Raw genomic sequence first — 144,179 nt, forward strand, 5'->3', positions numbered from 1 at the left:
TCAAATCATGTTGAAAACAGCATCGGACACCCGGCGGGGATGATAGCATCGTGCTGTGAGGATGATAGAGGAGATACAGGAGCTGGCAAAGGTTAACGGGAGGATGGACCGAGCTGGAAAAACCTAGTAAAGGCCGCAGAAGACTTTACAATTGATCTACTCTGCAAAGGTTTAGACTAAACAGTATTTCTTTATTATTAGGGGGTAGGAGTTAATAAGTTTTCACTTCTTCCTACCCCATTTTGAGCATGATATGTTAATTGAAACAAATATCTGTATTTTTTTTTCTCTTCTTTTTTTATGCACTTCTTGTTCATGTTCGAATAAATTTCAATCCATTATTAACAGTGGCAACATCTGGAAACTATGCTTCACCTAATCGTTCCATCCAACCAATTGAACTCTAGTTGTTTCGCAAAGAAACTGGGCAAAAATCTCAGTCTTTGGGTGTGAAAACTTTTTGAGACAGAGCCCAAAACACCAGAAGTTCTAGTTGCAGTGAAAGGTCCTTCATGAGGATTGGCACCATTTCTGCTGTTTAACAAAAATGGGAGAAAGGTGTGAATACTTTTGTAAAGCTTTTCATGTGGCAGTCACTCTGACAGACCATCATTCTTTTTCATAAAACCTCCTTCTTCTGCTTTGTTGAAATTATCTGGTGTAATCTGTGAAAGACATTCCCTCATGTTAATCTTACTCAGCACTCTGTTCACTTCATCACGTATTTCTGATGCTTATCTGTGCGGACCAAGGTGCTTACAGCAAAGGGAGGGTGAATGCTCACATTACCACTATCTCTACCCTTCCTGTTTACACTGCTGGACCAGTGGCCACAGGCACTAAGCCTGAGCCAGACAAAAGCAAATAAAGAGGTGTTAAAGTGAGAAAGTGACTCAAGATTGGATAAAGTTGTTTTTTCTTCTCTTCCCCCGTTGTCCAATGCTCCTATTTCTTCACTATTATAGCTGCAAAACTACCATGATGTAAAAACGCAACGATTGTAAGTTTGCAACAGCTGCTAATAGTTGGCTGGGAGACAATGTTTTTTAATTTTTTAATTTTTATTTATTGTTTATTTGAAAGAGGACAGTGTACATTAATCAACATTAAAACAATGTAAATATACCCAAGTTAGCTAAGGAGTGCTAATTTTCATCGGTAGTCCCCCAGCCAGGTATAAAAAAGGCAACCTTAAAAATAAACACAAGTATAAAATCACAAGATAAAATTACTAGGGATGCACGATATTGGGATTTTGGCCGATATCCGATATGCCGATATTTTCAAACTCATGTAGCCGATAACCGATATCGATACCGATGTTAAAGCTGGACAAAAATAAGTAGTCATTGAAAATAGCAGTTTTGTTATCCATTTCTGACACTTTGAAAAATAATATACTCAAATATATTTTCATATGCTGATATCAAATTGATTTTTAAAAACGCGGTATCGATCTATACCGCGTTTACACTTTCAAAAATCTCGTGAAATTTCATCGTTCTGTTACAAACTCTCGTGATATTTTGCAAATTCTTGTGAGATTTTGTTAGTAAAATAGATCGATACCGCGTCATTATATCAACATATAAAAATATGGCAAAATTTTGTGAATTTTCGGGAGATTTCTTAGCATATATAACTATATATATATAACTATTTCATTAGTAAAAGAGATTGATATGGTGTTTTTAAATGGCAATATTTCAGCATATGAAGATATTGTGATATTTTAATAAATCAATATTTTTTCCCTCGTCTTTAGAAGTTTTAAGTCTGTAAAAAAGAAGTTTTTGAGGAAAAAGAAGAAGTAGTATTTTTTATTTTTTTTAGACTTTAGAAACTCAGAAGCTGATCAAATATCGGGTTAAATATCGGTGGGGTGGCCGTTGTCCGATATTCAGTTTTAAGGCTGATACAGGCCGATACCGATAGGGGGCCGATTATATCGTGCATTCCTAAAAATTACAATACCAATTACATAAAAATCATTATAGTTAAGAATTACAATTAATGTAAAATAATTATAAATTATTTAAATACACACAGAAAACCTTAGTGCCCACAAATTTGACTCTCTACAAGCCATTTTCTTTTTGAATTTTGAGGAAGAAATAAATGGTTTGTAAAGTGTGTGACCATTAAAAGCAGGTGGAAAAGAATGATCCTTTTGAGCTTTAAATGTTAAATAATAGTTACACGCATTTTATAAACAACTAATCAAATGTTAAAGTAGTTAAAAACAAAAAAACTTTATAATATCAAATAAAATAAAATAAAAAATAATTGGCTAGAGAACTCCTAAGTGGAAAATGCGCAGATAAAAAAAAAACGAACTGCAAAAATTTACATATAAAATTTATAAATGATTTATGAATAAATCGGGTGAACTAAAAAAAGAAAAATCTTAAGAGTATCTGCCAGAGAGACCGGATCAGAGAGAGTTTGATGAATCCACACGTCGTCAGCGTAGCGGCTGACCTGGACTTGGTGACGTCGTTGGTAGATCGTAGATGCCTGACTGTTTACGAGTTGGTTTAAAGAGATTTGGGAAACAAAAGGTGTTTCAGAAAATATTTTATGAATCTTCACAGCCTGAAAAAAAAAGCCACCAAATTCTTCCACAGTGGTGCACCGAAACATGTCATCACCAATATTCCATCTGTGGCGTTCCCAGTTTTTAAATACCTAAAACAACTATTTCCTTCTCTTAGAGCACCTAAAAAGTCCCAAAAGTCTGTGACATAGTGAATATATTAATAAAAAAATCTGGTAGACTATTAAAATAAAAGTTAATCCAATTATTGAGGTTTATAAACCACCAAATGAACCCTTTATCCAGCTCTGTCTGATTAATTTGGCATATTCCCAATTCTTCATTTGCAGAGAACCAGTTGTTCTGAGCAAAAATGCTCCCACAGAACATCAAACACTGATCTAGTTTAGATGTCTGTACAATCTAGGTAAACAGATCTAACAAATGTAACGTTTTAGGTCATGGAAAAAACCAACTTGCCTCCAAATGTAAAATCAGTTTCTAGTTAAAATTACACAATCTTTTGGATACTTTTCAGTTGATATTCATCAGAGATCAAATTATCCGTAGAAGAAAACATTTTAATCCTGGAGAACTTTTTACCCAAACGTGTGTTTGGGTATTTAACTTCCTGTTTCAAATTTATCAAAGAGAAAATCACATCCACCAGTGGATTCTGTTTCACATGCTCATTTTAATAATCACATAGAAAACATTTGTTCAGCACAACATACACCATTGTTGTTGTTTTTTTTAACCAATATACTGTGAGGAAAACACTGAAAAAATACATTTTAAAACAATGCTAAACATTTCAGCAAAGATTCCTCCAGCTGTACAATGACCCGTCACCGTACACAATAAGCCGCTGTAAACGTCCAGCCTTCATATCCATACCCAGAAACGAAGACCCCGAAAAAGCTGCTGTCAGGAACCAACGACCGTTTCAGGCTGGAGCCTCAAAGCAAACGCACTTTTCAGGACTTCAAGAGGAGGTCTAATAGCAAAATATCTCACTAAATACAGACATATTCAGTCAAATTGTCATCTGACGTATTGTAGTGCTTATAAATATATGTAAATATTAGCAACCGTTATTAATTATATACAAGGGAAAGGTAATAAATACGCCGTTACTGTCGGCACTACACAGCTCCGTGCGACAATGTTTGTGCGGTTCTGTGACCATTGAAGTTACACGCTCCACATGTGCACAAATTCACAGAAGAATGTCATGTTATGACTACAAACTGATCTCCCCTCATCATATGTCGTGGTACCTTTTAGGAAGTTTCTAGCAGCTCTGCAACCAGCTGCAGAGTTGCTGGTATTTTCAAGGTGCTGCGGTGAAAAAAAAACGACAAAAAAAAAAACAATACAAATTTTACAAATGTTTTGTTCCTTTCAGCTTTGCACAGCCTCTCAGTCATCTAAAAGTTTTCAATGACTCACAATGGAAAGTGGATTGAGGGGAATGGAGTATACCTTAGAGCAATAGGTTGGAGTTGTTGAATTCAAAGAGTGATCTGAGGTTGAACTTTATGTTTTCCTTTAATAAAATGTGGCAGTGAACGCATCAAAGTGCTCTTTTGTTTGTTGGAGGATCTTTGGATGTATTCTCCCTTTTCCCTCTATCTCTATCTAAAGGTTAGAACCTGGCTGACATGATGAATTAGAGGTAAAATATATATATTTGGGTTGCTTGAATGACATTATTTGGCTTCACTTGTACGCAAAGTGCAAAATTGTGCCAGGAAGTCAACAGATTTTCCACATTCATCCACCTGTGAGAAAAAGTTTAGACTATTGCCAGAACATTAGGAAGACTAAGAGACAATGATGTCCTCTCATAGAAAAGTGGACATGTTTTACAGCTACACAAATGTGTTCAATAAATAATAAAAAAAAAACTTTTACAAAAAGAGACAATTGTAGAATAAAACAAAAAAAGGCACTTTTTTTTAACTTTTTTTTTTTTTTAAACAAGTGTTAAGAAAAAAAACGACGATAGACCAGTAGGTTTGGTTGTGTTATTAGGTCCCGAAACTTTGTAAATATTCTACATGAAGATAAAAAAAAATGTCCTGAAGTGCAAGTTTGGAAGTTTTTTCCTTTAAACCCAGTTCGTAGATTCATACCATTGGATCCGCACGGTCGGTCCGTTAAAAACCCCGATCCAGCCGTGCCTCGGCACTCTCTGCTTTAAACAAACACTCTCAGCTCCTTCTGCTGGGGCGCATAAACATGCTGCAGCAGGGTTTCTGAGCCTCGTTTGCAGGGGCGCCCAGCGTTCACACAGGCTTTCTTTGCCAGACAGCTCCCTAAAAAGCCTCATTGCAGGATGCCTCCACTGCAATTAAACAAACTCAGCGTAAAAAGCGTCCCTTTTCTGGGACCGTCTCTCGGTTCGGCTATGTTTCTGCGGGAGAGATGTCACGCGTTGTCATTTCTACTCCTTTAAGTTCAACCGGATTGTCTCTGTTCAGGCGGTCGCTTGTAGCAGGCGTGTCCTCTGTGTGTCTCTCCTGGCTGTCCATGGCCAAATCGAAGGGGAATTTACTCGCTTCAGAACCCCCTTCACCATCCCCATGTTGGCCTCCTTCTCCGTCGCTGGTGTAGAAAGGAGGAGAGGGGCTCTGGGGGATCATGCTTTGGTACCAGTTCCTGTTGTCCTCCAGCGTGTCCAGGATGTCCTGGGCGTCAGGATGGACCAGATCGGCCCACGTCTCCCACAGAGGGTGGACGATAAAGTCTATGAAGCCAACCTGGAACAGATGAGCAGGGCTGCCGTCAGTAAAAGAACATAAATATTCTCATCAAACCTTTTTATCTGGGCCATCTCTACCTGAGTTCTCTCCACTGAAGCCGTGTGCTTGTCACACATGGGGCTGATCTCCATCCCCTTCTCCCGCTCCCTGTCTCCCTGGTGGAAGAACTCCTCCATGATCCTGTCAGTCCACTGCCGGTACAGATCCAAAGGCTTGGTGGGGTTGCTCAGGTCAGCACAGTGAACCATGTTGCACAGCACCTGCAGACAGGACGGATCTTAGCCTTTTTCTGGTGGTGTTTTATTTTAAAAGACGAATGAGTATGAATGAGCTCCTTACCTGCATCCTATCAGTGTAATTATCCAGCAGCAGGACACCAGAGCTGGTCACCTTCTTGGTTTCCACCATGGTTTTCAAATTCGCCAAGAGATTCATGTGTTTGGACATATCGGTGGCCAGAACCTAAAAAACGTGGAAGGAAAATGTAAGAACTCTTTGCTGCATTTAGAAGTGGTGAGCAGAATCTGACTGGTTAAATAAAACATGCTGGTCTGGCTGTTAACTTTCTAATTGTTATGTGTCCTCACAATGTCTATGACCATCCTTCGTAGCGTCTGCCTCTGCTTCTTGGTTAGGTTTTGGAAGATGTCGCAGTTGTCTTCCTGCAGAAGTTTGAAGCCCACAGCCAGGTGGTGATTCTCCAGCACTGACTCATCGTTGTACATCAGAGCCAGCTCAGAGTCTGAGTAGAGAGGAGAGGGGTGGGAGGGAGGAAGAAATTAAATAAAGCTCTGACTTTACATGTTGTCTTTGGACATGTGAGCTAAATCATAACTTTTAAGGGTTTTAAGACTTACTGGTGTTGATGAGAAACTGGTTGGTCACTCCTGGGTGGTCCACATCATGAATAGCTGCAGCGAAGATGACTGCCAAGATCTCCAGGTCTTTAAAGACAGCCTGAATGCGAGAGAGAGAGAGAAAAAAAGGAGGAAAATGAGCCTTGGCTGTCAATGAACCGGCCAAACAAGTTAAACCAACAGACAATTGGAGCACGATCCTTTCATTTGTCAGCCTCTGAGGCATTCGCCGGGCGCTGACGTCACACAAGTCGCCACATTAAACCGAAACAGCTTTAGAAAGGGGCGTTGGTGATGGAGTCATTAGCTAAACCACATGACTCGAATGAATGAATATACTGCAATTCCGTGGAAGGCTTTAGATTTCAGCCACTTACATCCAGAGCGGGCGTGGACAGGAGGATGTGCGTGGACTGCGCTACGTCGGCGGCGTGCAGGCTGTTGTGGTAGGCCACGTCCGAGTGGTAGTGGTCCTCCAGGGTCAGCATGAAGGTCACGAAGGTGTCGGTTGGAATCTTGAACGTACGCATCAGGTCTCGCTCCTTGGGAGTGGCAAAGATACGCATCGTTAGGAAAATAAACTTTACAGGCATTGATATTCAAAAAATAAAAATAAATAAATAAAAAAAGTTTAGAAAGTACCTGAAAGATTCTGTACATGACGCAGGTGAGCGGTCGGTTGTGAGAATGCTCAGCCACTTTGAAGATATTCAGCCCCCATCTGTTGATGTCCTCCAGGTCCTATTAATAAATAAGCCAGAATTTCAAACGTTAAGCATCATCTTTTTTTAAATGAATTTCATGCTATTTTGAAGAGACCAAGTGTGCATCACTAACTTTTGAGAGAAGCTCCTCCTGGTCCGTCTTCACCCCGAAGCGGTTTCCGCTATTCCCCGATATGCTGGACGTATGGTTGACCTTCTTCACCCCACTGATCTGTGTCATCATCCCAACCTGCTGGTGCTGCTGCTGGCCCTGCTTCCTCTTCCTCTCCCTCACCTTCTGAACCGGACAGGGAAGCTCCAACTCATTCTGCCTATCTGTAGGAAACACAATAAGAATCAGAAAAGATTATTAAACAGAACACAATTATTAAAAAAAGGGGCTTAGCAGTTTAGCTGAGAGGCTTTTTGCACAAGCCTCCTACAGTAGCTGCTAGGTGACCTCTAACACCCAAGTGGCAAGGCTGAAGCAGTAGAGACAGTTGCTTAATTAAAACAATCCCTCATGTTCTCTCTCTACTAAAAATAAACCCACTGACTGCAGTAAAAAATAAATAAAAGCAGGAAAACAATCAAGCACCCCCTAAAGACACTTCCCTCCAACTGTGTCTCGATTAAATAAAAATCCCTGTCACTTTCTAATGAGCTGTTGTGCCACAATATTCCAGCGGTGCGTGCGTTCTGCGAAACTGAACCCGGATGCAACAAACAATTCAGAGAAAAGTGGAAAAAGGGCTGATCCTGAGCTGAAATGTTCAGAAATGAGACATGTAAATATGCGGGAGCGAAAGTCAGCGTGTGTGATTCAGTGTTTCTGTCTGCTGGGTGACAGCTTCGTGCTGTTTGCGTGTGTGTGTGTGTGCGCATGTGAAACTGCTTTTTTGATCATCATACGCACCTCGGCGAAAAAAAACAAAACAAAAATAAAAGTCTTATTATATCCTCTGCAAAACCCAGGAGGACAATCTTAGCTCTACCTGACGGGTGTTTGATGCAATGCAGATAGAGAGACCCGCTAAGCTTCCCAGAAAAACAGCTCTATTGTTTCCTCTGACTGTAAACCTTAAAATGCACCAAAAACTCAGCTGACGGTCGACAGCTGGTCGTCTAAAATATGTTAATCTCTCTCCAGACTGTAAAACTGACATTTGTTTTACATAGAATCCCAGTTTCTCCTCCAGTTAATTTTGCTTTTCCCCTCAGATTATTTTCAGTTTATGAACTTGTTTACAACCAACAGTGACCTATAGGAGGCTGTGAGTCATGAAATGCAGCAATGCTTTTTAAGACCAGGAAATACTGGAGTCCTCCATTTGAATAATGCAGCGTCTGGATGCAGCTGATAGCATCTGTCCTAACTCCCCCTCGTCTCGCTGCTCCTGATCTCTCTAGAGGGAAGCCTTCCCTGAGCAGAACACCCTCCCTCCTCCCTTTGCATGTCTCTGCAGTCAGAGCGAGGAGCGCTGGGGGGGCTCGTTCCTCTTCCCGACCAGATCAGACTAGTTTAAAAGCAGCAATCCACACCAAAGGTGAATGTTTCAGGAGCTAACGCCAAGCTTTATGTACCCTTATAACTCAAAAAGCTCTGATGCTGCAGTTGTTTTGCAATGCTGCAGAGAGCGTGGGCTGCACTGCTTACCTAGGAAGGTGTTGGAGATGTACTCTGACACTTGGTTGCCTGAGCGGCTCATCTCTGACAGGTGGCTTAGTTCCCTGTTTAGCATCCTCTTGAACTGGAAGAAACATAAACAAAACAGAATATGAAGTTATTTAACTGCTGGATTTGAACAGACTAAAGCATCTTGTTATTCTTCTACTTTTGTGCACCACATGAGGTTAAGTCTTTTTGGTATATATAAAAAAAAAGGATCTCCAAGCTCTCTGCATGGAGAAACATGCAATCAACTCATATTTATGCATCTTTGTTCCTGCCGCAGTCGTCTAAACAGATGCAAACCAGCAGCAGCGTCATGACCAAACATATTCAGACAAAACCTGCATCTCAAATGCGGCAAAATCGACAACGAATATTCATCTCTGTAGCTCCGCAAACGCACACATACAGGTTCTGATACCTTAATGTATCCCCAGGACACAGAGAACAGGTAGTTGGCCTCAGGCATGGTGCTGAGCTGTTCTGAGCCCCTGGTGCTCCCCAGCAGAAGCAGTGAATGCTCCTCTCTGAGTGGATCTCCAAGGCTGAGTGAAGCCCCGCAGCCGCGATGCTGAGACGCAGCACGCCGAAATAAAACGCCTCGCCTGCCGACTCTGGAGGAGGGCTGTGGTGGGAGCCTCTACATCCCCCTGTCAAACCAGATGCACCTCCTCCCAGCCTCTTCCATTGTTTCCAAGGATGGCACAGAGAAGGGAGAGAGTGTGATGGAATCTCCCCCTCCTCCCCCAAAAGATGTGATCAATATTCCTCTTCTTTCTCCTCTTCCAGCTGCCGTCATCCGTCAGCCTTCCTCCGAATCGATGCAAATATTATCCGATGTCAAGTAGCCTATTTTTCCAAGCACAGGATGGAATGAGGCGAGGTGGAGGATGAGGGTGGGACGGTCGATCTGCAGAGTCCCTTGAGTCAGAGTGTGGAGTATCTCGCCATCTTTGCCTCCCACCCTCACTTAAGACGAGGCAATGAAGAGAAGTGCAGAAAATGAGAGTCTGGAGAATCCCCCCCTTCATCCCCTGCATCTCCTCCTCTCTCTCTTTCCGCTCGCCCTCCACATGATTCCTCTGCTCTGTAATGCAGAACAGCTGCAATGCATGCTGCACCGAGCCAGGCGCACCGAGCAGCACGGAGGAAATTAGATTAATTACTTCTAATGAATCAAATCATTCAAGTAGATTTCATTGGTTTTCTACCAGCACTGTGAGACGATAGATCCGGATAAGAGTTATAAGATTTCAGCCCACTCAGTACCACAGACCCCATGGATGCCTGAATGCCATAGCAACAGAGTCACATGGTCCCCCCCTCCATCATTCCCACAGTGGTCCCCTCTCTAAATATACAGCACATCATATCTGAACGCACAAAATCTGCAGCAGAGGAGCAGGAGAGATATGGGACATTTAAGAGATTCTATGAGGACGATTTCAGTTCTGGTTTTTAAAGGGAAATAGGACCACATTAAAAGCCCCTAAGAAAAAAAACTAAAGATATTGGTCCTGGTGGGTTTTCCCTACAATAGTGAATGTATTATTACTATTTTTTTTCCATGAAACATGGGGAAACATTAAACCTTTAATAAGTTTAATAATAAGAAACAAAGTTTAGGGAGATGCGTCTAAGCAAAAATATGTGTTCAATTTGTATCTCCTTCTTTTTTAAACGACAAGATGTATCAAATATTTCTGCACATTATTATATTTTGAAGTTCTTGGGGGGGAAAAAATGTAATCGCTGAAGATTGTGACTGAAGGTCAGCCTGCAAAGAAAGGCAGGAATCTGCCAGGAAAAACTGATCTGATCGGTGCATCTCCTATAACTGCATTCACAACGACTTCCTGAATAATTAAAGCTACCTTGGCCTGATTTAAGAGGGGGAAAAAAATCTTGCGCCTGGGTTTTTTCATACAAAATCAGTAGATCTGGTTTTCCAAGCTGTCTGAAAGGTGATATCTTCCTGATAGAAAAAACTTGATCAGGGCTGTCAAGATTTTTTTTCTTCTTCCCATTTGATCATCAGGGACCTGCTCATTTCCATCAAAACAAACAAGTAGGCATCTTTCTGAAAGTGGTGAAAAAATTGGGTATAAAGTAGAAAACTGTCATCAACTTTTCACTTTTTCAAAGTGGAGGAAAGGGGCAACTTTGAGGCAAATGCAGGGGGAATAAACGCCGGGCCAAATGCCGGTAAATCATTGTCATGTAGTTCAGTTTGAGCAACACAGCAGGGGACACGGATTGCATGACGATATGTCTTGCCTAATAAATTGCACAAATGCATCCTTTTACGTTAGCAGGGAGTTCCCGCATAAGTGCAAAAATGCAAAAAACAAAACAAAAAGAACAACAAAATAAAATAATCTGAAATATTTCCTCTTTACATATTTGCGTTAGTTATTCCACAGCATCATGTCTACAAAACTTTGACCCAAATCCTCAGTTTTTGAATGAAGTTTCTCAAAGTTTTTTCTTTTCATTGTTTGTAATACTCAAGCGGCAGCGAAAAAAAAAACAAAAATAAAAAAACAAAACTCACCTTTGTCCAACTTGTGAACATCTCAAAGTTTTTCTTCTGCTTTTCAGAACAACATAGTCCCATTGTAACTTAAGAAATCCAAAAGCTGACACGAAAGAAATAGTCCAAGAGCGACAGAGTTTTGAATCCAGTTGAGATTGTGGCTGCTTCCACCCTCTAAGTCTCTATTCTGATGTGGCGTCAGGCAGGAAGCATAAAGTGCTAGAGGACCGACTGAGCCCCACAGTCTTAGAGGCCCTGGCTCCTCCCTCCGACACAGGCCCGAGCATGTGCCCCCACCTACTTCCTTTTTACTTAACAGAGTAATTCACTGAAGTCATTCACATCCTGCTTCCCAGCATGGCCTCAGGCAAACAGGCTGTCTACTTACATACCTGAGCACGCAACACAAAAGTCCCTCAGAACAAGTTTAGCAAAAAGTCATGAAGTTGGGGGAAAATCACAAGTGAGTCAGAAGTGCTCCTTAGGGAAGACTTAAACTGTTTAACGCAGGAGAACGCTGGACTGAACACGACGGGTTTGCATGGGAAGTATTGCAAAAACACAGCTGCGCAATCTAACAAAGACCAGAGTGAGCCAACATGGCCTCTGTCCCCCATGCAGCTGTTGACGGTGTCAACACCAAATGAACGATGTGCAGCCAGGTTTCACAGTTCAGCAACAGCAAAAAGGACACATTTCCTAGAAGGAGATGTTTGGAGCTACTGCAGAAGTTACACTAAGAAACATGTTTTTTGGTTTTAACGCCCTTATTTTGTGTTTTTTTTTTTTCCTCATACAGATTGGAGGTTTTATATCTATATATACATTTTAATTCGTATTAGCTCATCCCACCACCCTAACAGAAATGCAGAACTATAATTTACTGGCCATTACGTCTCCTTTAGCTCCAGACCTGCTGCTAACTGAACGGTGGTACTTCAAAGCCGGAGTGACCACACGTGAGTTAAAGTTTCCGACCCGCTTCGTCTTTCCCCTCGGGGTCCCACTGGCACGCTAACCCACAGGGCACTAAAACTCCTCTAAGTGAATTCACATGGCGGTGTTTGCCCAAGGCCGTCACCGCCATCGGCATGGGAGTGCGGCGGAGCTAATGATAGTGAGAGGCAGGGAAAAACGGCTCCCTCTTTCCTAGGTCACCCTGACCAGGCGGGCGGTTAGCCGGGTGTGTGGTCCTGTAACCCCCCCGGATACACCTGCGCCCTTGAACATCGACAAAGAAACCCAAAAAAAACTGAGACACCCTGGCTCTGATTATGAAAGAAACAGGCTCTTTGTCAAAGCTCATGGCTGAAGCCCGGCGTCCTCCAACTGGGTGTCAATTCTGGTGACATGAATCCATCTAATTCCTGGAGTTACTGTAGGATTGATTATTGGGTAAATGACCTGGTTAGTGTGCAGAAGTCACAATTAATCGGTTTGATAAGCAGCTAATGTTTTTATCTTCATCATATGACACCTCAAATCTCTGTGTTACTCCCTTGTATTTTTTTTTTTTTTTCCTATTTTTAATTTGCTTTTCATTGTGTGTGATACATGTACACTTGCACCTTAATCCTTATTTATCTTGATATACTGTATGGGGATGCACGATATTGGGATTTTGCCCGATATCCGATATGCCGATATTTTAAAACTCATGTAGCCGATAACCGATATCGATACTGACGTTAAAGCTGGACAAAAATAAGTAGTCATTGAAAATAGCAGTTTTGTTATCCATTTCTGACACTTTGACAAATAATAAACTCAAATATATTTTCATATGCTGATATCAAATTGATTTTTAAAAACGCGGTATCAATCTGTTTTACTTTCAAAATCTCGTGAAATTTCATCGTTATGTTACAAACTCTCGTGATATTTTGCAAATTCTTGTGAGATTTTGTTAGTAAAATAGATCGATACCGCGTCAATATATCAACATATAAAAATAGGGCAAAATTTCGTGAATTTTCGGGGGATTTCGTAGCATATCGATGACATATAGCAATTTTCATTAGTAAAGAGATTGATATGGTGTTTTTAAATGGCAATATATCAGCATATGAAGATATTGGGATATTTTAATGTATAAATTTTTTCCCCCTCGTCTTGAGAAGTTTTTAAGTCTGTAAAAAAGACGTTTTTGTGGAAGAAGAAGAAGTAGTATTTTTTTTTTTTTTAGACTTTAGAAGCTGATCAAATGTCGGGTTAAATATCGGTGGGGTGGCCGATGTCCGATATTCAGTTTTAAGGCCGATACAGGCCGATACCGATAGGGGGCGGATTATATCGTGCATCCCTAATACTGTATACTGTATATATATTGTTTATTCTTTTTCCTCCTTTGTTTGCACCTTCTTTAATTACTGTGCCAATATGTGACCAGTGAATTTCTCCGTTTATCCATCACATCCATAACGCTCATCTAGTCTAATCTAATATAATCTAATCTAAAAGTAAGAGTTGGACAAACAGTATTCACACTCCTGTCGGATTTAGGTTTAAGTCAAAGATAAGGTTCTTTAGCCTCGTGAGACCATCCTGATCTCACAAGCTTTCAAGATTTCACTCGCTAATCAGTCTGGAGACTCTCTGTTGAAAATTTGGAGCCGTTCACCAAACGAACGTCCAATCAGCGTTGGCTTTGAGGCGGGTTGAGGTGTGACGCAACGAGAAGCGCGACAGTTCAATCTAAAGAACATGGCGGATTCAGCCGATGAAACTAGCGTTAGCGTGGCTATCGAGCAAGTTTTATCGGAATTACAGAGTATTTCTTCACTGAAAGAAGAGCAAAACACTGCTCTGGGGGCTTTTCTCAGAGGAAAAGATGTTTCTGCTCTTCTCCCGACTGGTTTCGACAAGAGTAGCCTGGCTGTTAGTACGTCATATGCTTCGTTGATCTGATTGGTTTATTTGGCCTGTCTATCACCAACATAGGCCAATCAGCTAACCAGTATTTTCGCCCCTTCCCGAAATTACTTTAATGGAAGGTTTCCAGATGGATATGCAGAGCAAATCCATCTGGCGAAGTCAGGTTAAAGGTTCTTAGCATTAAAAAGAAATTGTGTGAACTCCGGCTAAAACTCATCAAGGTTTGAATACTTTTTTTACATAAAAAAAAAGAATCATATTTCCCATTCATACTGACGCCTCTTTTACATTCTGAATGTGGAAGGTTTGGTCTTTATAATCCCACTGATTAAGGAACTTGTAAAATATATCATATTTGCTAGACGCAAGAGATTTTCCACATTTTAAAACTTATAGGATCTCTGCAATACCTTAATCAAACTTTATGTTTTAAAAATTCTCTGTATCATCCTCCAAACCTTTAAAGAACAAAGAGACATTCATGACCCACATTCCCCTTGTCTGTATTTCCTCCGTGAGAGCATTTGTATAAATGTAGGGAGAAGTTTCAAAAATATTCATGCAAACTATCCTGGCTTAAAGGAATAAACTGTGTGGCGTTTCTCCAGTCTTTCATAACCATGCAACAAATGTAGGGCAGTGATGAAAGGAAAGAATAGCATGATAAACTGTTGACCTGCGCACGGGTCAATAATGGTACAGTGCCTGACGGGGGGAAGCCATGCTGCAGCGGGCTTCAACGACCTTCTGGTCATTGTCTTGCCAGCTCTAATGACGCGGTAGCCTTTAAAGACCCCACCTGAGTGTGAGCGCCGTTATTGTAGTCTGTTAAAGCAGAGGAGGCAGTAGGGGGGGGATGAGGGGGTGGGGGTTGCAGAGGAAATAAAAGGAGACAGGAAAAAGGTGTCACGGTCACAGTCACCCATCATGTGGTCTGACAACATCCCTCCCAAACCTAATCCTCCTTTTGACCACTTTGGCCGAGAAAAAAAGAAAGAAAAAAAAAACAGACAATACCACACCAAGTGTTTATATTCTGATGTCGCCATAGTGTCTGCACTGTTAGATGGGAGGGTGACTAATAATCTGCACAGCACTATAATTTTGTTGAACTTTGTATGAATTAAGCAGACTTGTGTGCATCAAAGCGAAGGGAAGTAATTAGGTCTGAGCGGCTTCTTTGTTGAGTCTACACGAACACCAGGGTTTTCATTGAGTTCCACTTTATTGTTATAACAACTTTAATACACTGGATTTACTCACCTGTCGCAGCAAAATATCTGGGTCGATTTTAAGCGTTTTGAATCATTCTAGCAGTGATTTTTTTTCCCATGTTTCTATAAAAACATAACTTCTCAATGTGCTCTCTGATGTTGTTTGTTGAAACCAATTACAAACTATGGATTCCAGTTACACTGATGATTTCATAACTTCTAATGAGACAAAACAGGCAGTTTAAATTTTAGCCATAAACACCAATTGTCTCTTAATTAAATGGAAACTTGTGATTTTCAGACTTATGTATTTATTTATTTTTGGCCCATTTCCACTTCCTGCATCCGTTTTGCTTTCGAGTGACTGGACCAATTGGAACACAACGAAAACTGATGAAAGAAACCTAAGTAAAAATATCTTAAAGTAAAAGGATTTGCCTTTTTCTGAACACGTGAATAATATGATCTGCCGATTAATTTAGTGTTTTTGCCCTTAAAACAAGATAATTAAATGTTGGCGATGTGGAATCAGATAATAGATTTTTTTTCTTATTTAAATTAAAATTTCTCTTTTAAAAAAAAAACAAGGAAATGACACTTTTTTTAACAACAACTGAGAAAAGAGGGAAATCTAATGGAAGACCTATTACGCCTATCTTTGGAAGTAAAGTCCAAATATGTTGCGTTCTTGGTCAATGTTTAGTTTATACCTTAGAAATAAATAAAGAGGGATTCAAACATTTAGTGTGCGAAGTTAGCATCTGTATGCTTTAGGGATTGAACGGTTTATGAAAACCGTCTGAACCGTTCGGTTCGACTGTCTCGGTTCAGTTTGCGTGTGTTGCGTTCGGTTCATGCGCTGCTCCTTTTTCTCATAGGCGAAGCGTTTACACTCCAGAGCAGAAGGTGGCGGTACTGCCACCAAAGCCAACCACCAGTAGTAAACAAGAAGAAGCGAAGCAGCGTAGCCGGGTGTAGTAGAAAAAAATCAGTTCTTGTGGAGAATTGTGTGGGTATGGCGAGTGGGAAAGAACAGGAGTTGGAAGACGCGCCAGCAGCACTTTATAGGTCTGCTGTATGGGACCACTTTTCATTTAGAGTGACCTACGATGATGGCGGAAAGAAAGTTGTGGATAAAAACAGTGCGCAAGCATTGTGCAACACGTTTTGTTTATGCTAACAGCAACACGACCAACATGTCAGGCTAACAATCAACACATACCGAACCGAACCGTGGATTTTGTGAACCGTTCCACCCCAGTATGCTTATATGAGCGCACAGATTACAGGATTTATATCATTTTATAAAAAAGAAGACTGTTCCGATGACTCCTCTAGATCCTCTGGAAATTATTTTACAGAGACTCAACTTTATAAAGGAACTCTGAGCATCCCTTTATTGGACAGGGTGTCTTCAGTCAGAGGCTACTCTACACCCACTGTAAGACGGACCACTACAGGAGATCTGTCCTTCCTACATCTTGATAAACTGCTATCATATGAGTTGCAACAAAATTAAATTCATTTGGCATCAATCAAGTAATTTTGAGTTGAACTGAATGATAGAAGCCAACTATGAGTCTGATCTTTGGTAGACTACTAGTTCCAAAACCATCTTACCACACTGCTTAAACTTCTGATATCAAGAAACCAGAGGAAGTGCTGCGGTAACCGGAGATTTCTCAGTTTTTTTGTTTTGAGAATGATCCCCACAGTCGGCACTCGAGGTTCTCTGAGCAAGACCCTTAACCCCACACTGCTCCCCAGGCGCTGCATAGTAGCGACCCACTGCTCCTAAAGGAGCCCCATCTATAACTCTTGATAGAAAAAAAAAAAAGATCTACAACTATGATCAGCGATGTTTGAGGGAGAAGTTATTTTAGCAGCTGATTGCAGGGCTGCCACTGAGCAGATACACTATATTGCCAAAAGTATTTGCTCACCTGCCTTGACTCACATATGAGCTTAAGTGACATCCCGTTCCTAATCCATAGGGTTCAATATGACGTCGGTCCACCCTTTGCAGCTAGAACAGCTTCAACTCTTCTGGGAAGGCTGTCCACAAGGTTTAGGAGTGTGTTTATGGGAATTTTTGACCATTCTTCCAGAAGCGCATTTGTGAGGTCGCACACTGATGTTGGACGAGAAGGCCTGGCTCTCAGTCTCCGCTCTAATTCATCCCAAAGGTGTTCTATCGGGTTGAGGTCAGGACTCTGTGCAGGCCAGTCAAGTTCATCCACACCAGACTCTGTCATCCATGTCTTTATGGACCTTGCTTTGTGCACTGGTGCACAGTCATGTTGGAAGAGGAAGGGGCCAGCTCCAAACTGTTCCCACAAAGTTGGGAGCATGGAATTGTCCAAAATGTCTTGGTATGCTGAAGCATTCAGAGTTCCTTTCACTGGAACTAAGGGGCCAAGCCCAGCTCCTGAAAAACAACCTCACACCATAATCCCCCCTCCACCAAACTTTACACTTGGCACAATGCAGTCAGACAAGTACCGTTCTCCTGGCAACCGCCAAACCCAGACCCGTCCATCAGATTGCCAGATGGAGAAGCGCGATTCGTCACTCCAGAGAACGCGTCTCCACTGCTCTAGAGTCCAGTGGCGGCGTGCTTTACACCACCGCATCCGACGCTTTGCATTGCACTTGGTGATGTATGGCTTGGATGCAGCTGCTCGACCATGGAAACCCATTCCATGAAGCTCTCTGCGCACTGTTCTTGAGCTAATCTGAAGGCCACATGAAGTTTGGAGGTCTGTAGTGATTGACTCTGCAGAAAGTTGGCGACCTCTTCGCACTATGCGCGTCAGCATCCGCTGACCCCGCTCCGTCAGTTTACGTGGCCTACCACTTCGTGGCTGAGTTGCTGTCGTTCCCAAACACTTCCATTTTCTTATAATACAGCTGACAGTTGACTGTGGAATATTTAGGAGCGAGGAAATTTCACGACTGGATTTGTTGCACAGGTGGCATCCTATCACAGTTCCACGCTGGAATTCACTGAGCTCCTGAGAGCGACCCATTCTTTCACAAATGTTTGTAAAAACAGTCTGCATGCCTAGGTGCTTGAATTTATACACCTGTGGCCATGGAAGTGATTGGAACACCTGATTCCAATAATTTGGATGGGTGAGCAAATACTTTTGGCAATATAGTGTAGCTTGACTAATTAACCAGCATTTATACTGTTCCTTGGTTTTCTGTATATATTTAATTTCTTAAATTTATGAGTAATTTTTCTGTGTTTAATTTCATGTTATGTCACTATTTTGTACTTTTTTATAATAAAAAAAACAAAAACAAAAAACCCAGCATTTTTTATACTGGTATTATGATATAACAACTTTCTTTAAAAAAAAAAAACACTTAGTAGGTAACAGATCTTTGTTCTATACATCTACGTCTGCAGGAGAAACAACTGCTAACTTTTAAAGTTAAATCAAAACATAAAATATTCTAAGGTTTGATTGAAAGTTTTTGTATTTATACATTTATGTGAAACTAATACTAGGTAAACTACTTCTACAACAGGAAAACCTGTTGAAAAGAGAAGCTAGGGTTATTAAAGCTGCATAGATTAAACGTCTGTAGTAATACAAAAAAACAAAGAGCAATGAGAAAAAAATTTAATTAAGTTATTAAATGTCCCATATTTCTATCCCTCTGGTTGTTTTACATAAAGCAGTTAAAATCTCTTAGTGAATGCATGGCCTCTGAAACATCATAGACCTCAACTCATCCCCTCCAAGCTTTACTTTGCTATTATACAAATTTAAAATTGATAAAGACAGTTTTTTTTCTGCTGCTTTACATTAAAAAGCCTTGTTTATCTCACACTGGTTTACTGATTTTAAGGCCTACTTTATAAAAAGCTGCCATAGTGTCTGTGTTTGCTTTGACCTTAAATGTTAGCTATACGTTCTAGAGAATTAGTATTTTTTTCCCCTTTGGGATTAATAAAGTATTTTTTTATCTGAATTTCAACTTGGAGAGTAAAGTTGTTATTAAAGTAGATTAATAAACATCCCATGTCAAAATGATTGATGCTTCCGGTTATTTCTAATCAAGCCCCTTTACAGCGAGCTGCTAAAACATATTTGCAAACAACCTACATCCATTTCCATAAGGCAGGAGTCAAAGACCCAGAGAGATAACAGGAACTTTGTTGTCTTTATGTAAAACATGCTACTCACACTTCTCTTTTTTTATGTAAGACATCCCTAAAGCAATTTGCAAGTGCGTCAATGTGGTGACAAACATTTTGCATACTGCGTGCATATGAATAAACAAGCTGCAGATAGAGCAGTTATGGAGAAGTGTGGAGGAGAGGAATCAAATCGGTCCAGAGTCCAACTGTTGTTCTGCAGGTTCATCAACATCTACTGTGAAAAAATTATTGTTCTATTGTGTTCCTGAGTGAAGATATTAAAAAATTAAACCACAGAAGGACAAATTAAATTTAATCTAATTATTTTGTTCTTGAAAAAATTAAAAAAGAAGCTTTCCAAACACACAGGGTTTCAGTGTGATCACATTTCTGCTTTCAGAGACCGGAACCCAAAGCTCGGACAGAAAGCTCCAGCCTACCTTGTTTGAGGCCATGTCGCTGACGGACCGGTAGGTCTGAATGGTCTCCAGCTGGTCCAGACACCAGTCCAGCTCCTCCATCGTCTCCATGGCCAGCTTCTGGTAGGACTCATCTGCCAACAGACACACGGACACGTAATTAGGTCCCAGCGGATCCATGGCCACGGCTGAGCCTGTCGACATCGCGCGCGGCGCCCCGAGGGTCCCAGAGTGCCCTGATCGCATGGGGGGCTGGCATGAAGGACATCCGGAAGACGTAGAGGAAGAGGGGGAGGGGTGCACACAGAGCTCCTTCATCTTTGTAACGCTCTCAGAAAGTTCAGGGAAGTTGGTATTAGAGACAGACTGAGCGTAGAGGTTTCAATGTGCAGCCTCATTCTCAGCGTACCCCTTCTTTCCCCCTCGCGCTAGTGAACTCTGCAGACCCCCCTCCCACTCTGTCTGGTTCCCCCACCCCTTCTCAGGCAGTCTCTCTTTAACTTCTTCCCTTTTCACTCCTATTCGTCTAAACAAGTGGCGTGAAAGTTAAGGAGACCACTGCCTCCTACTGCCAGTGCGTAAGAGACCCCCCACCATCTAACCACATAGGACAGTGACCCTGTGTATCTTTCCTCTCCAAAGGAGGGGCTTTACATTAAAGAAACACTTTCACTTCTTTTTAACTCCAACTATGTGGTCTCTTGTGTTTTGTTCTTTACACCATTGTGGGTGATAAGTGTAGTAGTGCCTTGCTGCTCTGCTTCAAAGTAAAATGACCCTGTTTCTCCGTCTCTCTTCCCTTCTGAAACACGAGGTTGTACTGTTAACTGGCTCAGCTGCAGCCCACGCCACCATGCCTCATAAATGGTCTCTCTCCTCTCAAATGCTCTGAAAGGAAGGAAAAAATTTATATCAAACGCTAACAGTTGTTTGCACAAGCAACATGAGAGGCACTTTTTCGCTCCCCAAACTGGGGGAAGTCAGGCCAGAGTCTTACTCCTGCCAAAGAAACCAAAGCACTTCCTCTTTGGCTCTGAACCTTTGCAAAACATGGAGCAGATCTGCTAATGAAAACCCAGGATCGATGTTGTTCGAGTTAACAGCCGTGCCTTTTTCTTTACCACTGATGACTCACATCTGCTGGGAGCGTGGGTATTTAGAGGGAAAAGACCGGTTTAGAAGAAATAAGATGTGCACATATGAGGAAACAAAGAGGAGACAATTTTTCCTCTGAAATACGGAGGATTTCTGCCAGCAGGGAGGGGCTATTGAATGCATCTGGATCTCCCCACCTTCCCCCCCTTTTTTTATGGAAAAGACTGATCTCTGCTTCATAGGGCTTCACACATGGAAGAAATTTAGGCCATATGCTTAACCTAACAAGACAGCCAGCGTGCTGCTCTCCAATTTACGTCAATATAGCAGATCAAAGCCCTTCAAACAGTGATGGCGTACAGATTTCTAACCGCCTCTTTTTAACAAAGAAGGGTAAAAAAGCCTCAGACATGCAAGCCGCAGCTGAGGATACCGCCCACTTTTAACTGTGATCAGAACCAGATGATGAGAATAATTTCTCTAAACAATACAGAAAGGGAAATTTCAGCTGTTTAAGGTCATCCGTAGGTTTCTAAAAAATCATGCCACAGTTATAACTAACTTCAGAACGCTTGCTTTGGTTTTTCTCAGAGGCCTCAGAGAACCTGAAAACTCGTTTACAAGGGGAAGCCAAGTTTTGTGGTTCAAAGTAGTCGGAGGAACCACTGGTTCATTGAGCCGAAACCTTTAGACACAGAATAGAAAGTGACAGCTTTTACACCAGCTTCCTACTTTGCCCCTCATCTTGGTTTTAAGCTGCTTGTACTAAAGAAGAGTCGATTGTTCTTTCTAAATTGTCAGCGAGCTTCAGGCATGGTTATTAATTCTCTGTGTGTCTATGTTGAATAGACAGCATGTCTAGGGTGCACTCCAACTATTGATGGCTGTTGAGTTGAACGATCGAGCCAAAAACAAGCATAGAAGTTGCTCTTTTTAACCCTCTGCTTTGTAGCCGTGATGTCATTGTAACCCCTTGGGTTAAAAATCAAACTCAGTAAGCATAGCGAAGCTGAGAGCCAACCATACTGGGTCACATTTACACATGGTTTATCAAAATGATTTAAAATGAGATATATTTCACACAGGAGTGTAGAAAGGACAGTTTTAAGTGGGTCAACTGGCTGAGAAACAGAACAGAATCAAAGCCATTATGGCCATGCTGTTTGTTCACTTTGAACACCCTGTTATGGAATAGCGACCTGGCAGGGTGTACCCTGCCTCTCGCCCAGTAACCGATGGAGATAGGCATCAGCCCAGTGACTCTGCTTTCATAAGCAGGGATGATGGATGGTAGCCTCGTGAGACCATCCTGATCTCGCAAGCTTTCAAGGTTTCACTCGCAGATCAGTCTGGCTACTTTCCGTTAAAGAAAATTTGGAGCCGTTCACCAAACGAACGTCCAATCAGCATTGGCTTTGAGGCGGGTTGAGGTGTGACGCAACGAGAAGAGCGACAGTTCAGTCTAAAGAACATGGCGGCTTCAGCCGATGAAACTAGTGTTAGCGTGGCTATCGAGCAAGTTTTATCAGAATTACAGAGTATTTCTTCACACAAAGAAGAGCAAACCACTGCTCTGGAGGCTTTTCTCAGAGGAAAAGATGTTTTTGCTCTTCTCCCGACTGGTTTCGCAAGAGTTTGATCTATCAATTGGCTCCTCTTTGTCGTCGCCCTGTTAGCACGTCATATGCTTCGTTGATCTGATTAGTTTATTTGGCCCGTCTATCACCAACATAGGCCAATCAGCTAACCAGTATTTTCGCCCCTTCCCAAAATTATTCTACAGAAGGTTTCCAGATGGATATGTGGAGCAAATCCATCTGGCGGAGTCAGGTTAGATGGATGGATGATTGATGGATGATCTCTTTGAACCCAGTTCTGAAGTTATAGTGCAAGGAAAACGGTGTTGTGTAGCTTCAACCAAAAAAATAAAAATAAAAAATAAGACCCTGTACATTTTTGTTAGGTGTCTAGATCCTTACTTATGGAATTGGCTCCAAAACTTTAAAAAGAAACAAATTTTTATGGAAAAAGAAAAGGTTTGACAATAACTTTGCTGTTTTCTCGGATTGCATTGTTTTGCTGTTCTATTTTTTTTTATTCTTTTCTAATTTCTACATGTATTGTTTTTTTATTTTATTTGTTTTATTAATATTTTCCAAATAAAATTTAAATCGACTGAGGGGGTCTTGTGTGTCATCAATGTGCGTTGTAAGAGTGAGCGCTTGTATCGGGTTTGAAATTAAGAGAATATGATCTGTAAAACGCGATTAAAAAAAATGAACTTAAGAAAATAAATCGTAACAAACAATAAAATCAGCAAACTTACTCTAAAAAATTATGTTTTTTTTTTAAAGTTTCATTTCTGCATTGCGTTGTTTTCGAATTTCAATTTACACAATGTGTTTTTTGCTTTCAATAACAATGGAACAACTTACTCCATACTCCAGACTGACAATTGATGGCCATTTTAAAGGTTAAGACTAAAACTAAAAATAATACTTTCTAATTAAAAAGCACATCTTAACATTAAAAAGACAAGCTGTTTATTATGGATGTTGCAGGGATGATTCCACAGTTAGGAGGATTGAAGAGGATGGTGGACGATGAAGACCTAAGGGAGCTGGAGGATGTATGAAGGTGGAGGAGCTGTGACAGGTGGGGTAATGTTAGGTTGTTGGCGGCCTTGAAAGTAATGAGGACTTTAAACTGAATTCTGGGTTTGATGGGAATCCCCATTAGCTGTTTTAGAGTGTGAATAATGCGGTGGGTGGAGGGCTTCTAGTGATAAAACAGGCGGTAAAGTCTAGACCGTTAAAAGCATATGGGGGTCATTTTCAGGGAGACTGTAAAGGAGACAGGCTCTGAATGAGGACGGTAGTGGAGAAGACCTGAGGGATGGACAAAGGTGGTTTATGGAGCAAAAATTGGAAACAAGTACAACAGATAAGAGGGTACTGTCGCAGATAACTCCCATACCCTGGATAATCCTTGACATAGAATCCCATATTCTGGTTTGTGGACCTTTGATATAAAGATTGGCATATAAATAAGCCATCTGATATTTTGGGCTATATTTAGCATGTATTTCTTGTATCTGTATCAACAGGAATGTGCATGCATTGACTGATTCATTAGTACATTTAGCAGCCATGCCTTCAGGTGAGGCACATGCTTTGCCGATCCCTCCAATTTCTATCATTAATGTTGTGCTTCATTTGCCAATAAATGTAAATTTTTTTGTGTAAAAAGTGGCGTGCAGGTGGCGCAGTAGTTAGTGCACACGACCCATGCATGGAGTCCTCGTTGCGGGTGACCCAGGTTCTAAACTGGCCTCTGGTCCTTTGCTAAATGTCTTTCCCCCTCTCATACCACCTTTCCTGTCAGCCTACTGTCAGAAAAACAAGCCACTAGTGCTGTACAAACTAAAAAAAAAAGAGATTTGTGTGACATTTTGTGTCATTGTTGCAACATAAATGGAGAAGGAAAAACCGTATCAGTTTACAAAAATCAGCAGCAAATATTTCAATCAGTTAGACTGATGTTAAAATATAACCTGACTCCGCCAGATGGATTTGCTCCGCATATCCATCTGGAAACCTTCCGTTGAAGTAATTTTGGGAAGGGGCGAAAATACTGGTTAGCTGATTGGTCTATGTTGGTGATAGACGGGCCAAATAAACCAATCAGATCAACGAAGCATATGACGTACTAACAGAGCGACGACGAAGAGGAGCCAATTGATAGATCAAACTCTTGCCAAAACCAGTCGGGAGAAGAGCAAAAACATATTTTTCTCTGAGAAAAGCCTACAGAGCAGTGTTTTGCTCTTCTTTCAGTGAAGAAATACTCTGTAATTCCGATAAAACTTGCTCGATAGCCACGCTAACGCTAGTTTCACCGGCTGAAGCCGCCATGTTCTTTAGACTCAACTATTGCGCTTGTCGTTGCGTCACACCTCAACCCGCCTCAAAGCCAACGCTGATTGGACGTTCGTTTGGTGAACGGCTCCAAATTTTCTTGAAACCTTGAAAGCTCGCGAGATCAGGATGGTCTCACGAGGCTAGTTAAAATAAGCCTTAAAACCCAATATCAGTCCATCTGCTACCTACCTCTTTAAAAACACCTATATTCCATCTTTCTCATATAAAAGGCCAGTAGAGTCTCCCCAAATAGACTTTCACAGGATGAATTATTAATAGAAAAATGGTAAAGTATTATCTTGATCAAGTTTATGACTCATCCATGACTGTGTGTAAGATAGCGGGGCAATAAAATGGGAAGGCTGGTTTAGTGTCTGGCATCAATCCAATAAGCTTAGAAGATTGCAGAGAAGAAGTTTAAACAATGTGTTTTCCCTCCATACCTGAAGCAAACATTCTCTAACATGAATTGTGTAATAATTATAGGGTAAGTCTGAGTTGAAATTCTAAAGTAAGAGCATATAAATCCAAGTCACACCCCCCCACACACACACAAACATAACGTGCACACGTGTAGCAAGTAGTGAATAGAGCTGAACCAATCGTATCCTTTGCTTGATCATAAAGACAAAGCTAAATAGACTGACATTTAACAGAATCTCCAGTCAACGGCGGCGTGACGCACGTTAAGTTTGACAAACCTGCTTCCAGACAGGTACTTTTCCAGCCTTTTTTTTTTCAAATTCAGTGGAAGTCATTTTTTTTTTTCCTTGGGAGAGCAGTAATGTTTTAGCCACATGCTGAAACCTGCAGAGAGGACAGTAGACCTCAGTGTGTCGACAGACCCCGTCTGCGTCGGCTCTCTCCTCTGCTCCCTCCTACCACAGAACGGCTTCTGTAAGAGTCATCAACTACACTAACGACCAGGGCTGGGTCCAGGCCTTCAATCCCACCAAGACACCTTTCCCTTACATCCGTCTCACTGTCCAAGTTTCAAAACCTCTCTCACCCAGAGCCTAGTTAGTAAGAGCGCACTCCAAAAGCATTTAGACATTTATATAAAATCAGGATTCCTACAGCATAAGGCAAGTTAAATTCAAGACTTTTTAAGACTTTTTAATGCCACTTGAAATAAAAATTTAAGACCAAATTCACAAGAAACACAAGAAAAATTAGCTTGCGACAACTTAACCCAAAGGTTTATTTTAACATAAACCACTGCACTAATGTTTCAAATTTAGTTTTTTTTTTCCTGTATGGAAAACTTTCCAAAACACACAAATGACAGAAATATTTTAACAATTACTTAACTGAATTCATAACCAGTGCTAAGTCTTTTTTGCAGCTATTTTTCTTTGTATCGTTTTCTTAGTATGTTTGATTTGGTGATAAGTGGAGGCATTGCAGAGACAAGGGTGGAACTAAACTGAGAAATACCGACTGTTTCTCGGTAACTCGATTTTGACGCTTTGTGTTTCGCGCTTCGCATGTGTGACTCCACTGCCTTAATTCCCATTGTTCTGAGCTTGAATCGCTTCTTGCACAAAATCCAGCCATGGAGAAAACTCTTGGCTGGAGACAATTTTTGTTACATTTACACTTGCTCATATTTTCCAGACAAAAAGTTAATGGCGCATCTCCCAAATGTCCCGGCCGCAACAACGCTTTTATTGGTTCCGCTATCGGGACGGAACCAATAATGGCGAGCCGTTATTTTATTTTTATTTAAAAAAAAATTGTCAATTTTAATGTTTTATTTAGATTACAAAAAAAAAAAATCGTAAAAAGATGATCCTATTTATGATGTTTTAAAAATTAAGACCTACGAAAGACTGATTTAAGACATTTTAATACCAATTAAGGCCTTAGTTTTATTTTGAAGAATTCAATGCCTTTTAAGACTTTTTAAGGACCCGCAGGAACCCTGAAAATACATTCATTGACTATTTGCTTTAGAATAGGAAACGCCTACTTAGGAGAAAGATAACTATTTTAATTCTAAGGTCTCACATATTGGTTTATAATTGAAAACTAAACCTAACTGGAATTATAGAAAAACAATGTGATACAGGAGCTCACTCTTTTCAACATATTTTTTTATTGGTATTATCAAACCTTTAGAAATGTTTGTTTGTTTCTTTTTTGCTTGATATCAGTCTGCTTATGTTGCTGTATGGCTATAAAAGTATTTCTGCTGCCTAAACCCTTTTGGTCTCTTAACTAAAAGCTGCTTGCAGTGCATTGTATTGAGACATGTTTTGATTTTTTTTTTCTGATGACCCCAAAAAAAAAGAAAAAAAAAGAACTGAAACTATCTGCTTCATTGCTTATAGGAGTCAGTTTGGGTCACGCTTCATTAATAGGACATATGCCTGAATCTGATCCTTGATTACTTTGATAAACAGGTAAGTTTATGATTGAGGCCCAGGCTGCAGGACACCAATCATCATCCTGCCACCACTGTGCTTGACCTTTAATGTGATCCAACATGTTGCTTTTGTTTTCTTCAAACAAATAATGTCTGAATAGATCTACTGTAGTCAAAAGGACACTGTCCCTGACATCAGATGCAACTTTGCAAACCTAGTTACACATTTCCTTTAGCAATGAGGGAAATCTGTCCATCTCTTCCAAATAAACCTCAGTTGCATTTTTTAATTCTTGTCACAAGAAATTAAATAATTCAAGGAGGGTGTTGTAAACCCAGAGTTGGGAATTTCTCTTCTGGAACACCTGGCTTCGCTGTGGTTACATATCACATATCACAGATCTGAACATCAGCAATTGTTCTTAACACTTTCCTCTTATGGGGAATCATTTCTTATCGTATGATGCTGGAAATGTTTTTTTTTTTTTCAGAGTGAAGCATAAACATAGCTTTAGAAGTCATCGTTTGCTACTCTTTCCCAAAAAGTAATGCTTGCAGTCACATTTACTGATAATTAAGTGTCTCTGATTAGAGGGACTCAGTGGCTGCTTTTTATATTTTACAGAAACAAACATATTTTGTATTTATCTGAACTAAATAATCGAACGGCTAGAAAAATCCTTGATTAAGAATTTACTTTTTTACCATGAATCCCACGTCATCAATTTCAGTTAATCAGGTAAGGCAAGTTCATTTAAATAACACAATTCAGTAACAAAAAAAAAATTCAAAGTGCCGTAAACGCAAAAAAAGGAGAAATAATAGGAAAACTATATTGCAATAATATAAAGGGAATTTAATTATTTATGAAGCTGAATTATCAAATAGACAAATTGATAATTAAAATATAAGAAAAAGAAAAAAAAGTTGGAGCCCAAATTTAACTAATAATGTTTTGGTAGTAATGAACCTGTACAGTGGCCTTTTTCTAGATAGTATACAGGTACATCACAGCACTCTAGTCCTAGCCGTCTTGCTCTCAGTCCCTGTCCAATTCAGAATTTATTTAATGATCCTGTGATTGTATTTAAGAACAGACGCATTGGAAATAGTAAACGAACTAAAATGGGACACCTGGACAATACAGCACCCATGAGCACCACCCGTGCACGGTGTTCATTCCTTTGACACAACGTCAAAATCGGATTAATATGGATTAAATCAAAGCTCTTCCACAGGGGTCCGCGACCCCTAGGGGGTCCACGGAGGTACTGCATGTGGGTCGACAAAATGTTTTTTTTTTTTTACTTTTTATATATATATATATATATATATATATATATATATATATATATATATACACTATATTGCCAAAAGTATTTGCTCACCCATCCAAATTATTGGAATCAGGTGTTCCAATCACTTCCATGGCCACAGGTGTATAAATTCAAGCACCTAGGCATGCAGACTGTTTTTACAAACATTTGTGAAAGAATGGGTCGCTCTCAGGAGCTCAGTGAATTCCAGCGTGGAACTGTGATAGGATGCCACCTGTGCAACAAATCCAGTCGTGAAATTTCCTCGCTCCTAAATATTCCACAGTCAACTGTCAGCTGTATTATAAGAAAATGGAAGTGTTTGGGAACGACAGCAACTCAGCCACGAAGAGGTAGGCCACGTAAACTGACGGAGCGGGGTCAGCGGATGCTGACGCGCATAGTGCGAAGAGGTCGCCAACTTTCTGCAGAGTCAATCACTACAGACCTCCAAACTTCATGTGGCCTTCAGATTAGCTCAAGAACAGTGCGCAGAGAGCTTCATGGAATGGGTTTCCATGGTCGAGCAGCTGCATCCAAGCCATACATCACCAAGTGCAATGCAAAGCGTCGGATGCGGTGGTGTAAAGCACGCCGCCACTGGACTCTAGAGCAGTGGAGACGCGTTCTCTGGAGTGACGAATCGCGCTTCTCCATCTGGCAATCTGATGGACGGGTCTGGGTTTGGCGGTTGCCAGGAGAACGGTACTTGTCTGACTGCATTGTGCCAAGTGTAAAGTTTGGTGGAGGGGGGATTATGGTGTGAGGTTGTTTTTCAGGAGCTGGGCTTGGCCCCTTAGTTCCAGTGAAAGGAACTCTGAATGCTTCAGCATACCAAGACATTTTGGACAATTCCATGCTCCCAACTTTGTGGGAACAGTTTGGAGCTGGCCCCTTCCTCTTCCAACATGACTGTGCACCAGTGCACAAAGCAAGGTCCATAAAGACATGGATGACAGAGTCTGGTGTGGATGAACTTGACTGGCCTGCACAGAGTCCTGACCTCAACCCGATAGAACACCTTTGGGATGAATTAGAGCGGAGACTGAGAGCCAGGCCTTCTCGTCCAACATCAGTGTGCGACCTCACAAATGCGCTTCTGGAAGAATGGTCAAAAATTCCCATAAACACACTCCTAAACCTTGTGGACAGCCTTCCCAGAAGAGTTGAAGCTGTTCTAGCTGCAAAGGGTGGACCGACGTCATATTGAACCCTATGGATTAGGAACGGGATGTCACTTAAGCTCATATGTGAGTCAAGGCAGGTGAGCAAATACTTTTGGCAATATAGTGTATATATATATATATATATATTCCCCCCTGCAATTTTTTCCACTAATTAAAATGTCTTTAAATACACATAAACATGAATTCAACATGAATTCATAATTTCATTCACACCTGTCCAATCAACGAGGAATACGAATCAGAAATACTTTAATAATCCCAGGGCGAAATTACTTTGGTTACATTACTCCATCTGTAATAGAGTGACTATAGGAACAGTTTGATATAACACAATTTCAAACAATATATATAATTAGGGGGTCCCCGCTTCATCTCGCCATCAGTTTGGGGGTCCTTAGCCTTGAAAACGTTGAAGACACCTGGATTAAATCGTTTTTATTGAAGGTTTATTGAAAGCTAATTTGTTATCACTAAAGACCCTTTTTATTCTGGAATTAAATAGCAAAATAAGTTAGACTAAATTAATTACACAATACAACACATTGTAAGGTACGGAAGAGGATTAGGGCCACTTGAAAAAAAAAGTTAACTGATTTTTGTATTTTATTTCAGTATAGTATGGGAAAAAAGTCAGAATTTTGACTTTTTTGACCTTTTTTATTGTCAGAATTCTGAGATTAAAGTCAGAATTCCGAATTTGTTCCCATACTAAACTGAAATAAAATCTAAAAATCTGTTAACTTTTTTTTTTTTTTCCACTGGCCCTAATCCTCTTTCGTAGTAAGGCCTGATTAGGAAGTTCTTTTTTTTTTCAAAGGAAAGCAAATACACATTGATGATGCAGGTCTGAAAAAACTCAAATCAGCTTTTACATTTTTCATTACAGGGTTTAAAAACAAGGGCTCTTTTGTTAGTAAACGGAGTCATTTTTGGCAAATAACTGACACAAGCAGCTTAAATAAGGCTTGACGTAAATCTAAAGTTGTATTAGTTTTGACTCGGTGACTTACACTTGACTAATATGGATTAAGCTGTTTTTATTGACAGCCAGGCTTGGCCGAAACCTTGTCTGTCAGCTACAAGACCAGGCTCAAACTATTAGGACTGAAAGAAGCTTTCATGGATTTTGTTATCGCACGTCCATACAAACTGGTAGTGGACTTGGCCCAGAATGTGGCGCCCAATCACTTATGGTGAATGTAAAGACCACCAGCATTGAGTCACCTTCCTGTGATTAAATACAAATACCTATAAGCTATCAGCATGCATGCAAACAGTCTCGTTCTCCATTATTGTCAGAATTCAGACTTTAATCTCAGAATTCTGATTGGATTTTGACAATAAAAAAAGTCAGAATTCTGACTTTTTTCCCATACTAAACAGAAATAAAATTTAATCCTCTTTCGTAGTAAGGCCTGATTAGGAAGTTCTTTTTTTTTTTCAAAGGAAAGCAAATACACATTGATGATGTAGGTCTGAAAAAACTCAAATCAGCTTTTACATTTTGCATTACAGGGTTTAAAAACAAGGGCTCTTTTGTTAGTAAACTGAGTCATTTTTGGCAAATAACTGACACAAGCAGCTTAAATAAGGCTTGACGTAAATCTAAAGTTGTATTAGGTTTGACTCGGTGACTTACACTTGACTAATATGGATTAAGCTGTTTTTATTGACAGCCAGGCTTAATCGAAACCTTGTCTGTCAGCTACAAGACCAGGCTCAAACTATTAGGACTGAAAGAAACTTTCATGGATTTTGTTATCGCACGTCCATACAAACTGGTAGTGGACTTGGCCCAGAATGTGGCGCCCAATCACTTATGGTGAATGTAAAGACCACCAGCATTGAGTCACCTTCCTGTGATTAAATACAAATACCTCTAAGCTATCAGCATGCATGCAAACAGTCTCGTTCTCCATTATTGTCAGAATTCAGACTTTAATCTCAGAATTCTGATTGGATTTTGACAATAAAAAAAGTCAGAATTCTGACTTTTTTCCCATACTAAACAGAAATAAAATGTAATCCTCTTCCGTAGTAAGGCCTGATTAGGAAGTTCTTTTTTTTTTTCAAAGGAAAGCAAATACACATTGATGATGTAGGTCTGAAAAAACTCAAATCAGCTTTTACATTTTGCATTACAGGGTTTAAAAACAAGGGCTCTTTTGTTAGTAAACTGAGTCATTTTTGGCAAATAACTGACACAAGCAGCTTAAATAAGGCTTGACGTAAATCTAAAGTTGTATTAGGTTTGACTCGGTGACTTACACTTGACTAATATGGATTAAGCTGTTTTTATTGACAGCCAGGCTTAATCGAAACCTTGTCTGTCAGCTACAAGACCAGGCTCAAACTATTAGGACTGAAAGAAACTTTCATGGATTTTGTTATCGCACGTCCATACAAACTGGTAGTGGACTTGGCCCAGAATGTGGCGCCCAATCACTTATGGTGAATGTAAAGACCACCAGCATTGAGTCACCTTCCTGTGGTTAAATATAAATACCACTAAGCTATCAGCATGCATGCAAACAGTCTCCTTCTCCATTATTGTCAGAATTCAGACTTTAATCTCAGAATTCTGATTGAATTTTGACAATAAAAAAAGTCAGAATTCTGACTTTTTTCCCATACTAAACTGAAATCAAATTTAATCCTCTTTCGTAGTAAGGCCTGATTAGGAAGTTCTTTTTTTTTTTCAAAGGAAAGCAAATACACATTGATGATGTAGGTCTGAAAAAACTCAAATCAGCTTTTACATTTTGCATTACAGGGTTTAAAAACAAGGGCTCTTTTGTTAGTAAACTTAGTCATTTTTGGCAAATAACTGACACAAGCAGCTTAAATAAGGCTTGATGTAAATCTAAAGTTGCTAATTAGGTTTGACTCGGTGACTTACACTTGACTAATATGGATTAAGCCGTTTTTATTGACAGCCAGGCTTAGTCGAAACCTTGTCTGTCAGCTACCCTTTGACGACAATGCATGCACGCTTTCACTTTGTTATGACTTTGCAGAACTGGAGCCGATACGAAGGAGTCTGTGTGTGTGTTAAGGGGAGGTGTTGGGGTGGTATAATGATTCACCGTTATACAATGATTCACAGCCGTATCACCCCTCATCTACGTCAGTATATCCACACGTGTCAGAGGGGAAAAATAGGCTTTCAAAAAGGAACTGATTTCTTCAAAGTGAATTGAGCAAAAAGTCTGCTCTGAGCACGCATGTTAGGAGAGAAGAGGCATAAAAAAAATCAGGCGTAAAAGATCTTGAATCTGATTGCTAACTCGCCTACAGCAAAGCTGCATGCGTTTAACAAAGCTTGTGTCAATCATTTCCTTTGCGCTTTAGTTCCAGAAAACGAACTCATTTGGCCTCTTTAAACAGAACCCTTTATTGGTCTGGAATCCATCATAACTTTAAATGGTATATTGTTATATGCACAGTTAAAATGTAAAAAAAGATTTTAGTTTTATTTCAACTATTTAAATTAAGCTAAATACACATAAAACTTTTAGTATATTTTAACCCCCCATTTTGTATTTTTGAATCTCTAAAACAAAATTTAGAAAAATGTTTTTCATAGATTTTAATGAGGTCGTTGTCCCTTTTAATCTCTCCTTCCTTAAGAACCAAGGGTGTGCATTAAAAATAGGTTCAACCCTGAAACCACTGTCAATCTTTTCTTTACAAACAGCTGTCACTGATTAAGTTTTGCATAATTTACAACTGAAGCCTGATCTCCTCACCTGTCAAAACAAAACAGGAAAAAAAAAAGCTTTAAACACACACACGCACCCCATCAGGACCTGTCTGACTGCTCCTTCACAATGCTCTATGGAGCAGACTTGGCACGGGGAGGTTTGAGGGATGGGTCGCACCGAAGTTTATGACTCTGTTGACGTCAATGGCATAATTCAAATACTTAAGCAGGCTGCTTGCTCCCAGCCAACCAGATCCTTTCCTTTGGCTCTGACTCAGGAAAATGTGAACTGGATTTCTGCTCCGGAGCAGAGTGGCTGCTGCAGGCAGGCCTCTGCCCAGACTGAAAATGATGGATCAGCTTTGTTCTGACCGTCAGCGTGTCATAAAGCGGCCGTCCAGCTGTCTACACATCAAACAACACATTTATCCATCGTTAAAGAAAGCCCATTTACAGAAACTTCTTGTATTTGTTTTATTTGGAAATGGCATGAACTGAATCAAAGAATGCGGCTGCTTTCCTTTTCCTGTAATGAGAAAATCCAAACCTTTTTTCAGTATTATATAAACCTGAACTTAGAAATGCACCAGTCTTGGTTGTGTGACCCACTTCAGCACGTAACAAGGTGGACATATCCAGCTCGGCAGCGATAAGCATCAGCCTTTTTCAAAGCTGCCTCAGGTAGCAGATTATAAAGATACGTTTAGCTTAAAAACTACTTTCCCTCTTGAATAATTGTAGTTTTGCTTTTTGTCACAGATAAACAGATCAGGAGAGTTTTATTATAAGAATTATAACCTGAGTATCTCTATGACTTAACTAAATAATATAATTTATAATGGAAAAAGGTCATATAATCTGTCCCTGTGTGTAAAATAAATTGTTATTTTTTTAAATAATGGGCACAGTTTAGATGAACCACATCAAAGCCTTATTTCAGTTTGACCCTTCCATTGAAGAAACAGCTTAAACAGCACCCATGTGCCAACATGAAATAGGCAAAAAGACATTAGCAGTTCTTGACAGGAACCAGTATTCTTAAATAACTCGTCCTGGTCCCTGTTATTAAAACAAAAAAAATATATATATTTTTTTACTTGTACTGTTTTACTTTAACAGTAATTTAAAAATGAAGGTGTTAGCTTTTAGCTTTAGCCATTTTGGGACAGAATCACACCATTCATCTGCTATATTAGCGGCTAAGCAGATGCCACAGGTAGCATAGTGGCTGACTTTATATATGAAACGATGAACTAAAGCCCTTTTTTTTATTTTGTTATTCAATTTGCTCTGTGCCTCCATGGAAAAATGATTGGCTCCACCTTTTCCCACCTGGTAAACTGGGTCCGGAACAGCCCCTGTCAACAGATTTCAAAAAGAAAGAACTTGAACAAAAGTCATCAGTTGTGTTTCCTTTTAGAAATGTGCAGAAAACATAAGGCAGGAAGGTCCAGCTGCAGATTATGTGACTTTTGTGATGCGAAAAAAGTGTCTCAATGGCAATTTAGGGAAAATTTAATTTTGATGAAACTGAAAAACCACCAAATGGAAGCATAAAATTTACATTTTGCTTTTTGTTTTTAAATTACAATTTAAAGTTAGGTCTGATAAAAGCTAGCAAGTCTTTTCTAAGGCTTTGGTTTTGCAAGGAAAATGAATAAACAATGAATCAATGAAACCCTTCTGTTTTTTGTTTGACAGATACCCCATTTACACTACCCTTCAAAAACGGAAAGCTTGGATCAGTTAACCAGGCCGAGCTTGGTTCTGATGACCGTTTACACATCACGCTATCTCAGTTCCTCGACTCCTCGCCTCCTTGTGACGATCTGCGGTATTACTGCCAGTATTGAAGGAGGAAATCAAGCAGTTGGTGGCGGTAATGCACCAAAAGTTGTTTGCCAACCGCCATAAAACACAACAAGAAGAAGACGAAGAAGGAGGGAATCAAGCAAATCAAGATGGCGGCGCCCGTCACATTCAGAAAGTTATGCTTATTATTGCTGTACTACTACGCCAACTACTGGAATGGAGTGTGAATCGGGATGTGCGGCCAGACGGAGATGACGCGTTCTGCTCATGCGCTCTTGTTATCAGAGAACTGAGCCAGGGAAAAACCGAGCCGAGCCCACCTCTGGAACTGGTCTGCAGTTAGCGCGGTTCGGTTGTGTCTAGCTCGGTTCAGTTCAGTTTGCTTTCCATTTACACATAAGTTATCTCAGTTACTGAGCTCGGATCGGTCTCGGCACGGTTTTTCAAGGGTAGTGTAAATGGGGTAAGAGTATCTTGTAAAATATCAGAAAAAAATTTAGAAATGTGTAAAGCTTCAAACACACAAGCACTTTTTTAAAAATCAAGCTGCTCTACTTCATCCATTGTTCAAACGTTTATGAATAAACATCAGTGAGGGAGATATAAGGGTTTATGCAGGAATGAGTAACTCTGATTTAATGCTTTTTAATGCTCTTAGAAATAATCTTAAATCTTAATGCCATCAACAAGTACCCATGACTATTATATATATATATATAAATAATAATATATAAAACACAGCAAAATCCTTGTCATCTCCACCATCGACGGCCTGCACCCATGTCCCAAATTCCTCGTTTTCCAACCAACTTTGTTGAAATTTGCATTTTTCCATTCTCTAGCCTTTTCCCTGCCTCAAGCTTCTTTCCCGAACATACGGCTTTACGATCAACTGGAAGCAGTTCCGCGCAAACACGCGGAACCAGTTATATCTGATGTAATATATCTGAAGAAAAATGTTTTTATAAATGTTTTTTTTTTTAAATAAAGCATTTTAAATGCAACTATAGTCACAATAAATGAATTGTAATGCCAATTAAGGCCTTAATTAAAAAGAATATATAATTTAATGATTTTTAATGACACGCAGAATTCCTGGATATAAATACGCCTGTATAAAGCAAACTGCAGGGTGTATACTACTGGTGGCATAAAGGTTGAATCCAACTTGTTTTTTTTTTTTTTTTTTGCGAGAGACCCTGGTAGTTTTCAAACGTGTTTACTTAAATTGATTACAAAAACGCCTCTAAAACTGATTCCAAATCCATTTCCAGTATATATCCAGAGCTGTTAACTGTTTGCAGTGGAATTAAGCTAATCACAGAGGTGAACAAGGGTGGGACTAAAATATTAGAAATAATTTCAAATATTCCTTTGTTGGTTCTCTTATACTGTAGAGCTGGGCACTGACTTAAAAATCTAATCTCATCTTTATTCCTTCCATATCAGATTAAAATTTTTTCTCATTTAGGTTTCAGAATAAAAATGAGGAATGTCATGTGCTGCTTTCAAAATCTAACTTTGATTTCAATCATTCCCTCTGGAAGGTTAAATTAATGTAAAGGCTAATGAAATTCAGAATGTGAAACAAGCTTTAAAATTATCATATTTCAAAACAATGCAAAATATGACAAACTGAATGTTTGCAGCTGGTATCACTAAGCTAGCTAGTTTTAGCCTCGTGAGACCATCCTGATCTCGCGAGCTTTCAAGATTTCCCTCGCTAATCAGTCTGGAGACTCTCCGTTGAAGAAAATTTGGAGCCGTTCACCAAACGAACGTCCAATCAGCGTTGGCTTTGAGGCGGGTTGAGGTGTGACGCAACAAGAAGCGCGACAGTTCAGTCTAAAGAACATGGTGGCTTCAGCCGATGAAACTAGCGTTAGCGTGGCTATCAAGCAAGTTTTATCGGAATTACAGAGTACAGGTGCTGGTCATAAAATTAGAATATCATGAAAAAGTAGATTGATTTCAGTAATTCCATTTAAAAAGTGAAACTTGTATATTATATTCATACATTACATACAAACTCATATATTTCAGATGTTTATTTGGTTTAATTTTGATGATTACAAATGACAACAAATGAAAATCTCAAATTCATCATATCAGAAAATTAGAATATTACTGAAGACCAATAAAAACAAAGGATTTATAGAAATGTTGGCCAACTGAAAAGTATGAACATGAAAAGTATGAGCATGTACAGCACTCAGTATTTAGTTGGGCCTCCTTTGGCCTGTATTACTGCAGCAATGCGGCGTGGCATGGAGTCGATCAGTCTGTGGCACTGCTCAGGTGTTATGATAGCCCAGGTTGCTCTAATAGTGGCTTTTAGCTCTTCTGAATTGTTGGGTCTGGTGTATTGCATCTTCTTCTTCACAATACCCCATAGATTTTCTATGGGGTTAAGGTCAGGAGAGTTTGCTGGCCAATTAAGAACAGGGATACCATGGTCCTTCAACCAGGTACTGGTAGCTTTGGCACTGTGTGCAGGTGCCAAGTCCTGTTGGAAAATGAAATCTGCATCTCCAAAAAGTTGGTCAGCTGCAGGAAGCATGAAGTGCTCTAAAACTTCCTGGTATGTGGCTGCGTTGACCCTGGACCTCAGAAAACACAATGGACCAACACCAGCAGATGACATGGCACCCCAAACCATCACTGACTGTGGAAACTTTACACTGGACTTCAAGCAACGTGGATGAAGTGCCTCTCTTCTTTTCCTCCAGACTCTGGGACCTTGATTTCCAAAGGAAATGCAAAATTTACTTTCATCAGAGAACATGACTTTGGACCACTCACCAGCAGTCCAGTCCTGTTTCTCTTTAGCCCAGGCAAGACGCTTCTGACGCTGTCTGTGGTTCAAGAGTGGCTTGACACAAGGAATGCGACAGCAGAAACCAATGTCTTTCATACGTCTGTGTGTGGTGGTTCTTGAAGCACTCACTCCAGCTGCAGTCCACTCTTTGTGAATCTCCCCCACATTTTTGAATGGGTTTTGTTTCACAATCCTCTCCAGGGTGCGGTTATCTCTCTTGCTTGTACACTTTTTTCGACCACATCTTTTCCTTCCCTTCGCCTCTCTATTAATGTGCTTGGACACTGAGCTCTGTGAACAGCCAGCCTCTTTAGCGATGACCTTTTGTGTCTTGCCCTCCTTGTGCAAGGTGTCGATGGTCGTCTTTTGGACAACTGTCAAGTCAGCAGTCTTCCCCATGATTGTGTAGCCTATAGAACTAGACTGAAAGACCATTTAAAGGCTTTTGCAGGTGGTTTGAGTTAATTAGCTGATTAGAGTGTGGCACCAGGGGCCATCAATTTTGAACCTTTTCACAATATTCTAATTTTCTGATATGATGAATTTGAGATTTTCATTTGTTGTCATTTGTAATCATCAAAATTAAACCAAATAAACATCTGAAATATATGAGTTTGTATGTAATGTATGAATATAATATACAAGTTTCACTTTTTAAATGGAATTACTGAAATCAATCTACTTTTTCATGATATTCTAATTTTATGACCAGCACCTGTATTTCTTCACTGAAAGAAGAGCAAAACACTGCTCTGGAGGCTTTTCTCAGAGGAAAAGATGTTTTTGCTCTTCTCCCGACTGGTTTCGGCAAGAGTGGCGTGGCTGTTAGTACGTCATATGCTTCGTTGATCTGATTGGTTTATTTGGCCCGTCTATCACCAACATAGGCCAATCAGCTAGCCAGTATTTTCGCCCCTTCCCAAAATTACTTCAACCGAAGGTTTCCAGATGGATATGCGGAGCAAATCCATCTGGCGGAGTCAGGTTAAGCTAGTTTATCAATCTCTTCTTAAGACCCATTTCTTTTTCTTGGCTTTTAACATATGAGATTGTTTCTTTTATTATTTTATCGCTGCTTTTTATTTTATTACTACTTTAATATACCACTTTATTTATTGTTTTTATGATTGATTATTTGTTTCTTATGATTGTGTGTAGCACTTTGGCCCTGTTTGTTGTTGAAAGTGCTTTATAAATAAATTTGGTATGGTATCAGTTATAAATTCACATCCAAGAACAAAAAATATGAAATTATGTAGGTAATCTATGGAAGCCCAAGAAGTAGATTGGTGTAAAAAAAACAAAAACAAATTTTGTATAAATAAAATGTTCATAATCAAAAAACTTAATCGATAAACTCGACTAATTACTCATCCCTACTCTCTTGTTTAAAAAAAAAAAAAAGAAATGAACAGCTAACAATTATGTCTTGGGATCAAATAAAGGGGGACAATTTCTTCCTAATTTACAACATATATCTGCAGTTCTTCAGAATTTACTTCTCCTCTAATGCAGCTGTAAATACCAAGTCCTTGTTTTTTCCAGTATTATCAAATTTATTAAGCAAACTCTGCATTCTGATGTCAAATTTGCAAATATTCTTGATTACTGAGAACTTAAACTTTTAATAAAAGAATAAAATTAGTTAATTTGCTTTAAAGATTTGAACTCCATCTCTTGTGGAGTTGAAACTAACATCTGTTTTATGTTCTTAAAATGTAATTCACTGTATCTATTTAATGCACGACCTGAAAAACCACAACATAGCAGCTCTGTTCTGTCTGACTATTGCTAAATATTTTGTCATCTGCAGATTTGCATTGAAATAACACTAGAACATCTCACACTGTCCTGATTTGCACATGTCATTCATTACTTGCTTAAGAGCTTGTTTACAAGAAGACACAAAAAGTTAATGAGTAATAGCAATGGTGTACGGCCCACGCCTTGGACAGTTTACGCACGAAGTCCAGTATCGGCTTTAATACCTTTGTTTACCTCCGTATAAAAGTTACTGTCAGCTGGATTAAATCAGTCGGCTTTATTGATGAATGAAATGACAAATAAATCTGTCTAAGTTATTCTTGATCAAAAAGTAAGAGAAAACATGATCTAAAGGGGCTATCCAAATGTCTTAAAGAGTTACTCTCTTTTCCTTTATTGTGTTACATCACGACGTGATGGTTGATTTTTATTTTCCTTTCCAGTCTTCTTTCAATACTAAAACAACATACTGTAGAAGCTAGAGATGCGGTTAGTTATAAAACAAAAAAACAAAAAAAACAATTAGGAACCGGTTGGGTTTTTTTTTTTTTTTTTTTTGTCACACTGAAAGCTGTCTCAATGCCAAATCATTACGTCACCATATACGCGTTTTCCAGTAAATGTTCCTCCTTCTGTTGTATTCTTGGTATTTAAAAAGTATACAATTAAACTAGGAATGTATTTCAACACAATCACTGTATTTACCACATCTGTTGGCTCCTGCTCAGAGATTTCTTGACATCACCTTCATTGTTTAAAGTGCAGAATGAAGCAACATGTCATTCATGTAGAAATTAGAAAAATGTCTATATGAATCTACAAACAGGAGGTCTAAGCCCCATTTTTAGATGCACTAGGAACTGAAAATGACATCCAGGGGCCAGTGTTTTGCTTTTAGAAGGTGGTGGGATTAATTCCAGCTTCTCCCTTCCAGTGGACAATTTAACTAGAAAAGCGCAGTTCTATCAGTGAACACCTATATATAAATAAAGTATTGCACTATCTAAAGATCTGTAATGCTCTCTCTCTAGTCTTTAGAGTGCTGCTTCCTTTCTCAATCTAGGGGCGACCAGATGTAGGACAAAATGCCGGATAGATTCAGCTTCTTTTGTGACTAATTTTACATTGTTTGTTTTGCATCACTCCCCTCTTTATCAAATTGAAAAATAACTCCAGTAATCCTTGTGAAAATCTCCCCTCTCACTGGCTTCACCCAGTTGTGTTGTTCCGCAGTCTTTTTTCTGTTATAAGAGCATCGTCTGCAAGTTGGTCGTGACATGCGACACCGCCCTAGCTCTGCTTCAACGACTGCCACTCTGCTTTCTTTGCATTTAGAAAAAGCCTCTGAATATTTTTTTTTTCATTTTTTTGACTATTTTTTATTTGACCCAGTCCAATGCAGGACATTGTTTCCGGGACACTACTGATAATATGCAGCCCTAGCTGCGCTTTCATTACAAATGTACGTAAAACTATGTCCACATGCAGCTAAATACGAAAATACAGGTTCAGCATTTGCTGTATTTCCATTGGATTGCAAATACAATTTAAATTGCATGTGAAAATGTTTGTTCACGCAACAACTCTGTAAATAACATGGCAGCTGTGGATGTGAACACATTATATAAATCCATATATATAAAATATGAGACATATATCCATGGCTCTAGTGGGTGCAATGATCCTCCTACTACTTCTGGTCTTCTTCTCCTTATACTCTCCATATACTTCTTCTCCTTATAGTGAGGTCAAGCAGCAAATCACATGACACCTGTGATGCGAAGTGTTTCATTTGCAGTTTTGTGAAAGAAAACAATTCAAATATAACCCCCCAAAAAAACCCTGTTTAAGGCGTAAAACCTTTTTATTGTAAAATCTAGTCACCCCAATGGCAGCTTTATAGGCGATTTGTTGTCAAGTTTAAACTCTTTTTTTTTTTTTACTGTAAATAGGCTCAGTTATGGCTAAACTTTTATCAGGCTAAACATTCAACACAACTTGTTGATTTGGTCATTTTCTTTAAATTCAATGGTTTTAAGAATCTTGTTGAATGTTTAATCAATGGAAAGAGCAATGGACGTGGTTAAAGGTATAGTGGAGGATTTTCACAAAATGCAAATTGACAACCCTATACCTGTTCCAGAGAGGGAACGCCTATTTAATGGGTGCAAGAGAATGCACAAGCCCATGTCTCCTCGTGCACGCTCTATTTAAAAGTTGCTGTTTGCATCATTCATGCAAGCTTACTTTCCAAAAGAAGATTTGCTATTTTTCCACTATGTCAGACTGACCACCGGTAAGTGAAAATGGGGACGAGAACGAAGGACGGCCTTACATAAACATATCACTAAAATGATAGTTAGTAGGACCACTTATTTTGATGATGCACCCGTAAAAAGAACATCCTCCACCGTACCTTTAAGGGTTAGGGTTGCTCTCTCTCAGTAAAAACATCATGATTCTGATAAGGACCGGACTAAGTAAAGAGGAGTAAACAAATTGTGGATAAAAGATGCAGCACATTATTTCTGAACATCTCCTGTTTAATATAATCTTATCTTTCCAGATGACATTTCTTCAGGATTGGTATGTCTTGTTCAGAGGGAAGATAAGCAGCACTGTGCTTTTCTACGAACAAACTGTATTTTACACCATTTAGCTTTAAGATGCCTTTTAACATACAAACAAAACACTTATCTGAACTGAAGCTCTTGATTTAGAACCCTGAACACTCTGGTTTTTAGGGTGAGTTATGACAAAAAAATGCCATTATGAAATACTTTTGACCAAACTTTATTTGCCTTGTTATAAAGGTACGGGGAAGGAATGTGAGATTTCTAAAATTATTGCTGATTGAAAACAATCTGATAATTGAAGGAAGCAGGCCTACTTTCTCTTTCCCTTCAATGTAATCAGGTTAGTAACCTGGATTTAGGTTATACAGCATTGCAAAACATATCAATCCAACCAAGTCTTGGAATCTTATATTTAGTTGTTTTGATCTTGTTTTGAGATTGATATAAGTGTAGGTGTAATAATCGGCCAGAGCCATAAGACAGTTGTACTCGGCAAGACTTCTTGATAGAAATGTAGTGATCCAGTTACTTGATTTATTGATATTAGGAACTGAAAGATCAATATCATATCGGAAATCAAGATATAGTGCCAAATTAATTTTTTCCCACAGCCCTACTTAGGAGTGTACTTATTATAATATTTAGGAATCATTTTGTGAAAAAAAAATCCTTTTCAAATTGCTGACTCCTACTATTAAATTAAAAAAAGAAAGCTTCTATGAGTATCAACTCAGATTTTTAAAAATCTACAGAAACTAAACAAGGGGGCACCGATCTACCGATCAGTGTCCCTTTTCCTTAATGTTAGTTCTGCCACCACAAAGGTCTAAAAATCATCCTCATGTCAATGCTCTAAACTTTTCGTTTAAACAGTGGAGAGCAATACCCAATTTGAGGCTAAAGTTGAAATTTTTTTTATTTAACCTTTATTTAACCAGGAAAACAAAAATCCCATTGAGATGAAAAACCTCTTTTTCAAGGGAGTCCTGCCCAAGAGGCAGCAAAGTTACAGAGATACATTAAATGAAAAGACAGGTACATAAAAAAACATATCAAGTAAAACAATTACAGATAATTGAGGCTGCTTCAATTTCTTTCACTTTCAACTTAAAAGCATTTAAAGATAAAAACTCAGTCAACTTCCAGTTTCTTTGTAAAAACATTCCCTACTTCTGTGTGGGCAGAAGGAACAGTGAGCAACAGTTGATCGTTGGACCTCAGGGCATAAGAGGCCATGCTTTTCTGTGTAAGTAAGGTACTAATGTAAGAGGGCAGTAATCCAAGAAGGGCCTTGGAAATAAAAGTGTACCAATCACACTGCCTTCTCGTAGCGAGGGAAGGCCAGCCCACCTGAGAGTAGAGGTCACAGTGATGTGTCATGGCTCTACAGTTTGTGATGAACCTTAATGAAGCATGGTAAACAGTCCAACATTTGAAGACATGAAGAAGTAGCATTCTTATAAAAAAGGTCACCATAATCTAAGACCGATAAAAACGTGGCAGAGACAAGGAGCTTTTTTTACTCCAAAAGAAAAACATGTCTTATTACGGAAGAGGAAGCCCAGTTTAACTTTTAATTTCTTCACAAGTTTATCAATGAAAGGTTTGAAGGTGAGGGAGTCATCAATTCTAATTCCAATGTATTTATATTCCTGTACCACCTTAATGACATTCCCCTCCAGAGTGGACACTACTGGCAGGGTTTAAGGCACCTTCCTATGATTTGAAAACAACATTAACTTTGTTTTGTCAGCATGTGGCTGTATGTCTTTTCCCTTTTTTCTCTCACAGGGTGGCAGGCTAATTGAGTCCAGCTGGGTTCTATTCCCTCGATCAGTGGTGGCCTTTAAGAAGGAGCAGTCTCCCTCAATCAGACGGCAGATGGTTGTTGTACTCAGAGTGGTAACAAGCCAACTTAAGAGAAATCTAAGTATTGTGTTTTTTCCCCTCCTGTTGGATCTTCTCTGTTTAAGACCTTATTGTCCTTCTCTGTTTCAGGATCCCCTTTGGAAAAGACTCCTGTTGGATCTTAGCCTCGTGAGACCATCCTGAGCTTTCAAGGTTTCACTCGCAGATCAGTCCGGAGACTCTCCGTTAAAGAAAATTTGGAGCCGTTCACCAAACGAACGTTCAATCAGCGTTGGCTTTGAGGCGGGTTGAGGTGTGACGCAACAAGAAGCGCGACAGTTCAGTCTAAAGAACATGGCGGCTTCAGCCGATGAAACTAGCGTTAGCGTGGCTATCGAGCAAGTTTTATCGGAATTACACAGTATTTCTTCACTGAAAGAAGAGCAAAACACTGCTCTGGAGGCTTTTCTCAGACGAAAAGATATTTTTGCTCTTCTCCCGACTGGTTTCAGCAAGAGCAGCAAGAGTATTTTCGCCCCTTCCCAAAAGTTCTTCAACTGAAGGTTTCCAGATGGATATGCGGAGCAAATCCATCTGGCGGAGTCAGGTTAGTTGGATCTACCTCCCCCAAGGCTTCCGTTCTGCTCCTTCCTCAGGCTCACCAACTTGGCCTTCAGAACCCCTGGCTCAAACCTGTCCACCCTCATCTCCAAACAAACTGAAAGACCAGTGTCTCCTCTCTCAACCCCCAACATCTACTTTCAACCAGCAAGACCGGGCTTCATGGACTCCTACTCAATTGCCTGCTCCCACCCCCTGCTCCCTCAGTTTTTTCCAGACTCAGTTGTCATCGCATTATCCTGAAAATAAACTGTTTAAATCTGCTTCTTTCTGTGCGTGTGCCTACTTAAGAGTCCAAGAGCTAGCATTATGAAAACAGAGGCTTTCTGTAGGGAATTAATAGCCTGTTCAAGAGATGATCCAAAGCAATAAATAATGGTATCATCAGCATAAAAATGCATATTAGCATCAGATAAATTTTGTTCAACATTGTTGATGTACAACATAAATAAGAGGGGGCCAAAAACAGATCCTTGTGGCACACCCTTGTGAACAGTAACAAATTCAGAAAAAAGCCCCTCACATTTTATACACTGGGAACTGCTTTCTAGATAATTTGAATAAAAAAAGCAACCGCATGCTCTGATAGTCCAATGAGAAGTAGCCTGTGTTTTCAAATAGCATGTCTATAGTAGTACGGTGTCAAAAGCTTTTAAAAGACCAATAAAGAGTGAAGCACAGTACTGTTTTTATCAAGTGCTACAATTATATCATTTATCACCTTCATAGTAGAAGTAATAGTGCTGTTTTTCATTTTTTTCGGAAACCTGATTGATATTTAGAAAGGATTTTCAATTGATCACAAACAAGAGACTCCAGAATTTTAGATGAAACATACATTTGAAATTGGCCTATAATTGGTAAGAACTATTGAATCACCTCCTTTTACTAAAGGAAGAACAGAAGCAGACTTCCAAATCTTCCAATTCTGCGGAGGATGAGGAGAGCCCGCCTGCCCCCGCCCATCCTCACAACCTTCTACAGAAGCACCATAGAGAGCGTTCTGACCAGCTGTCTCTCTCTGTGGTGTGGAGGCTGCAGAGCTTCTGACTGGAAGAATGTGAGGAGGGTGGTGAGGACAGCGGAAGGAATCATTGGGGCTCCTCTTCCCTCCATTAAGGACATTTCATCACAGCGCTGTGTGTCCCGAGCCCGTAATATCATCAAAGACCCCTCACACCCCCACCATGGACTGTTCTCCCTGCTGCCCTCTGGAAAGAGGTTCCGCAGCATCCGCTGCAGATCCACCAGGTTGTGCAACAGCTTCTTCCCCACTGCCATCAGACTGTTGAACCTTTGATCCACAATCCGAACTCTGCACCTATTGCACATTATCGGGCATCAAATGCTGCTGAACTTTTAACTTTTAGCCCTTTAAATTGTTCATCTCATTGTATTTTTCAATAACGCATTTTTTGCACAAATGCCATTTTGCACTGAACCACTGCAACTTGCACACTGTCTCTTATCCTCTGCACTGTTCACACTTTGACCACTGCTGCACTTTTTGTATTTTTCTATAACTCGTGCCATTGTGAAATATCAATGCAACGTTCATAAGCTGTATGTAACGCAATTTCGTTCTGTATGCACCCTGTGCATACAAAATGACAAATAAAGAAGTCTAAGTCTAAGTCTAAAATAGATGGGATGTCCTTGTTTTCAAAGGAAAGATTAAAAAGAATGGGCAGTGGCTCTGCTATGAAATCAGCTGCCAGTTTTAGGAAGTAAGGCTCCATCAAACATAGAAGGTGTATTTCGACATTATAACATAAAATTATCAGTCATTGAAATAATATTGGTATTCACTATTAGAAACACGTACGGGTCAAAATCAGAATAGCAGGTTAGGCTTTTTATTTATTTTGTTTTAAGCAATCAGTACATCCCTATATTAAACATTTATCCAGCTGAAGCTGGGTGGTTCTGACAATAGTTAGCTCATACCGTTACCATTTAATTCAGTTCTGATGGTTAAAGACGTCAAAGTCGAGTTTCTTTAGGTATAATTTCAAGTAAAACCTATAATCAGAATCAGGCAGGGAAGACTGAGCGCTTTGTTGGCTTCCAGCTCACCAGTCTGTGTGTGACAGAGGCCTGTTTGTCGTTTTTTTGAAGCAGGAATGGCAAACTAAAATGCAATCACTAAAACCCCCTTAAGTTACAGTGATAAAATGCTTAACAAGGTAAAAGCGCAGCAGTGACGCATCTGCAGCTGAACTAAGTTTTTATTTTAACCCCTGCTTCTTGTTTGAAGTCAGTTTCCCTACTGGTCAAGGTCATGAAACCACTTCTGTTGATAATTTCATTTAAGTCAACCTCTTATGCTGTGTCTGACTGGTTCAAAACTTAACATTTTGGATGTCCTTTATTTGGATGGAATCAACGAATGTGGGGTGACTTTATCTCTTCGATTTTGCTCTAATTTTCCTTTCAGGCTTCCGTAATGAAAAAAATCTTAATTTAAGGGTCCCCACTCTCATATATTTAGATCATACCCACAAAAGCATTGTAACAATTGTTTTCCCTTTTCAGTTTTTAAAAGTGTGAGATTGTTAAATGTGAAAGTTTGGAAAACATAAGTCTTACAGATTTCATCATGTGGATATTTTGCTCTTCTATCACCCCCAGTGCGTCACAAACCAGTCTAATGAGACGGTCTCATTCGTCAGTGATAGCTTACAGAAGGTCAAGGTTTGTGAGGAGTGCGGAGGAAGGACGGTAAGAGATTTGCAGTTGTCTTCTGTTATTTTTTATTTTTTTTCCTGATGTGGGACACTTTTTCTCAGGCCATCTGTGCTGATAGGAAGTTTAGAGCACCCATGTGCAGGCAATTGCTGACGTCAATTGGGCTTGAAGAACCAGTACAGCAGGAACCAATATCTATTTTAGCGTCCCTCCCTAACCTTTGTTGCTCTTCTTTCCCGTCTATTACATAGAGCTGTTTGACACTGAAACCGATAACTACTCTGCATTTCTCATCCACATACTTTCCTTTTCTTCAGATGAAAAGCCAGTGCATGAAATGCATTTTCTTGTCTTTGAGCCATTGGTTATTGAATTTATTCAGATTTATTTGCAAACATCAGAAAAAAGACCCTCAAACATGGGACAGGTTTTGCATGCGCTGTTCTTTTATTAACTAAGACAAGAATGAGAGGTTTCTGCAAACCCAGAGGCTTTCAAATGCAGTGCATTGATGAACAAGTAAAAAAAAAAATCTAGTTTAATGCAAGAGCATTGTTGTTGAAACAGAGTGCAGATTTTTTTTTGTTTTAAATTTTAAAGTAATTCAAACATTAACAAACTTCAAATCCAGATGGAAGTTTGCATCTAATTTATCTACTTGTTGGTAGAAGTCTGGCTGGATATTTGACTAGTCCTTTTTGGCAAAGGTGGTTGGTCACCTTTCACAGATCTGTCCTTTATGCAAAGCAAACAGTTATTTTAGTAATCCATCAGATACTTTCTGGTTCTCATCAGATAAGTTTTAGTTCCCACCAGATAAGTTCTGTTTCCTGGTTCTAATCAGATACGTTCTGGTTCCCACCAGACACTTTCTTGAGCATATCAGATACTTAACCATGTGTAACAGTCACTTTCCTCATTAAAAAATAATCAAATAACTAATATACAAAGCTTATTTGACTTGTGAAGGAATGGGAGTTTGCTAAGGACACTTGAATGGGTGCAAAAAGACAACCATCAGAAAGTGTTGAGATTTAGGGCAAGGAAAAGTGTTTTAATTAATCATGATGTAAATTCTGCTTCTTTAAATGAAGACATCAAATGCCTGATCACATTGAAGTTTTTTTTAAGGAAGAAATTTTTCTACATGTGTCTCTTAAATAATCTCAAGGAAGAAATTACAGATGAGAGAGGCAGTTTTAGTAATTATCAAATCCCCAAACTTACTGAGAAAGTGTTTGGTTGTGTTTAACAAAGGGTGAACTTACCCGAGAGACAGACTTTAGTGGCTGAGGGTTGATTTGCAGCAGGGGATCTTCTGGAACAAGCAAACAAGTAAAAAAAATATGCAGTTAGAATAAGATATGCAAACATGAGGTGTGGTTTTTTTTCCCTGTAATTAATAGGGGTGTAAATCACATCCATCATGGCGATTCGATTCAGTATCGATTTCCTGACCCAACGATTCGATTATTTTCGATACTCAAGAATACACCACGATACGATTTGATTTATTGGTTCATTTATTTTTTTTTTAACCTTACAAACTAGACAATGTTCGTACAATTTGTAATGAGAGCAATGCAAAGTGCAAAACTCATGAAGTTTGACCCGCTAGAAGAGCGAGGTGCGCGAGAACACTGGGACCCTTTTTCCACCTGGCTCTCCGCTCTTTTTGGCCCTCATGTCCCTCCGTTGTCAGACTAAACTCGCCCCCACTTCCTCACCGCCTCTGCCGTATCTAGACCCACAGCGTGTAGCGAAGACCACGCTTCAATATTGAGCATAATTTAAAAATATCTGCGTCAAGCTCACTGCAACACACAGCTGTAAGAGTATAACCAGGAAGCGAGGTAGGAGGGCAAAATAGGTTTAGCGCCACCGCAGCACGGGAGGGAGAATTACGCCCAGGAGCAAATGGATAAAAATAGATGGGAGGAAAAAAAACACATGAATCGATACTCTTGCGGACGTGTCGATGCATCGGATCGTCGGCTGTTGGATCGATGCATCGATACAAAACCATTATTATTTTCTAGCAGAAAAGCAGAAAGCAGACTTAAGAAAGCTGCAGTTCAGCACAAAATGATTGGTACACCTGGCAGATCTAGGTTTGCAGTAATATATAAAAAAATGTTTTTATCAATGTTGTACTGATCAAACAACTCTTACACTGACTCTTGAAAAGGATATAGACATATTTTAAATGCCTTAAAAAAAAAGTAAGAAAATGTTAATTATTATGCTATTTTTTATGTTTTTAATCATTTCACATTGTTTTTTTGTCAGACTGTGGTACTTGTAGTTGGACCACGATGCAGAGGGCAGGCTGCAGCAGATCAATGAGCTGAAAATGTAACTGTTATTGAGGTAACAGATGCTGGCATAGATAAAGCATAGCAAAGGCAAACTTTGCAGGAGCAAAACAATAAACTGGCAAGACAAGAATTCTGCAGCTGGGGAGTAATACTGAAATACTGATTGGTGTGACGCAGGTGGACTGAATGCAGCTGGTTGTGGTGGAGGGGTGGAGTTAAAAAATTTAATTAAACGTGAATGGACAGTAAAAAAAAAAAAAAACTCCAACAAAGACAAAGCAAGAGGAAATAGGAACAATGGAATAAACGAGGAAGTTTAAAGAATGACCTAACAAGGGAAAAAACTACTTTTAAAGCCATCCTAAATCAAGGTTTAAGGTCCAAATAAAGTCCAAAACAACACAAAAAAACAAAATCTAAAACTTGATTAATCCTACTTTCTTACATGTCCAACTCATTTCATATCAAAACCAAACTTAGTCAAATAAAAATAATCAGTTTAACTGATTAGTACTGTAATACTAGTACTGTATTACAGTACTGGATTTCAGCCTTGTAATTTTATTTAGACGCATTAATGTCATTTAGACCCAAAGCTAGAGTGTTTGTATTTATACTGTCTTAAGTTCTAAAGATTTTTCCCTTTGAACTGGTGTTTCACAGACACAACAGCCCAGATGGAGGCTGTTTGCTTTTTTTCCCCCCTCTTGAGGCAGTTTACCTAAATATCACCCATACTATCAAGGAAGTTTTTTGAAACTCTTATTTTGGGGTCAATGATGTGCACAGTATGAGCCTGCAGGTTGTGCAAAATGCTACAGCATGTTCTCTAACTAAAGAAAAATAAACAAAGCATCACCTGGAACCTCGTCTCAAACTCTCTGAACCACATAATCCCACCTTCTCTGCCAACCAGCAGCTCCTTGTGCCTCAAACCAAGCCTACGTTTAATGGGACCGTGTTGTTGCTGTAGCTGCCCACAACCTGTGGAAGGATCTGCCTTTGTGTGTCAGCCAGGCCTCTTTTCTTTCTTTTACTTCAGGAAATCTTCATTGAACATATTCATTTGCACATCTTAATAGGTTGACTATAATTGCATCTATTTTTGCATCTGTTTTTTTAAATGCTCAACTTTATTTTCTTAAATTGCTCATACCAATTACAAGTTGCATTTCCCAAAATGATCTGGATGTGAAAAGGAAGATTTCAAATTAAATATAATAATACATACAGGTTTAACAACCTGTGCAGTTCCTCCACAATCCACCAGGGTACAAGGGTCAAACTCAAGTCCATCACACCATTTATCCATCCCTCTAGAGCCAAATGTTCCTTTAAAGGGGATAAAACTTTGTAAATGAAATAAAAAGTGTATTTTAAACATCTTAAACTGGTCCTATTAAAGACTTTATGAGAAAGAAGTGAGCCAATGTAGAAAATGAGTTTGACTTCTCTGCACTGGGAGATCATGACCATTGAACACCTCTGAGCTAAAGAAACTTTTGAATCTGAATAGTGTGGATTCATACATATTTTCTAGGGGTGGAACGGTTCACAAAATCCACGGTTCGGTTCGGTTCACGGTTTCGTGGTCATGGTTTTCGGTTCGGTATATGTTGATTGTTAGCCTGACATGTTGGTCGTGTTGCTGTTCGCATAAACAAAACGTGTTGCACAATGCTTGCACACTGTTGCACTTTTATCCACAACTTTCTTTCCGCCGTCATCGTAGGTCACTCTAAATGCAAAGTGGTCCCATACAGCAGACCTAGAAAGTGCTGCTGGCGCGTCTTCCAACTCCTGTTCTTTCCCACTCGCCATACCCACACAATTCTCCACAGCACCTGATGTTTTCTGCTACACCCGGCTAAGCTGCTTCGCTTCTTCTTCTTCTTGTATACTACTGGTGGTTGGCTTTGGTCGCAGTACCGCCACCTTCTGCTCTGGAGTGTACACGCTTCGCCTATGAGAAAAAGGAGCAGCGCATGAACCGAAAGAAACACACGCGAATCGAACAGAGACAGTCGAACCGAACGGTTCGGACGGTTTTCATAAACCTTTCCATCCCTGATATTTTTTAGAGAAACATCGAGAACGGGATGAAGAGGAAGAGCTAGATGCTTCATCAACCGCTGTGGAAAGCCGACCCCTCCTCTACTCGATTTCAGGAGGGCTTGGATTAGCTCGCTCCAAAATAATCCAACTTCCAGTGAGAATTTGAGCTAAATAAACTAGGCTTGTCCCGATCCCAACCACGTATCGGATCAGGACGCCGATATTGGCAAAAAAATGCGTATCGGCAAAGCATGTAAAATGCCGATCCAGACTGCCGATCCAGTATTTCCCAGTTTCGCCGATTAAAACGATCCATTCCACTATTTTGCGCCAGTGTTCCCCTGTTTTGCATTTTTATTAAAACTTACAGTAATACTTGCATCTTTAACTGTTTACGGTTTTACTGTTCACTGTGCAATTTCAGATTGCTATTCATAATTTTGTCCAGTTTGTGTTTATCTCTTAATAAACAGGTAAGTTTGTTGTTACCAAGCATTGTGTTTTATTCAATCTCACCTAATTCAGCTGGCTAGATATTATCAAGAGTACTAAAACCCTTTTCAACATGAGTCTTACAACTAAGGCTAAATACTTTAACTTAAACTTAAATACATGCTCGGATAGGGTGGTATCGGCCAGTATCGGTATCGGATCGGAAGTCCAAAAACAATATCGGTATCGGATCGGAAGTGCAAAAACCTGGATCAGGACATCTCTAAAATAAACCTAATCTCAATATGGGCAAAAACCCAATTTAAGGTCCAATATCAAAAACTACACAAGATGATTCCTCCTGAAAGTTCCACACAGCAAAAACACTCTGACTATATTCCTAAGATCAACTCCAAGGGACGGCTGCATGGAGTACAGTTTAGATGCAGACATAAAGGCTGCAACATGAACTGGGTATATTGCTGTCAAACTGTTCACTATGAGAGTAAACAGACTGGGAAGCACTAGAGGAGGGTCAGTGTGAGGAATCTGTGGGAGCAGAATGTTACTACAGGAATGTTAAAGTCTTAGAAGCTGCTAAGTCTTCATATCTTCATCTGCTCTTGAAGCAGATTTAGTCTACATCAGCTCCATGAGACAGCCCTGTAATAATACAAACTCCAATCCGTATCAGTGGGTGGTCAGCGTGATCTGATGACACAGGATCTCTGGCTATTAAAAACACCCTGATGTTGGAAGTTTGATCCACTTACTGTCAGCATGACTTTGTCTAGTCCAAATCCAGGGATATAGGGGGTCAGTGGTTTAAGGTTTGGAACTCTGTGTCTATGTTTGAGTGTCTTATTTTAGCCCTTTAGTTGCCCGTTTCATAGACAGAGTCATCTTATAAAGACCGCTGGTCAGGGTGGCTGAAAACACTCGGTCAACAACAGTCTGGAAGCCCTGTGGGATTACCATGACTGGCTGACAGTCAGACACAAACAATGCTGCACTTATCACCTGATTTTCAGGTTCGTATTAATGCCATATTGAAAAGCTCTTTTCCTTTCTCTGATGGATCTGAGCTGCTTGATCATCTCTAGGTCAGAATAGTTGGACAGATTAAATATGAACCTGATTATTTTAAGATGAAAACACACTTTTGATGTTTGTTCTATTTGTATAAATATAAAAAAGGATGATTTTAATCTTTTTGTTGTTTTTCTTTCATCCAGACATCTTTAGAATAGAGGATGCAGGAAATTCTCCACATAAAGACTGATTATAGCAGACAAAGCACCTAAGAGTGGTTCTTCAAAACATTTTTTTTTATTTAGGAAACCTTTACTGTAATTTTAAAAACAACAAATATTTTAGGATTTTTTTTTACTTTCTCCATTATCCTGCTGGAACCTTTGCTTTCTTCTTCCTTTTCTTTAAATATTTTCCCCATTATATGGGATATATATTTATATTAATTATACTTCTAAGTACAATAGAGCAAGATTGAATATAATAATTAAGTCAAATGAGTTAAATTAAAACCCACGTAGTAAAATGACACCCTTCCTATACAAACAGTGTAAAATAAGATATAAGAATAAAGTAAAATAATGATCTCAGAATATACAATCAGCAGTATTTACAACTTACAATGCTGCTTTTCTTGTTCTTATAAGCCCAGTGATGCATATTTAATGTGTATTGAGAAAAATTCATTACATTAATGGCCCATCACTAAGCTGTTTGTGGAATCATTCACCCTTATTTTCTACAATGGGTAGCAGAGCATTAAAAAGCTGAATCATGTTGACATCCATCCTCACTGTGCTGCTTGCTTCCTCGAAGTCGAACCAAAACATATACTTGGTAACCTAATTATTTTAAGGGAAGTCTCTCTAACTTACCGTATAATGAACCTGCAGTGACGGGGTGAAAGTCGATCAATTATAAACGGTCAGTATTAATGCAGCGGGTGAATCTAAGACATATCGACTGAGGACATTTTTAAAATGTTCAGATTTGCAAAGGATATAGTGGTGTAGCTTTTTTTCCCTTCTTCAGGACTCATTAGTTGTATAAATATGCATTTAAAAATGTGCCTACTCGCTGAAAACACGTAGAAAAAATGTATTTACGGGTAAAGAAAAAGGTGTTGTTTCCTTCCTTTGTGTTTACTTGCTTTCAGCTGTGTTGTTTGTTGTCAAAGCAGAAACACTAAACTGCCTCCATCTAGATTCTCTGAACCCAACCACAGTCCTATAGTGACCCTTCCCTTTGAGGTCACATTGACACAGCGTCCACCTCCGGTCAGCCTAATAACTGCAGATACTGACCCCAATGGGAGATTAGATTTAAGCCATCGGGCAAGAAAAGTGAGGAAAAAAACTCCTATACATAAAAAAGTGAAATGAAACCCAGTGGTTTGTGGGGAAATCATTCTGCAGATCCCTGATGATGGGCATGCTTTGAAACAAGTAATTTTCTAACTGGACTTAAGCAGCTGTTTTATTCATGAGACTTTGGCGCCCCCTGGTGGAACAAACTGTCCTGCTGAGGTTTCCAAAAAAACCAAACATGTCCAACAGCTGCATTTATCATCATCCTATTACACTCCTGCAGCTTAGCTTACTTACTTATTAGACAGACATTGGACATTTGTCAAGGTGGTGAAGTTGTTCCTAACAGTCCGTAAGCTTGCCAGAACCTAAAAACAAGCAAACACAAATAATTATAAAGATACGTATGGGGACATGAACTAATCTGGAGAAAAAAGGCAGTTTTGATTCAGTTTTAGGATTGAAAATACTTTATATACAAAAAATAAGTAGGGAATACAAGCTAATAAGTGACATAAAACAATTGTTCAGCTTATCCAAAGCAGATTTCACTGGAAGAAGAAAAAAAAATCCATGGTTTGGCTTTTGGCCTTGTTATACTACTTCACCTCCACCAGGGGGCAGTAAGGTTAATCTTAAAGAAGTTGGATGTCTTCTGCATCAACCAGCCCTCAGAACTGGAATGCTTGAACATTTTGGGGTTTTTTGCACATTTGCTGACTTTGGATCAGACCTTACCTGGGCGAAAGGAGTTACAATCAGATCCTCCGTATGCCTGAAAACAAAAGTGACAAAAGTTTGAAGGTTTCCTCCCAACAGGTTTATAAGACAATGTGCTGCCAAATCAACACCTTACTCACAGTTCTCCAACAATGGATGAATTTCGTGACAGGGACTTTGGTGAGAGGTCGTAATCGCTGTCCGACCGGTAGAGGAAGCTCTCTCTGCGCTGACTGTGACCCGCTAGGTTTGGGTGAAGGACCAGACCTGAACCTGGAGAGGCCTGCGGGTCTGATGGACTGCAACACAGCGAGGGACCATTTTCAGCCTCAAAGCTGCAAGAAGAAAGACAAATACATTTTTTTTTTTTTATCTTTTTAATAGAAATGCTTCATCAGAAAACCAAAAAAAAAAAAAAAACACCTTGCTATCTAAATACACTCCATACTGCAATTCGTATTTTCAGTGACTGAACATAGATGTTAAAGAAGAGTTTGAAAGACATTTCTAAAAAAAAAAAACAAGAGCAAAAATCAAAATCATTAGAGCTAGGAACAAACAACCAAGCTCAAATATAAAGGTATGGAAAATATCTTCTTCATAAAACTATGTCTTATGCTTTATGGTAAAACGTTCACCTTAGCTGACAGGTCAGCAGAGCAGAGCTTTTTAAGAGAAGCAGCATTGAAGACCTAGAAGCGCTAGAGCCGCCTGTTGCCAAGGTGGGAGAGTTTGTTAAACTGACTCGAGGTTGTGCACTAAACAAAAAAGCTTGCAGTTTAAGAAGTACAGGGAAAAAAAGATGCTGTGGTCAGAGGAAAGTAGAAGGATAAGCTAGATTAGGATCTAAGGATACAGCGAGAAATGCGGGAATATTTTAAACCATCATTTATTCATTTGTTACAGTCTAGTCAAAGATCCGATCAGAGAATTTCTAAGAAGACTTGAAGATTTATTTTCAAAACACTCTTTTCAAACTAATATGCAAAAAAAAATTAGATTGAAATATCAGCCTCTTACGGAAGAGGATTAGGGCCACTGGAAAAAAAAAAAAAGTTAGCTGATTTTTAAATTTTATTTCAGTTTAACAACAGAGTTCTGACTTTTTTCTCAGAATTCTGACTTTTTTCTCAGAATTCTGACAGCTAACAAACATGTTAGCAACAAGCCATAGCCATGTCTGTTTTAGAGACTAGCTCTCTTGTTTTAATGACCTTCTGCTCCTCCATTAATGAGGGGACCCCTCGGGCACGTAAAAAGTTGCCTAATTCCGTCATTTTCCACCAATGTGTCACTGGCCCTCTCAAACAACTCACATCTTTGTCAGTGAAGCTGAGTGCTCCACATCTCTTCCTTCATGGTGCCCATCTACATTAAGATCCACAATTCTGAGAAAAAAGTCAGAATTCTGAGATTAAAGTCAGAATTCTAAAATTAAAGTCAGAATTCTGAGAAAAAAGTCAGAATTCTGACTTTCTTTCCCCATGTTAAACTGACATAAAATTTAAAAATCAGTTAACTTTTTTTTTTTTTTTCAGTGGGCCTAATCCTCTTCTGTAGCCTCTATTTGTTGGAAACTAGTGGAAAAAACCCCACAAAAGGCTTGTAGATGTAGCTGCAGGGAAATAAACATGCAGCTGTCATTCACAACATCCGAATGACCCGGAGAGCCATGGCAGAAGCACAAACAGATAATCTGTTGGTCACCATGGAGTCGGAGCAGGAGGACAGAACAAGATATTATGTAACCAGATGATGAGGGCAAAAGTTTAAACTGAAAGGTCAGAGCCTCAGAAGCCAGAAGAACAGATGCAATGAACCATGACTCTGAAAAAGTAATGCGTTTAGCATACAGTTTAAGTCAAAGCAATTAGCCAAAGATCAGCAGTAAATATAAGCAACATAGAATTGAATTTACATTTCCTGGCACTGCTGTCATTTTCATCCATCTGGGATTAACTGAGTCCATTGGGATGCAGAGTCCCACACCTCTGCCAGAGAGGCACGGATTAATTTGGAAATGTGCATAATCTGATTAAAGGCATGCAGGACCATCGGTGGGATCTATGTCGTCCTGTGCGTCATCAGAAACGCTCTGCTTTCAACAACATTACCACCACGCTCAACCAGCAGAAATCTAATCTCTTAATCTGAGACGGGCATATTTTAAAATAAAATATCTGCAAAACAGGGATTACCTAGAAATATTATGAAACTCTCACATCCATATTTTCCACTTTTCTTTTGGAGCACATATTTAGATTACACATTGTAATCTAATAACAAAGCACATATCTGAAGTACATTTTAATAAAAAAAAAAAGGAAACTGCAAACAGTTCACCGGACTGGTCAGAATAAAATAAAAACATCAGCGAACACAGATAAGGCAGTTTAAAGGTAACCTGGGAGCTGCAAGGTGTGCTCTGCGGACCACCTCCTCGCTGAAGTCAAAATACCGAGCTCTGCACCTGGGGGACCTCCGCCACATTCTTTCTTCACTTCCACTTCTTCCTTCCTCATTGAGCAACACAAAGAAACGACACTGCGGCTGCTGACACACACAGACTCCTACATTCCCTTTTCTGTCCTGAAACGAGCAGAGCGCTGGGATAATGTTGGCTTGGCAGAAGCTCCCAGGCAAATCTGGGCTAGAAAACTGGGAGTGGAAAGGCAGTCAGTCTGTTTATGTGCCCGGCTGTCCCCTTACTACTCTAAATTAAAGCCCTGCTGCAGATTATGAAAGCCTGTTCACTGTCTCCGCTGACTTTCACATGGCTGTCTGTGAGGTTCTAATATATATCCTGGAGGATTACTAGGCAGAATATATGGAATATGATCTATTTTAGAAATCATCACTAATGTGGACTTTCTTTGACTTTCAATAATCTGCAGAGAAGGTCCCTCCACAGCTCTGTAAGGATGAGTGGGTATAAAAACAAATCAACCACTAATGTCCATTCAATGTATTCTAAATACGATTGTAAGAGAAATAAATCACAGCTGCTTTAAACATTTTGCGGCCTTATAAAAAAATGATAATTTCTTTCTTTTATCATTATAAAAAAACACTCCAGAATTCTGGTTGTGACATAAACCAGACTACGGTCTTAATACGACAAGTTTCCAGTGTTTACACAGTGGATGTCTGCAGCCCTAAACCCAGAAGTGTATTTTGAAAAGGATAGAAAAAAGGTTAGCTTTAGTGAGCGGAACCAGGCAGTTCTATTATAAACATCCTGAAAGGAACAGAGAAAACAGGCCAGCTATCAAACACACTGAAGATAAATATATAGAGACCAAATTTGGTAAATGGTGAATTAAAACGTTTATTTTTGACATCTAGCGCAGCCTTTAATCCTTTTGAGAATAGGTTAAGGTTAAGGGATCTATAGAAGTTATTAATCAAAGCTGTTAACCAAATGTTTTTTTGTATTTGACTGTTGTTGTTTTTTTTTATATTACCAGGAAAATCTCAAAGCCATTTATCCTTTTTACAGATAGTCTCGTGCAGTTTTATCTAATTAATTTTGCTTATAATTAATCATTTTAATTAGAAACTGTAACTAATAATGCATTATTCACAGTCCCAAAAAGGAAATTAAAAACGTTCCACTGGACTTTTTTTTTCTTCCAAGTTTGAAGACGTTTCGCTTCCCATCCAAGAAGCTTTTCAACTCCAAATGTCAGGAACAGCGTTGAGTTCGAGGTTTTATTAAGTAGCCCAACAAATCCTTGTTTGCATTTTTAAAACATGATAATTGAAACGGACGAAAGGGTCCAACCCTTTGGAACGGGGGTCGTTTGGTTCCAAACACAAAATCAATTCAAACCAAACAAGACCCTTAGACAGAGGCTAGTTCAAATTAGAGATGTCCCGATCCAGGTTTTTGCACTTCCGATCCGATACCGATATTGTTTTTGGACTTCCGATCCGATACCGATACTGGCCGATACCAGCCTATCCGAGCATGTATTTAAGTTTAAGTTAAAGTATTTAGCCTTAGTTGTAAGACTCGTGTTGAAAAGGGTTTTAGTACTCTTGATAACATCTAGCCAGCTAAATTAGGTGAGATTGAATAAAACACAATGCTTGGTAACAACAAACTTACCTGTTTATTAAGAGATAAACACAAACTGGACAAAATTATGAATAGCAATCTGAAATTGCACAGTGAACAGTAAAACCGTAAACAGTTAAAGGTGCAAGTATTACTGTAAGTTTTAATAAAAATGCAAAACAGGGAAACACTGGCGCAAAATAGTGGAATGGATCGTTTCAATCAGCGAAACTGGAAAATACGGACCAGATTTTTTTTTAAAAACTGGATCGGCATTTTACATGCTTTGCCGATACGCATTTTTTTGCCAATATCAGCGTCCCGATCCGATACGTGGATCGGATCGGGACAAGCCTAGTTCAAATATGAGCAGAGTGGTGTATGCAGTTCAATGCAGTGAGGAATGATATGATCTTCATATAGGAGAGACCAAATAACCTCTCTACAGACGCATGGCCCAACACAGAAGAGCGCCGTCCTCTGGGCAAGACTCTGCGGTACATCTACACCTCATGGACAAAGGACATTCTTTTGAGGACCAGAATGTTCACATTTTGGAAAAAGAAAATAGGTGGTTTGAGAGGGGCGTGAAGGAAGCCATCTATGTTAAGAGAGAAAAACCAACGTTAAACAGAGGGGGTGGACTCAGATTTCAGCTTTTAAAAAAAACCTACAATGCAGCAATAGAGTTAATCCCTTCCCGTTATCGTCGCAGCCCCAACCCCTGTACAGGAGAACGGAGGACCTCGTCTATTCAGCCAGGTCAATAGCTCCCTTTAACGACCCCCATTTCAGACACTTAGACAGGTATGGGGCATTGCAGGCTAACAAAGAAGCCAAACGATGAAGGGGTGGACCCCTTCATCCTTTTCAATTTGCATGTTTTCAAAACAAAAAGAAAAGGCTTTGTTGGGCTACTGTATAAAACCTCGAACTCAAAGCTATTCCTGACATTTTGAATTGAAAAAGCTCTTGGATGTGAAGCGAAACGTCTTCAAACATAGAAACAAAGTCCAGTGGATTTTTTTTTTATTTTCGTTTTTGGAATGACTGTGACCTGGAAGACTGAGAATCTTCACCAGCATATTACTCACTGTGAAAAATAACAACTGGGAGATGCATTGAAATATATTTTCTTCCCTGAGCAAAAAGCCAAACTTGATCTAGTTTAACCCTTTAAAGCCAAGTGTATTGTGTTGGTCTTGAAAACCCCGATTCACAAAATCAGATACGCATAGTGAACAAAAAAACAACAAAAAACTACACCAAATATTATAAAGATAGGCCCAATGTCAGGAATCCAGCTTTTGTGGGTTGTTTTTGTGTTTCCTGTTCTCCTCCACTAGGTGGTGCCCCGTTCTCATTGGGCCTCCCTGCACACCTGCGGCTCTTTGGATCATTATCTGGAGGAGTACTTAAGCCATGGACTGTCACTACCTCAGGGCCAGAGTGTTTGCCAGTTTTAGGTACTCTAGCCAAGCTGAGTTCAGCTGAGTCTAACTGAGTTCTTGTCAACCAATCAAACTGGAGGTTTGAATCCACTTTCCCTCAAGAGATCATTTGAGCTTAACACTGAGTAAGGGATTCATCTCCACTACGACCCATTCAAGTACAGCACGAAATCTGAGTGGCAGTCAGCTTCTCCATTTGCCTACTTACAACCGCATCTTTGCCTTTCGGCAGGAAGCCATCCTGCAAGCTGGATGTTTGGCCTTCTTCCCCTGGAAGGATTGTTTTGTGTTTAACACTGAGCAGGGGATTAACCGCCACACGTCTTGTTCAAGTTCTCTCAGAATTCCAAGTGGCAGTCCACTCTATTGCTCCTCCGGGTCCAACGATTGTCTACCTGTCCACTCTCCAATGGTCCCCTCTTCTCTGGATCACCCACACTTACTGGATTTCAAAGCGAGAGAAGAAACCCCCACTGGAGTCCCTTACTAGCATTAACCTAGTGGCATTCAAGATTCCTACGGTCCCTGAACTAATCTTCGTGATATCCTCTCAAGACTTTCTAGTTCCTGTTCACCCGCCCTCTGAGTTCCAGATCCAACCCCCTCTACCCTTACCTCAATCAACCTGTTTAACCTTTTGCCTTGCTCTCTGAGTGGTTCTCTGCATTTTGGGTCAGACCTCTTAAACACATCATGACACCCAATGTTTCAAAATTGATGCAAATAAATGATCTAATTTAACCCTCATTTGTCAGGAAGTTTAATGACAACTCTAAAACAAAAAGGATTTTTCCATCAATTATTTAATGATCTAGGCTTAAGAGGGTTAAGGGAATAAGCAGACCTAGGAAGCAAAAAAAACAGAGCAAAGTTGTAGTGCTTTATCCTTCTTAGCTCTCAATATCTGTCAGTCATGGTAGGTCTGGGAGTAAAGCCAACATTTTGAAAAATAGACACAAACACGTTACCACATATGACAGAGATGGCAAACTTTAATCCTTTTGGGCTGGAGTTCTGCAACTGTTTTGATTGGTCAATCATTTTATTTCTGTTAATTTGTGGCACATTTCTGATATAAACTACTGACTGTGGAAGTAAACGAGAGGTACTGACGCAGGAGATGTGACAGATAATCTGCACAACAAAAGAACACAACAATACAAAGGAACTGAGTAAACAAAACATCTGAAAGGAAGTAAAACCTGCACTCTCATACAGACATACAGAAGTAATCCAAAAAGATTGAAGGTCATACGAACATATGCTCATCTTTGATCGCTGCAAGCTCCCTACATTGAAGCCAGATGCTGCCATGATTTAATAAAGTCAATCAAATATTTAGGATATCATCTCCAGATATCCATTTTGTAGAGTGAAGCTGCTCTGGCTCAACAACAACCAAACAGCTTCACTATGAGGTAATCATTATATGCTGCAAAAGGAGGTTACAAAGCACACAGCTTGCCATGCAAGTTATTGTTTACCGAATTTACCTAAAGCTGATTGATCTTATAGATTGACTGAAAATTAATTGAATAGCTAATAAAAAATATCAATTAATAACTTAATTGGCTAAATATTTTTACACATACAGTATGCTGAATTCATTATGCCAGGTGTGTCAAATACCGACTGAATAAATATAAAAATATTTTCTTACACATTAATAAACTTATGTCGCAGATATAACATAAAATGGACCTATAAGGTTACAAAAAAAAAAAAGTCTAATTTCTGATGTACAGAGATGTAAAACTATCAGAGCATATCGCTCAAACACGCGTTCTTTGCCGTAATGAAAATGACAGTAGCTAGTAGATATACTATAGATCTCTGTTTTTGGTATAATCCAATAATCTTACTTCCAAACTGGTTTTTTCTGGTTTTCTGGTTTGACAAAGAGGAATGTTAAAACTCAACTTCATGAAGTAGAGTTTTCTACTTCCTTAGTTGTAGTGAGAACATGGGCAGCAACGTGTTTAAAACGTCTTGTTACAATTTATTTGCATAATGCCCTCCCCTTTTCTAGCACAACACACAATTTGATGCAGAGGGAAGAAGAAGGTAACCTGACTCCACCAGATGGATTTGCTCCGCATATCCATACCAGATAACCTTCCGTTGAAGTAATTTTGGGAAGGGGCGAAAATACTGGTTAGCTGATTGGCCTATGTTGGTGATAGACGGGCCAAATAAACCAATCAGATCAACGAAGCATATGACGTACTAACTAGTGATGGGACGATTTATGAAAACCGTCCGAACCATTCGGTTCGACTGTCTTGGTTCGATTCGCGTGTGTTTCGTTCGGTTCATGCGCTGCTCCTTTTTCTCATAGGCGAAGCGTTTACACTCCAGAGCAGAAGGTGGCGGTACTGCCACCAAAGCCAACCACCAGTAGTAAACAAGAAGAAGAAGAAGCGAAGCAGCGTAGCCGGGTGTAACAGCAAAAAATCAGTTGTTGTGGAGAATTGTGTGGGTATGGCGAGTGGGAAAGAACAGGAGTTGGAAGACGCGCCAGCAGCACTTTCTACGTCTGCTGTATGGACCACTTTGCATTAGAGTGACCTATGATGACGGCGGAAAGAAAGTTGTTGATAAAAGTGCAACAGTGTGCAAGCATTGTGCAACATGTTTTGTTTATGCTAACAGCAACATGACCAACATGTCATGCTAACCCCGAAATCCCTCATACTCCGTCAGCAACCCCCGCTGCGCTCCAGACCGGCAGCTCAGAGCAAAGCCTACAGCCTCCACTGTGGCTCCCGTCCGCTCCGCTCTGAGTCCCTTGGAGATGGTAGAGGGCATGCACGAGATGATTAAATTCCAAGCAGCAAAACATACGGAAATGATCCAGGGTTTCCGCGGATCATTTAAAATAATTAAAATCCATTATTTTTGGGGGTTTTTTTTTCATTAATTTAATAAATTTTTATGGGATTTCGATGTAACAATCAACATATACCGAATCAAACCGAACCGAAAACCGTGACCACGAAACCGTGAATCAAACCGAACCGTGGATTTTGTGAACCGTTCCACCCCTAGTACTAACAGAGCGACGAAAAAGAGGAGCCAATTGATAGATCAAACTCTTGCCGAAACCAGTCGGGAGAAGAGCAAAAACATCTTTTCCTCTGAGAAAAGCCTCCAGAGCAGTGTTTTGCTCTTCTTTCAGTGAAGAAATACTCTGCAATTCTGATAAAACTTGCTCGATAGCCACGCTAATGCTAGTTTCATCAGCATAAGCCGCCATGTTCTTTAGACTGAACTGTCGTGCTTCTCGTTGCGTCACACCTCAACCCGCCTCAAAGCCAACGCTGATTGGACGTTCGTTTGGTGAACGGCTCCAAATTTTCTTTAACGGAGAGTCTCCAGACTGATCTGCGAGTGAAACCTTGAAAGCTCGCGAGATCAGGATGGTCTCACGAGGCTAAGAAGAAGGAACATTGGTACCCTTTAGAGGATGGCAGTAACATTATAACAAAAAGAAATTCCTTAAAAGTATACATTATTGATTAATTGGATGAAACACATTTAAAATTAATTATTAATTGCCAATCAAAGTCGATTATCTGTTTATGTCCCTACTTATCAACTCTCCTTACTGTACTCCGTTTAAGCAGTCTTCAGTCAACATAATTGTCAATCTAAATTAAAATTTGATAAAAAATGTAGCCATTTAGCACCTTTTATTATTTTATTTTTTTAGAAATATGATTTATATGTTCCTATTTATTTAGGTTTGTGTTGTGTAGAAAATCACTAAGAACATTAATATAACCACAATTTTAACTTGAAAAAGCGTATCTGAAGCCCATGGCTCTGAAGCATCTTTCACATCTAAGTTAAAGAATAAATAAATTAAGTTTTGAAGCACCTGAGGCTTAGCTGCAGCTGTCATGGAAGCAAATTAGATTTTTCTAGATGCAAAAAACCATCTCACCTCCATCTGCACACCTTATTCATTTTCAAAATAAAGAAATTGAAACAATTATAGAGTAGGGTTGATCCTGCACTTTTCTTTGAAACTCTTTCCTGCTGGGTTTTACTTTCAACACTTATATGATGAAACCTCGCCAAAAGAGAAAACTTCATACTATTTCAACATACTAAAAAGAGCAGATATACCAGAAGGATTTTCCAATTTCTCTTTGTGTTCCTCGTGGTTATCTTTCCTCTTGTATAACCTGACATAGAGTCTATTCTTTTTGAAGATACTTCTAAAGACCATACATGGGTGTGAGTTATGACACTCAGCCATCTGTTTCTGATGCTCTTGTAAGGTTATTTAAACAGTTTATCCTTTTTTTTGTTTTAAACATTCCACTGCTGCTTAAGATTTGCAATCATCCAGGACATGGTAATTTCAAAACTCCAAAAGCAGCTAAAAATTTCATAATCTTCAAAACGTCAGTGGTCTGCTGTCCGCTGTTCAGTGTAGCAACAATTAAACTACGGTACCTCTTCATGAACAAATAACCCAGCTCCTCAGTGATGGATTTCTGATTTGGATTTCTGATGAAGGCGCTGGAGGGTTTGAGAGAAGAGTGAATGAAGTAATTTACGTCAAAACAGGAAAAACACGTTTTCAGATTTCAGCTTTTTCAAAAGCCTAAAGTTCAAGATTTAACAGGAGACCAAATCAGCTTCAAACCAAATCACAGCTGCCGTCTGTGACCAAACGTGTGTCAGTGAGCAAAGCTCATGATAGCACCTACGATGTCTTTTTGTTAGGGGAGTTCAATCTCTATAATGTAACTCTAAATTTGCAGAGTGGAACACTACCAACAGCTTCACATTTAATTCATATATTATCTGTTAAAGAGATAGTATGTAACAATTTAGTCCTTTTTATATGCAAAGATTGCTTTAATAAATACATATTTTCCAAAAGTCTACTAACATCTCATCAAATATCAAAGTTTGATAGCGTAAAATTAGTAATTATAAATAAATAGGGGGTGCTACACTTAATGGGAGACGCCATGTTGCATCACTATGTTGGATAAGAGTAGCCAAAAGGTGATAAACTTGTCAGTCTTAAGCGTTTTACTGGAATCTGAAAACGTGTTATCAGAGTTTAAATAAGCAAAAACCACCGTAGATCATTCTAGCACCCACTTTCTGCTGCAAGAGAGGATTATCTGTAGTCTTTGCCTAGTAAGAGACAAGAGAAACAAACCAAAAAAAAACCCATAAATAATAGGGATGGAATGGTTTATGAAATCATGTGTTGCGTTCGGTTCATGCGTGGCTCCATTTTCTCATAGGCGAAGCAATTACACTCCAGAGCAGAAGGTTGCGGTACTGCGACCAAAGCCAACCACCAGTAGTAAACAATAGCCGGGTGTAGCAGAAAAAAATCCGTTGTTGTGGAGAATTGTGTCGGAATGGCGAGTGGGAAAGAACAGGAGTTGGAAGACGCGCCAGCAGCACTTAATAGGTCTGCTGTATGGGACCGCTTTGCATTTAGAGTGACCTACAGTATGATTACGGCGGAAAGAAAGTTGTGGATAAAAGTGCCACAGTGTGCGAGCATTGTAGGGCTGCAACTAACGATTATTTTAAAAATCGATGAATCGGACAAAAAAATTTTTTTATATTAACCTCTTTATTCCAAAATAAACATTTTAGACAGAACAAACAAGCACACAAGTACAGGGTGCTCATTAACTGTACTGGTGCAATATGAAAAATAAATGTTTGTGTTAAAACTACGCAAACTTACATGAGAAATGTAGCTGTACATCCACAAAATATAGGCTACTTTGTTTCATAAAGTGCAAAAAAAGACATTTTTGTTTTTAAAAGCCTCTAAGGGGCTCAAACAATAGGCCCCCCCATTTCAACAAATGAGTTTTTTTTAGACTAGAAGAGTTCTGCCTTTTAAGACAGGAAAGTATAGCAGTTAAAGTTGCTGCTTGAGAAAATACTGAACCATAGAGATAAAAATAGCCCTGTGATTCAAATTATAAATTATATTTGGAATAAAAATGAGAGAACTAGGGGTGCCAAAAAACACATCCTCCAAAGACAGATATTTACATGGGAATGTGGCAGATAATTAATTGACATATTACTGATCTTGCTGGATTTTATTCTGCTTTACTTCCATAAATTGCAGGATCTTCTTTTCTTTATCTTCGCCAGAAGATTTAAACTTTAAAAGCCTTGCCCTCATAATTTGCAAGTTAATTTATTTATAAAGAAAATATAAACGCTGCTTAAACTAATTCAAATGAAATTAAAAGTAAAATAAGTAGCCAACCTTATCACTGTCTGTAACCTACTAACACGGTAAGGAAAGCATCAGATGAGCTACCTGAGAAACTAACGTTACGTTTCCCCACTTTAAAACAAAACAAACATGGTCGCTCATCCTGCTGATCAGCTCTCTCACTGCCATCGAAGGCTCCAACGTGTTTTCTTTTCAGGTGCTGCGTCATAACAGTGGTGCTTCCGTGCCATGTTAATTTGTTTTTACAAAAGTTGCATGTTACAACTTTTTTCACTTTACAAAGCGCAGGCTATTTTAATTATTGTGATCAATTTGCGCCGTCATTCCCGGCGCATGCGCGCTTCATTTGCAGTCTGGACGCTGAGGGTAAACTCCTCACTAATATCCTGCGGCTCTGACTGCAGCACTGAGAGGGATTCCTGTGGGAGAGGGAGAAAGGGGTTGGGATGGGGGAGGCGCCCCACGGCAGGCAAAAGCCGCCAGTGACACCGTAAAAAGTCGCCAGATTTGTCGCTAGTCGCTTTTTTGAAAAATAGTCGCTGGAGGGGTCTGAAAAGTCGCTGAATTGGCAACACTGCATCTGCGGCGCTGATTCGCTCCGCCATATTTTTTTTTCTTCCCCCAAATGTCGGCGGCGGCGGATGACGCATTAATCGCGCAACACAACTAATCGATGATTAAATTCGTTGCCAACGCTTTTAAAAGTCGATTTTTATCGATTTTATCGATTCGTTGTTGCAGCCCTAAAGCATTGTGCAACACGTTTATGCTAACAGCAACATGACCAACATGTCAGGCTAACCCCGAATCCCACATACTCCGTCAGCACTCCGCTCCACCCCGCTACATCCCTGCAGCTTTTATCAAGTGGAGACAATTCATGTGGAATCAAGGCTTCAAAATGGAAGTGGAGGTTTCAGGCTTTCTGCTGGACAGGTTAGGTAATTCAATATAACACTTTCATTTTACCTTTATGTTTGAAACTGGGCAGTGCAGTCCAGTTGCTAGCCCCCCTCAGCAGAGATGGCTAATTAATTAGCCTTAACTGGATGAACTGCGTTCCAACAGTTCTTAGCTGCTGTTTTTCTTCACACAAGTCATACAAGCAGGCAGCTGGAAGCTTCATTCAGTGGTTTTCAGAGAGATTTTCTATTTGTTTCATATTTTATTTCAGCTGTGATCAGGGAGGTTAAGCTGGTCCTGCCCTAACAGTTGTTCACCTACACTGGACAAGGTCCAACCGTTATCAGCAGCTACCAAATCACGCACATAGGCTTCTTTCAGTCAGCGATTCAGAAAGAGTGACACTCCAAGGCTTCCATAGCGGGTCTCACATGCTTGATGGGGAGGCACCAGTCTGTAATTTGTAATTAATGTTGTGCACCACTAGATGGAAGTAAATCTTACACACCATCCCTTTAAACAATAAATAATCAGATGTAAAAAAGTTGCCCTAAAATGTTGTAAAGCAAATTAATACATGGCAAGTCTATTAAATGGATAAACTAAAGATATGTTGCAGACAATAATACAACTAAACAAGGAATAAAGATTTGACATATGAAGCAGCAGGATAGAGGGTTAATAGAAATTCATAAAACTGATTAAAAACGTCAATAACTTTGACCAAAACAGTAAAATAATTAGTAACAGAAACGGATACAATTGGAAAACAGAAAAAACTGAACAAAAACTGCAGTATGGAAACATAAAGCACATGCAAGGCAAGATGGCAGGAGCGCATGCTCAGTGCTGAGATGTCTGATGCTTCTGAGCCTTGAACTTCCCTCTCACTAGATTTAAACTGAGAAAAATTTGTTTTTTACTTTTTTGTGGAACTGATGTCGAAATTTCTTTACAAAATCCTCTTTTGAGCTCCAACACACACTATAGGTTGAAGTGTTTAACAACCAGGAATTAAAGTGGTTCATAGAAACCTATCTGAGGGACTAAATCCTACGTCCTTATATTCATTAAGGTACGCAGCAGAGAGCTGAGGCTTCTGTCATGGATCATTCTAGGTCAGAGCGAACAAAAACAAAGCACTATCAGCACCGGAAGTTTACTTTTGCAAACACTTCTCAGACAGACATCAAAGAAGTTTGCTCATCAATGCCTTCTGAGACAAAAGCTCAGAGGAAATGTGGGTTTCTGACCTAGATTAGTAGCAATAAAACTTCCTCACATGTCTACCTATTATAGACACTTAAACAACAACACAATGTGTTTGGGGGAGAGAGTTTCTACTAAATAAATGTATGTTATGAGGAATTCAACAGGTGTAATCCATAAAAGGATTGATGACTGTAAAACATTTGGTGCTTTCCTGAAAAAAACATCACTAAAGACTTGATTTGAAGAGGACCCAAACGTAGAGATGGAAGTTGAAGTGGTTTCTTACAGATTTAATATCCAAAGTGTGTCTACAGAAGCAAAAAACAACAAACAATATACAGAATAATCAAAATCCAAAAGACATCAGGGAAAACACACGAGGAGCCAAGTAATGGCAAGGAACCAGCAAACGGCAACTGAAAAGGAGATGCATATATGGGAGAGAGAAACAATGGGAGGACTAATTAGCAGACGAGAGACAGGTGTGGAAAGAAAAATCTGGAAGGGAGCAAAGAGGAGGCTGACACAAGAGGGAAACAGAGGGTAAACAACAAATACATAAGAACTCAAATACAACCAAAACAACTAGAATAACACAAAACGGAAATAACAACAATGAAAACTCTAAATGAAAGCTCTACCAGAACCAAAACCATGACAAAGGTGGAGGGAAGACTTTGAATTTATCAATACAAACCAAACCTCATGGTACACCAGCACTGACGGCCGGAAGAAACTTCCGTTTAAGTGCGGATGATTCATCAGCCTGTAGGGAATTTTGATTGGTCAAAAATAAATAAATTAGCCTGGAAAATCAATTAAAAGCTTCCAAACGTTTAAATGTTAAAAAGTCTGTTCTTAACTGCTGGGACTTCTTTTAATTATTGGAGTGTAAAATAAACCATTTCATGCAGATATCAGGTTGAGAGAAATCTGTGCTGTCATGATGATGAAGCTCAAGTCAACATGGACAGCTTTTTCTGATTCATCAACACCTCGGCCCACAAATGTCCCTGCGTAAGAAGTCAAACACGACCTTTTCATGACTTAATCCTTGATGTACTGAGAAAGATGATTGTCTCAATTCTCTGACTTCAAGCCAAGGTTTAGTCCTTAAGCTCTGAACTCTTTAAGGTCCTAAACTGGAAGCCCCTTTTTTTTTTTTAGATTAAGGGGTGTAATTAGTAATTGTTTTGCTGATGAAGATTCTCAGTCATCCTGGTCATTGTCCTCCGCAGTGAGTTTGAGTGCAGATCCAGACATTTGAATTGAGAAAGCTTCCTGGAGAGGTGGCGAAACGTCTTCAAATCTTGGAGACCAAGTCCAGTGGATTTTTTTGAACTTTTACGGAATAATAATAGTTTTGTATCGATATATCGATCCAACAGCCAACGATCCAATGCATCGACACGTCCGCAAGAGTATTGATTCATGTTTTTTTTTTTTCTTCTGGTCTGTTTTTTTCCAACTGCTCCTGGACGTAATTCTGACTCCAGTTCTGCGGTGGCGCTAAACCTATTTTGCCCTCCTACCTTGCTTCCTTTAGCCACTACCCTCCTTCCGTTTGCACACACACACTCGCGTAAACAAAGAGGCATTATTATTTTTCAGTGAATGGGGTTTACATAGGCCTAGGTGGAGTACAACTTTCCTACTTCTTTTATTTGCTGTTGTTTCTCAAATAAAATGCATATTACAGCTTTCTTTGATTTACTTCAAATTTGAAAAATAATTAAACAATTAATCAAATCGAATCGTATCGTATCGTGGTATCGTTGGGTCAGGAAATTGATACTGAATGGAATCGCCACGATGGATGTGATTTACCACTATTTAGATTTAGACTCAACTTTATATATCCCTAGGGATTACTCCTTCAGGGAAAATCTGGATTTCCCTAAAGGAGATTGCAGAATTAATATGTGCCGGTTGAGCGACTAAGTCTATAAAGAGTCAGCAAACAAAATGACTTCAACAGAGAATATCACTGATGCAAAAAAATGAAATCTAACTAAGTCATTTCTTCTTAAAATATGTTCATTTTTTCTTGAATTAAGGATTTAAGTGAGACACTTTGCCAATGGAACAAGACAATTTCACTTAAAATAAGAAAAAACAATTGCATTGTCTTATTTCAAGTGCATTTTATCTAGATACCTTATTTTAGAGTAAAAATACTAATTCCATTGGCAATTCATCTTATTTACCTGCTCAAATTAAGGGTAAATACCTTTAATTTAAGAAATTTTTACTCATTTTAAGATAATTTTTGCAGTGTACATGTTTACAGCAGACAGATGCTGTCTAAGGGAGCATTCAAACCAAAAGCAGATCACAAGTAGGGTGATGGAGCCCAGTGGAGATGCTGCTGTTTATTTAACGGTAACCAACAGCAAGGCGAACCATGGGAAAAATTAGACTCGTTTGACGTTAACACCTTCAGACTCGAGTCCTCGTTTTTATATCACACAAGTGTCTTCAGTTAAAGGTTGAAACATGTTATTTGATTTATATTAATCAAATATTAAAGTTAATACTAACTAATTTAGTAATGGAATCAAATCTTTAGCTGGAGTATATATTGCATATTCTGAAACAGCTGATAGAAAAACAAACAGTACAGAAAACAAAAACAAAACTGTACTTAAATATGAATGTTTTCTATTTAAAATAGAAATATCTCCAAGAATAAGCTTCTCTCTCTGATTATATATGTATAAAATCTGAGAGAAGGGAAAGACATGCAGAAGAAGTCGCGCACCAAGGACCAAAGCCTCCCTATATGGACTGTGTTCTCTACCGCTGCACCCAATTAATGTTTTGCTTTTACACTTGATTCAAAATGTCATTTTTAATAAAAAAAAACACTTCAAATCAACCATTTACTAAAATAATTGATAGCTGCTGCTCAAATTTAAAACTGTGCAGGTGTATGTTGTGTTAACACATTTGGTTCACATAAATTGACCTTTACAGCACTACATTTTATCTGGAAGTATTTAATTTTATTTTGATTATAGAATTAGTTTAGTTATAAAACATGATCCTAGTATCAAATAGAGACTTTTTCAACTGCAAAAATCATCAAACATTCTAATAAGACGATAGAAAAACCTCTGAAATCTAACCAAATTGAATCCAAACGGTTTAGAAAACAATTTAAAGCAAGACAACAACTTTGCATCCGTAATGGGACGCAATGAAACAAGGAAGGTCTTCCAAAGATGTTCCAAATACATTAATATGGGGCATTGTATACGAGTAGCAGAAAGATAAAAGTGACGGTCACTAGCTAATATCAATACATGTAGTTTAAGGTAGCAGAACAAAGGATCCATCTGGTTAAGTGCATTTCTGCAACAGAAATTTCATCAATTTCCTGCAGGGAATAACATCTTTCAGTGCTGTGCATCAAAGATGGCAATATATTAATATAATATAACAATAAACCGGGGGCAAACTCTCAGTCATCTCTCTTTTACAAGAAGACAGGAACATGTGTATTTGTGAAAAAAGAAAAAAATAATCAGATCAAATCCCAATTACAACTTCAGTATAAAAGACCAAATTAGATTTTTAACCTTCGAAACAATTTCTGATGGATGTTTAAGCAGAAAGGAAGAATACTTGTTCCAACGCCTCCTTTATAGTCATGCTTTTTTCCTCATGATCATAAGCTGCCTATAGGGGCCTGTCTGGTGATTTCAGTCGGTCGTAAACGTCCCTATTTTTCTAACTCTCCCCTAAAAAGACTAGATTTTAATACTACAAACAAGTACAATAAATACACCTAAAGATGGAATGATTACTACAAAACACTAAATACTCTACCAAAGAATCTACAATACAATACAATAAGCACAAAGCAGAATCAATTAAAGGGTATAATAGTTTAGTTACACTTTGCATTTACAGTAGCTACACTTCCTCTTCTTCTTCCTCTTCTGTGAGGACTTGTTTGAAATCTGAACTGCGTTGAATGTGTGATAAAGGTAAACCTGATAGACAAAGAGTAATTAGACCCCAAATCACTTTATTTTACGGATATACTGGGGTAAATCTTCATACTTTGCTAATCTTAAAGGTAGCTTAAAGTGGTATTAAAGCCAGGAATACACTGTGCGATTTTTTCAATCGTTGCATGCAGCTACAGCTCACACTGTATGACGAAACGGCAGGGTTTCATCGTACAGTGTGAGTTTACAGCTCACGATGCATGTTAAGCCCGGCGCTTTCTGCCTGCTCACGCTGTACGTCTAAAACCATGTCGGACTCAGCTCAGCAGTGAGATGGAGCAACTCGGACTCGTCTACCTGGAAGCAAACTAGTAGAAGAGGAATACGAAGCTCACTAGAGTGAAATACGCTGCCTTGGCAATTTGTGTAATTCTGTGCTGAAAGCCATAAAAAGAAAAGGCAACGATGTTTTCAGACAAAGACATGGCTGAGCAAACGTAGCTACTACGGTCCGTCAATTTTACAGAAGGAATTCCATTTCACAGTACCCCCGCCATGCTGCTGCGTTTACATCTGCGAGGAAAAAGAAGAATCCTTGTTTGCACATGTGCACTGAGCGATGTTTGATTTTCTCCTGGCCTTACAATTCCTGATCAGGAGGTGGTCGTTAGAAGCTGATTGCCCCTCATTACCCTACACTACAGGCTGAAAGTTGGCCCGATCGAAAAATTCTTGCACTTAAAGGTATCTTAAAGTGGAAGATTTTCGCCATTTTTTCTAAAAGACCCACACTTTCCACTTTAAATAAAAAAAATGCACATGAACAACCCTGTATCTGCTGCCGAGAGGGGAGCGAGAGCATGAACAAGCCCATTTCTCCTTGTGCACGCTCTGTTTAAAAGTTGCTGTTTGCATCACTCATACAAGCTTACTTTTCAAAAGAAGATTTGCAATTTTTCCACTATGTCAGACTCACCACCGGGAAGTGAAAATGGGGATGAGGATAGCCTTAAGTAAACATATCCCCAGAATGATTGGGAGTTAGGAGAACCACTTATTTTGATGATCCACCTGGAAATAGAACATGGTCCACTATACTTATTACCACTATACCTAATACACTGTACCTATTTACCATTTTTAGGTAAACATGTTTCACCTGTAACATTTGGCCTAAAACTGTTTACTGTTGCCCTCTAAGGGTTGAAACGAGCTACTGCAGTTGACTTAACCCATTTGTAAAAACGTCTACATCAAAGCCTTGTGTTCAGGTATAGTTGTGCATTCAACTTAAGCCAGGACTTGGAAGATGGAGTAACTTAATATCTGATATAAGCATTTGATTTTAATGCTTGTGGATGCTCATGTATGCTTACTACGGTACTAACAACCACAGTAATAAAACAACAAAACAAACAAACTAAAAACGTGATATTTTGACTTTCAAGAACTACGGTAACACCTCATTACCTAAAGTTATCCTATGCAGAAACACACTACTGGTGGAGGGAGATGGAAAAACAAGCTGCAACTGAAGTTTTTCAGGCAAGCTGTGAGCGGTGTAAACTTTCAATTGTAAAAAAAAAGCTGCGCTGCTCATGGCATGCGCCAAAAAAGATGTTCTAAAAGAGAGCAGAAAATGGGAGGAGCCTCAGAAACTGTTATATATTAATGATGCTTGAGAACATTTGTCAAAGCCTCACCTGTCAGGATCGGCCTGTGTGATGTCGATGCGAGGCAGAGAGGCAATAGGCAGGCTTGTAGGTCTGGTTCGGGTCGCGGGATCATCCTCTGGTGTCACTGGTCTGCCTCGGTCCCTCTCCTTTTCTGCCTGTCGCCAGGACAGCGGTGGCAGCTGCAGGTTACCAGAAAATCGGCGGTGTACTTTGCACACCTCCACACTGAGGGTGCTGCTGCTGGAATATTGTCCAACAGGAATCTCTGGATTCTCCTACAGAAACACAAGATTATTTCAACTTCCACCTTTTCCAGCAATAATAGGAATTAAAATAATTAGATTAGAGTTTAATTAGAGGAGCTGATGGAACAAAAATGATGCAGAATGCAATAAAAAGGGAAAAGTACACAAAGAGGCATCGGGGACAGTGGAGGACAATTTACCGAAGAAAAACAAATTGCTGCTTAGAGACTCAAAGCAGCATAAATATTTGGTCAGTAACAAAACAATCTGCCTTCCCCGTTCACAGCTGTGGCGACACTTATCCTTTATTGCTTTTCACCACAGAAGAATAATGGCCTCTTTCATCCACTTGACACCTGAACTGCCAATTGACATCTTTATGAAGCAGCGGCGAAGATAAATCGTGTTTATAATGTAAGCGTTCAAGTAAGAGGCCCAAAGGGCTGCTGCTGGAACCATGGACTGTAAACAAGCCAAAGCAGCAGGGAAACAGGGGGGGAGCTGGCACACCTCATTTCCTTCCACTTTATGTTCACCGCATGCAAGAGGAAATCAGACATGGGAAAAGGTTTCGTGAGGTGGAGGCTTGATGACGACAAACAGGGAGAGGGGAGGAATTCCGTTAGGGAGGGTAATGCAGGCAACAAATTGTTAATTTTTCACTGGTGCAGGAGAAAAGAGGATGAGGATGTGAGAACAACAGAATCTACCAGCTATCTGAGAGGTAGTCACAACTATTCCCCATCCTGGACGCACTAATCAGGATTTACTTTATCCCCAATATCACCTTCAGTCATTTCAATTTGCATTTACCAGATCAGTTTAATTAAAATATTACACCAAAGCTCCTGAAATCAATACCAGGCACGTAACTGAAAACAAAGTAGCTTAAAGTGAAATAAAGTAACGGAATACATTTTACTTTTATTATTGTCCACATTACAATGGTTACCATTCCCCCTTCCAATAATTTTCATGATGGTAAAATATGGATTTTACATGACAAAGGTAGATACAAATAAAGACAAACTATACTTTCCAACAGCCTTAGCTAACAAATGGACGGATATATTCAAACATCCATGCTTTCTAGATAAAAGTTATAGTGGATAAAATTCTTTCCGGTTTGAGTTTTGGGCAAACATCTTTTCCATTGTCATATTCTTTCATATTCTTTCATATATTCTTTCGATAATTATTTTCGATTAATTGATTAATAATCGGATAGAAAAAGGTTCCTTATTGAAGACTTTTTACAAAATTAAATCGGGTGAAAATAAAAACACTTGAGGAGATTGATAGACAAAAATAGTTTTTGTTGAATGAAAAATTTGTACTTTTTTTTTTTTTTTTTTTTACAATGTTGGTCTAATTACTGCTCTAAGTGGGTTTCTATGTCAACTAGAGGCATGTTTTAGAGTCTCTATAGTCCAGTTAATGATTAATCGATTACTAAATTAGTTGACAACTATGTCAATAATCGAGTAATTGTTTCAGCCCTACAGATGATTATCTTTTTTACATTTTCTGATTTTCTCGACTGCATTTCATCATACTTGTCCATAACTTAAACAACTTAGTTTAGTTAGGTTTTACTTTAACCATCTTTTGACCTGTAAACTGACTCAGAGCCCATCTGCTTAACCATTTCCTGGAATTGTTCTCTCCACTGTCACTGCATGCATGTTTGTTTTAACAAATCAGTCTGATTTAATTGGACTGATTCCTTAAAGTGCCTTGAGTTGAGTTAAGTTGTATTTAAATAAACTAAGCTGAGAATGAACTAAATCTAAGACCAGATTTTTACCTAGAATGAGCAAAGGTTTAAAAACAAAGTTTAAAGATCTATCTAACCTCTGTTTTTGCAAGAACAAATTGTAGCGTTTGCATTGTCCTTTAAGCACTGGGATTATATTAAACTCTAACAGGCATTAAATAAAAAAACAGATGGATTTCAATCTGAAAAGCTTACACGAAGAGAAAAGACAATTAGAAGAAATTTATTGATACAATTACTTGGTTTTTAGCGCTCAGACCTCGGCAGGAAACATAGTGCTGAATTTTGCATGAATAGATATTAGGGATGGGACGATTTATGAAAACCGTCCGAACTGTTCGGTTCAACTGTCTCGGTTCGGTTCGCGTGTGTTGCGTTCGGTTCATGCGCTGCTCCTTTTTCTCATAGGCGAAGCGATTACACTCCAGAGCAGAAGGTGGCGGTACTGCGACCAAAGCCAACCACCAGTAGTAAACAAGAAGAAGAAGAAGCGAAGCAGCGTAGCCGGGTGTAGCAGAAAAAAATCAATTGTTGTGGAGAATTGTGTGGGTATGGCGAGTGGGAAAGAACAGGAGTTGGAAGACGCGCCAGCAGCACTTTATAGGTCTGCTGTATGAGACCACTTTGCATTTAGAGTGACCTACGATGACGGCGGAAAGAAAGTTGTGGATAAAAACAGTGTGCAAGCATTGTGCAACACGTTTTGTTTAACAGCAACATGACCAACATGTCATGCTAACCCTGAAATCCCTCATACTCCGTCAGCAACCCCCGCTGCGCTCCAGACCGGCTGCTCAAAGCAAAGCCTACAGCCCCCACTGTGGCTTCCGTCCGCTCCGCTCTGAGTTCCTTGGAGATGGTAGAGAGCATGCGCGAGATGATTAAATTCAAAGCAGGAAAACATACGGAAATGATCCAGGGTTTCCGCGGATTCTTTAAAATAATTACAATCCATTATTTTTTGGGGGATTTTTTCATTAATTTCCTACATTTTTGGGGGATTTCGGTGTAACAATTAACATGTATCGAACCGAACCGAAAACCGTGACCACGAACCGTGAATCGAACCGAACCGTGGATTTTGTGAACCGTTCCACCCCTAATAGATATGCATGAACAGGATAAAAGAAAAGTCCCCCCCCAGACTTGAAACTGGTGGTGGAGTGGAGATAGAGTTAGTCAGTCTTTAGACTGCTGGTCAGCGAGACGGTCTGCAGAGCTTTATGGAGAGATCCTGTGGACTGCGTGAGCTGATACTAGAGCTTCACTCAGGGACCTGGAAGATGGAAGTCCAGTTGGATAACACAGGTTGAGAGAACCTGTCCATGATGAGCAAGCATGAAGCGACAGTGGAAAGGAAAAACTCTCTGGCAGAACCATGCTCAACATGGTAGTCAACATGGTAGGTTGAAATGAGACCTGGAATGCAGTAGGATGAACTTTGGATGCCGATTGGCTTTCGTGGAGGTGTGGTTCAAAGCTGATTGGCTGTTTGGTAGGTGAATGTAGGCGAGCAATTAGTCTCTTTAGTTGAACTTCCGCCTAGGCTCCATTACTCAAATGCAGGGTGTAATATTCTACAATTATTTATTCAGACTTGCATTATTTAAGCTGCAATGCCTCATACCTTTAGTGTTTAGGAAGCTGTAGTTAGCATGGTGCCAAAGGTTTCTATGGTTAAGAAGTGAAATTAAAGACCACAGCTTCTGTTCAATAAAAGTCAAAAACAGTGAAAGAAGGGACCCACAGAAAAACATCAATTTGGCAGGAACACAAAATAGAGACTATAAGAGCAAAATGCTCTGACAGAATCAAATCATACACTGGTGGGGCTTGGAGTTTGTTTTTCCATGCTGATTATCAGTGAGGACAGCCCTGTTCACTCCCTTACCCTTTCTACTGAATGCAATTTGTCTGATTTATTGCCCCCATCTCTCCCAGACATACTGTGTCTGTAGCAGAGAATGAACATCCAGTCTGACAGAGTTCTACTTACTGATCTAAGCCTCTTGTCAAATGAAAGTTGAAAGCGGCCATCTTTTGTCAGTAATTTAGGGCTTTTGATGTTTCATTCCTAAATTATTTAGCGATTCAATATTCTTAGCAGGCATCAAAAGAGGAAATTCTAATGTTCCATTGATCCCCTCCATCCAAATTAAAATGAATTCATTTTCAGCGAAGAATTATATGTGATGCATAGCTGGGTAATAGTAGTAGTATTCTTTTTTTGTTTTACGTTTTATTTGTAATAAAGACCTTTAATCTATAACATATACATCAGAACACTAACAAAGAGGGAGTTAAATGGGGAAAACAAAAAGACTAAAAGGAAGTTGAAGCAATTGCTGTGTGATAAAAGATTTTCTTGGCACAAAAAAAAGGATACTGATCTTTGGGGCACTTCCAGGAAGGCTTTTTAAAGTCACCCTTTATAAATGAGAAAAGGAGTACGATCGAACCATCACCATGTGATGATGACACGACTCAGATTGAAATATTAACAGAAGCCGGCAGACCAAACCAGATGAAAGTGCGCATTCAGCGTCTGCTCTGCCGATAATGCAAGCGTAGAAGAAATGTGCTGTTTACCTGTGCAAAGAAAGAAACAACGAAAGAAAAATGTCTGAGGACTTCAGTGTTGAGGAAGAGCATGAGTTCTTTGCCGAGCTGAATGCGCACTTTCATCTGGTTTGGTCTGCCGCGGTTTCTGTAGCGTCGTGAACTCGCAGGCGCGCGCTTTCAGGAAATCCTATACACTACTGTTTATGCTCTAAAAACATTCTAAATGACTTCGTTTCGAGTAAATTCTGGATGCTACCCACTCAGGACACTTGGAATACATTGGACGAGCAGTATGGAGGAATATTGACACGTTTTTTGTGGATTTTTATGGACCTTTCTGTCTCGGGCACCATAGACCTCCATTATTTGAATGTCAGCAGACAGCAAGAAGCCTCCCAGATCTCCAGATGCATTTGAGATATCAAAAAAGTACTCCAGAGTGTTGTTTAGCATGGGGGTGAGTAGAAAATGAAGGCTAATCATGTTTTGGGTGTACTATTCCTTGGAAGATGAACGCTCAGGAATGTTGTTTCTGTTAATTGATTATAAAACTAATCATAAATGTCATCATCAGGCTGACAATCAGCAGGTGATTTGGTCTAATGAACAGCTCACTGCAGAGCCACCTGCAGGGAGGATAATCTAACCTGATCACATCTGAGGGGAACAAATGCAATCTCTAGGATCCTGCTCATAATCACAGTGTGCCTAAATCATCATCAGGCAGAAACCTATATAGAAGCACTATATGACCTTAATAACTGTAGAAATATATAAAACTACGAATAAACTACGGCTGAAACGATTAATTGGATTAATCATGATTAATCGATTATTGATACAATTGTCAGCTAATTTAGTAATCGATTAACTGTTAAATGGAGTATAAAGACTCTCAAACATGCCTTTAGCTGACAGAGGAACCCCATCAGAGCAGTAATCAGACCAAAATTTAAAAAAATATATATATAAACATTTTGTATATAAGATTAAAAAAGAAGTTTTCTCCTGTCAATAAGCTCTGTCCAGAACTCCTCAAGTGGAAAAATCTTAGTTTCACCTAGTTTCATTTCCTAAAAAATCTTTTTTCAGAAACCTTTTGTCAGGATTCCTGTCTGTGTATGTGTTTTTTCTGTGTTTGTCTCCCTTCCTCCACCAGGAGGCGCCTGGTTCTGGTCCGCCTCTCTACACACCTGCTGTGAGTTACCTCATTAACGGAGCATTCTAAAGCTGCTGACTGCCACTACCTCGACGCCAGAGTGTTTGCCAGTTTTGGGTACTCTAGCCAAGCTGAGTTTTGCTGAGTCAAACTGAGTTCTTGTCAACCTGAATTTTAATTCTTGTTTTGTCTTTGCCTCTCGGCAGGAAGTCATCCTGCAAACTGGATGTTTCGGACCTTCTCTCCCTGGAAGGATCATCTGAGCTTCAAACTGAGTTGAGGATTCAAACTGGAGGTTTGAATCCACTTTCCCTCAAGAGATCATTTGAGCTTAACACTGAGTAAGGGATTCATCTCCACTACGACCCATTCAAGTACCGCAGGAAATCTGAGTGGCAGTCAGCTTCTCCATTCGCCTACTTACAACCGCATTCTGGGTAAACCCTGTCCGCCCTCCATCGAATCAGACAAACACTGAAACTTCCGCACACAGACTGGAGTCTAAGAGTCAGCTACTTCTCTAGAAACGTGAGTTATCTAACAAATTCTCCTCCTCAAGTTCGAGATTCAAGATTCCTACTGAGCCTGAACTAACCGCAGTGTCTTCCCCTCACCTTTCAGTTCCAGTTGAGCAGTGCTCAGAGCAACACTGGATTCTTCAGAAACTCCTACTGTAAATAAACCTGTTAAACCTTTCCCCTGGTCTCTCTGAATTGGTCTCTCTGCATGTGGGTCCGAGCTCTTGATAAAATCATGACACCTTTGGCTATCTGGCCATTTTGCTTTATCGAAGAAAGAATCAACTGATTAAATATAATCTATCTAAATATGAAAAATAATCCTTAGTTGCTGCCCTAGATCAAACTAAAAATCGATTTCAAGCATGAGAAAAAAAAATCATTTTTAGGATTCAAGTGTTCTGTTTATTAATATACGCCTTGGTATAAATGTTTGGAGGAGCAGAGGGAGGCAAGTGGCAGCCGGGTCACTTTCATCATCAGGGTCTGGCTTGTCCTCTGAGCTCCATTTGAAAGATTTGGAATTAAATCATCTGCCTTTTTTGCTTAGTGATAAACACGAGTGACATAGAGTAGAAACAGACGGGCCTCTCTGTCAGCCTTTTGTCTTTTTTTTCTTTCTATCTATACTTCCAATCAGTCTCTGAATGTTTCCATAAAGCAGTGTCTGCTCATATCATGGTTATTGTGAGGTCTGGATGCTGTGAGTTAGCTCAAACAAAAACATTATTCCCCGTCCAAAACTGTGAATGTACACACATACACACAGGGCACGCTGTCCCTCTCTGCAGCGTGTCCTGCTGAATACCGGTCTGTTGTGAATGGTACTGTCATCTGTTGTGAATGGTACTGTCACTGTTAATGAGTCAGAAGCCACCTTCTGGACACGTTGTGCCGCACTGCCGCTGTGTTTTCCTGCTAAACCGCGTTGAGTCTGTACTTAGGGGCAAACTGGGAGGGGTGGGGATGTAAAACATTTTTAGAAGGTGTCCCAACGGGGCGGGGGGGGGATAAAATGCAGAGTCTAAAGTGGGAGAAAACCATAGCTGTAGGGTTTAAAAAATATACAAGGACAGAACAGATTGCTGTGTGGAAAATTCGGCACTTACCTCGCCTCCATGGGCACTTCTGCTTTTCTTCATCATGAGGAATTCTTAATCTGACCCACTTTGTCCTCTCTTCTCTCCAGAAATGAAACTCTTTCCAGCTCTGAACAGCTTCAACAGCACTGCAAACAGCAGACAGATGGGAACAAGGTTACAAAGTCTGTCTGCTTCAATGTTTAGGGGTGTCAGGCTATTTTTGTCACATGGGAAAATGTATATATAAGTTCGTAAAACACAACTAAAAAAACTTTGTTAAAAACTTCTACCCTATTTGTCTCTTTTTTCAGAATGGTAATCCAATATAAATTCATTACAAATGAATGAAAACGAGAATTTCAGTACGCAAGATGAACTAAAAAGGAGATTTTTAGGCAGAAATGTCAGGCGTTTGAAAAACAGTTTTATCTGGGTTGGGGGGTCTCCTTGCAGACATATAGGAAGGCCATCAGCAATATTTAGTTGATGATTATTTCAATAATCGATTAAACAGGATTAATCCAGTTAATCTTTTAGCCTTAACGAGTATAAGAAAAGCTTCTCATAATTTAATTCGGAGTTCTCATCCCAGACCCGTATAAAGATCTGTTTGGAAAAGGAAGAAACAGGAAAACATCAATGTAAAGCTCCACTCACAAACACCTTATTAACCAGCAGAAAGAAGCTGAGGGTGCTTCAACTAAATAATGTAGTTTTATATATTATTTAACAGTGAAAAGTGCACCAAATATAAGGTGCACCTTAGTCTTCCTTCTGCTGTGTAATACCAGCCGTTAAACACCCAAACTATACATCTAATGTAAATGATTTAACCGTTAATTATTAATATATGTAAATAATATTTAACACTACCACATGCATAAACTTAAATGGTAAATGGTAAATGGCATGTACTTATATAGCGCCTTTATTCAAGTTAGGAGACCTGACCAAAGCGCTTTACACTACATTCATTCACCCATTCACACACACACTCACACACTGATGGTGGCAAGCTACATTGTAGCCACAGCTGCCCTAGGGCTCACTGACAGAAGCGAGGCTGCCGTACACTGGCGCCACCGGGCCCTCTGACCACCATCAGTAGACAATGCAGGTGAAGTGTCTTGCCCAAGGACACAACGACAATGAAAGTCGGAGTCGGGGCTTGAACCGTCAACCCTTCGATTACAGGGCAAACTCCTACATCCAACGCCACTGCCGCCCACTTAAGTGTAGCATGCGAGCATGATCCTTATGCACGTTTGGTGTATTTTCTTCTTTGCTGCAGGAACAAGTAAGGAACTGAGATATGCATACGTGATGCTGATTAGCTGAGGAGCTGTCGTGTGGGTGGGTATTCAGGATGCCTTCAACTCAGACAGAGGAGAGACAATGGTAAGAAGCCAGTGATTCAATGGCAATGTTTCTAAAGAATAGCTTTTTGAGATAAAAGCTAAATACTGGTGTGATTTGCTCATTATGTGCAGAACGAAGACTTTATATATGTCAGTTAGAGGCAGCAACACCGACTGACAGCTTCTGCCTTCTGCCTTTATCAACACACATTCTTTACTTTCTCATAGTCAGACTGAATTCACTTGCATGGTTTACATTGGGTTAGTTTTTTTATTTCCACCCAACTGGGATTATAGAGTACTGCTGTTTTTTTGTTCTTGTTTTTTTTTCAGGAATACTGCAACCCCTAAGTAGCAATGTATATTTTATTTTTCCAAAATGCTTAAAAGCATTATTTTTTGGCTTTATATTTAGTTTACAGCCAGGTGAAGGTTGTTAACCTGCAAAAGTATAATATTCTGATGCAGGGGTCTTCAACATTTTCCAGGACAAGGACCCCCAAACTGATGGCGAGATGGAGCGGGGACCATGTATTATATCGAACTTGTCAGGAATCCAGTTTGTGTGGTCTGTTTTTGTGTTTCCTTTCCTCCTCCACCAGGTGGTTCCCTGTCCTCATTGGGCCTCCCTGCACACCTGCAGCTCATTGCCTCATTACCTGTGGAGTGCTGTTAAGCTGCTGACTGCCACTACCTCGACGCCAGAGTGTTTGCCAACTTGGAGTACTCTAGCCATGCTTAGTTTAGCAGTCTAACCTGAGTCTTTGTTTTGCCAGTTTTTGGGTACTCTAGCCAAGCTGAGTTTGCAGAGTTTCTTGTTTACCTGAGTGTTAATCTTGCCGTTTTTTGTCTTTGCCTTGTGGCAGGAAGTCATCCTGCAAACTGGATGTTTCGGAACCTTCTCTCCCCTGGAAGGATCTTCTGGGAACCAAACTGAGCTAAGGATTCAAGTTTATAGTTTGGATCAACCTTTTCCCCCAAGGATTGTCTGGGGCTTCTCTCTGAGCAGGGGATTCATCTCCACAATAACCCGTTCAAGGACCACAGGAAATCTAAGTGGCAGTCAGCGTCTCCGTTCACCAAGGAACAACCGCAGTCTGAGTAAACCTCGTCCGCCCACCATCAAACAAGACAATCACTGGAACATCCCACACAGACTGGATTCAATAAAGACATCTTTTTTCTGGAAACGTGAGTCTGCAACCTATTCCTCCTTTTCAAGTCAAAGAATCTAACTTCCCACTGAGCCTGAACTAACCGCAGTGTCTTTCCCTCACGCAAAAGTATTGCGAAATCTGGCCAAAAGCATTGCTGGATCTCGCAAATGTATTGTGGGATCTCGCGAAAGTGTTGCGGGATCTCGCAAAAGTTCTTTTTTTCACCTCCATGTCCCTTTAGGGGCTCCGTACTTTACTGATAATTATGTTGTCTTTTTGACTGATCATTTAACTTATTATTTGGTAAGTTGCATTCAACATTTGGATACTAAGATAGGCTTTAAATTATTTCTACATAGTTACTTTGACTAGTAAATAGTTAACTTAAATTGAGCAGTAACTGAGTAAATAACTTTTTTACTTTTTTGTAGAAGCAATTATTAAGAATAAATAGTTAATTTTCTAAAATAACAATTCCAAGCATTGATTTCCACCACCACATATCACAAAGTCTTAGTAAGACTGGGAATCAACAAGGGTGTGATTTCCTTTTCTATTTGCTGTGTCTTTTCATTTGTCTAACAGAGCTCTGGGTGAAAAAAGAATAAAGACAAAGAAAAGAAGGGTCAGAAGAGAGGAGAAAAAAGTATATTTTTGCAAGCTGTAAATTATTTCTTTTTTAAACGGTGATATTCAGCACGTTGCATCAAAATGGCAAAATCATCAAGAAAGAAAATCTCTGCAGTAGCATCATGTCTTTAATTGACACAGCCACACAGTTTGGAGTGGATATTTATGCATCCCACAGGAGGAAAAGTGCTGATTCAAATGCTGTTAATTTTGAATTATCTGTATTAAAGTTAACCTGAACCTTTAAAAAAAGATACACAAAATACAAAATAATGTATAAAAAAGATAGGACATAGAAGTTAACCATGTTAATTTTCTCCTGGTGTAACTATCCCATGTCAGAGAGCATGGTCTTAGTAGCTTATGGTCTTATGTCAATTGGTCAGCTGGCTTTGGATGCAACAACTGTAACCTCATAAATTATAGAACGACCACAGTTAGCGGAAAATGACCACGAGGCAGACATGAGTGACTAATCAATGTGACGGAAACATATCAATGTTTCCATGTCCCTATCGATCCCAGCTGAGTTCCACCCACACTAGCCCCACGCTGTAGGCCCTGTGCCCTTTTGTTAACGTCAATAACAGACCTTTTTTGCCACTCCAATTGGAGCTGTTTAAAACTAAAAGATCACTGATCTCCAGTGATGGGACTAACGGCGTTGAAACTAACCTTGTTTTAGTAACGAGTAATCTAACTAATTACTTTGACTGTAACTATAACGCAGTTACCATTGCAGACACCCCGTTACTGCGCGTTACTCAGGTCGCACAATGAACCTTTTTTCATGATGGGACTCGTGCGCAGCTGCGTGAAGCTGACACCCCACCCACGTCAAAAAACTCTGCAAATAGACTGAATGGTTAGTGCAACGTTAGTGCAGATTTGTGCAGAAAGAAATATTGTTTGTGCTACTTTTGTTTAAGAGATATTAAAGATTATTTTTTAGGTCATCCAGAGGTGCGCGCCTTGTCATGAGAGAGGGGAGGATGAGATTCCGTCTGTCAGTTGGTAGGTGGGTGTTTCTGCTGGTGGGTGTTAACGTACAGCACACACAGAGAGATGGAGAGTGAGGATGACTGCAGCAGCAAAACAGCGTTTTCCACATGGAAATACCGGTGTTACGTCGAGCTGCGTTTCCCCATCACATAACGGTTTCCTCTGCATCTCCACACAGCGCAGGCGGCACGATTCACCGCGCAAGCGACAGGAAACGCGCATGCTCGCTAAAGGCACGCAACAGTCGCCCTGTGCTCGCGCCACAGGAGAACTATGGAGAGCGTGAACGATCAAATGATTAACCTGACAACAGCCAGAAATGATAGCCTGTATGGAGAAAGGGAGAAATCTGGATGGATGGATGGATGGATACTCTGCCTTCTCAACCTACTGTATTTTTTATTTTAAACATTATTTGATGGCCTTTGTGGCAGGGATGAAGATCCATATTTTATGTCACACACAGAGTATAGATCTGGATAGATAGATGGATAGATGTTGCAGTATCTATAACAACCCAAACACACAGGATTTCAGAATTAGACATCCCCAGTTATTAATTTCATATACTCACCGGATCTGAATGTCCTGTTATAAAACTTCACATGGCGTTCCCCCCTGATGTCATTTACGTTGAGTTGCAATAAATGCTAAACTGTCTGCAGGTTCTTGTCTTTGTCGTCCGCTCTATTCAGCTGGCTTTGGAAACACACGGCGAGAAGGTGGGGGCCGGGTGGTGAGGTTTACGGGGGCGAGAAACGCAAAAGTAACGCAATAGTTACTTTTACTAGTAACTAGTTACTTTTATTGTGGAGTAACTCAGTTAGTAACTCAGTTACTTTTTGGGAGAAGTAACTAGTAACTATAACTAATTACTTTTTCAAAGTAACGTGCCCAACACTGCTGATCTCCTGGAAACTAAATAACTTTGACTTTAGCCTCGAAAACAAACTGCCAAGTATTTCATTTCCTGCTTTCGTAGGAAGCAGGAAAGCAGGAGCTACAGTAACTATAGGATGAAATTTGACGCAAAAGCTGAGATGTTAACCGATCATTCAGGATTTTTTTTTTTTTTTATTAGCATCTGAGGCTTTTGAAGGTCATTAACCAGAAGAGCTGCTGTGAGATCTTCTAAATATCCTCCATCGCAAGCTTAGATAAAAATTTCACAAAAGTAGTAACAATTTGGAAAGGCAGAAAGAATTTAAAATAGCTATAAAGAGCTATTTATTTTTTCTGCATGCAAACTTTTGGATGATATATTTTATTGCCATAGGGTCACCTGTAACAGCATCCTTCACTTGTTGTATGTTGTTTCTGTTTTGCTTGTTTTTTAAACCTCAGTTTAGATTTGTGTGTCTGTCTTCTGTAACACACACAACCCCTAATGTTTTCTGCTTTTTTTTTAAACAAACCTTTTTTTTTTTAAATGTGTTAAAAATTGATACCTTTACATGGCTGTTTAATTATCCTTAAATATATTTTTGAAGGTTAATAAAGGTATCATGGACCTTTTGTTATTACATATGTAGCGGTGAGTAGGCGAGTCCAAATATTGTTTTTTTAACCAAATGTCTCAAGGATTTAAACATATATATATTTTTTAATTCATTTAATGTCAAAGGAATGTTAAGTTTTTTATTATCATTCTTTCACTTTATACCTTCTAGAGGTGCAAGAACCTACAAGGAATTGTCAGGACTCCTGTCTGTGTGTTTGTGTTTCTGTGTTTGTCTCCCTTCCTCCACCAGGAGGCGCCTGGTTCTGGTACGCCTCCTCACACACCTGCTGATGGTTTCCTCATTAATGGAGTGTTCTTAAGCTGCTGACTGCCACTACCTTGATGCCAGAGTGATTGCCAGTTTTAGGTACTCTAGCCAAGCTGAGTTTTGCTGAGTTAAACTGAGTTTTGTCAACCTGAGTCTTAACATTGTTTTTGTCTTTGCCTCTCGGCAGGAAGTCATCCTGCAAACTGGATTTTTCGGACCTTCTCTCCCTGGAAGGATCAACTGAGCTTCAAACTGAGCTGGGGATACAAACAGGAGGTTTGGATCCACTTTTGCCCAAGAGGTCGTTTGAGTTTCACACTGAGCAAGGGATTCATCTGCACCACAGCCTGTTCAAGTACCGCAGGAAATCTAAGTGGCAGTCAGCTTCTCCGTTCACCAACAAACAACCGCATTCTGGGTAAACCCTGTTCCGCCATCCACTGAATCAGACAAACACTGGAACAACGTCATACAGACTGGAGTCAAAGATTCAACTTCTCTAGAAACGTGAGTCAGCAACCAAATCCTCTTCTCCAAGTTCACGAATCAAATTTCCCACTGAGCCTGAACTAATCGCTGTCTCTTCCCCTCACTTTTCAATTCGGTTGAGCAGTGTTCAAAGCAACACTTCACTCTGCATTATCTCTTCAATAAAACTGTTAAACCTTTTCCCTGGTCTCTCTGATTTGGTTCCTCTGCATGTGGGTCCGAGCTCTTGATAAAATCATGACAGGAATAAAGAACTTATTGCAGCACACTTCCAGATAACTGATCTCTGACTATGTTACATAAATGTTGATTTAGCTTTTTATGGTAAGCAAACATCCTGGAAAGGGTTTTATAATCCAGATTAAATTACTCAATCAACTATAGATTGTGGACTGTGACGTGTGTACAGTTGAGTATGCTCAGTTTTGATGGGGGAGGGGGAAGATGAGGTACAGCTATATTTATCGATTTAGGTAGATGCTTTCAGAAAGAAAAAGAAAAACCCTGAGAACATTTGGCTCAGTAATGTTTAATGATTAGTGAAGCAATCCAGGGAGTCATGGATTCTCGGATTATGACAGCATTCAATAGTTGGAAGCTACTTCAGTTGGTTTTATCCCTCTCTGTAATGAGTCAGAAATGAAAGCTGATTTGAAGACAGAAAACTGATCCATCTCTAAAGCAGCAAAGCAAACTCAGCCTGAAAAGCCTTCATAGTTATTCAGCTCATTGATTGACAGCATAAGGTCAGTATATCTTCCTTCTTGTATATATAATGTCTAGAGTATGTATACAAGTATGTAATTAGCTTTTTAAAAATGTACATTTCTAAAAACATTTTAAAGTAATTTACATGCATAAGTAAAATTTTTATCCTTTCAGACCACATTGTGTGTAGATATTTCTCTATTATTTATTTAAAATATAACAACTAAGTAACGTCTGTCTTTTATTCAGCCATATCTTTGAAATTAAGTAAAAAATCAAAAATATAGATGAACAACGACACTGACTATATAAGGTTCATTTTTGTTTGTGGTCTGTTAATGAAAAAGGACCAGATATTTGTTTCCTCTTTTTGGATTCGGTCTTTCTATAAACTCCAACTGAAATAATATTGTTGACTCCAATCATGTCCCTTATCCTCACTACAGTTCAGCAATCGATACAGTTTGCTTATATCAATATAATAGTGATTTACATTATTACAGAGTCTAAAAGATTACATTCTGAGAGCGACAGTGCCTCTGGTCAAGTCTCCCACATCCACTTAGTCAAATTGCTGCCCTCTAAATTATTTGGATGGAGGCCATATTATATTCATTACAGTAAATGGTCTGCCTGCTGAACGAGCAATGCTTTAAACCCTAGAATATAATATTAATAATATTAATAATAATACAATAATGCATGGGGGAAACCAGTGCTGGGATATTAATGTCTATGAAAGTTCGGATTTGCAGTATTTTGACAATACATATGTATAGGAATATAAAGTATACATGAACTATAAATCAATCGATTGATGATAATTGTGTATTTGTGTTAATGTTAATTATAGACAGGCAAATATAAAGGATTTGGTTATGCAGTTTACTTTTTGTACAGTTTTTGGGACTCTTTCCAACCCATCAGCCAGAACTGAAAGTTTATGTATGTCCTGCATTTAAAAGGAGAATCAATGGGATTCAAATGAATAAAAAAGCATTATAAGACTGAAATATAAATACCTAGGTAATACTGAAATAAATGTATGGATGCAGATTTTAAGGTTGAAATAAATTACCCATCAGGTTGCGTTTCGAGTCCTAGAAATCCTCCCTCGTGTCTGCCACTTTGCAATGCTTCACCTGTGTGTTTTTCACGGCTTTCTGCTCTGCTAGCAGCTCAAACAGAGCTGCACTCTAAACCTGTGCTCTGCTATCTGATGACAACTGACACTCTTCGTCTTCGTTCTGATAGTAACTGAACTTTATCTGTGGAAGTATCAGATGCTTCATGCAGTCTGTGTTGTCAGGCTCTTTGAAGCAGTCACTTTAGAGGCTGAGATTCCCTTTTTACGTCATAAAATAGTACAACAAAATCACAAAACATTCCAGAAGTGCTTTCTTTGGAGAGATTTTAACCATATTTCTAAGCAATTGCTCATTTCATTGGTGTGGCATTTATTTCACTGTTATCATGTAAGGAATGCCACAAGCACCTTATAAGTTCAGAAAATTGGACAAGTTAAGATCCAAGTGATATGCATAATTAAATTCACTTAGATGTATTCACAAACATCAACATCATGAGCTAATTGTTGACACACAAAGGGTCTATACAAATCTATTAAAACTTTTCAAGACAGCCTTCCACCATAAGCAAAAGGTTTTCCCAATCAACATCTTCTCACATTTATGTCTGGTTACCCTATCTAAGAAGGACCTGAGTTTACTGTGAGAGAAAACATTAAGACAGACTGTCAATAAATCTGAGAGACAGCTTTCAGTAGCGATGGGAATCGAAAACCGGTTCCTGTTCAGAACCGGTTCCGTATTTTCCGATTCCATGGCATCGTTTGGCAGCTCGCTGAACGATTCTTTTTTCGATTCCCGCAGCACCAGAGCCTAATGCACCGGCTCTAGGGAGCACGACTTACGTCACGTTTTTTTACGCAAGTTACGCATTTTCGATTCCCGCAGCACCAGAGCCTAGAGCGCCGGCTCTGGGGAGCACGACTTACGTCACGTTTTTTACGCAAGTTACGCAAGTTGGAAGAACTATTCGAGGAGGAAGACAGCGAGCTGCGGTCACTTTGTGAATCAAAGCCCCGTCTTTCCTTAGCCCAGAGGGTAGATCAGGAAATCCAGCTCTATAAAAGCTTGCCCTCCATCCCCTGCAGGGATAGCGCCACACTGTGGTGGTTGAACAAGCAAGATACGCTGCCCTTGCTACCTGGACTGGCTGAAAACTACCTCTGTGTGCAAGCTTCCTCCACCCCATCTGAGAGGGTGTTCTCCACGGCTGGAAACACCTTAAGCGCTGAAAGATCCCGTATCCTTCCAGAAAAAGCAGATATGCTCATCATTCTGCAAAAGAACTGTTAATTTTCCCTACTACTGTTTTATAATTAGTATTTTTTGTTATTTAAAATAGGTTATTATCCCATCATTTGTTATTAGACATTGTTGGTTATTAAGTTTGTTCTTGTATTCATTTTTCATTTAAACACAGATGTTACTCCAGTTTCACATTTCCTGTGGACATCTTGATCTTGTTGAGTTTGTAAGATTGTGCAATAGTTAAGTTAAAAAAGTTGATGCTGATAATCAAACTGTTTGTTCTCCTTTTTTCCCCAAATTGGAATCGAAAAAAGAATCCATAAAGAATCGAATCGTTTCATAGAATCGAAAAGGGAATCGGAATCGTGAAAATCTTTTCAATTCCCAACCCTAGCTTTCAGACACCAGTGTACAAGAGGATGCAGCTCTTTTTTTTATTTTTTAGGGATATGATTTAGTGCTTTCTCCATTTTGCCTTCCCTACAAAATGGCACAAATCTGATGACTGTCTGCAGATATAATAGTTCTTCCTGGGAACGATTTGGAAGCTGAGGTTTTAACTGGGACTTATTTTGCCCAGCTCTTACCTAATAACAGAAACCTAAGTTTCCTTTCACAATAAAAGTATCAGGAATGATGCAAAATTGTTAGACAAAATCAGGGATGTCCTGATCGGATATAAACATCGGATATTGTTCAATTAATAGCCAAAAAACTAATATAGGATTTTATCAGCCTGCATATAAAATCACTGATATTTTCATGCTGTTTAAGTTTCTGTAACTCATTGGTTAATTTGACATGGGTAAGTTGTTTTCAAACCTTTTGTTGTTGACATTTGTTCCCTGTTTTAGTAATGTCACTTGATTAAGCCTTTTCTTACATTCTACAGTATAAAATAATTAATAAAAGCCAGTGTGATTCATGCTAATATAGTATCAGTATCATATCGTAAATGAAAAAGTTTTAATGAGACACCCCTGAATAAAATTCATATTAATACATATTCCCCTCAGCAGTGGGAGCGATTTATAGATCTTTTAGTACAATTAAGGTACATTTACTCATCAACAGGATGATTAATGAGGCTAGACATTTACGAGAAACAGTTTAAAACAGCTTAACTGATATAATGTTAATATGATGATAAGGTTCACAGGAAAAACTATGCAACTGTTCAGCAGATAAAGTTAAAAGCAGACAATGTCATAATTTCTTCTTTCTTGTAAATTAAACTATAATTTTTATTAGTTTAATAATTGATCAATTTATTTACTAAAGGATGAGACAAAATGTATGTTATATGTAATATTTATTTACATTCTAAGAGGCTTTAATAAATGTAATTAGTATTAGGCAGATTTGTATTTTAAACTTTGTACTATAATTTCCTGTCTGAACAAAAATTGGGATGTTCAATATAAATTTCACAGTGAAGTTTTAAAATAAAATCAAGTTTTCTTTTTTTCTTTCTTGCAGTTATTAGATCACCTTAAAGTACCAACTGTTACAATCTAAGACATCAAAAGCATTTTACTAAGTATTTCCTAGTTATATTTAGACTATTTAAAGTCTCTCAGCATTTCAGTTGTTATTGCACCTCTGTCAATATGAGGTTGCAGTATGATTGTGCCAAATGTTTCACAGTGAAACAAATTAGTTTATTTAAGTGCATTAAAATATAGAGAGACGGCTAGGGCAGATCCCTTCTGCCTACAGCTCTAAACATTAACATAACTCAACAGAAATGCTCATACATTAAAAACCCTAAATATTTAAACTTCTTAAGCTTTCTCAGTGGTCCCAGCACTGATAAAACTGACAAAGCTAAAGACATTTTGTTTAGAGCAGCTTTATCCGATTAAACTGCACTCTAGGCCAGCGGAAAAGCCTCTAAAAAGCCATTTATGTCAATACTACGGCAGATCACCTTTACACACACAAACAGGGAAAAAAATGATTAAACAAATGTAAAAAGTAATAAATAAATTGGCCTAACTTACCAAGCGTCCACTCCTGTCAGAAGAAATAGATTTTTATTCAGTGTGTGTCCTCATACTCCCTTCCTCTTTTATTGCCAAAAAATGGGAAGTAAGCAAAAATGTCATAAGACACAACAGCTGCAGACAGCAGCAATTCCTGTTTGAATGGTGGTCAAACTTTAGGAACAGCAACTTCCTGCCTTTTTAGAATAATTTTATATTCTGTCTCTTGCTTATTTCAAAACAGTATTTGTAAATAAAAGCACTTTCCAATCTGTGGATTTATTTAACAGCCCTTAAGGGTCTGCACTTTCATTCAAAAAAACAGCACCATTTTACACCATTCCAGGGCATATTAAGTGTGCTGTAATGTTTCGCTCTTTTACCTGTCCGAATCCCTCTCACCAGTGCTTTGCCATGTTTTATCAAATGTAAACAGAGTTTAGTTGGCTGGTTAGATCAGACGTGAGTGGTGCAGTGTGCCCAATCATATCATGTAAATTAGCAGGTCAACCCGGGTCTGGTGTTCCCACAGCATGCCGATCAGATTCGAGGCGATGTTAAAATGGGTCCCATGTAGAGTCGTTTGACCCAGGTAGACAAGGGTTAGTGAGCCATTCCCACTGTCATTAAAAAACAAATGTTACCACGTTGAAATGGATTTTTCTGCCATAGAAAGGGGTATATGAGACAAACAGCAACAGTAGGTTACATCAATGGCTGTTATAATGTGAGTTTAGTGTGCAAATTGGGCTTTGTTGGGACTGTTAGAACATGTAACAACTGTGCCGCAAATACTTAATGCAAGGTTTACATGACATAAATTAGGGATGCACGATATAATCGGCCCCCTATCGGTATCAGCCTGTATCGGCCTTAAAACTGAACATCGGACATCGGCCACCCCACCGATATTTAACCCGATATTTGATCAGCTTCTGAGTTTCTTAAGTCTAAAAAAAAATATATAAAAATACTACTTCTTCTTCTTCCTCAAAAAGTTCTTTTTTACAGACTTAAAAACTTCTAAAGACGAGGGAAAAAATATTGATACATTAAAATATCACAATATCTTTATATGCTGATATATTGCCATTTCAAAACACCATATCAATCTCTTTTACGAATGAAATATTGCTATATGTCATCGTTATGTTACGAAATCCCGCGAAAATTCACTAAATTTTTTTCCATATTTTTATATGTTGATATATTGATGCGGTATCGATCTATTTTACTAACAAAATCTGACAAGAATTTGCAAAATATCACGAGAGTTTGTAACAGAACGATGAAATTTCACGAGATTTTGAAAGTAAAATAGATCGATACCGCGTTTTTAAAAATCAATTTGATATCAGCATATGAAAATATATTTGAGTATATTATTTTTCAAAGTGTCAGAAATGGATAACAAAACTGCTATTTTCAATGACTAATTCGGCCATATTTATATTTGGTAAATAGGGATAATGGGAATATATAGGAATAAAAAACAGCCAAACCAAAATTCAATGCATCACACCAAACCCTAAGCATGGGAATTTTTGTCTAAACTGATCCATTAAATTCTTTTTCTCAGGGTTAAGAGCTGCATTTCCAGAGTATCAGTGCTGGTATGCTGCAGTAGGATTCAGCAGCTTGCACTGTGGTCTTTCTAATCTTATCCATCCATCCCACACTGTTTGTGTAGGCATGTCCAACACAAAGAGCAGTGGTTACAGTACACTCCATGCAGCTGTCCTCGCTCTTACTGGGCTGGATTCAATTCAACAAAATAACAGAAACATCCAAACTCCATGAAGTTTGCTGAGATTTTTCAGACATCCTTCGCAGTTGATTAAATTTGCTTTCAAATAGTGTGATTATCTCTGTTTTTAACCCTTTAAATTCCAGCTGCTAATACTTCTAATCCATGTAGGTAAGTGCTTAAGCATGTGACATTGCAGTTGGATTAGTGATTTGCTAACCGACATTCCTGATTCATGAAGTCATTCCAACAACAACAGCAGCGTTTTACACTTCTGATTGAGTTCATACTTAAACCGGCACAGACTCTTCTATCTCTCATTTTTCAACTTTGTTTCTTTACCCTTTTAGAAAGAGCTTAAACTTGTAAATAATTCATCTTTTCTGTTGTTTCAGAGACATCTGGACAAAAGCCACAGCAGCGAAGACGATACAGTTGACGTGTGGCAGAAATATCAAGCGATTTATCTACCTGTGGCTCTAACTCTGCGTGTGACGGTCGAACTGAAAGCCAGATTTTATTCTTTTGGTCTGAAAAGCAGACGGCATCCTTGATTGCGTGACATTGTTTGTTTAATAAAACAGTCATATCTATAAATAAGCTGGATAATATCAATAGATTTGTGTAAAACTGAGAATTTTATATCATTAAAAATTAAAATAATTATAATATATAGATTAATTACAAATATAATTGTGTGTTTTCTAAGCTTTTTTTTTTTTTTTTTTATTAAAGCCTGCAGCTAATTAAAAGATTCCCTTCATTTGAAGCCCCTATAAACTAAGGTCAATAACAAATGATTTTAAATATAACAGTGAGCCTAAAACTATTGCTACATATTTAACATTTGCTCTGGGCTCCTTTTGCATTAATTACTACATCAAAGCAGTCTGACATGAAGGCGATCAGCCTCTGGCACTGCTGAGGTGTTAACGGAGTTCAGTTTGCTTTTAGAGTGGTCTCAGCTTGTCTGCAGTTCTGTTTTCTCATCATCTTCCTCTTGACCATACCTTATAGATCCTCTGTTGGATGGAACTCTAAGCCGTTTACTACCCAAGGACACACAGCACTACCATGGCTATCAAAGCAATCCTCCCGGAAAATGAAATCAGAAACTCCATAAAGCTTGTCAGCAAAGGAAGACATGAAAGGTTCTAAAATTCACCGGGAGGCAGCTGACTTTGAACTTAATGAACACAGTCATCCAACAACAGCAGACTATGTGGATCCCGAAATCATTACAGACTGAAAAACAGGCCTAAAAAAACACTCAGGTTCTGTTCTTCTCTCTACTGTTACTCTGGGAAAATACATTTTTCAAATGAAATGCATATTTGCTTTACTCTAAAAAGCAAACTTTAGATCATTGCTCACCCTTTCTAGGAAAGACACCTTTGTTGTAGTCTCTTGATCAGACATGGTTTAAACACAAGGATAGGTACGCATACCATCAGTAGTCTGTGTGGCCTTTGTGTTTGTCTTCCCTCCTCCACCAGGCGGCGCCTAGTTCTGATTCTCTTCCTCACACACCTGCAAGGGGTTACCTCGTTAACCGAGTGTTCTTAAGCTGCTGACTGCCACTACCTCGACGCCAGAGTGTTTGCCAGTTTTGGGTACTCTAGCCAAGCTGAGTTTTGCTGAGTCAAACTGAGCTTTTGTCACCCTGAGTCTTAACATTGTTTTTTGTCTTTGCCTCTCGGCAGGAAATCATCCTGCAAACTGGATTTTTCGGACCTTCTCTCCCTGGAAGGATCAACTGTGCTTCAAATTGAGCTGAGGAAACAAACCGGAGGTTTGGATCCACTTTTCCCAGAGGAAACGTTTGAGCTTCACACTGAGGAAGGGATTCATCTGCACAAAAGTTTGTTCAAGTACAGGAAATCTGAGTGGCAGTCAGTCTTTCTCCGTTCATCTACAAGCAACCGCATTCTGGGTAACCCTGTCCACCCTCCACCGTATGAGACAAACACCGGAACACTTTCCTCACCTACTGGAGTCAACCTAATCTCTGGAAACATGAGTCTGCCAACCTTTTCTCCTCTTCAAGTTCGAGAATCAATTCTCCCACTGAACCTGAACTAACCGCAGTGTCTTGCCCTCACCTTTCAGTTCCAGTTGAGCAGTGTTCAGAGCAACACTGGAATCTCTACCAAACGTATCAATAAACCTGTTAAACGTTTTCCCTTGTCTCTCTTGACTGGTTTATCTGCATGTGAGTCCGAGCTCTTGATAAAATCATGACACCGAATGTTGTAAGGGCAATATTATCTCCATTACTGTTAATACTGTATACAGTAGAAATTTTACACATTCAGTAATTAAATGTCACAGGGGATGGAATGGGGGAATGGCAATTTAAGAGGGGGGATGCCACCCTCCCTAAACTCAAGTACTGAGTACTATTTACATTGGAACCAAAACAGTACAGATGCCAGGTACCTAGAAATTGATATTTGTACGCGGTGTTGCCTAATTATGGTACCATGCTAACTTAATCTAATTTATTTACCAGGAAAAAAAGATGCTGCTTGCTACAGCTGATTTACTGATGGGTCTAAGGGTGCCAAATGCAGGAGACGAAGTCATGGATCTGAGGCTGTTGAAAACTTTGCACTCTTCAGCCTTAAAATAAAGAAACCCCCATTTAACCAGATTCTTCTTCCGTTTAGAAGCATTGTCACCACTGGCCTTGCATTTCGCGTCACAAATATTGCAACAAGAATAATTTGCATTGCCATGCATCCATCGCTTTCTTTAAGCTCTGCTTATGTTTACTGAGTCAGGGGCTTCTGACATCAACACGCTTCAGTGTGGCCAATGCTGTGTTTGTAGGCTGCAATGAAAGTCACCATTGCCTCCGCTCACTCTGGGTCGTAATGATGTGTTTAGGTACACATTTAGGTATATATTTAGGTACTTATGGTATACATCACTTCTGTGTGTTTTGGGTTTTAAGCAATGACTCCAACAAAAGCTTAAACACCTTGTATGTCTCACCTGAAAATAACCCTTTGTTATTTTATGCCTGTTGCACCTATTCTACAATGTTTTTTCCTTCCACTCAACTTTCATTTCATATGCGTAGATGCAGGCCTCAGTGAAAAGCCAGCACTGACCTTTGCTGGTTAATTCTCCTTGTCGAGGGCATCGATAAAATTAATGCTGAAGTACTGACAGGTCAGCAGTCTTTATATGATCATTAGGGCCATTAAAAGTCTGCATCCGACTCCCTCTATATTAGTCTGATGTAATAGTCATTTTCTAGGAAATCTCATTTTGTTTCAGTAGCTGCAAGCCATTCTTGAACTCTATCACTCAGTGCATAATGAATCGATACTGTTTAACTTTTCAACGACATTTTAATTAATTTACTGAGATACGTCTGTTCTTCTAATACATTATTTATAAAAACCCTATGCTGTCAGTCGGCTCCAACAATGAGACACTGGGCCAAAGTGGAGACATTTCTCAGTGTGTGTATTTGCATTCTGCGCAGAAATTAGCTTTTCAGATCGGCAAAGACTGAGAGGAGTTCACTGAGGAGGGAGAGAAACAACACACGGATTTGTGCCAGCTGAAAGATGACGTCACTGTGGAGGCCACATGCAGGGATCCCACTGGTTAACTGGCAAAAGGCTGACAGAGAGCGAGACAGAGGGAGAGCAGGCAGACCAGTCCAGACCCTCTGAGCCTTCTGCTATAGAGCCAAATATCCAGCATTGTTCTGCATGTGCTTGTTAGGTTAGAAGCACCAATACAGTCATTAAAAATAATCTAAACTGCAGCAATTATCAATAACTAGGATCAAATTAGAATAGTTTAGTTGACTTTGAATCTATCAGCATATTGGATTGAGATGGCTTTGTTCATAAAGTACCTTGAGATTATATCTATTACGATTTGGTGCATCTGCCAGCTCATATTTGCCAATATAAACATTTTGACTTTAAAAATTGTTTACTAATATGTGCACACTCTAGCTGAGCCACTAGTGCAATCAGCCAAGTTTTAAGATCATGTGGAGTGTAATCATTTTTGATTCCCTGCATTTCTATGGAGTTACTTTAGGGCCATCTTTTGTTTAAAATGAAAATAAACAATTTGAAATTGAAATGTCTTTTCCCCTCCAACTTCCAGCCACTGTAGGGCTTCCTTCTCCTGGGTGTGCATATTTTTTTACTCTGACTCCACCCTTTCACTGAATTACAGCGTCTGACCATGAAAAAGGCACTTCTCTTGATATTAATGTCCACAAATCATGACAGAAAGAATATTTTAGGCGACCAGCTAAGGGCCCATAAAAGAAAGTGGGGAAATTTTGAATGGCTACTAGTGTAATATTGTGTAATATCTATCATGTAAATGGAGGGGGGAAAAAAACACTATCAGCTCCAAGAATTGGCCCAAAAACATCGTCAGCACATATTGGTTAGACTGATTTTTAAAACAATCGTCATCTACCTAAAAAAAAAAAAAAAAAAAACTGTATATCAGTTAGGGCTGCAACAACGAATCGATAAAATCGATAAAAATCGACTTTTAAAAGCGTTGGCAACGAATTTAATCATCGATTAGTTGTGTCGCGCGATTAATGCGTCATCCGCCGCCGCCGTCATCCCGGGGAAGAAAAAAAAATATGGCGGAGCGAGTCAGCGCCGCAGTTGCAGTGTTGCCAACTCAGCGACTTTTCAGACCCCTCCAGCGACTATTTTTTTAAAAAGCGACTAGCGACAAATCTGGCGACTTTTTACGGTGTCACTGGCGGCTTTTGGAGACTCTTACGTGAAAGCGTGTATCGTTCCTACTCATGTCCTCCAGCGGCAGCTGCTGCCGTGGGGCGCCTCCCCCATCCCAACGCCTTTCTCCCTCTCCCACAAGAATCCCTCTCAGCGCTGCAGTCCGAGCCGCAGGATTTTAGTGAGGAGTTTACCCTCAGCGTCCAGACTGCAAATGAAGCGCGCATGCCCCGGGATTGACGGCGCAAATTGATCACAATAATTAAAACAGCCTGCGCTTTGTAAAGTGAAAAAAGTCGTAACATGCAACTTTTGTAAAAACAAATAAACATGGCACGGAAGCACCACTGTTATGACGCAGCACCTGAAAAGAAAACATGTTGGAGCTTTCAATGGCAGTGAAGAGAGCTGATCAGCAGGATGAGTAACCATGTTTGTTTCATTTTAAAGTGGGGAAACGTAAGTTAGTTTCTCATCTGATGCTTTCCTTACCGTGTTAGTAGGTTACAGACAGTGATAAGGTTGGCTACTTATTTTACTTTTAATTTCATTTGAATTAGCTTAAGCAGCGTTTATATTTTCTCTATAAATAAATTCACTTGCAAATTATGAGGGCAAGGCTTTTAAAGTTTAAATCTTCTGGCAAAGATAAAGTAAAGAAGATCCTGCAATTTATGGAAGTAAAGCAGAATAAAATCCAGCAAGATCAGTAATATGTCAATTAATTATCTGCCACATTCCCATGTAAATATCTGTCTGTGGAGGATGTGTTTTTTAGCACCCCTAGTTCTCTCATTTTTATTCCAAATATAATTTATAATTTGAATCACAGGGCTATTTTTATCTCTATGGTTCAGTATTTTCTCAAGTAGCAACTTTAACTGCTATACTTTCCTGTTTTAAAAGGCAGAACTCTTCTAGTCTAAAAAAACGAATTTGTTGAAATGGGGGGACCTATTGTTTGAACCCCTTAGGGGCTTTTAAAAACAAAAATGCCTGTCTTTTTTTGCGCTTTATGAAACAAAGTACCCTATATTTTGTGGATGTACAGCTACATTTCTCATGTAAGTTTGCTTAGTTTTAACACAAACATTTATTTTTCATATTGCACCAGTACAGTTAATGAGCACCCTGTACTTGTGTGCTTGTTTGTTCTGTCTAAAATGTTTATTTTGGAATAAAAAGGTTAATATAAAAAATATTTTTTGTCCGATTCATCAATTAATCGAAAAAATAATCGGCTGATTCATCGATTTTTAAAATAATCGTTATTTGCAGCCCTAATTATATTTGTTCTACATCATGTCAACCACAAATGCAGAAAATTGCAGTTCCAGAGCTGTGGGGTTTGGAACTTTTGGTGGTGGCTTGGAGCTGCGTGCAATGGCTCCACCTGCTGGTAAAAATGGGTTTTAAAAGGTTAATGGCTACGTTCAAACTGCAGGCCTTGATGCTCAATTCCAGTTTTTTCGTGAAATCCGATTTTTTTGGGTTGCCGTTCACATTTCCAAATATATGCGACTTGTATGTGATCTCCTGTGTGAACTGCAGTCATACAACGCAAGTGTCCTGCATGCCCTGTAGAAGACGCAATGACATCACAGGCCAGCGCGCTCTGTGTTTAAGGAAATAAACATGGATGGTAGTGCCGAAGCGCATCTAGCGATCTTTCCTAACCATAAAGACAAAATCTTTTCAAGATTGTTGTTTTTCTTGCCGCTTCTTCGTAGCAAGACCCAGAACAGTGACCTTTTGTCGGGTATTAGTGGGGTTCAGGTCGGATGAATGCGACCTGACCGTTCAGACAGAGGTCGCATTTGAAAAGAACAGATTCGTATCGGATTCAGGACCACATAGCCAAGTGACCTGGGTCACAATGGAAAAATACAGATCTGTGTTGTTCAGACAGCTATGAAAAGATCAGATACAGGTTGCATTTGGGCCAAAAAATCGGACTTGGGTCACTTCAGGCTACAGTGTGAACATAGCTTTAGCCAATATTAGATTCACCAGATAGATCAGATCGTGTTGGTTGAAAACAATCTTGCAACCCCAACTTAGGAACCCTTGCATTATTCCACATTCACTCTAAGATGGTGAAAATCAGAAAAGCTTATTTTCTTCTGAGGCTCGAACATTTCATTCTCACTGAGTTTTAAACATGCTGCCCCCTCTGTTTTGATTGGCTGCTGGTCTGTATGAGCCCGCCCCTACCTAGCTTCTGAACAAGACATTTGTTGAGCTGGGAGAGCAGTGTTTTAACGCTGCTTGGTCCAGGGGATTTGTCTTGGTTGAAACACAGAGAATTGTTGCTTTGTCAGCAATACCACCAGTTAACTAATAGAACCGGTTTGATAGAAAAGGCCCCTATGAGAAGAACACCAACAGTTAAATGAAGGAGACAAAGAAGCAAACATGACAGAACGCTCTGTGTTATTCAGTGCCAGCTGAATGATCTCCACAGTTCCCACACTTACAAACAAACCAGTCTGTCTCACACAGACAGGGCATGTACACAACAACCGCAGGCTAAACCATCTACAGTCTCGGAAAGAAAAAGGCAGCACAGTAGTCAGTCACATCAGCATTAGCTCCACCAAGCAGCCAATCACTGACTCATCAGTCTGGCAAAGCTTTGGGAACAGCAGCTGGATGTGCTGTGTTGTTTCAACACGCATTGAGAATAAAAGCGCAACGATCTGTTGGGATCCTACCCGCCCAACACGCGCAGGCGACACAAATGCTTTGGGGGGCCAGCTTCAAGGGAAACTGCTGAAGTTCTGTTGTTTAACTGATTCAAAAGTGAGTAAAACTAAAAAGAATTTCAACCAGACGAAGATCGTTGCAATATGGGTCTAAAAATCAAAAGGTTGAAATCGTTTTCCAATTGGAAACAAGCGAAAGTTCCCTCAAATCAAAGGCTTTAACTAAACAATTAAGATTCACCACTTTTAAAAACACTAATTATTACTATTATTATTTAAAAATAATTCATAATAATGACCTTTAGTCAGGTGAAATGGTCGGCAGATGGGTGGCAAAATAATAAAAAAATTTAAAAATCGCTTTATTTGACGCCAGAATGTCTCTGTAGTTGTTGGCTTTGAGCTTTTGCTTATATAGGTACTTTCTCTCCTAAAATATTCCAAAAAAGTAAAAAAAAAAAAAAAAACACTAGGCATGGTTTTCAAGTTTGAAGACGTTTCGCTTCCCATCCAGGAAGTATTTTCAATTCAAAATCTCTAGATCAGCTTTAAGTTTCAAGCTTTATATAGTAGCTAAACCAATGGCCTAACTATCTGTAAGCAGAGACTGCAGTTGCTTAGGGGCCCCCGACTTCTTAGGGGCCCCGTCACTGAAACCTGTTGGGTCCCTTACGCAATGGTGGACTAGGACGTCTCTTTGCAGATGTAATAATAATAATAATAATAATAATAATAATGGTGCAAAAAATGCCTCTGAAACCCACCTGATACTAGATTGACTGACCGGACCTTATTTATACCCCAACATATGGCAGATAATCTTGCTTACTGTTGTGTGTTGCGCAATTGAGCCCAACAAAACTTTGCTTTGGTCAATGTAGAGAAACATCTAAATAAAACCGCCATATTGGTTGCAAAATCAATGACGTCCTAAATAGAATGGCTAATAAAAATGAAGTGAATGTGCGGAAATGGTCTAGTCAAAGTCCAGACTAGAGGTTGACTGATAGATCAGCTCCTGTTTTAGCATTAGCCAATATGTGCATACATACGACGGAGTTTTAGGGCTAGGCTAGAGATTTTTTTTCTTCTATTTTGAGAATAAAGTCATAAGATTAAGAGAATAAAGTTGTAAAATTGCGAGAATAAAGTTGTAACATTTCAAGAATAAAGTCGTAAAATTAGGAGAAAAATGTCGTAAAATTACGAGAGTAAAGTCATAACATTACAAGAATAAAGTTGTAAAATTACGAGAATAAAGTTGTAAAATTGAATCTAATCTAACCAAAAAATTACAAGAATTAATTCGTAATATTACGAGAATAAAGTCATTAAAAGTTTAAAAAAGTCATAACATTAAAAGAATAAAGTCGTAAATTATGAGAATAAAATCGTAAATTACGAGACTAAAGTCATAAAATTACGAGAATAAAGTTGTAGCATTACAAGAATAAAGTCGTAACATTACGAGAATAAAGTTGTAAAACTTAATCTAATCTAAAAATTACAAGAATGAAGTCGTAACATTATGAGAATAAAGTCGTAAATTCTAAGAATAGATTGTAAATTACGAGAATAAAGTTGTAAAATAATGAGAACAAAGTCGTAATTTACGAGAAAAAACTCAAAATGAGAATAGTCATAAAATTACGAGAATAAAGTCGTAATATTAAGGGTATAAAGTCCTAAAATTACGAGAAACAAGTTGTATTTTATGACAACTACTACAAGAAGTACTTTCTTCCCTAAAATGAGGAATGCTGAGCGTTATGTGAACTTTGGCTGTGGTTTGGCAAATAAGGAAATCTTTTAGCAGCAGCATCAAACTGGGCAGCATTTCAAAGTGGACTCTGGTTGCTGATTGGTGGAGCTGGTCGGCCGTCATCTGCTGGTCGGAGCTTAAAGCTTTCTTTCTGAAAATGTTGTGGTATGATTTCGTTCTCGTAACATTACAACTTTATTCTCGTAATGTTACGACGTTATTCTCGTAATTATACGACTTTATTCTCGTAATATTTTAACTTTATTCTCGTAATGTTACGACGTTATTCTCGTAATTATACGACTTTATTCTCGTAATATTTCAACTTTATTCTCGTAATGTTACAACTTTATTCTCGAAAAAGAAGGAAAAAAAATTCTCTAGCCTGGCCCTAATACTCATACAAACATGAGCCATTTCACTTATGCATTGAGCAGCCATGCCTTGAGATCATGTGACACACATGCTTTGCCCCTCCCTCATTAATGTTTGGTTTGATTTAATAAATGTTTCTCTTTTGTTTAAATTGAGACTTGTAAAAAACGTTTTATTATTGTGATCAGAAAAAGTGACAAAGGCTTTCCTGCTTACTCTGAGTGGATACATTAAATAGATACAGGTTTTCTATCTCCATTTTGACTTCCTAATCCATCTATCTCTCTATCAGAGTGACCTTTAGGTTAAACTCAATGGTCTGGTCCCTCACTGCTAAATAAACTGACTGATTCTCTAATGGCAGAAGACAGTTTGAAGAGCAAACCAGCTTCCTTGGCTTTTGATCTTTCATTCTAATGTTTCTCTTTTGTTTAAATTGAGACTTGCAACATTTTTTTATTATTGTGTCATTTTTATGACGTAAATATAAGAAGAACGAGAATGACCTCTTGAAAAAGAGGTTTTTAATCTCAATCTCAAAAAATAAGTATCAAGAATAAAGCTTTTATTTATAACGCTTAAAGATCCTGAAAGCTTTATTAACATACCCTTCAACCTTTGAGGTTAAAGAGGATGTACTTTCTGTTCTCAGTCATTGCAGTAGAAACAGCAGATAAACTCTTGTGTCAAGCATCAGCTATAAATCCCCACTTTCATGCTTCGATTGATCTGCTGTTGCAGGCGACATTGTGATGAACCAGATCACATTGTGGCACACAGTCACTCATCCACTGGTTTAGTCCATCCAAGATGCACTTTACATTTCAAACACCAGAACAGATGGTAAATAATGCCTCTAAGCTGTAGTGGGGACTATCTACCCCCATTTTAAACATTTCAAAACCTTAATAGAGAAAGTGACAAAGACTTTCCTGCTTACTCTGAGTGGATACATTAAATAGATGCAGGTTTTCTAGCTCCATTGTTACTTCCTAATCCATCAGAGTGACCTTTAGGTTAAACTCAATGGTCTGGTCCCTCATTGCTAAATAAACTGACTGATTGTCTAATGGCAGAAGACAGTTTGAAGAGCTTCCTTGGCTTTTGATCTTTCATTCAAATGTTTCTTCCCTCCCCTTTTTTATTCAACCTGAAAACTAAAGTGCATTTTATAATCTTTTCAAACTCGATTTGATCTCATCATTACATCAAACAGAGAACAAAAATGCAATTGTCCTGTTATCACTGGTGAAGAAAAGTCTTTAAAACTCGACACACAATGAAACGGAACTGTAGAAAGAAAGAGAGATGCTTCCACCGCAAAGTGGAAACAAAGATAAGGAGGAGAAACACATCAAAACATGACTAATTACCTGCTAAATAGCTTTCCTGTGTAATATTTACGTCATTTACCAAACAACAACGACAACAAAAAGAGGAAATCTTTTGAAAAAAATAAGATTTTACCGTTTTCTCTCTGGAAACGCTGGCTCACTTCAAAATTAAAAGAAACGTCTTGAGCTCGAGGCTGTTGGGCAAAAATAAAAACAATTTATTAAATAGAATAAGTTGGAAGAAAACGCTCCGAGTGGCGATATTTGAGTCATTACCAATGAGAGCTGCTGGAGCGCGTGCGTTTCCTCTTACCGCTGCTGTCGCTCTGCTTTCCACCGTCCGTCCCGCCGCGAGCCAACCGAGGCACGCGCCCCTTTTTATCAGCTTCCATTTGTCCCATTCGCGCTCGCGCTCGTTCCCCTTCACGACTCCGCCAGCACATCGATTGGCTTTAACAGCGACCCCGCTAACCAATGGGGCTGCCTTTTGCGCACTCTCTCTCCCACTTCCACTGCTGCCTGCTTCCATTTGGTTTCCACCCAGAGGAGAATGGATCTGTCTGTCTGAAAGCCACAACTCTCTGGCTCCTGGCCTGGAAACCTCAGTTTATCACTATAGGATGCACTAAATATCTTATATAAATTTATATAAACATGCTGTCACGGTTAAAAACAAATCATGAATAAAACATGTTTTATGGCTGTAGGAGCCAATTAGTAGTTTCTTATTTTTGTGGATAATCTAGCTAAGTCTATACTACTTTATTGTTTGATATCTGTTATGAGCAGGGGCGGATTTAGGAAATTTGGGGCCCCAGGCAAAGACAGGCAGGGGGCCCCCTGAGAAGAAACCCCATAAAACAGACCCATTCTACAGATAGAGAAATGTTAATAGAATAGACATCCATTATTTGTTCTAGGTTTTGTCCCTCTCTTCTTGTCCCTTTTTCTTCTCTATTTATCAGCGTTCTGACGGCATTTTAGCCAAAGGATTTTTATCAAAAACATCATTAATGTGCACAAATAAGGATTAGTTGTATCAACTATACATGTAAACAGAGTTTTGTGGGGCCCCCAGGAACTTGGGGCCCTAGGCAACTGCCTAGTATTGCCTAATGGTAAATCCCCCCCTGGTTATGAGATTATGTTTTCTGGTTATTTAGTCACGTTCCTTTGTTTTTGGTTAGTTATGATTCATTTGGATGAATTCAATTCAGTTTAATTCACAACACAAGTCATCTCAAGGCACTTTACAGTTCAACCAGATCATCCAGTCAAATTGATTCAAAGTTTTCTATCTAAGGAAAATCAGTTGATTTCATCAACTCATTGACTCAGATGCAATCCCTCACGCTGAGCATGCTTGTAGCGACAGTGGAGAGGAAAAACTCCCTTTTAACAGCACTGAAAAAAAGAATGCAATTTTTTTTTTTGCGTTTGCTTAATCATATTTAGTCACTTGAACACGATTGTTTCATGTTAGCAGGGTGGGATATAAAACAATTGTGTTAAGTAACTAAATATGAAAATAAATGCATTCTTTTTTTCAGTCGGGAAGGAACCTCCAGCAGAACCAGGCTCAGTGTGAGCGGCCATCTGCTGAGGCCGACTGGGGTTCAAGGAGTCAGATGCAGACATAGAAAAAGCAACTGTCAAAGGCGGCCCCATCCAGGAAAAACATAGCCAGGCAGACGAATTCCGAGCCAACTGTCAAAGAAAGAAGAGAGCAGAACCAGTCAGAGAAACAGGACTACACTGGAAAAACAGGCCGATCGCCAACATCTATAAACAAAGGCGTTGATTGCAGCAGCACAGCTGATATTTCTCTCGAGGGTGGTGTCACAGCCAACAGGAACAGACGAGGCGGATATTTTTTATAAATTGGCTGTCAATGGTAGGACCAGTATGCATCGGGGTGGGCGTATGTTTTTTTTTACAAGCACAAGAGAAGCATGGAGAAAATGTTTTTCCTTTTCTGTTTGCTTGCCTGAGCAGAAATAAACAGAGAAAACTGAAGAAGTTTACCTGGAACATTTTTTCTTTATCCTGCATAAATTACTTAGCCCATGGTGCATCTGTGGCCTTTCTTTTTTTTTGGTGTCATCAAAGCTGGGCCACAACAACGGCACACGTTTTAACTCCAGGTGCCAAGAAACCAACTGCACCACTGTAGCTTTTAGAACCATATTTTGCAGCATTGATTCGAGCTCATCTTTTCTTTATAGGTTTATCTTTTTTTTTCGCATTACTGAGAAGGTCAGATAGAAGGTCTCACATTTGATTCTTAAATAATTAAACAGAAGATTTTAAGGTCAACTCAGCATCTGCAAGGCTGACACGTCCTGCAGATCCCAGGTCCTTAGACCTACACAACTTTTATCATAATTTTATTGTCAACAAAATTGGTTTAATACAGCTTTTCAGACAGTAAATGAACATTTCCATTCCATAAAGTGCAGCAGTGATCAAATGTGAACAGTGTGGGAAGAAAACACTTTGCTGGAAGTTTAGAGCATTAATTTAGATGATGCAGATATGCAGTATTTTATGGTTGAGTGTTCTGAGTTTGATGAAGAGTCTGTGACACGATTTAGAGTTTTTTCAGCAGTTCAGGTGTCTGATAGCAGTGGGGAAGAAGCTGTTGCAGAATCTGCATTGAATGGGCAGCAGGGAGAATAGTCCATGGTGGGGTTTGAGGGGTCATTTATAATGTTACGGGCTCCGGACAAGCATTCCAGTCTGAGGCACTGCAGCCTCCACACCACACAATGAGACAGCTGGTCAGAAGGCTCTCTATGGTGCTTCTGTAGAAGGTGGTGAGGATGGGTGGGGGCAGATGGGCTCTCCTCATCCTCTGCAGGAAGTGCATACGTTTTTGTGCCCTTTTGAACAGTGAGGCGGTGTTTACAGTCCAGGTGAGGGTGTCTGTGATGTGCACCCCAGGAATTTCGTCTTCTACATGTTCAGGATCAAGCTGTTGTCGCTGCACCAGCCCACCAGCTGCTCCACTTCCTCTCTGTAGCCCTGATCCTCACAGCTTCACCCCCCTGCTTGAGAGTGAATGCAAGGTATTTATGCTGATTTGTTTCCTTCTTGTTAAATATTGTGACAAGGATTAGGAGGAAACATCTCCACTTTTTTAAAACTTGCTTTTATTCTGCTTTTTTGTGATCCAATTGTTTTACAAATGTTTTGCTTTTTTTCTGCTGCTATTTTTCTTCTATTTTTTTTATCTAATTCATGTAAAGAACTTTGAATTTTCCATTTACTGAATTGTGCTATACAAATCAAATTGCCTTGCCTACTTTGCAAAAGAGTATCGTCTGACTAGGGTTGCCACGATACTTATGGAGGACCAACTCTGCCATATTTAAAAATAAATAAATAAATGCTCAATAAATAAATAAGCATACAATTAATTGCCACCCAAAATACAATCAACAAATAAATGTAATTAGAAATTATATTATAATGACAGGCAGAAATGTTAAAAGGGCAGGCAGAAAGAAATAACGGCGAAGAAATAACTAGGGTAAAAAAATACAAAGGAAGAATAAAACAGACAAAAATATTATAACATGCACATAAATAAATACTTAAAAATATAAGTAATTAAAAAATGAAGTTGAAGATAATAAATGACAAAACAATAAATAAGGTAAATATTAAAAAGGCAAAGAAATAAAGAAGCTAATTAAAAGAGTTATATACCTTTATGACTAGCTGTATAATTTAATTTCTACTTACATTTATTTGTTGTTTGTATTTTTGGTGGCAATTAATTGTATTCTTATTTACTTATTAAGCATTTATTTATTTCTGTATTTATTTTTAAATATGGCAGAGTTGGTCCTCCATAGATACTAAACTTTTCAACTGATACCGATACTAAGGAAAATGTTCAATACTCGATACCATTTTCGATACCACAAGAATCAAAACTCCAAATTTCAACAGAAATATTAAAATACAATAAATAAATACAATAAACAATAAGAACAATATTTTGAGGTTGTATGCTGTGCTAAGTATTAAGCAAGCTTGATAAAAAACTTACAAAATTAAAATGAAGTTTTCCTTTGCTATGCTTTGCACACATAACAATGACGCCAGCCAAACCGGTTAAGAAACAAAAATAATTCTCAGCAGCTGCACCTGTTACAGAAAAAAGTGTGAAACTGAAAAGTGCACAAAATTATTCAATCACACAGTGTTCAGAAAGTGCATTTTCCACTATTCTGCACTTTAGATGAATGACTGCTTAGGTGCCACTGATAGTAGCACTGTATCGATACTTTTGAAAACGATTCAGTATTGATACTTTTATGAGTATCGATATTTTTGTAAACCCTACGTCTGACATATTTTTCCTCTGATGTCTAAACTTTAATCTTACTGTAACATTGCTGTCTCACCATAAATAATTTCTTTTGCATTCGTAAAAGCAGAAAACTCTACACGGATCACCAACCTCCCAACTTCATGAAGGTGGGCAGTACATTATATGAAGAACTGATAAAGAAAACCCCCTAATTAGCAGAAAGTGGTTGCTAATTAGGCATAGTTTTTCATTCCACGTACTTTCTAACAACAGTTTTAAAATCTATATTTGAATGAATGCATAACAGAATAGAAAACAATGTGTTTTTTTAATATCCTTGGTGTTAGACATAAATTATTCAACATCTGGTGAAGACCATTTCATTTCTATTATATATAAAATAAGAAGTATGATTACTTGATCACATGCGTGCTTTCTATTTAGCAATGGTTAGCAGAAGTCAAATATAAATTCAAGTATGCTGTTGCAGTGTTCAAGGCCTCACTCGGGAGTGATTTGGAGTAATTTTTGATGCCTTGCTTGTTGCCAGGCAACAGCTGTCCTGAAAAAGAGATGAATGGGTGTCCCTGGGTCTTTTTTTTTTCTCCTTCATCTTTATTTTTCTCCTACTTCCTTTTCACACATCTTGAATAAAAAATTCTGATTTCATTTTTTTTTTCCACCATTTCTCTCTCGGCATGTTCTGCTGGGATGTATATCTGAAAAGTAATACACACGGTTATCTGTCACTTATGCAAAGATTTCAGTTGCTTTTTTTCAAAATCTATCCAACCGTAATGGTGGTCATGAGATTTCAATTAAATAACTTGATAATCTTGAATTCCAGATACATCAAGGTTTTAAATATCAACTGAAATACATCTAAATTCGTGGAGAAAATGTTTTAAGGATCTTGGCTGGAACCAGTGCTGTCTTGGTGGGAACAGGAAAACCAAGTGTGCAAACCCCCCTCCTTTCCTAACTAAAAAGTAAATGCTTCACATTCTCCAAATAGTTGGCTAAAAAAAAATAGGACTTTTTTTCCAAGCAGAAGTATTAGTTTATTTGAGGTGTTCAGGAATACGATACATAACCCCTCTTGTGTCCAACGCCGTTGAAAAATGCGATCATCAGAGGCGGGCTGAACAGACGTTCATGCAAGCATTAATTCGTGTGTGGGTTCCTTTTGTTTGTGGAAAAAAATCCGAAACAATAACAAGCACAACCCTGCTTTTTGCCCTGATTGGAGAGGGAGGTTCAGTGCTTTCCTGACAAACGCCAACAGGGAAAGTAATTAAACCACTCAAGTTGTTTGCAGCTGCACGGCTGATTTCCATCACCTCCTATTTAACCCCTAACTGCATCATATTGGTGGTTTTATGCACTTGATGTCGCCAATCTGAAATTTAATTTTGAAGCTGCTTTGTTCTGGAAAGGCTTTTATATTTCATGCTGCTTTTGTGGTGTTTCAGAACTTAAATTATTCAGCCTCTGTTCACACCAGCAACACTCTCCGTCAGGCATAGATTCTCATTATGAAATCAAGTCAGAAATCCTGCAAACCATATTTTCTCAGTGCTTCACAAATGTCTGGCTCTAAACAGGGGCCAGTGTCCCTGTACTGAAGATATAAGACTAAAAATAAAAAAAGTACAAATGATGAAAGAAACAGACTTAGTGGCAAATAACTCTCTTGAACCTATTTTTTTTTCTTTACAGTTCTGCTTTATTTATGGTTTTAAAATCAAAGTGATAGCTTCAGTCGAGATACAATCAGCTTTCATGAGCTAAATGTAATTTTGAACCAAATTTTTATGAAATAAAAGTACAATTTATTACAGCTGAATTTAACAGGTTTAATAGAATTATACTAAAACTGGTCATTTTTATTTAAAAAAAAAGTCATAAATACGCAATTTTTGTGAATTAGGAATGAACATTGACCCCGTATTCTGAAGAATATTTCAGTAATTTTTTTCACATTGTAAGGGATTTTTAATTTTATATTTTCAAGGCAAAACGTTTGCACTAATTTATGTGGAAATATCACTTCATTTCACATAAAGTAAAACAAAATATTTAAGGAAATAATAAAAGTCACTAAAAGATGTAAAGTAGCTTTATAATATAAGTAAAAAAACAAAAAACAAACTCCATTTTGAAATAAATAAATGTGGAAATAAATTTAAATAAAAATATCTTTAAAAATATCAATTTATTTCTACTTCATGGTGACATTTTTTTATTTCATAGACTTTAAATTAGCAATAGCATTTATTTTTTAAAATTGTGTATCAAACAGCTCTCCATACACTCTAAATATTAGTATTTGTGAATTAGGAATGAACTTTGACCCCCTATTCTGAAGAATATTTCAGTAATTTTTTTCACATTTTAAGGGATTTTACATTTTCAAGGCAAAACAATTTCTATTAAAATAATTTATGTGGAAATATAACTTCATTTCACATAAAGTAAAATGAAATAAATATTTAAGGAGTCACTAAAAGATGTAAAGTAGCATTACAATATAAGTAAAAAACAAAAAACAAACTCCATTTTGAAATAAATAAATGTGGAAATAAATTCAAATAAAATATCTATAAAAATATCAATTTAGTTCTACTTCATGGTGACATTTATTTATTTCATAGACTTTAAATTAGCAGTAGCAGCATTCATTTTATAAAATTGTGTATGAAACAACTCTCCATAGACTCTAAATATTAGTATTTGTAAATTAGGAATGAACTTTGACCCCCTATTCTGAAAAATATTTCAGTAATTTTTTTTCACATTTTAAGGGATTTCTAATTTTACATTTTCAAGGCAAAACAATTTCTATTAAACTAATTTATGTGGAAATATAACTTCATTTCACATAAAGTAAAACGAAAAAAATATTTAAGGAGAAATAAAAGTCACTAAAAGATGTAAAGTAGCTTTACAATATAAGTAAAAAAACAAAAAACAAACTCCATTTTTAAAATAAATAAATGTGGATATAAATAAAAATATCTTTAAAAATATCGATTTAGTTCTACTTCATGGGGACATTTATTTATTTCATAGACTTTAAATTAGCAATAGCATTTCTTTTTTAAAATTGTGTATCAAACAGCTCTCCATAGACTCTAAATATTAGTATTTGTGAATTAGGAATGAACTTTGACCCCCTATTCTGAAGAATATTTCAGTAATTTTTTTCACATTTTAAGGGATTTTACATTTTCAAGGCAAAACAATTTCTATTAAACTAATTTATGTGGAAATATCACTTCATTTCACATAAAGTAAAACAAAATAAATATTTAAAGAGAAATAAAAGTCACTGAAAGATGTAAAGTAGCTTTACAATATAAGTAAAAAACAAAAAACAAACTCCATTTTGAAATAAATAAATGTGCAAATAAATTAAAACAAAAAATATCTTTAAAAATATCGATTTAGTTCTACTTCTTGGTGACATTTATTTCATAGACTTTAAATTAGCAATAGCAGCATTTATTTTATAAAATTGTGTATGAAACAGCTCTCCATAGACTCTAAATATTAGTATTTGTAAATTAGGAATGAACATTGACCCCCTATTCTGAAAAATATTTCAGTAATTTTTTTTCACATTTTAAGGGATTTCTAATTTTACATTTTCAAGGCAAAACAATTTCTATTAAACTAATTTATGTGGAAATATAACTTCATTTCACATAAAGTAAAACGAAAAAAATATTTAAGGAGAAATAAAAGTCACTAAAAGATGTAAAGTAGCTTTACAATATAAGTAAAAAAACAAAAAACAAACTCAATTTTTAAAATAAATAAATGTGGATATAAATAAAAATAAAAAATATCTTTAAAAATATCGATTTAGTTCTACTTCATGGGGACATTTATTTATTTCATAGACTTTAAATTAGCAATAGCATTTCTTTTTTAAAATTGTGTATCAAACAGCTCTCCATAGACTCTAAATATTAGTATTTGTGAATTAGGAATGAACTTTGACCCCCTATTCTGAAGAATATTTCAGTAATTTTTTTCACATTTTAAGGGATTTTACATTTTCAAGGCAAAACAATTTCTATTAAACTAATTTATGTGGAAATATCACTTCATTTCACATAAAGTAAAACAAAATAAATATTTAAAGAGAAATAAAAGTCACTGAAAGATGTAAAGTAGCTTTACAATATAAGTAAAAAACAAAAAACAAACTCCATTTTGAAATAAATAAATGTGCAAATAAATTAAAACAAAAAATATCTTTAAAAATATCGATTTAGTTCTACTTCTTGGTGACATTTATTTCATAGACTTTAAATTAGCAATAGCAGCATTTATTTTATAAAATTGTGTATGAAACAGCTCTCCATAGACTCTAAATATTAGTATTTGTAAATTAGGAATGAACATTGACCCCCTATTCTGAAAAATATTTCAGTAATTTTTTTTTCACATTTTAAGGGATTTCTAATTTTACATTTTCAAGGCAAAACAATTTCTATTAAACTAATTTATGTGGAAATATAACTTCATTTCACATAAAGTAAAACGAAAAAAATATTTAAGGAGAAATAAAAGTCACTAAAAGATGTAAAGTAGCTTTACAATATAAGTAAAAAACAAAAAACAAACTCCATTTTTAAAATAAATAAATGTGGATATAAATAAAAATAAAAAATATCTTTAAAAATATCGATTTAGTTCTACTTCTTGGTGACATTTATTTCATAGACTTTAAATTAGCAATAGCAGCATTTATTTTTTAAAATTGTGTATGAAACAGCTCCCCATAGACTCTAAATATTAGTATTTGTGAATTAGGAATGAACTTTGACCCCCTATTCTGAAGTATATTTTAGTATTTTTTTCACATTGTAAGGGATTTTTAATTTTACATTTTCAAGACAAAACTTTTGCACTAATTTATGTTGAAATGTCACTTCATTTCACATAAAGTAAAACTAAATAAATATTTAAGGAAAAATAAGTCACTGAAAGATGTAAAGTAGCTTTACAATATAAGTAAAAAACAAAAAACAAACTCCATTTTGAAATAAATAAATGTGCAAATAAATTAAAACAAAAAATGACTTTAAAAATATCGACTTACCGGTAGTTCTACTTCTTGGTGACATTTATTTCATAGACTTTAAATTAGCAATAGCAGCATTTATTTTATAAAATTGTGTATGAAACAGCTCTCCATAGACTCTAAATATTAGTATTTGTAAATTAGGAATGAACTTTGACCCCCTATTCTGAAAAATATTTCAGTAATTTTTTTTCACATTTTAAGGGATTTCTAATTTTACATTTTCAAGGCAAAACAATTTCTATTAAACTAATTTATGTGGAAATATAACTTCATTTCACATAAAGTAAAACGAAAAAAATATTTAAGGAGAAATAAAAGTCACTAAAAGATGTAAAGTAGCTTTACAATATAAGTAAAAAAACAAAAAACAAACTCCATTTTTTAAATAAATAAATGTGGATATAAATAAAAATATCTTTAAAAATATCGATTTAGTTCTACTTCATGGGGACATTTATTTATTTCATAGACTTTAAATTAGCAATAGCATTTCTTTTTTAAAATTGTGTATCAAACAGCTCTCCATAGACTCTAAATATTAGTATTTGTGAATTAGGAATGAACTTTGACCCCCTATTCTGAAGAATATTTCAGTAATTTTTTTCACATTTTAAGGGATTTTACATTTTCAAGGCAAAACAATTTCTATTAAACTAATTTATGTGGAAATATCACTTCATTTCACATAAAGTAAAACAAAATAAATATTTAAAGAGAAATAAAAGTCACTGAAAGATGTAAAGTAGCTTTACAATATAAGTAAAAAACAAAAAACAAACTCCATTTTGAAATAAATAAATGTGCAAATAAATTAAAACAAAAAATATCTTTAAAAATATCGATTTAGTTCTACTTCTTGGTGACATTTATTTCATAGACTTTAAATTAGCAATAGCAGCATTTATTTTTTAAAATTGTGTATGAAACAGCTCCCCATAGACTCTAAATATTAGTATTTGTGAATTAGGAATGAACTTTGACCCCCTATTCTGAAGTATATTTTAGTATTTTTTTCACATTGTAAGGGATTTTTAATTTTACATTTTCAAGACAAAACTTTTGCACTAATTTATGTTGAAATGTCACTTCATTTCACATAAAGTAAAACTAAATAAATATTTAAGGAAAAATAAGTCACTGAAAGATGTAAAGTAGCTTTACAATATAAGTAAAAAACAAAAAACAAACTCCATTTTGAAATAAATAAATGTGCAAATAAATTAAAACAAAAAATGACTTTAAAAATATCGACTTACCGGTAGTTCTACTTCTTGGTGACATTTATTTCATAGACTTTAAATTAGCAATAGCAGCATTTATTTTATAAAATTGTGTATGAAACAGCTCTCCATAGACTCTAAATATTAGTATTTGTAAATTAGGAATGAACTTTGACCCCCTATTCTGAAAAATATTTCAGTAATTTTTTTTCACATTTTAAGGGATTTCTAATTTTACATTTTCAAGGCAAAACAATTTCTATTAAACTAATTTATGTGGAAATATAACTTCATTTCACATAAAGTAAAACGAAAAAAATATTTAAGGAGAAATAAAAGTCACTAAAAGATGTAAAGTAGCTTTACAATATAAGTAAAAAACAAAAAACAAACTCCATTTTTAAAATAAATAAATGTGGATATAAATAAAAAATATCTTTAAAAATATCGATTTAGTTCTACTTCTTGGTGACATTTATTTCATAGACTTTAAATTAGCAATAGCAGCATTTATTTTATAAAATTGTGTATGAAACAGCTCTCCATAGACTTTGAATATTAGTTTAAAAGTAATTAAAGAGGAACTGGAACTAATTAAAATAAGCCTGTAGGTCAGAGATTGGCACAATCTATATGCAGACAGTCTTTTTTTCCAAATCCTAAAGTATAAGAAAAGAAGAAAAAAAAAAAAACAGAGCCTAAAAATATACAACACAGGGTTTTATTAAATGTTAGAGAACATGTCAGGAGTTTATAAAAACCTTACTGTTCTCCTTAGTGTGTGCACAGAAGCTATCATATAAAGAACAGAGATTCTACCAAGAGACATTACTCAAAGTGTCAGTTAGATACATAAAATATATTATCTCCCCCCAATAAATGCAGATGAGAAGCAAACAGAAAAGAAAGAGAACATAGCAGAGAACAACAACTACAGTTTTGTAGTTATGCAGCTCCAGTTAGCAATGACAGACACAATAAGAGGCTGTGATATTAATTAAACAGAGAACGACTTTGATTTCTTTGTTAATTAAATATACATCATAAGGCAGAGATGCTTCCATATAGAGAAGTGCACTTGGCCTAAAAGCACACGCTAGCAGAATGAGATAGTCAGTGAAATAACTGGACGTCCTGAACCCTCATCATTAGTCACCGTCCTTCCATTTGTATTTCATGACGTGAATCCGTAATGCATCCGGATCATTTCACGGGACTGTTTCCACAAATCTATTGTCCTGACTGCATTTTCCCCACATATCGCATATCAAAAGCAGTTCACAAGAGAATAAGCATTTTCTTTGTTGGTTGTTTTTTTTTTTTTTTGCATTCTGAAGTGATCTTTGGTGAAAATGTAAACAACAGGAAACAGAAAAAACGAGGCACTGAGGTCAAACAACACAGAAATACAATTTGCCCTCATTCCTGCATCAGATTGCCACGCGGTGACGCTTAGAATGACTCATACAAAGTCGTTTAACCTTTAAAAGCAATATACTTTCAGTATAGTCACTCTATAGAAAAATAAGCCCAGGTAAAGTTTTGCACTGTGATTTACATGAGTTACTCTTCTGGTGATTAAATGATGCACGGCGATGAGGGTGATATCTGCAATAAGAGGGGAGGTTTGGGAGTTCAAACTAAGGCGAAGGCAAGACACACATGATATAAAGGATAGAGCTGGTGGATATAGGAGCTAGATGCATCCGTGTCCCCATGCTCACACACATTTAAGGCACATTTAGAAGCATACTGTATGCTAAATCTAAACTCCCGGTAAAGTAAAGAGGAAAAATCATCTTGATGAAGGGGTTGTTCTTTCTACACATGGGAGTCATCCACCCCGTTCAGTGCAGGACAAAAACGTCGCTCAATCCGTTGTGGCCTTATCCGTCTATCCACCTACCCGCCCATCTGCCGGGGCGCTACTCCGACACTCTACCACTGCTCCCAGCTGAAGTCATCCCCACCTCCGAAGATGAAAAAGAAGCCAAGGATGGTGAGGAAGATGACAGCGTTTCCTGTCATCACCAGGGCACAGGCGCCCCACTCGATCTGTAAGGAAACCAGACTCGGCTGTATCACATAACATCTGAATCAGCAATGTTTGGTTTTATTCTTCCCATAGCTGGGATTATCATGTATGCAGGAACAAAGGCTAAGATAACTTACTGTGGAATTCCGAGCTAAGACGATGGGGAGCCCAAAAGACGACACCACGATGCCCGTCGTTAAAAAGTAGGCCAGTTCCCTGCATGCGTTGCTGGAGGAGTCATCGTCACTGAGACGTCTGGATATGAAGGTTGGGATTGGACTTAAAATGTAGAAAATCAGCACAAAAAGCGGCCAGTAAACGCTGCAAGAGATGGAAAAGAATAGATTAACAGCTTAGTTTCTTCTGTGTTTAAAGATGTTTTAACAATTACAGAAGAAAACTGGTTTAAAGGTGGAGGCAGGTAACGAACCAGCTAACAATAAAAACATCTGATCTTCTAGATTGCTTATCCCATTCTAAACTAATTAAATTAAGTTAACAAAAAACATTGATGTGATTTACTTTTAAAGGAGATGATGGGCAGACCTGAGAAAAACACGAGCCATTTTGAAAATAGAATCCAGTCCTGTACGGAGTGAATTTGGTTCCATTATTGTTGAAAGCAAAGAACATGTTTTGTAAAGAAAAAAAAAAAAAAAGAAGCAATCCAGATATGAAAGTTGAAGAAACTAAAAAAACTAAAATAAAAATCTTTTTCAATTTTTTTTTTCATATTTTTTTTCTTCTTCTTCAAATTGATTGAAATAATTTACTTTTTTACATTTCACAGGTCGCGTCCTTTTTACTCCAAGCCAAATAAAGACGCTCACTCTTGACAAGCACATTGACCAATAAAAACGGTTGTAGCTAAGTTCATGCAGACCAATAAAAATTCATCTTTGTTTCCTCACACTAGAGGAAAATCAGCCCCAGAAGTGATGAGAATGAGATCTGTAAAATACAATTTGAAATGACTAAAATTCATAAAACTCACTCTGAAAAAAATGACATAAATAAAGTAAATATGATTTAAAAAATAAATGCAAAATCATTTGGGGAAAAAATATATGTAAGAAAACAATAAAAATAAACTCTCAAAGCCTTTTTTCTTTTTATCAAGAAGTTCTTCAAAGCTTCTTATTTGGATTTCCTTACTTTTTCATTTCCATTTAGCAGACTTTTTTTGCTTGCAACAATAATGGAACAAAATGAACTCCATACAATGGGTGTAGATTAGTAGTTAACAACGTTTAGATCTGTGCTGAGCTAAAAAGTATATATTTCAATTGAATTTTTACATTTTTTTGGTTAAAAATGAACTTTTCTAACCAACTTCCACTAAAAATGATGGCAGAGAGCAGCACTGATGGGTGATAAAAAGATCCAATAGTCATCTAATTTCTTATGTTTGATTCATGGGATGGCAGCAAAAAAAAAAATGAAACTACAGGCTGATCAAGCGGGATGAGCTCCAGTTGAGAAAGATTTTTTTATTTATTATAGACAATCTAAATGATAAGAAGAATTTAATGTTTTATTGTTACATTTTATTAGTTAATAGAATATAATCTTAAAATGAAAAATAATACAAAAAGTATGCTTTTTGATCCATGTTTTAATAGTAAAAACAATTCAGATACAATTTGAACTAAGTTCACTTTTTATGGTTTTTGTTTTATGTGATATTCATTCGAATAACAAAACAAAAACAAACAACAACAACAACAAAAAACTGCTGAACATCTGATTACAGTTTATAAAGACAGTTTTATAAATAGGCTTATTCGGCTTATTCGATTAGCTTATTTGAGCTAAACCTTTCCCAGGTTTCAGTTAGCTAAAGGGTAAAAAATGCTTAAAATGTTAGTGCTGTCGCGGATCACTAAAACTGGCATCTATGTCAAATTCTTTATATTTTCTTATCAATCCTGTCAAAAGGTGTGTTATAAACATTTATTCTGAAAGATTTGTTAACACACTGTCCAACCAAGTTATCTGAAAATAGAACCACACACTGTCTAAAGTCTACACAGAGATACAGTAAAGGCAAAACTTTCCTTAATATTCGGTTTAAATAATAAAGCTTCTTTTGGACGCCTAGAATTGTTTTTATATATAAATTACCAAGTCTAAATGCAGTAAAACTAAGCAGTCACCAGTCGCCTTTATAACAAAGCTATTCCACAGGATATAGAGTCAACATTTCTGAAAACATATGATGAAGCTTTTTGGTATAATTGCAATTAGGGCTGCAACTAACGATTATTTTAAAAATCAATGAATCGGCCGATTATTTTTTCGATTAATCGATGAATCGGACAAAAATATTTTTTATATTAACCTCTTTATTCCAAAATAAACATTTTAGATAGAACAAACAAGCACACAAGTACAGGTTGCTCATTAACTGTACTGGTGCAATATGAAAAATAAATGTTTGTGTTAAAACTACGCAAACTTACATGAGAAATGTAGCTGTACATCCACAAAATATAGGGTACTTTGTTTCATAAGATGCAAAAAAAGACATTTTTGTTTTTAAAAGCCCCTAAGGGGCCCCCCCATTTCAACAAATAAGGTTTTTTTTGACTAGAAGAGTTCTGCCTTTTAAGACAGGAAAGTATAGCAGTTAAAGTTGCTACTTGAGAAAATACTGAACCATAGAGATAAAAATAGCCCTGTGATTCAAATTATAAATTGTATTTGGAATAAAAATGAGAGAACTAGGGGTGCTAAAAAACACATCCTCCAAAGACGGATATTTACATGGAAATGTGGCAGATAATTAATTGATATATTACTGATCTTGCTGGATTTTATTCTGCTTTACTTCCATAAATTGCAGGATCTTCTTTACTTTATCTTTACCAGAAGATTTAAACTTTAAAAGCCTTGCCCTCATAATTTGCAAGTTAATTTATTTATAAAGAAAATATAAACGCTGCTTAAGCCAATTCAAATGAAATTAAAAGTAAAATAAGTAGCCAACCTTATCACTGTCTGTAACCTACTAACACGGTAAGGAAAGCATCAGATGAGCTACCTGAGAAACTAACGTTACGTTTCCCCACTTTAAAACCAAACAAACATGGTCGCTCATCCTGCTGATCAGCTCTCTTCACTGCCATCGAAGGCTCCAACGTGTTTTCTTTTCAAGTGCTGCATCATAACAGTGGTGCTTCCGTGCCATGTTCATTTGTTTTTACAAAAGTTGCATGTTACGACTTTTTTCACTTTACAAACCGCAGGCTATTTTAATTATTGTGATCAATTTGCGCCGTCAATCCCGGCACATGCGCGCTTCATTTGCAGTCTGGACGCTGAGGGTAAAAATCCTGCTGCTCTGACTGCAGCGCTGAGAGGGACTCCTGCGGGAGCGGGAGAACGGGGTTGGGATGGGGGAGGCGCCCCACGGCAGCAGCTGCCGACGGCGGCGGATGACGCATTAATCGCGTGACACAACTAATCGATGATGAAATTCGTTGCCAACGCTTTTAAAAGTCGATTTTTATCGATTTTATCGATTCGTTGTTGCAGCCCTAATTGCAATAACAGTTTTTACCCAAATGAAACTATTCATCATTGCCGAGCATTGACAAACTTTAGCAGCCCTTTTACCAACTACTTATTAACTTTTATCTGAGTATTATTTGACATGATTACCTTCCTCTTCAATTTAAATAAACCATGGAGTAAGTAAACCTCTGCTGTTTTGTCCTCTGTGTTTGAGATATTATAGTTCTTACAAAACAGACATCTATACAGATCTTGCTGCGGGGGAGATATCTGCACAGGTTGATTGTTTCTTTTTTAGCCCTTTAGATTGAAATTAAGTATGTAAACAAATAACCGATTTACAATTAATTGTTGAGTATTAATTTACTAGATCGAAATATATTCCATCCAATTATACGGCAAGATCTACTTAGAAGGAATGTTTTTCATTGGTGTAATGTTAAAGCTGTCCAATACAAGTTGCAACTGTTCATACTTAAAGGTATAATGGAGGATTTTCGTGAATTAAAAAAAAAAAAAGCACAAGCTCAACCCTGTACCCACTCGCGAGAGGGAACGTCTATTAAACGCATGCGAGAGCATGCAGGAGCCCATTGCTCCTCATGCACGCTCTGTTTAAAAGTTGCTGCTTGCTTTGCTCATACAAACTTTCTTTCCAAATGAAGATTTGCAATTTTTCCACTATGACAGACTAACCACCAGTAAGTGAAAATGGCGACGAGCATGTAGGATGGCCTTATAAACATATAACCAGAATAATTGACAATTAGGAGGGCAACTTATTTTGATGATACCTGGAAAAAGAACATCCTCCACTATAACTTTAAGCAGCATTGGCAAGAGAAGAAATGCCAGAACAGAGACATGCTAGTGGAGAAACATGAATTGATCCAGAGTCTGGTCTTGGATTATCTACAGCTTAATGGGTGACAATGATGCAGAATAAACTTTATGTACTTTTGTCTGTAAATATAAACACTCAATTAACTCCTTAAGTTACCACCTTAATTTCACCCATTTTGCTGTGCTGCATAACAATGCAGCATCAAATTCTACGCTACGCTCAGAAGGCAAAGCAGCATGTCAGAGCGACATACCCTGTATTTAAATTATAGCTTTAGATTTGATTTTTTTGTACACTGCAAATCATAAGTGTGTCAAATATTTCTTTATCCATCTCTAATTTATTCAGTCACCTACTTTTTTGTTATATTTTACAAATATACATAGTTTGATAATGTGTAAAACGGCATTTTTTTTGCTCGTTATTCAGTTAGTATTTAATTAGGGGTGTAAATAATAATCATTTTGAATTGATGCATCAATCCAACAGCCGACGATCCGATGCATCGACACGTCCGCAAAAGTATCAATTGAAGGTTTTTTTTCCTCTGATCCATTTTTATCCATTTGCTCCTGACGCAATTCTGACTCCCGTGCTGCGGTGGCGCTAAACCTATTTTGCCCTCCTACCTTTCTTCCTTTAGCCACTACCCTCTTTCCGCTTACACTTGCGTAAAAACAGAGGCATTGTTATTTTTCAGTGAGTGAGGTTTTCATCGGCCTAGGTGGAGTACAACTTTGCTACTTCTGTTATCTGCTGTTGTTTCTCAAATAATATGCATAATGATATTACAGCTTTCATGGATTTATTTCAAATTTGAAACATTGCCTAGTCTGTATCGTAAAAAAAAAAAAAAAAAAAAACCCCAACCAATTAATCGAATCGAATCGTATCGTGGTGTGTTCTTGAGTATCGAAAATAAACCGTTGGGAGAGGAAATTGATACTGAATCAAATCGCCATGATGGGTGTGATTTACTAGCCTGGGTGCCATTCCAAACTTAGTCCCGCCCACAACGTTTGAGGTCGGGAAGTTCGGTGTGGCATTGCTCCATAGTAGCGCGAGTATGCTCGCACAATATCTTGCGGGCCAATCAAATTGTCAGGGCGGGCTTTATACAATGATGGACAGATGACCAACAGTAACGTAATCAACCACGTCACCAAAGCGCGCTTGGGTGACAACAACAATGGCTGCCGCTGGAGAGTTGAGGTGTGTAGATTCTGCTATTAGGTCTGTTCTAGAAGATATCGACAGCAAATTAATTTTAAAAGAGGAACAGAGAAACGCGATCAAGGATCATCTTCTTATTCTAGGCGTGAAACTGCACGCTTTGATTTTTGTTGACAACAACTATGCATCGCTTAACATACGTCACGCACTCCGTTGCTCTTATTGGTTGTAGGTCTATCCAATTGAGTGCAGAGGCATTTTTTTTCCCTGGTTCGTTCGAAACACGCCCCATAATCACAGCTCTATGGAGCAGTATCAGACTCATATTCTGACTAGAATTGAGTAGAACTACGTCAGGCTAGTGATTTACACCCCATATTTAATATAGTAAACTGTTAAAATTGTTTTTAAGAAAACAACCACTTATCAATAGTCGTTCAACTTCTGATTAACTCATTGATCATTTACATGCGTTTGCATAAAATAAACATTTCATTCACTTCCATAAATGTTTTTTTATTTTAGACCCTGATATCAGTACCACAAAGGCACAGACTGGAAAAGGAAATTACTTAATAAACCCAACTTTTATTTTGGTTTATGCTTTTTAGTGGCCTGTATAAAGTGCCTTTTGCCCACAGCCTTGCAAAGCATATATATAAACAATGGTGCTGTTTGATGCATGAGCATATATTTTGAAGTTAGTGCCACGTGCTTTAAAATAATTGCAATCCAGTTAGAACATCTGAAAAAATAAACAATACATTATTTGGAAATACATTTTCTTTGGGAATTGCTACAATACCACATTAAATATCCCTGAATGTCACATTTTAAATGTTGTAAAAGTTCTTGTTTTATGTGATATGATCTTAACATTTTCTAAAAGTTTTATTAGGATCCTTTCATTGAAATTGTGTTGTTAACTAACTTTAACAGCTTAGAGCAGCAACAGATTTTTGTTAATGGAGGCTAAGCTAGCAGCACCTACCCGTACTGTTCCAATGCGCAGCCCAGCAGAAGAAATGTCAGTCCTATGGCCCCGCTAAATGACAGGCCAACCAGCGCTAAAACAACATATGAAACACTTATAAACTTGATAGCAATAAATGATTAGTGACAGAAGAAATCGAAAGTACAAGAAGCAAAGCTAAATCTCTTTTGCTATGAAGTTGCTACAGGCTACATAAGATTTAAGATTACAGTTAGCATAAAAAAACACAACTTTATAAATTTATATGGTTATTGTGATGCGAAAAGTCCCCCGAAACATTTCACTGTTCTCTGTCAGCGAAAGCCATCCCACAAAGCTTTCATAAAGGTTATAAACAAAGCTAACAAAAGTTTCAGAAGCAGGACGACGTCACAACAAAAACTCAACTCCCGACAAAACTTCATCGTTAAACTTGGCTCTAGTTTCTCCGTATTGTACCTTTAATCCCAGCCATTTCTAAAAAATCTGGGAAAACTCCTCTTAAAATCTTTTTTCTTCCTTCTTTGGATATTATTTATGATCCGAGGCTTCTTTTTCTCTCAGACTAACTTCCTGCTTCCTCCATCAGGTTTCCCTTCGGTGACGTCAAACGTCTGTCTTAAAGTGACAGTGCCTCGTTAAAAGCTGGGTAGAAAAAAATCAACAAAAACATTCTCAAATAGGAATAGCACTTCTTTTACATTTATTTACTTTAGTAAAAGCAAAAAAATTGTCATCTAAGTAAAAAAAATGTATTTGGTAAAAAGATTATATACTCAACTACTGAGTTGTAGTTGGGTTATATGAGCTGATTTAGAAATAATAAATCATTTCCTTATGTTCATATTCTGGTATTTTACAGGCTAAGATAAAAATGAAAAAAAAATTAACAGCATTATTACAAAATAACAATTTAAGGCAGAAGAAAATTCTTTAACATCTTCAAATTCTTTAACATAATCATTATGAAAGAAAATCCCTACAGCAACGTAAAAATGTTAGAAAAGAGTAAATAACCTTCCCTCACATTATATACTAGTAACTTTATATGCATTTGATCTACAAAAAGCTCAAGTTACTTGTGGTGGCAAAAGCAGCTAGAAATTTAACTAAAGAGTAATGATATGTTATATAGTAGGAATACCATTGAGGTAAAAGAGGTGGTGGATCTGGAAAATGTGGAGGCACACAATTTTTAAGCAAAGTGGCTTCATCAAAGTACATAAGAAATGTCTTAAATGTAAATTAAATCAACAAAAAAAATTCAACAATAGAAAAGAAAACACTTTATATCATTTGAGAAAAAAAAATTCTTCATCGCGTTAGGAGAGCTTAAGGTATTAGTTGTTGTTTCATCTGGAGAACCAAATCTAACATCTCTGTACTGGAATGTAAACAAAGAAGAAATACATACTAGTTGGTGAAGTTGGATTGGTTGGAGATCTTGACTTTGTGGCTTCCTGCTCTTGTTAATCAATTTCCTCTGCATTACCTTCTTTCTCTCTCTAAGACTCATAAACCTTTTCCTATTCAGCACTTATTCTAACATCTCTTTCTTTATTTCTTCATTTTTGGACTTTCAATGGCCTCCTTCTCCTGTCACCCTCCTGGTATTTCCATCATTCTTCTAATCTTACAGGCTTTTCTTCCTTCTCATCCCTCACTTTTTGTATTGCCAATGAAACCAGATGCAAAACCAGTTTAAAATTATATTTATATATTTTTTATCATTATCAATGTGTTAGTATCAAGGTTTGGAATAACTATCCAACAAACAATATTCCAGCAATTAATCAATAGAAATATGAAGACAGAAATTATTTATCCCATTCACACAGGTTACACAAGCACTTCTTTTCAGAGATCTTATTTAATACTACAGTATTAAGTATATATTTTTGGTAAAGTGAAGTGTTGTAAAGCAGGGGTTCCCAAAGTGGGGGTCGGGAAACATCTTGGAGGTTGCGGGAAAACAACTTGGGGTCCAAAATGGTTTTCAGAATCACTGTAATGGGATCCCTGAGTGATACGGAAGGCCAAAATATATAACGAAACATTAACTGAATAAAATTTACTGTTTAAAAAGTAGATGCAACATTATTTATCTAATAAATGTCCCATAAAATAATTAAAAATACATTTGAAATAATAGTTTTGATATTTAAATGGCATTAAAAATTGTATTAAAAGTTCATAGATGTATGTATAAATAGACATAGAGAGAAGAAATTGTTTGTATTCTTAGGGGGTTACTGTTTATCTTTGTGTTTATGTGTTTAAATGTTTGAGAACCCCTGCTTTAAAGGAGCAGTGTGCAAATAAATCGGCTTTTTATTAGAAAAAAATCAAGTATTGCGTTTATAAATAAATATACAGCCGAAGACTTATAACAACCTCATCAAAAATGAAAGTGTTCATATAGCTCAGAATAAGGTTTTTATTAATACATAGGTGATGGAGCAAACAATGGACATTAAATATATTGAAGTACATGTAAATATATTTATTAAGTAAACAAAGGGGATAAGATTTGTGTGGACTTAGACTTAGACAACATTTGTTGTGTAAGCCATTTATAACCAATAACAAAACAATAAACATCTAAAACACAACTTAACCCTTTAAATCCAAGTGTATGATATTTGATACATGAGTTTTTGAGACTTCTGCATCATCAGTGTGATGTTTTTGTAGTTGAAACACTGACTTTAATATTCAGACGCATGTAGTGAACAGAAAATGTATAAAAGATTATACAGAATTGTCTAATGTATCACATTTGATGCAAATAAATGATCTAATTTAACTTATACAACATTTTTCAGAAATTTCAATGGCATTCTAATTTTGAAAAATGTTTATGTTCTTTCAATTATTTAATGGTTCATGCTTTAAAGGGTTAACATGTGTCAGTAAATGAACACGTTTATTAATTTACTAACTGGTGATTAAATATCTTTAACAGTCGAACAAATTTATATTCTATAAAGTTTAGGCCATTGTATTATATAAACCATTTTGGTGCATAATAAATTCATTTATTAATAAGTTCATTTATTGAACATTTATTTATTGCAACTCTTTATTGACAAACAGTTTAAGGCTAATATCACCTTATTTCCTTTATGGACCAAAAACATTTTTTTCTTCTATTACTGATAAAAATGAAATAGGTAACTTTTACTTAAAGTGAGATTTTTGCTTCGTTAATTTTCACATTTATTCGAGTAACATGTTGCACTGGTAACTTTACTTTTATTAAGAATAAAAAATACAATGTACTGTACTTTTACTTGAATATTGCATTTTTTAATCACTGTATCAGAGTTATCTGGTGCTGTGATGTGCCTGTTACTCCCCCTGTCCCCCTTCTAGCTCCACCCCTGTCCACATCCAGCAGCACTGACTCTAGTTTATCTACCTTACCAGATGAGGACTCTAAAATGTGCATCTGCCTCAAATATCAGCCCATTAGTTGAGCATATCTCCATGCAGCTGATGCCATTGATTCAGATCTGTAAGGTGAGATACATCTTTAGGTCCTGGAGTCCAGCTCTTAATTATTTTATTTTAAGACCAATGACATGTAGGCTCAGGAAACCTTTGCGGGAATTTTGATTAACTTATCTGATTAGGATATGACCAAAAAAATGTAGTTTTTTCACAGTATTCCAATTTTCTAAGACATTTAATTATGGGCTTTCATTATCTTTAATAATCCATGACCATCAAAATTATATGAATTAAAGGCTTAATATTTTTAATGTGCAATGGATTTATTTATGAGTTTCACTTATTAAATATTAAACTTTTCACCATAACCTACATCTTTTAGATGTATTTTACAATTTAAATCTTAAATATTTGGCACATATTAACCTCAAAAACCAGTGAAAGCCAAAAGGAGATAAATTGCCAACAGAAAAGAACATCTGTAAAATATACAAATTAGACAAAATTCAAAGAAGTTTAAGCTTATGGACCAAAATACTGATTATGTAAAGACATTTAGTTAAAATACTTGCAGATCATCTTACCTACCGGCTTGAAGTAACCTGCATTTTTTTTTAAAAACTTGTTATTTTCAAATCAGTTTTTTTTTTTTTTTTAAACAATACTTTATTGTATTTTAGAAACAAGACAAACAACAACAATTCAGCACAGCAAAGTCTAATGCAAAATATGAAATGTCCAGCAAAATGTACGGTATATGAATTGCAAATACACATCATGGTCAAAACCTATACTCCATATGATAAATCAAGGAAAAAAAAAAGATAAACAAAAACAATCAAACATAATGTTTAAAGACAAACTGTGATCCCCCTTTGTGTAATAGCTCGGCAAGCTCACTAGGCAGATGATCAAGCAGAGGCTGCCATACTCCATAGAAATCATTACAATTTCCCTTTATAATGGCACTGAGGCGCTCCAGCGGAAACACCTTGAACGTTTCTCTGTACCACTGTGTCACAGAAGGGGGCTGTCCCCGAATCCACTGAAACAGTACGCAACGTCTTGCCAAATGTAAAAGTTTACGGAGTAAAGTCATTTGTGTTGAAGATAGAGAAAGCCCTTCTACAGAAAGACCAAGAATAAACAGCACAGGGTTCAGTGGGACTGTCTGGTGAAATATTGAGCGAAGCTCTATAGAAACGTTATTCCAGAATCTAGCAATTATAGGGCATTTCCATATACAGTGGTAGTAAGTCCCCACATCTGTATTGCACTTTACGCACAGAGGGGAAATTTGAGGGTGAATTTTATGTAAAAACTCTGGGGTACGCTGCATTCTATGTAGAATTCTGTAATGGCTTTCCCGAAGTCTGTTACAAGTAAACATTTTCTTAGCAAACCTAAAAGCTTTTGACCATGCTTCTGAGCTAAGCTCAACTTCCAAGTCTGTTTCCCACCGAACCCTGGCCTTATCAGTTGTAACAAAATTCAAAGACAGTAATTTCCCATAGCACAGAGAAATGAATTTCTTTTTAGTGAGTGCATCTTCATTAAATTTAAGAAGAAAACTTTCGATAGGGTTCAAAACAGATTGGTTGACTGGGAATTTAAGAGAATTTACAAAGTGTCTCACTTGCAAAAACCCAAAAAAGTGTTTTTGTGGTATATTGTACTTAGTTTGAATTTGTTTAAAGGACATAAAACTACCCTTTTCAAATAAATTACAAACAAATCTTATCTTTTTGGAATGCCAATCATCAAATACACTAATGCCCATACCTGGAGGGAAAGCCTGGTTCCTAATTAGAGGTTGCAATGTACTAGAAAAACCTCTTCTTCCAATGTGGGCAGCAATATTATGCCAAACCTTGAGTGTACACATCAAAATTGAGTTATTTCTCACACCCAGTGGAAGTTCAGCTGACTCAATAGATAACAGACTAAGAAGAGAAAGGGGGTCACAGCACCAAGTATCTAGGTGGCTCACCTAGATGTAAAAAAGAATGTAACCATCCTGAGATTATCCGTACATGGCAAGCCCAGTAATAATAAAGAAGGTTAGGAAGAGCCTGACCCCCTTCATCTAAAGGTAATTGTAAAATCCCTAATTTTAGCCTAGACTTCTTTCCGTGCCATATAAATTTAGAGAAACACCCCTCGATCTCTGAAAATGTTTTTTGGGTGATTCTAAGAGGCAGCATTTGCATAGGATATAATATTCTAGGAAGAACATTCATTTTGATCAAACTTATTCTACCCATCCAAGATATCGGGAGGTCAAACCACCGATTAAGGTCATTTTTGATTGAGGCCACAACTGACTTAAAATTTAACTTGTATAGCTCTGTTATGTCCGAGGAGACCCTGATGCCCAGATATGTAAAACCTGTGAATGACCACCTGAAAGGAAAATTATCAGGAGTGTCCCATCCCCCCTGGTCACCAAGTGGCAAAGCTTCTGATTTATCATAATTTATTTTGTACCCTGAAAAAAGGCCAAATTGATTAATAGTGGATATTAATGCAGGGATAGATGTTTCTAGCTTAGTGACAAACAGTAACACGTCATCTGCATTAAGCGAGATTTTGTATTCAGTATCTCCCAAGGTTACTCCAGAAATCCCAGAGTGGGTTCTTATAGCTTCTGCCAATGGCTCCAAAGCCAGCGTAAACAATAAAGGGGAGAGGGGACATCCCTGGCGTGTCCCTTTACTCAGAGGAAAAATATCAGAAGCAGAACCATTTACCAAAACCCTTGCAGCTGGAGCTCCGTATTTCAAATCAGTTTTTGTAGTGCTGTATCCCAGCTTATGTCTTGTATTGCGAAGTGCTGCCGTTTCCTGATGGACAGCACAAAATTTGATGGAAACTGACGTCAAAGTCCCATCTAATATCGTTGGTCGATCCCACTGGAGTCACTTTCCAAAAGATTAGATACGAGTCGGATTAAGGACCAGAAAAAAAGTCAGATACAGACCCAATCTAAGCGTCTGCACTTGTTTTAAGCATCCTTTTTTGCCTACAGTGTGAACGGGACCTAAGACTGAGCTTAACAACAAACACTACAGGTAATCCAGGGATTAAAAGAAAGATATACAGAGAAGGCCCTCATTCCCACCTTTAAGTATGGTGGAAGATCTGTGATGCTGTTGGCCTGTTTCCAATAGGTCTTAGGAACGTTGTTACAGTGATGCCTCATGAGCATTTTTAAATACTATTTTAAGTCAAAATCTAGTGGGTTGTTTTTTATTGGGTCTATATATCACACATATCACTAGGTCAATCCAAAAGATTCAACATCAACCTTTTTCAGAAGATCTTGATACAGACATTGACGAGGCTGTGTGGGAAAATATTATTTCAAATGTGGGAGGGGCTACAAAGGATGCAAGAAATAAATGTATTTACTACAAATTGTACATAGGTATTATTTTACACCAAGTAAGCTATGCCGAATTGATCTAATAAAGGATAACAAATGTTGGAAATGTAGGAAAGAGGTGGGTACACTTCTCCATGCACTATGGGATTGCTAACCTGACTCCGCCAGATGGATTTGCTCCACATATCCATCTGGAAACCTTCCGTAGAAGTAATTTTGGGAAGGGGCGAAAATACTGGTTAGCTGATTGGCCTATGTTGGTGATAGACGGGCCAAATAAACCAATCAGATCAACGAAGCATATGACGTACTAACAGAGCGACGACGAAAACACAACCACAAGGCAAGCTACTCTTGCCGAAACCAGTCGGGAGAAGAGCAAAAACATCTTTTCCTCTGAGAAAAGCCTCCAGAGCAGTGTTTTGCTCTTCTTTCAGTGAAGAAATACTCTGTAATTCCGATAAAACTTGCTCGATAGCCACGCTAACGCTAGTTTCATCGGCTGAAGCCGCCATGTTCTTTAGAATGAACTGTCGCGCTTCTCGTTGCGTCACACCTCAACCCGCCTCAAAGCCAACGCTGATTGGATGTTCGTTTGGTGAACGGCTCCAAATTTTCTTTAACGGAGAGTCTCCAGACTGATCTGCGAGTGAAACCTTGAAAGCTTGTGAGATCAGGATGGTCTCACGAGGCTATGGGATTGCCCCTTGATAATGCCCCTTTGGAAGGCAGTTTTGAAACAGATTGACGACTGGCTTAGTCAACCTTTACCAGAGTCTGCTTAATTCTGCCTTTTAGTTGATAACTCATTGATTACAGTGGGTATTATAAAAGCTGAAGGTAGACTAATTATGACAGCTTTCTACGTAAATAGAAGAGCCCACATAGACCGAAAATTAAGGAATGGCTTCAATTTATGGCAGAGACAGAAGGTTTTGAAGTCATGATTTCAAGGGTGCAGAAGGAGTAAAGTTGGTAAAGCTATCCAAGCATGGGTGTATTTTGATTACAGTGTTGGTATCAATTCTTAACCCTTTATAGGACACTCAGTGAAATCCTTTGAAAATCAAAATTTAAAGCCAATAGTCTTATTGGAATCCAGGACAAGACCTTGTTACCTTTGTAACATTAAAACATAGGGATATTTTGGAGGCAAAAACTAATGTCAATGTAATAACAAGAAAGGCCGACTTGCCTGAATATATTAAGAAAAAATAACAAAAGGTCTTCTATGAGAAATTCATGAAAAAAACTCAGTCTAACAGTCTAAACTTGGTCTAACATAACTTTAGAGGCATTAATGCTGATACTGCTGATTTTATAAACCTAAATATAATTGTAAACTAGGCTTATTAACTTTTAAACTTTACTTTTTAACTTTTCAAGTAGCTTTTTACCTTTTTTTCTTGACTTGTTAACTTTATTTCAATTTACTTTACAGTAGGTAATGTATCATTCAATCATCTAATTGGTCAAATGCCAAAATAAGATACTGGATATAGATCTTGTGCTTCTAGACCTCAGTGAGGGACGGGGGGGAATCCATTTGCCAGTGAACAAAAACGGTAACTTGTGCTATAAAGGGTTAAGGGATTTGGGGTGTTTCTATATATATATATATATATATATATATATATATATATATATATATATATATATATATATATATATAATATGTTTTGGAATAGATAATTGATGAGTGCTGTCCTGTTCTGTGTTGCTGCCGATGTTTTTTTGTATGTTTTTGTTTTTTGAAAGTCATTTTCTGTAATTGTATTATTACCATAAAAGCAAAAATACTAAAAAAAAAATGTTATGACAAAGAAAAATCAACCTTTTTCCATCATCATCCCAGCCCTCAGACACAGCCTTTATAGAAACCCCAGCTTATGAGAACTGAGGTGAGAGAAAAGATCCATGACTGTTTGACACAGAGAAAATGATGAATTCTCCCAAACATTACCAATCGCTATGCCTCAATGGTGTGAAATGTTAAAAGTTTTAAGTAGATTATCCTTCTCATCCTTACCTTTAAAATACTGTTTAGACTCTTAGAGTTTTTATATGACGATAATGGTTTGCTATCCTTCCTATTATTTAGCAGTAAAACTACACAATATTAGAACCAAAACACAAAAACCCCTGACCGGGTGCATCGGTTTGTTCTCAGAGACAAGGAGGCACTTCAAAGAGCATCGGTGATCACAGCGCTGGACCAGATGTCAGTAGACAGATGCTTGTTTCATCCCATGTTCCTGCTGTTTGTTAGTAAAATATCTAGGACTGACACCACAAAGTTCAACAAAAGATAAGTTTATTCACAACAATAGTGCAAAGAGTTCCTTCTCTCTGGGTAAGAAATGTATTCATTGTTTTTCTTTCTCTAATTTTCTGGAGTGCTGATTTTAATGGGTTTTAATACGTTTGTATTTCATTTTATTTTTTTTTACACATGCTCAGTTTTAGGTTATTATTCACTGCAGAGTTTTGAATTTCCCAAATTAGGCAGCATAAATGATCCAAAGAGTAGTCTAAAGCCTCAGGGAAGGAGTCTTTTCAATGTCTAGTATTCAAATGTACAAACAGAACTGCCCTAATTATGGGAATTCAGCAGTAGTCTTCAGAAAACAATCTTTGTATGCTGAGTCACATCAGAAAAACAAAAGAGCATAAGCAAAGAGAACCATCGTCTGTTGAATAATTAGTTACTCTAATCAGACACAATAGAGGGGATTTAAAAATCCCATAAGCAGAAAGCAGATGGAGTTCATCTCAAACAAAAACAGGCACAATTATATCCCAGATGCATGACTAAAATACACGGATGAGTCAGAAGTTTGATCCGCTGCACACGATGCTTCCACTCTTCAATTTGCAGCTCTGTTTATACAAAAATATAGGCAGAACAATAAAACAGTAATAAAGAAATAAGAGAAGATAAATTGATTTGAAGGCTTTATGTAATGAGCGACGGCCCCTTTCGACCCGTCCTCTGATGAAGCTGAGAAATCTTCAGAGCAATAGTTGCCAGCGGTGCCAGTATCACCTGCCCAAAGGATAATGATGAGGTCAGAGACTGATACACTAGGGCTTCACATGGCCCTGATGGTAAATAAACACAGGACTGTTTTCCTTACACAGCGTTTACCCTGCTGCCTACTAACAAGCATTACGGTACCTTTTGAAATTTGTTTCGAGATCACAAACCTTAATGTATTTCTTAGGATTTTACAAGAGACCAACACAAATTAGTGCCTGATCACGTACACCCAGAAGGCTTTCGTAGAAAATTCTTATTTCATAATATCAAAACCTTAGTGATTATGGGGAACCAACTCTTACATAATTAAAGATAAAAAATATATCAATTGCTCAAATAAACAAAAAAACCATAAAGGAATTAAAAGAGATTAATACATTTATAATATATTCCATTTATCACATATATTATAAGTTAAACAATCTTTTTTTTCTTTGTCTATTACAAAAGAATAATGTAAAACATAAAAAAAAAAAGTTTAACTACATTCTAAAAAGTGAGATTCAATTGAGAGCTTTTGTAACAAGCTTACTGGAAAAAAGCAGTCACCAGTTACTTCATTCAAAGACTAACACAGATACTTTGTTGATAACTTCCACCAAAAAGTAATGATTAACTGGTAAAAGTCACTTCTATTTAATTTTTAAAGCAAAAATCTTAAAAATGCCATTATTAATGTCCATTTAGGTCAAAGGTATAGAGGATGATCTGTTTCCAGGTGGATCATCTACATAAGTGGTTCTCCTACCTGTCAATCATTCTGGTGATATGCTTACGTAAGATCGTCCTACATGTTCGTCGTAGCTATATTTTTCTACGCACGCGCACTTTCAGGCGTATATCTTTGGTGAGCTTTGGTTTCAGACAGTCATTGAAGCTCACCTTTCTCACAGCGGTTCTCTTAAAATGGCCCGAGAGTCGTAAGAGAAAAAATGTCTATGAGGTGCAGGGAAAAAAAAGAAAGGCCTCAGAAAAGGCAGATATATCCCAGAATGCTTTGTGTGGAGAGATCTCCGCACAAAGCATTATGGGATTTGTTGTCACAGCGGCCTGCGACTAATAAAAAATATGGCTCATGCACCGCACGGTGGACCAACTGGGAGGTGATCATCTGTCCAAACAATAAGTTGACTGAGTTCACTATAAAGTCCACCGTATGGTTCCCGCTCCATGTAGTGATGGAGGGATTATAACGGACGTTTGGACACAGTAAACTTGTATAAGCTGTGAGAACAGCAACTTTTAAAAAGAGTGTGCACAAGGAGAAATGGACTCATGCATGCAAACGCACTCGCATTAATTTTCAAGAAAATCCTCCTCAATACCTTTAAGTTTGTATAAAATACAAACTCAAACACAAAGTACTATTTTAGCTCTACTTTATCTATGCTAGACCTGTGAATGATTTCAAATGGTCTTCATTTTGAATGGACTATTGTATAAGCATAAACATTGTAGCTATGGCTATGGCTTTCTGTTTTTGACCTGTTAGAAGACACATCACTCTTCTAATCTGATTGTTTTGGGGGTTTTTTTGCATCCTCTGCAGATTATCTCCTAGGATTTCCCTGTACAGTAGGAGTGCTATTGATCAGAGCTCTGTGAAATGATAAAAGCTTCTGATACCTGCTGCCTTTCTTGGTTTTTTCTATGCTGTTTTTCCACTAATGTTCTCCAACAAACATTTTAGGCTTTCACATAAACGGATGGGTTTCTATTCAGATTCAGTTACATGGAAATTTATTTATGGATGAAGCTAGATAAAAAAAATACCCACCCTGATTTTCATTTGTTTTTTTCATAACAACAAAATTGAAATTTATGTATCACTGTCCCTCCACTTTCAATGTCTATTAGATTAAATTATACAAGGCTGTTTTTTTAAGACTGATTCATGTTGTTGTTGTTTTCTGATTTCGCTACCATGCAGTTCTTTTTTTGGTCTATAAAATACATTCCCATACCTTCAAATTTGTTGCAGGAGTTCAACTAAATTAAGTAAGAAGAAAATTAGTTGCACTGATTTCTCTCTTAATACGAAAAAAGAAATATAAATGTAACCTATGGCTTTTATGTTTGTTCATAATTATGCAACACTTTATGTTGGTCTACATTATATAATCCCAATAAATAAAGAATAACAAAATATATGGAAGTTTACTCCTAAATTCAGAAAAAAACTAGGAAAGTTCAATCCTTTTTCGTTCATCACTGTTTTTGTAAAGATGTAGTTGCTCTTATTCTAACCTTAATAGGTAGTACTGTGCAGATATGAACTATATTTCGTAGAAATGACTGCCTCTTTACCTGCGTGTCTTCAAATATGAATTTCCTTTCATAGCTGTCAATGTAGATCCTAACTGTGGCTCCGTCAGCACTCGTCCCACCAAGTCTGTAGATGATTCTGGAACCATCGGTGAATATGATCCGCAGCCCCTGTTGGAAGGTTGTTTTTTTTATGGAAATGGAGTAAATACAAATCAGAAATAAAAGTTTGAAAACTAACTGAACAGAACTAGATAGAACTAACTGTTCTATTTGATCATATTTTCATTTATCAAATCCATCCATCCATTTTCAAGCATGCTTATCCCGAGTGGGGTCGCGAGGGGTGCTGGTGTCTATCTCCAGCAGTCAATGGGCGAGAGGCGGGGTACAACCTGGACAGGTCAACAGTCCATCGCAGGGCAACACAGAGACAAACATGACAAACAACCAGTCACACGCACACACTCACACCTAAGGGGACTGTAGAGAAGCCAATTAACCTAACAGTCATGCTTTTGGACTGTGGGAGGAAGCTGGAGTACCCGGAGAGAACCCACGCATGCTCAGGGAGAACATACAAAATCAATGCAAAGATCCTGGGCCGGGAATCCAACCCAGAATATTCTTGTTGCAAGGCAGCAGTGCCACTGAGCAACCCGTTAATTAAGTCATTTTCTTAAAATTTTTAAAAATCATTTACTTCTTTTGTTCTTTTGAATAAAATCTTCTTTTTTTTCAAATTGAAATTTGACAAATTGCATTCTTTTCAAAGTGTGTTTTGCAGACCACATTCTCATCACTTCTGGGGGCTCTCATGGTGTTGGTTTTGTTTAGGTCTTATCTCTGAGCTTTCATTGGTCTCTAGCCTCAGACCCTTTTGTTGTCTCCTCTCTAGTGCCCTCTGTCTCCTCTCTACTGCCCTCTGGTGTCCCCTTTCCAGCCCCTGAGCTGCTCTGTGCTGTCCAGAGTCCCCTGAGTCTGCTGATGAACTGGTCCCTGACTTTGAGCTCAGTGAGAGTCATGGGTTCCCAAGGTTCGTGTGCTGCAGCAAGGTTTGAAACTTGGGGGCTGCTGCCTGCGGCACACGAACCTTGGGAACCCATGACGAAGAGGTGAGGAGCGCCCGCTGAGGGGCTTCGATGACAAACTCTCAGGCCCCGTCCACACGAAGTCAAAACGAACACGAAACGCTGATATTTTCCAAAACGTTTGTCGTAAAGACGGAGACGTAAAATAAATGTGAGCGTCCACACGAATGCATGAAAACGCTGCAAAATGTATGCCAGGCCTGTAAGTGGCGCTGTGGTGCCAAAGCAAAAATAAGCGACGAAATGTTGGGCATGCGCACTAATATTTATACATGGTTGCCCTGCAGGTCCATTTTCGTGGTTAAGTCAAATTCAGGTGCTGAACTATGTCGTCGATATTGCTCTGTTCTTCCTGGAGATATTCCAGAAGAAGAAGATTCTGTTGTAAGCCCGACAGCAGGGTGAGTAGCATTAGCAGCAACCATTGAACACAGTACGGCGCCATTGTTGTTGTGATACTGTGTCGCACATGCGTGTTTAGAGGCGACGCTATGACGCATGCGTGTAAAAAAAAAAAAAATGCGGTTAGAGCGTAAAGATGGAAACGCGAAAACGGCATTTCGAAATCTTCCCACTCTGAAGGCTGAATAAAAAAAAGATCGTTTACAGACCCCCGAAACGCCGGCTTCGTGTGGATGAGAGGCTGGTTTGGTGAAAAATTTGTGCGTTTAGGCCAGGGTTCGTCTTCGTGTGGATGGGGCTTCACTGAGCTCAAAGTCAGGGACCAGTTCATCAGTTCAGACATGAACCTTGCCGCAGCACATGAACCTTCCAGCATGAGAGACTGTCCGTCTCTGTTCTAATTTTTGGGAGAATATCGTCTGATAAAGAGTACATTTATATACATGTTTAAGCCAGAATGATTTGACATTTAAATATGACTTCCCTACGACTTTAATCTGGAAGAGAAATTTGAGTAAAACCTGCAAAATCTGTAATTTCTTTAGGAAAAATAAAGTTTTAAATAATGGAATATGAAAAAAACTAGTAAAGCAGAAGATAAAGACGCTAACAAAATTGTTTAAATAATCCAATCTGAGAAAATAGCAAAGAGGGAAAGGATATGACAGGCGATTAATCCAGCTTCTGTCTTTGTCTTTTACAGTAAAGCATAATCTGTGACATGCTTACCTGGTTCCTGGTGATGGTGCCGTCCACAGGGTCTGTGTACTCAAAGTTGTCTGCTTTTTCCACTTGGTAGACCTTGTCTTCAACAGCAAATCTCTGCTTCACAAACGACTTGTCGGATATCAAAATCTCCAAATCCTCCATCATGTCACACGCAGCATCTATGTCTACATTCTCATAGTCATATCTGGACAACATGGACGAAGAAAAATAGAGCATATTACATTTTAATTCCACCGTTCAACAGATGAAGTTTAATTACAATTGAAAAGTACAAAGTATTACAAATAGCGGGGAATTTATGTCAAAACATTTACATCAAATGTAGAAAGAGCCATAGAAATATGAACAACAAAAAAGTTGGAAAAAGTCAAAACTGAATTTTTTTGGCATATCTTCCTTTTTTTTAGCTTTTTAAAATGAAAAAAAAGGTTTTAAAGTCATTGATAAACCAATGAAAGAAAGGTGTAGCATTTCTCCATTTAGTACAGTATGATTTTTACCCAGCAAGAGGATTACAGTATAATAATAGTGTCAGAAACAGGCAAAAGAAGATGGTCCGTACAAAAAACGAGATAATTTAGTCCAAATGGAAGCACATTACTAGCCTCGTGAGACCATCCTGATCTCGCGAGCTTTCAAGGTTTCACTCGCAGATCAGTCTGGAGACTCTCTGTTAAAGAAAATTTGGAGCCGTTCACCAAACGAACGTTCAATCAGCGTTGGCTTTGAGGCGGGTTGAGGTGTGACGCAACGAGAAGCGTGACAGTTCAGTCTAAAGAACATGGCGGCTTCAGCCGATGAAACTAGCGTTAGCGTGGCTATCGAGCAAGTTTTATCGGAATTACAGAGTATTTCTTCACTGAAAGAAGAGCAAAACACTGCTCTGGAGGCTTTTCTCAGAGGAAAAGATGTTTTTGCTCTTCTCCCGACTGGTTTCTGCAAGAGTAGCCTGGCTGTTAGTACGTCATATGCTTAGTTGATCTGATTGGTTTATTTGGCCCGTCTATCACCAACATAGGCCAATCAGCTAACCAGTATTTTTGCCCCTTCCCAAAATTACTTCAACGGAAGGTTTCCAGATGGATATGTGGAGCAAATCCATCTGGAATCCATCTCCACTTTGAGAGGGGCGTGAAGGAAGCCATCTATGTTAAGAGAGAAAAACCAACTTTAAACAGAGGTGGTGGACTCAGATTCCAGCTTCCAAAAACATACAATTCAATCATAGACATGATCCCTTCCAGATATCACCAAACCCCCCACCCCATCACAGAGGAACGAGGGACCTACCCGCCCCAGCCGGTGAACAATACCTCCTTAACGACCAACCCTTAACAATCATAGACAGGTTTCAGGTATTACAGGACACAATCCCCCCTTTAACGACCGACCCCTAGAATCATAGACAGGTTCAGATATTACAGGCTAACGATGGAACTAACGACCCATTCATCGGTTACCATTTGCATGTCTCCAAGCGATACAAGGCGTTGTCTATATAAGACTCAAACTCACTGCGGATCCAGACATTTGAATTGAGAAAGCTTCCTGGAGAGGTGGAGAAACGTCTTCAAATCTTGAAAACCAAGTCCAGTGGATATTTTTTGAATTTTTACGGAATGACTATGACCTGGATGACTGAGAACCTTCATCAGCATATTAGCTAACTCTTGAAAGCATTTCTCTTTGCCACTCTTTAATATGAGAAAGGCGACGAAAAGTGCAGGTATCATAAAGCAGGGTTGCAGTTTATATATGTATAGAAAATAATACAAGAGAATATTCACTCATATTATTCCAAATAACCAGTCAGGTTAATATAAAAAGGCAAAAACTTTGCCAATTCTTGATTCCTGTAAATTAAAACAAATTGACACATGTGTCTGAACTCTTATGTTTCATTTTTCTGCTTGATGTAAATGAACCTGGAAAGAGACTGAGGATGTCCTTTAATGATCCTGATCAGGAGGTAGAGCTGAAACACAGCTTAAACCATCAGGACATCAATCCTTGAAAATTACTGCTGCCCACATCTACTTTAGATATATTTCATTTTGCCATGTGATATTCCATTAAAGTATATATTAAAAATTACTCTTAAGCTATGAAATTGCTTTCTGGCAAATATGAATTAAGCATGTTATGTACAATTCTTTTTTTCTTTTTTGAATTATTGCTTTGTTTTTAGGGGCTGCTCAGTGGTGCAGGGGGTAGCACTGCTGCCTTGCAGCAAGAAGGTTCTGGGTTCAATTCCTGGTCTGGGGTCTTTCTGGAGTTTGCATGTTCTCCCTGAGCATGCGTGGGTTCTCTCCGGGTACTCCGGTTTCCTCCCACAGTCCAAAAACATGACTGTTAGGTTAATTGGCTTCTCTAGATTCTCCTGCGTGAATGGTTTTATGTCCTGTTTGTCTCTGTGTTGCCCTATGATGGACTGGCAACCTGTCCAGGGTATACCCCGCCTCTCACCCAATGACAGCTGGAGATGGGCACCAGCGACCCCAATTGGGACTAGCGTGTCAGATAATGGATGGATGCTTCATTTTTAAGCAGAAAAGTCTAGATAGGCAAAAATGGAACAAAATGGCCCTACACCATTAAAATCACCTATAAGGATGGCATTGCCACAAGCATTGAGCATCTTTGCCAGCAGCCTTAATACATGTTAAGGACACTGTCTGTTGCTTGTCCACCAGCTCACCTTGTGAAGTAATTTCTTCCATATTTCAGCCAGTGTTCCTTCAGAATATCCTCCACACTCTGCCTTCTAGTCGCTATGATGGACAGCCATGCCAGCACAGCCCAAAGTCCATCCTTCTCTCGGATGTGGTCTCCACCTGTATTCAATTAAGAGTTTCCAACTCACAGAAATGTCAAATTTTTTTCAAAACTTCTGACATATTTCACAGCAGAGGTTGAACCTGTTCCGAAGCTTTCCTCTCCACATAAAGACAGCATGCCGGCGTCCATCAGATTTCCAAAGAACCTCCAGCCAGCGGGGGTTTCGTGCAGCTTTATTTTCGTTGCTTTGGCTACTCTGTCGACAGTTTGATGAGAAACTATTCTTGGCCACAAAAACAAATGCTACTCCACAGACTGAGCTTTTGAGAGTTGGGTGGAGTTTTACCTGTCCAAGGCTGTGCTTGTTGGCATGCTGCGGGCAAAGCCTCTAACGCCTGTATGCTGAAAGTACGGGATGCAGAAGATGTTGTCCGCTATCACAGCCACAGAGTCAGACGGGGTGACGAAAAAACCATGCTTACCAAGGATCATGTTACGGTCCTAGAGAGAAACACAGACGGGGGGTTTGAAACCCCATTCAGAGGTTCACCTGAACGCATTCTAAACAACAATCCTCCTGGCTGTTCATGTGTTATAAAAATGGCAAAAGCAGAACACACCCCATCCCCATCAAATGCTGCTCCGAGGTCAAACTGTCCGTCTCTCATGCTGTCAGCCAGGTCTGCAGCATACATGAGGTTGGGATCAGGAGGTTGACCTCCGAAGTCTTCCAAGGGGACACAGTTAATGGCAGAATTAGCTGGACAACCCAGCTCTTCACACAGTATTCTCTTCACATATGGACCCAGCACTGAGGAGCAGACAGTTACAGCGAGGAGAGGATGACAGATGTCTGTTAGAACACAGTAAGTCATCTTATCGCCTGTCTTAAAGGTATAGAGAACAATCTTTTATTTCTGTGTGAATCATCTAAATAAGTGGTCCTCCTAACTGTCAATCATTTTGGTTATATGTTTACGTAAGGCCCCGTTATACAGTATATCTTTTTCTGTGCATGCACACTTTCAGGCGTATATCTGTGTGATGAGCTATGGTTTCTGGCAGCCATTGAAGCTCACCTTTCTCACCACGGTTCCTTGAAAAAGTGTCTACCAAGTGTATGAGAAGAAAAGAAAGGCCTCCGAGGAGGCAGCTGTATCCCAGAATGCTTTGCGTGGAGAGCTCTCCTCGCAAAGCATTATGGGATTTGCTGTCACTCGGCCCACTGTCGCCAACAGCGGCGACTAATAATAAAGATGGTACAGGCACCGCATTGTGGAGGAGGAGTTACGTGACCAACTGGGCAAAAAGCAGTGATAATCTGTCCGAATTGTCAGTTATATGAGTTTGCTATAAAGTCCACTATATAGTCCCTGCTGTGTGTGGACACAGTGAGCTTGTATGACCTATGAGAACAGCACATTTTAAACCAGACATGCAAGAGGAGAAATGGGCTCTTGCAAGCACTATTTTTTTTTAAGTGGAGAGGGAGGGTCTTTTAAAAAATCCCCCACCTTTAAGCAAAAAGTTTAAACAGAAACACATTGAATTTGTGATGATGTGACATGTTTCAGTATGTAGGGACATCCATTATGGTTTTAACTGGTG

The 144,179-nt window shown here is 38.2% G+C and overlaps 3 protein-coding genes across 6 annotated transcripts in view; all 3 read right to left on the reverse strand.

The window, feature by feature from the left end:
• Positions 1-3,210: 3,210 nt before the first annotated feature.
• On the reverse strand, positions 3,211-82,301 carry LOC119789921 (cAMP-specific 3',5'-cyclic phosphodiesterase 4B-like). 4 transcript variants are annotated; one of them, XM_038295115.1, is made up of 16 exons: positions 82,183-82,301; positions 74,840-75,087; positions 55,454-55,648; positions 55,332-55,368; positions 54,891-54,961; positions 48,718-48,767; positions 19,755-19,867; positions 8,523-8,616; positions 6,999-7,201; positions 6,804-6,902; positions 6,539-6,703; positions 6,162-6,261; positions 5,892-6,046; positions 5,644-5,766; positions 5,382-5,564; positions 3,211-5,301 (listed from the first exon to the last, which is right to left on the reverse strand). In XM_038295115.1, the coding sequence occupies exons 1-16, from the start codon at positions 82,216-82,218 to the stop codon at positions 4,948-4,950; spliced, it is 2,226 nt and encodes a 741-aa protein (XP_038151043.1). In that variant the 5' UTR covers positions 82,219-82,301; the 3' UTR covers positions 3,211-4,947. The 4 variants fall into 4 exon arrangements, with proteins under 4 accessions (XP_038151043.1, XP_038151044.1, XP_038151045.1 ...); XM_038295116.1 differs by lacking the exons at positions 74,840-75,087; positions 82,183-82,301 and adding an exon at positions 57,718-57,947; XM_038295117.1 differs by lacking the exons at positions 19,755-19,867; positions 48,718-48,767; positions 54,891-54,961; ... (2 more) ...; positions 74,840-75,087; positions 82,183-82,301 and adding an exon at positions 11,092-11,300.
• Positions 82,302-118,170: 35,869 nt separating this feature from the next.
• On the reverse strand, positions 118,171-126,048 carry LOC119789933 (leptin receptor gene-related protein). Its single transcript, XM_038295136.1, has 4 exons — positions 125,888-126,048; positions 125,447-125,522; positions 119,060-119,243; positions 118,171-118,942 (listed from the first exon to the last, which is right to left on the reverse strand). Exons 1-4 carry the CDS (start codon positions 125,901-125,903, stop codon positions 118,826-118,828), a joined length of 393 nt encoding a protein of 130 aa, XP_038151064.1. The 5' UTR covers positions 125,904-126,048; the 3' UTR covers positions 118,171-118,825.
• Positions 126,049-134,563: 8,515 nt separating this feature from the next.
• The window catches only part of LOC119789910 (phosphoglucomutase-1-like), a 20,787-nt gene continuing 11,171 nt past the window's right edge, over positions 134,564-144,179 (reverse strand). The window contains exons 5-11 of the mRNA XM_038295101.1: positions 143,192-143,382; positions 142,918-143,072; positions 142,712-142,827; positions 142,492-142,627; positions 139,794-139,977; positions 137,614-137,742; positions 134,564-135,312 (exon numbers count right to left, since the gene is read on the reverse strand). Of these exons, the coding sequence (XP_038151029.1) occupies positions 135,223-135,312; positions 137,614-137,742; positions 139,794-139,977; positions 142,492-142,627; positions 142,712-142,827; positions 142,918-143,072; positions 143,192-143,382 (1,001 nt within the window). The 3' untranslated portion in view covers positions 134,564-135,222. The remainder of the gene's footprint in view (positions 135,313-137,613; positions 137,743-139,793; positions 139,978-142,491; positions 142,628-142,711; positions 142,828-142,917; positions 143,073-143,191; positions 143,383-144,179) is intronic.

Source organism: Cyprinodon tularosa, unplaced genomic scaffold, assembly GCF_016077235.1.
Source record: "Cyprinodon tularosa strain WSP-4 unplaced genomic scaffold, ASM1607723v1 ctg350, whole genome shotgun sequence".
Classification (NCBI taxonomy): Eukaryota; Metazoa; Chordata; class Actinopteri; order Cyprinodontiformes; family Cyprinodontidae; genus Cyprinodon; species Cyprinodon tularosa.

Coding starts and splice junctions, on each gene's coding strand:
- LOC119789921 (XM_038295115.1), bottom strand. CDS start 82,218: ATGATGAAGAAAAGCAGAAGTGCCCATGGAGGCGAG. Junction 5,767..5,891: donor GAAGGATGGTCATAGACATT/GTGAGGACACAT, acceptor CACGTTTTTTAG/GTTCTGGCCACCGATATGTC. Junction 5,565..5,643: donor ATTACACTGATAGGATGCAG/GTAAGGAGCTCA, acceptor TCCTGTCTGCAG/GTGCTGTGCAACATGGTTCA.
- LOC119789933 (XM_038295136.1), bottom strand. Junction 119,244..125,446: donor TGCGCATTGGAACAGTACGG/GTAGGTGCTGCT, acceptor CATCTCTTGCAG/CGTTTACTGGCCGCTTTTTG. Junction 118,943..119,059: donor TCTTAGCTCGGAATTCCACA/GTAAGTTATCTT, acceptor GTTTCCTTACAG/ATCGAGTGGGGCGCCTGTGC.